This window comes from Rhinolophus sinicus, linkage group LG13 (genome assembly GCF_036562045.2).
Source record: "Rhinolophus sinicus isolate RSC01 linkage group LG13, ASM3656204v1, whole genome shotgun sequence".
Taxonomy (NCBI): domain Eukaryota; kingdom Metazoa; phylum Chordata; class Mammalia; order Chiroptera; family Rhinolophidae; genus Rhinolophus; species Rhinolophus sinicus.
Genome location: NC_133762.1, coordinates 13,768,761 through 13,912,939, shown reverse-complemented (window position 1 = coordinate 13,912,939; position 144,179 = coordinate 13,768,761). Strand labels below are relative to the sequence as shown.

Here is a 144,179-nt window from a genome sequence, read left to right as displayed (position 1 = left end):
TAACATGAGGAGATCTGTGCAAGGAACACTTATCACCCCCTGGAGAGAGCAAACCTCTCGATGGCAAGATCGTGTCCCCATCTCTGTATCCTCACTGCACCGGCCTCTTCCTTATTATACAAGGTATGGGTTAGGTAGTGCACTAACCGCAGACTTTCTCGGTATGTAGGAAGTCTAAAATATATCCTCAGTAAATGCAAGGGGCCAGCTATGGTTTCTGTGAGTTCCTTGATCAGAAACAATACTGCGTGAAATCCCATGGCGCTGGAGAACACATCCTGTAAATCCATGGAAAATAGTTTTGTCAGAAGCATCGGATACAGGGAAGGCAAATCTGTATCCAGAGTGTCTACTCCAGTAAGAACAAAATACCACTGCCTACGAGACAACATCCAAACCCGACGGGCACACAAGACCCACCGTGTTCCAGACCCTGCTTACTTCTCCAGCCTCACCTGTCGTAACTGCCTCACCTGTTATTACTGTCCTCCTTCCCTCAATGCTCCCCAATGCCCTAGAGACACTTCTTCTTTCCCAACTTTGCCATTATCTTTACGAACTCTGGGCCTCCATCTGTCCATTCATTGACTCATTGGCTCCTATGTTTGTTAAGTACCCATTGGTGGGCAGGAGAACATGTCTTCACGGAGATGTGTAAATCAGCTAACACATTAATGAGTGATGGCTGGTATGTCAGAGAATGTAGAGGGGCCAGGATGGGGGAAAACACCTCATCCACCTGGTTTCAATCTATACTTTAAGAGCAGTGTGTCCTTGGGTAAGTCACTTCGTGTCTCTGAGCCTTGGATTTTCATCCACAAAATGGAGTTGCTACCACTTCTCTCCTCAGGTTGCCATGACACTTAGCTCTCAACCCACACACAATATGGAACTCCCCTTTTGCCTGATATTGGGAAAGGGCTCAAAATCGCAGCCATCCCTGTGACCGACTTGCAGTGTGTCAGTAATGGCTTTAGCCCTTGTCATTTCTAATTACTTTGAGGACGTGTAACTTTGACTCCCTCCTTCCCCCACCCACTGGAAGGTCCCAGGCGTGCCTCTGTCTGATGGGTCTTCCCACCTTTCCCCCTCACACTGTAGTTCTCACCCTGCCTTCTCCCTCATGTAACTGGACCAAAAAGATGGTAAAAATCCATGGCAGCTTAATGTCGGTGTCCTCCATAGCACCAGCAGCATTCAAAGCTCAGCTTCGAAGGCCGGTAAGAACTAGTTTCAAACACCCACCTCGTGGCTGGGTCACATCGCACACCTATGGAACCTCTCTGAGCCTGGGTTTCCTTAACTGCAAAGTGAGAAGACTAACAGTGCCTCACAGGCTTGCGGTAAGGAAGAAAGAAGGTGATGGGAAAGCTATTTATCAAGGAACCTCCACTCATTGGGGTGGATAATTAGGAATTGTCTTATTTCCCTAAAATGTACCATTTTAATCCTGGTCTGTCAACACCTCCTTTACTGTTGGGTATCAGAGCCCATGATGATATTTCATTCTGGATCTATAATTTCTTGGCTATTTTTGTTCCTCCACTTTTCTGTTATTGTTGCTTCAAACAGTCTTATTTCAATTCTTAAGATTTACTTTTGTTCAGTGAAAACTACGGATTCTGGAGTCAGCTGCCTGGGTTGGAATCCCAGCTCTGCACTTACTAGCTAAGAGCCTTGGGCAAGCTACTTAACCTCTCTGTGCCCCCATTTTTTGCCTCTGTAAAATAGGGATAATGATAGTACCCCTATTTCATAGAATTGTTGCCAGAGTAAATGAGATGAAAGCACTAGAAGAGTGCCAGGCACACAAAGTAAACGCTATGTAAGTTTTGCTGTTATTACGACCAACTCAAACCTCCTTCCCTTCTCTTCTCCAGGCAAGGTTAGACCTGTGGCTTCGTCTGTTTGCAGTTCTGGGGGTCTCTCCTTGGAATCCCTGTCCCTCCATCTTTCCAGAACAAGGCCAGTACTAGGGCCTGGAGGCAGCAGTGAAAGATAGCTAGTGTCCCGCTTGCCCCAGCCAGGGGACATTCTCTCCCACCCAGCGGTAACACACTATCCATGGGCTTGATGACCACAGGTGGTATCTTCAACAGGCCTGCAAAGGACGGCTTCCTCCTGGGCACCTCCCACAGCCATTAGTGGTCTCTGTGGACGTTTGGCCTGTATCTTCCTGCCCTGGCTCACAGCATCCTGCTGCATACTTCTGATGCACCCCTCAGGAGTGGTCACTGGCTCCCAAACTCATCTACCCTCAGCAGCCGGCTATTAGACCCCTGGGCATGTGTAGAATTAGCTCTATGTTCCAGCCAGGACTGAAATTCCAGGCCAGGGGCTGGGGGATAGGGAGGTAGGTCCTGCCCCCTCTCACCACAGTCCCCACTATGCAGCTCACCCCAGACTCCTGCCCCACCCCCTGGGCACTGCTCCGCCCACCAGGCTGGGTCATGGGCCTCACTGGTTCCTGAGTGAGCCAGGGATACAGCAAACTCATGGCCCACTAACTTGACAAGTTTCCCCTCAGGCCTCCCTCCCTTGGCTTCACAGAGGGAAGCGGCCCCTCCCACTCCCCTGAGAGGCTACCTCTGTCTCCCTCCAGGCCTCTTCTCATAGGCAGTGTTGAGGGGCTGGGGCTGGTGGGGTGACACCCTCACTTTCTGCAGAAGTGGTTTCCGCCAGCAGCCCTAGGCCGCCACCGTTCCCTGACGCGAGAATGTAGGCTCCATGATCCCTTTGTTTCTCAGCTGTAGGTTTTGGCTAGCAATTCAGGCACAGGATAGCCAACCACCCGCTGATATATAGCAATTGTTTTTAAGGGGAATTGCACATGGCTCTCAAAGTATATTTGATTGAGTGAGAGAATGAAAAACAGGCATATAACAAACCAATATTAGAAATACGATAATAAAGTCATAAACTAAGCGATAATAACTAATGTAATAACAATAAAATATGCAATCATCGCAAATATGACCATTTTATAAGTAAAACCCTTTTGTTATTAAACAAATTAGAGTGAGCCACATGAGATTCCTGCTTTCGTAGGTCAAAAACAGTCCAGTGTTACTAATTTCACATGGAGCAACCTAATATTTAACTCCTAGGGCAGGTGGGGAATTTTTTCAAAAGCTTTACAAATACTGAATTAAATCCTCACGGTGATCCTCCGAGAAAAGAGTTATCATTATAAAGACCGTGTTACAGCTGAGGAAACTAAGGCACAATTTCTTATTCTAGAAACTTGCCAAGAAACTGAGGCAGAATTTCTTACTCTAGAAGCACAGCCAGTGAGTGCCAGAGCCTGAGTTTAAATCCACGCAGCCTGGCTCCAGAGGTCACACTACCCTTCAGAAACAGCGATCTGATGAGCATTTAGCTTCCAACATAGTTCTCTGCCACTCTTATTCCAAATTCAGGGCCAGATTAGGGAACCGAACCCTAGAGGACAGACACCCTGTGCCCAGCAGCAAACAATGCCTCAGGCAAAACCAGCAACACACAGTTCTCCCTGGACAAACACGGTGAAACAGATACGGCATCATTTTCCTCCAAGCACATCTTTTCTGCCCATCTACTCCTCGTCAGTCTTCCCATCAGCAAAATGGGCATGCACAACAGGCACACATGGCAATAGAAGCAAGAACTAATTAACGCCTGAAATGTGTGTCGAGATCTTCTGCTAGAGGTGCTATAATAAGGGCAACGTATTCTCACATAAATTCCAGTTTTGCATCCTGCAGCCCGTTCCTCTCTGGGCAGGTGGTGGTGCCCCGTCTTGTTGAGATCTGATCTCTAAACGCAACCATGTGTTTTCTTTCATCCAAATGACTGTGCTCATCTCAGGAGCAGTCTTTAATTTTCTTCTTGGAACCGAGGACCATCCTTACTTACAGCAACAAAAGGTCCCCAGGACGGTGAGGTAAGATTTGAATTAAGATACCTTGGCATATTCCACTCCACAGCAATTAACGGCCAACAGGTTTTTAGCAGCACCCACTCTCTTCAGAGCGGTTACTTTTTGTCTCAACAATCCCTGTCTATCATGTTATCAAGCTGTCCTGATTAAGCAGCCCCCAGAGGCTGGCTCTCTGCCAGGTGGGGAACCAAGTGGATGTCACAGTTGGGACCTCTGTCCTCTGAGGGCCCAGCCCGATGGTGAAGCCATGTGGTTACCAGGCCTCCATCAGCATCGCTGACATCGAACACGACCAGGCCGCATGACTCAGAAGGGGGCTGGCTAGCCCATTGGCCCGCTATCCAGTTTCCTCCTTCCTCTCACCTGCCTTTTGGCCACTGTTGTTCATTAGCATCTCTCTCTGGAGGAGAGAGAAGAGGAGAGAAGAGCCAACTTTTGCTTGTCCATTTGGCTCCTTCTCAGCGACTCTGGCAAGTGTGTAATCTGATGGAACTGTGGTCCAAGACGAGGGTTTGGACTCCTTCCCTCTCTCTGCCCCTTGCCAGGCATGTGAACTCCTGTGCAGGCTCCACATCCCAGCTTTCCCGAAGGCCTCCAGGCAAAGCCAAGTTAGTCACTCCCTCCCTGGCTCCCGGAGCCCCTCCAGGCCTGGAGAACACTCCTTACATTGTGCAGGAATGATGAGGGCCCCTGTCTGTCTGCCATTGGACAGGGAGCTCCTTGAGGGTGGGGCTGCGTTCTTTCATCAGCTTAAGTCCCACAGGTTCCGGGCCCCGCACTTGACACATAACTGGGCTGTAAGACATGTCTGTTGAATGAACAAATAGAGCCAGTAGACCTTCTTGACCACGTCCTCAGAAAATCAAGAATTAACGCTTTGAATTTATTTTATTTTATTTTTTTGGGGGGGTCCGTGTTTGTGAGTGTGTGTACTTGTTTATTTGTTGTTCTTAAAAAAATCAACATCCCAGAATTTCTAGAGATGGGGAGACCTTTTTAACAAATTGATTCACCTCATTCATTGAACAAATATTTGTTGACTATAGGTCATGTACTAGGTACTGTTTTAGATGCTAGAGAAATAAGATAGACCAAAGGAAAAAAGAGAAACAGCCCTTCCTTTGCGATGCTTGCACCCTAGTGATAGTATACTTTTCTCAGGTAGGAACTGCCCCCCGTAATTTCCTACTTTCTGTTTTCCTCTCTAGTACTTTTCCCTGAAGACGGTGAACCATCTAAGCAGTTTCCACCAAGCAAGCGGAAGTACCCAGGGCACAAGTATGACATAAACACTTAGGAAAGCGACAGGCACCCCTTTTTGCCCTTTCAGTGCCCCCGACCCCCCAAATCCATGCTGCTAAATAAGAAGCTTTTAGGAGACCAGGTGTCAGAGGGGAGCAGCAACCGGGGAGTAACTGGGCAGGTGGCAGGACAGGGAGGCCTTCCCAAGGTGGGGGACACTACAGCACCCAAAGATGCCTGGGGCTCCCAGGAAAGACTGGGGGCCTTCCTGATGCCTGGTTCCAGATGGGAGACAGAATAGGTGAAACCACCTCCGGTTCTGCCTGAGTCAGGTCCTTAAGGGGAAGAACATTTAGTTTACCTAAGGTGCTGTGAATTCCCAGCGCCCTAGGCAGACCCATATTCCAGCATAAGCACAAAAACAAATTCTAAAGCCAAGGAAATGACTGGTGATGAGCCACAGGTATGTATTATCATGGCCACTGCTCTTCTCTGAGAATTCTCTCTGCAAGGGGAGGGGAGCCCCCACACACACACAAATGTGAGAGTCAGCCAACTTTTTAGCAACTGCGTTTAGTGCTTGGCACTGACGTGGGGACTGGCAGGGAGGTCGATTCGCATAGTATGCTGTTGACACCTCAGCGAAAGGCAAGGGAGCTGTTAGGACAAGGCCGTCCCACTGGTCTGCCATGCTGGGCACTGGCTTTTAAGCAACCAGAGTTGTGATGACAAAGGAAGATCTTGGTGTGGACAAAAAGGCCGTACTTTTTTGATGAGCTGAAGTGACGACTGAAGTCATTTTGGCTTTGCTGGTGTCTGAGTGGAAAGAGAACAGGTGCGTGCCTTTGCCAAAAATGACAGCCCCCGAGCTCTATCACCACCCAGGAATGGGGTGCTTATGTGGCATCAGTGAATTCCAGAGGCTGGGAGGTCTGCAGATAAAAGCCCTGGGGGGCAGAGCTCTGTGAGGCCTGCTTTCTGAGCAATGGCTGGGAAAGACTGTTGAGAAACGTGTCTCATCTGCCCAAGTGCATTCACCCACGAGAACTACATCCCACGACTTCTGTCTCACAGCAATGTTTGCAGCTATTGGCAGACCTGGGGATTGTGTGCACAGAGAGGTTTTCCTGAGGAGGCTTTTGGCTTCAAGCAGGGTATCTCTGTCCCTGTCTTGTGTTTGTCTCTCTCTGACTGACATTGTATGTGGTTGCCCGTTTCCTCTGTGTGTGTGTGTGTGTGTGTGTGTGCACGCGCGTGCTCACACAAGTACACATACACATTTACCCTTCTTTAATCAGAGCAGGCAGGACTCTTGCAAAATCTGTCTCCGGGAGTTTAGAACATTTGGACAAATTCCCACTCAGGGCATTCTGTAAAGGGAGGGGCTGCTGGCAGCCTTGAAGGCTTGCTGTGGGGAGGGAATGGGGGTGCCTGCAAGCAGCCTTGGCCCCTGGGAAGCCAGACCAGGAGAGAGAACCCTGCGACTTAAAGACAGTTCTCTCCAAACAGTCTGCCATGTGGTTCTATTCAAGACTACTCAAAGTGACACGGATTTAAAACTCTGCACTTCGGCGGCACCCGAGGGCTGTTTGCCCGCCCGCCTGCTCCCTCGTCCAGGTCTCTGACACACTGCTGGGTGCAGGAAAGGGCGTTCCTGCCACTCCGTGCCATTCAAGTGCAGATGTTCCAGGCAGCCTCACAATCAAGCTGACACGTATCCCGCATCCCACAGCATGACAACCACGGCGTGAGGTTCCTGGGAAGGGCTGAGTGTGTGCATTAGGTCACTGAGCTCTGTTACCATTTAACCAGCCTCAGCCTGCGTCGTGGTGACACACATCTGCTGACGGGACGGATCAGTGCATTGCGCTGTCGGCGGACTGGTGGGCCATGCTTGAGAGACTCCTGGCATGCGCTCCAGCCTGCATTTTTCACTCTTGACTGAAAGCATATGCTGCACACAATCAGGACACTGTGAGCATGTGGGTCCGAGGCAGCTTCCTACACATCTGGCTCAGGCCGGCTGAATCACTTCCCCCGGGAGGGTGGCTTCCAGCTCTGTGACATCTGGAGAGTGGCAGGAAGTGTCTGGATCCATCCCAGAATGATTTTTATCTCCACATGCCTTTCCAATTTCATCAGGGCCTCCGTGCTACATTCCAAATGACATGTCCACATTTGCCACGGACAAGAATGACAGATGGAGAAAAATCATCTCTGACCCTTGAAAGTCGGTCATGTTTTATGAGGTAAGCGCTTGGGCACAAAAGGTATTGTAGGAGAGCGCCCAGAGATGGCTTGAAAAATGTAAGTTACGTATGCTTTAGCTTTTGGAAATAAATGTATCCTTCACAAACTGCTAGTATATCAAAGCAATGAAAACAGCATTTAAAATTTTTATTTATTTATTTATTTATTTAACGGAGGCATGACCTACGCTGACTAAAAGGCACAAATCTCAAGTGTACACCTGGATGGTTTTTACATTTTTACACATACACAGGCCCACAGAGCCAGCGCCCAAATACAGGTTTAGAATATTCCCGACACTCCAAAAGGCTCCCTTGTACACCTCCCTATTGACAGCCCACCCAGGAAGGTCCCCACTATTCTGGACGTATCACCTAGAGTATTGAGAAGGGCACTTTTATTTTGGGCTCTTACTGATTCACAAATATCTCACCCCACACAAGCCACAGAAATGGTATCAATCGCCAGGAACTTGCGTAGAGAAGAACTTGGTCAAGAACTTGGTCAAGGTTTAGATGAACCGATTTTATAACATCCATGTCACAGCATGTAGGGTCCTCCTATACACACTATTTCACGATCAAGGAAGGACACATTCCCGGAGGAAAACTCTTGGTCATCAGCTGTGGGGAGAATGCTGGATTTGTTCTTGTTTCTGAAGCCTCTCGGTAGCTGACGGCCAAGTTCACACCTCTGTGCGTGTACAGCCACAGGCCTTCAGGCCCTCCCCGCTTGGAAGGGCACCCGTGCCAGGCCAAGCGCCCAGCTCACATCCTCACTCTGCCTCTTCCTGGGTCTTACACCCGTCCAGGAATGAGGCCCTCGTCGCAGCTTGCTCCTCTTTAGAGAAAACGCTTAGTCAGACCCAAAGCTAGTCTCTACAGGCCCCACACTGTCCTCAGGAAATACCAAGAGAAAAGGCCGCAGGAGAGAGGATTAAGCCCTCCTGCGCATTCCCATGGCCCGTGTCTGAATTCTGTAGCTGTTGGCTTTGAACTGAGTGGACATGCTTGGCCACGCTGCCCACCGGTTGTCCTCTCTCAGAACTGCCATTGCTGCACGCAGCGGCCTCGGGTAAGCAGGTGTCAGCAAGACGGATGCATCTTTCCCGGACGGTCAGACTCTTTGCCACCCTAGTGTTGCGTTTAGATGGGAAGGATTTTCAGTTCCGTTTGAGGGGGGCGGCAGGGATGGGGCTAGCCACAGGAAAAGGGCAGCGCTAATGGAAGAAGCCTGGAGAAGGAGTCCAGAACCAGGCTGCTTCTGCCCAGTATGCACTGACCCTCTGTGGAACCTGAACAGGCCACACGTCCCCATCTGAACGATACCGTCCACTGTACATAAAGTGCAGAGCTGTTGGCTTAGGATGGGGGCTGTGGGGACCCACGGGAAACGTGGCTTCTAGCAGTGTGGCTTCGGGCATAAGTCCTCCGCTGGCCTTCAGTCTCTCTGACTGTAAAACAAGGGGTTGAACTCCCTCACACTCCCCCAAGGGCACTGGCCATTTGGCTATGCTGACCACGAGGAGGGTTTTCAGCTGCCCCAGAGAACGTGTTCCTCCCAATCAAGCTCACAGGGAAGGGTATGTCTGACGGGTCACCACGGATGCACACACACGGGGACGTGGGTGAGGTGCGCCTCTGCAGGGAGCTGTGAAAACCCCCACATCAGAGGGAGAGAGCGTGTTCTCCCTGTGTGAGGAGGATGGACTTTTCCTTCCTGGTGGCCAAGTTCACTGTCCACGTACACCCACTGCCAGCAGAGCGACTTCACACAGACTATTAGTGCTTGAGAGCTGGTCTTCTGACAGGACTGGGGCACATCCCTGCAAGAGGACACTCAAGGCTTCTCTTTGTCGCTGTCAGACCAGAGCAGCCCTTGCAGGTACTCCAGTCCACACAACGCACTCTGGTCACCGGCTGGAGGCCACCTTGTCCACAAATCTACTGAGATGGTTCTTTTTCAGGACTTTAGAGGCAGTTTGAAGAATTACTTCCTTTGGTCTTTTTATCTATTTGGCTGGTCTCATCCAGGCACCTCATGTTACCGAGAATTGGATTCATCTTATAAAATGTGCCATAGACAGCTTCCAGAATAATTAATCATACGTATGTGTGTTGCTGTAATTCAAATGCTCTACATCCTTGGGGGTTCTGAAGTTCACGTCCACTTCTGCTCCACTGAGGTCCTCAGGCATATGCGGAAGCGTCTCCTCTATGCTGTTGGAATCTTCTTCTGTCACTGCCTTGGATTGGCATCACCCACGTGACCTTTCCTGGGTCCTGTGCCGTGCCATATCCAACATGGATTGTATGGGAAGGTCTCCCTCCTTGTTCATTGTCATAACAATGGCAATGGACTCTCTCCTTTCATCCACAGTTGCTCGGAGTATGCCCATCTTCACAGCTCACACAGCGCTGGGTAGACCAGTTTTCATCAGCTCCTGCAGGCTCGTGCACGTGCGTGAGTTCTGGGACACACAAAGCAGACTGCCCGCTGCGGGGTTCCGTCAGTGCTCTGTCTTTGCACCACACACTTCTCGCCCACAGACTCTTTCTCCATTCAGCAGTGTGCACGAGGGAGGTTTACAGCATCTGGGGTTTTTTGGTGAAGGGCACTCCTTCCAGGCTGAGAACAACTTGAAAATGTTGTTCTCCCCACCGTGCAGATATCATCAACTCTGCGAAGCTTCCTGGGGCAAGCCTTCCCAGGGATTGGCTGCATAAGCAGTTCACAGCTGCTCTATGTGGACTGCAGACTATTTAGGACCACTGGGACTTGGTTTCTCAGGCCATCCCTCAGTCACGTGCATCCTCAGGGGTGTGGTACAGCGACTTACACATGCAAGAGATGTTTGTTGGATGAATAAATAAGCTCGGCATCATTTAACTTAAAGCAAGTCTCCATTTCAAATGTACTAGTCTTCAATAAAATAAGCTTTGGTTCAAAAGAAAGCTGCATCTGAGAGGTTTCTTTGCTGTCATGTATACTTTCTCACAATTGGGGGGGGGAGCTGGAATGAAGACGTATTTTCCCCACCTCTGAGAGTCTTCAAATCATTTTTATGGGGTTGGGTGAGCTATAAAGAATGCCAACTTCTGTGACTTTCCCCCTGCCATTTTCTCCTCTTGAAACATCCTTTTTTTTCTGCCCCACCCCCAACTTTGAGTATCTAATTATGTCTATTACCACTGCCTACCCCAGGAGCTATAATTCAGTAGGTCGAGGTAAGCCCTGAAAATTGGCATTTCGAACAGGTTCCCCAGCGATGCTGATGGTCTAAGGACCACACTTTAAGAACCATTGAGGTATACTCTTCCTTACTAGAAAACGTATTCTAAAATTACAATAATTGATGAGTAGATAAAGAAACTGTGTATCTGTACAATGAAAAGTATAGAAAGGAACAAATGTTGATTCATCCTACAACATTGCTGAACCTTGAAAACATCATGCTAAGTGAAAGAAGCCAGACACAAAAGGCCACATAGTACATGATTTCATCAATATGAAATGTCCAGAACAGGCAAATCCTTAGAGACAGACAGTAGATTACTGGTTTCCAAGGGCTGGGATCAGGGGGAATGAGGAGTGATGCTAATGGGTGTGGGGTTTTTTGGGGGGTCTGATGAAAATGTTTAGGAATTAGATCATGGTTGATAGTTGAACAACCTCATGAATATACTAAAAACCACTGAATTCTATGTTTCAATATGGCAAATTCTATGACATATGAGTTAGATACCAATTTTAAAAGGTAACCATAAAGATGGTCAAAATAAAATATAAGTGGCTCTGTATATATTCTTGGGGTAACTAAAGATCAAAACTAACTAACAAGGAAAAGATTGTAGATTTGACTCATGTCTTTAAAAGAACTTAAAATCAAAAGGAAATTGTAAACTGCAAAACATGTTTTGCAACAAATATGGCCGTCAATAACCTTACGTTTTCCCAATGTACACGTTGCGAACAAAGAGAAAGACTAACCCCTCTACATAAAAATGGACTAAAGACATGAACAGGTAGTTCTTAAAAGCTGAAATACACATCACTGGTAGACATATTCCAAAAATTCAAGCTAATGAGCTATCAAACTGTAAGTTAAATTAAAATACATTATTGCCTAATCAATTGGCAAAGAATTTAAAAAATAATCTTTTAGAGGTGAGACTCCAGACCTCTGGGGGTGGGGGGGGCAAGGTGGCAACACGCCATCTCAAACCTTTAAAGTGTAGGTAGCCTATGCCTCTGCAATACCATTTATAGAAAGTTATACTAAAGAAATCGTTAAGAGTGTGTTCAAACAACTATCCTCCAGGTGGTTGACCAGCAAGCCTATTTAAGATGTCAAAAATCAGAAAGGAGCTGTGTGTGAAAAAACATCAGTTGTGTTGGAAGATGGTCCGACTATCAAATGAAATACTATTCTTCAGTCATTAAAAAATGATGTTGTAGAACTAATATTTATTACCATAGAAAGCTGCTCATGATCTGCTGTCCAGTGGAAAATATGGGTTACAAAATAGAATCTACAGCGTGAGCCAAGTTTTGTTCTAAAAGCTGTGGGTGTGATATGAAAGCTCTAGAACGCTGAACCCCGCAGTGTTACAGAGGATGTCTCAGGGTGAGAATGACTGAGTTTTCCTTCTTTTGAACAGTTTCTTCCGCAAACACTATACAGTGCTTTTGTAATAAGGAAACAATTCCTTTTAGCGTTTTAAAGGACTATAATGTAAAATTGAGGGGAAAGTCCATCTTCTGAGAGGACACCCTGATAAACAGGAAATGGAAACCAAGAGCAATGCTGTAAAATGCAGAATAAATTCGGGGCACCCTTCTTGAGCATCTTTTCTTGGATATCTCATCTTGGATAGAATTCAGACACCCCAACTCACTGAGCAAAGGAGCAGCTAACACTACCAGACCTGAGCAATGCGATGGGAGGTCATCTCCACTAACAATAATAGCTGACATTTATTCAACGCTTCACTACTTGCCGGGCTCTATTCCACGTGTTTTCCATGTATTAACTCATTCCGTCCTCAACATAACCCTGTATCCTAGGTACTCTTAGAATGAGAAACTGAGGCACAGAGCGATTGAGGAACTTGCCCAAACCTAAGCATTCTGCCTATAGTCTTGTCAGAATTTCCAGGAGCTCTCTAACAACTCTCTGCTTCTGGGTCCAAGCAAACATCCTGCCATAGTCATTTGGGAAAGCGTCTTTACCTCCTCGCGGGTCAGGGTGGTCCTAGAGAGCTGTCCTGTGTCACCTTACATCTTCTCCTTGAGATGTAGGTTCCTTGGATTCCCTGGGTCTCCTTTCCTGTCCCCTAATCCCACCGCCTTGCAGATTCACACCTGGAGAGCAAGATAGCTGGGGGGGGCAAGCCTTGGTCTTTTATGAGTGATGGAAACTCATCACCCCGCATCCTCAGGGGACTCAAGGGTTTACAGATCAAGTCCCCAGTTTCTCCTAACAGCTGGTACGTGCTGGACACATCGTGAGCCAGAACCTGTTGGAAATCCCAAGACATGGGCAATGGCCTTGAAGTTTCCTTTTTTTTCTGAATTTCCAGGAAGTTATTTTATTCTGTGACAAATGGGGCGGGGAGCATGGGAGGAGTCCACCTAGGGTGCACAGAATAAGGGGGTGCATTGTCTGGAGAGAATTTTAGAACAATAACAGAACTAACTAAAACTCTATCTGCTTTTTATTATCTCCATGTGCCAGCAATTCTAAGCAATGTCAGTGATGAAAGACCCCAACCTGATAAGTTGGACCACTCCCTGGACCACTCACACACACACACACACACACACACCTTCGCGCACCACAGCTTCCATTCCTGGCTTTTCTTATCGTCTACCATTTTGTTTCTGAGTCTGATCATCAATCCCCAATACCTTCCCTTTTCACTGGGGTTCCTGATACCCAAGTGATGGGTGAGGAGGAGGAGAGGCTTTACTTGGGCGGGAGAGAGAGCGTAGCCTTCCAAGGCTGTGTCTGCCCTCTCCTCTATCTATGAAGGTGCCTGAGAAAGAGCAGCTGGGAAACTAGACATGGAGCTCCACTCTGGCTTTTCCTCTGAGGGCAGACGTTGTCCCCAACTTGGAGTCAGGCTCCTGATGGGAAAGGGAGTGCCTGTGAGACCCAGCCCTGATGTCCCAGCTAAGACGTTCCCTGTGCCCCAAGGCAGAGTTAGTCACTTCCTTCTAGAGCTCCCACAGCACCTGTACACCCCTTTGTTAAAGCACTCTGCATGTCTTAGATCACCCCACTCTCCAGGGAGCTCCCTGAGGGCAGGAACTTATTTGTTCATCTTTGTTCCCTGGTTCTGATGTAGCAACTGACACAGAGCAGGTGCTCAAAAATATCCAGTAGAACCGAAAATGGAGTCATACACTGCCCTCGTCTTTCCCCAGGAAACATGTCTGCCATCAGCCCAGGATAAACACAGTCTAGGGCCAGGCATCATTCATCCATTCATTTATTCGAGGTAGGCCTGTTTGTTCTTATGTCATTATCATTATGGTCAGGTGTTGTTTGTTTCTTTACTGTCACTGATCTGAGTAGTTTCATTTGCGAAAGATTAAATTGCAAAGCTGATAGAGGACTCGTAATTCCATACAAAACGGGGAACGTTCTGGAAGGAAATACAGACACTAGGAGGGGAAACTGCTGCTGTTAATTCACTGTGTGGTGACTATGAAGGTCTGTTGAAGAAATAGGAGAGGAAATGGAGTTTGGGTCATGCCCCTTCTAGCAAAATCTGATGAGAACTGCTGTGCCCTGGCCGTCCCACCCACAGCGGCCCCCGTGATAAGGACTGGTGGTGGCCTCTGTGAAGTGAGGGAATGACTTACTAATAACGGGTGGGGATGAGCTGGGAGGAAAATGTGACAGGACTCGTTCAGCCTTGTCCAGGCCACACCCAGTTTAGTCAATGACTTCTGAACCCAAAGAACATTCGTTACAGGAACACAGTGGAGATTGTACCTGGGGCTTAAAAATAAAAATGTCAGCCCGCCCCTGCAGTGACATACAATCTAATCCTCTACCAGGAAAGAAACGCCTCCCACTGCAATGAAGATGGTCTTGGAAGGGAGATCTGTCCTGAAGAACATCCAACAGTTTTACTGAAAAAAACGAGCGGCTGACCTGATCCACTTCCTTCCTTTTAAACAGAAGAACTTGTATAATAGCTTCAATAAGAGTCATGTCAGCAGCAATCACTGTGAAAAACTTTCTGCCAGGATGAAATTCAACCTCATAGGCATGTGCCGCCGCGGCATTTTAACATATATTTTCTAGGCACCTGAGATGTAAAAGCATGTAAAATAAATAAAAGCCAATTAACAAGAGCATCTGGGGAGATGCTGCTTGGGGAAAAGAGAATGGAATGCAGGGGAAATCCTTGGGAAGCACGCAAATGATAGCTTCAGCAGCACTTCCTGAGGCCTGGCTTTGACCTGTTCTGAGAACCTTCCGTGGCCTCTCCAGCAATATTAGTACAGGCAGGGTTTGCAAGCCAATGTCCCATGGGCCAAATCCAGCTCACAGCTGTGTTTCATTTGGCTGGAATGGTGTAGTCATTTTTTAAAAGTTGGAAATCTGTAACTAGGACATGTGCTTTCCAGTTTACCACAGTCCTCACTGCTCCCAACTGTCTCACACTGGTGAATCCACAGGACCTGCCCGGCCTCTGTGGCCATCTAGGTCTGCGACCCCGATATTCCTAGTCTCTGGTTTCAAACTTGGCAGCCCTGTGGAATAATTTAAGGGCGCTTTCGAAAAATACCCATGTCTGGGCCCCACCCCTGGAGATTCTGACTTAATTCTGCCTGGGCAGCAGTTTTAAAAGCTCCCCGGGTGATTCTCATGTGCAGTAAAATCTGAGAACCACTGCCCTTGAGACCAAACTGGCTGGACAACTCTGAACCCCAGGCACACCGCTTATCTCTAAACGGACCTGTTCCCTTTACCTAAGGCTGGGCCACCTGGGCAGGTGAAGCATCACCTTACTCAGACCCTCACCTGTGACCTTCTGCGAAGGGGCTCCCGGCCAAACTCCCCAAAGGATCCCCAATGATGTGGGAGATAATGATCCCTTTTGAAATGATGAGTGAAGGCCTTCTTTCTGGAGCTTTTAGTACTTGGTCATTTAGCCACAGGCACATCCAGAATCAGTCAGCTTGTATTAGGCATGAGGCACGTTCTCATTCGATTCCTCATGCTAGACTGATAACAACAGCATGAAGAAGGGATTACTCTCCCATTTTACAGGTGGGAAAACGGGGATACCGAGCTCCAGGTAAAAGCCCCATGTTGTAACTCAGGGTACCACTGAATTTATTTCAATGACCATTCAGCACCAGTTATGCAGTCTGTGGAGGGCTATATTCCAGAACAGCCAGCGTCTGCTCTGATTGGTCAGTGCCTGTGCCACGCTGGTTGGTAGACATTTGAATGTAGAGTCAATGGGCTTTATTAGGCACCAGGCACTTTGTCACACCACCCCTGTTGCTAAAGCCACAATAAAGGTGATTAAGCTATGGTCCCCATGCTTGAAGGCTCAAGTCTGGGAGGAGGGGAAATTGACACTGAAACACGTGCACTAGGACAATAGAAGGGGGTGTGAACTAAGTGTGCGACAGCATCTATCTCTACATGGAAACACCAAGGAAGGACCCACAGAGCAAGAGATGTTTAGGCCTGATCCTGAAGGATGAGTAGGAGTTTCCCAAGCAGAGAAGGGTGAGTGGTGGAGGTTCTTGCTGAGCAAAGCCATGGGAGTGGGTGCCCCCTGTGTGGCATGTTCGGAACACTTGGACTTGCGCCAGGAAAAGAACTGCACATTCCCCTGGAAGTTAATCCTGCTTATCTAGAAACCCAATGGTCCTGAATGGCCTTAATTATTTTTTTAGTATTGGGGCCATCAAGGTGAGTTGCAGACGAGTTTCCCAGCTGCAAAGACAGAGCTCATGGCGGTCATGATATCCCCTGCGTTACCCAGCACCTTCCCCTTTTCAAATCGCATTCTAGAAATCTGAAGGGGACCCTTATCTCCAGCAGAAAGGAATCTCTTCTTCTCTCTCACTATATACAGTCACGGGCACAGTGTGTTGCTAGTTGCCTTATGTTGGCTAATTCCCACGGCAGTGTTATTTGCAAAATCACAGGAGAAGACAGAAGTCACAGAAAAGGAGCACACGATGTCAACACTAATGCTTTGCATATTTGCTTTGAGTTGTCTTGAGACAGTTACAAACTAAGTCATCCCACTAATTACACAGACCATTCGTGTCTGTAATTGCTCTCAGCCATGTCTTTTAAAAATCCACACTTTGCCCCTTACTCTGGACACCTTTTTTTTTTTTTTTTTAATGCTGTTGAATTCAGAAATCATGGATTTCTAAATAGTCAAACGTAGTGAGTTATCCAAAGGCTTTTATGTGACCTAATTATGATTCCACCTTCCAAAATGGATGCTTCATAAGAAGGAGCATTATTGTCCGAGATCAGCCAACACCTCTGCCTGAGCCACTTCCCCCTCTTCACGTATGTGTGTTGTAGCCTGAAGCAACGCACATGACTTTGAGATGCTTCAATATTTTCAACCTGGAAGACGCTACAAGATTAATTACTAACTTAGGGACCTTGTGTGGCTCAGCCCTTCATTATCATTAATGAACCTTCTTCCTCTGCACTAAGAAGAGACGTCTGATTGGATTTTTTCTTGCAGTAGATATGTAAGTGTCCCTCAGAAGTTCACTTTGCCAACCCATGTTGTGAAGTAAACCTGATCATCCATGCGAACTGGAGGGTCCCCTGAGAATAAATAAATGTTGTGACATTAGCTGGTTGGGGGTAGCCACAATGAAAACTCGCTACATCACAACATAGACGGTGCATTAATCTGTAAGTAGAACCTGGCCTTAATTATTTATGATAATAGCCCTTAATATACTAGTTTGCTGCGGCATATTTTGTATCAGTAATGGAGGTCTCCATCCTCTAAGAACTTATTACAACTCTCTGCTATTAAATCTTCACTGAGAGGTGGGGTAAGAGCCTGACCAGGGATTTCATGGGAATATCGTGTTTGGAGCACAATAATCAGGGTTTACTGTTCTGAAGACACTTTCATCCTAAGGCTCTCAAAGCGCTTTACAAGCCTTCATTAGTGCCAGGGATACCCCGAAGGCACCGGGGTTTTACTATCTTTGTTTTATAGGTGAAGAAACAAGACACAGGCTGGTGAAGTGACTTGCCCAAGGTAACAGGACAAGTCAGCGGGACATTTGGGAGGGCACAGGCAGGTTTAGGCTATGACTGATTTTCTTCAGCCTTACAAGAAACCATTGGTCTGTGTCTTTTGAGCTAGAGGACCCTGGCCGTGACTTTCAATGTTTGGGGGGGCCCCCATCTGGCACATTCAAGGCACACAACAGCCCCTTAGTGCATGCTGAAGGGAAGAATAAACTTCCAATCCCAACATTCCTGATCAGTTACTCAAACTCTTTTAGTCAGTTTCCCACTTTGTGTAGCTTGTGGAAAAGTCCTGTGAAGTATGTTAACACACTGCTGGGGTCGCTTCCACTTTTGCACAAAAGAATTTGATGTTTGGGAGGTTTTTGTTCTTCTGAAGAGAGATTTCCACCTCCCATATTACAGGATTTTTATAAAGGATCTTTGCTCAAGTTAGAGTCTGCTGTTGTGTTGGAGAGTTCTAGATAATTACGTGGCAGCTTCTCCTTATACGTTTGGCTATTCTTTCTAAACCCTCAAGCAGCAAGAAAACTGAGAAAGAGCTTTTAAAAATTACTTTTTATTGCTAGTGACCTCTATAGTATGGGCCCTACTTTGAGGGTGGGCGGGTGGGGGGGGGATCTTTGTTGTTTGTTTTGCTTTAAATGTGTGTATTTGATCCCAGCTCAGATTTACATTTAAAACATTTTAAAAGTGTATGCACTCCCAATTGTGTGGAATGCCAGGAAACGAGTTCATTCTGCAAGGAATGAGCTTTTCAGCTCTGTCCTTTGTGACAGATTCCAGAGCGTCTCTACCTTAAGGCAGGCAGGTCACCAGGCCGCTTCTCTGACCCCCCCTAACCTGTACCAGGCTGCGGGCAAGCACTCCTGTCAGCTCTGTTTACTCTGGCAAGACTGATGGCATCCAGGTGGATTTCCCAACCCCTGTGCCTCCTCACTCCCGCCCCCACTTCTCCTCCCCAGCCATGACGACGGAGGGCTGCATTTGCCAATTGAATAGTTAGGCAGTGAGTTGCTGTGCAAAACTCCAGTCTGCAAAAGCGCCTCTGCTCCTGCGTTAAACCACTAGCTTTGCTTCTAAGGCATGCAGGGCTGCCACCTGATTCCTGCACCCTCCCCACCACCGCCCCCGCCAATGTGTCCTCTGGCCTTCGGGGAAAATGTGCCTCGGTGCTTATTCCTGCCCCTGCATCCCTGGATGAAGTCACTCTCCTGGGAGGGCTGTCTGTTAGGCAGATAATCCTGCTAAGCGTCTGCAGGGCCTGGTCAGGGGATGCTCAGCTCAAGAATGTCAGGAGTAGACGGAATGGTGCTGGATGTGGGCTCCTGGCTCGGTGCTGAGGGAAACCAGGCTGCTGCCCTGGTGGCCATCAGCCTCGAGGCGGCCAGCTCCCACTGGTTGGTGATAAGCTGCTGACCTTAATGGACTAATTATTAGTGGAGGGCTGTTTGCACACCAACGAGCGTTCTGAGCCCCTTGGACATGGCACTAAGCACTAGGGACTCGGATCAGAATAAGACTCCATTTCTGGAAGGTGGCGGAAGGGAAGGGCGAAGTTAAAGGACAAGAAAGCAAACACTAAATAACATGGTACAGAATCCAGAAAGGGAATGATCTCTGAGGAGTGGAAGGAGCCCTTCCTTCCTTCCTTCCTTCCTTCCTTCCTTCCTTCCTTCCTTCCTTCCTTCCTTCCTTCCTTCCAGGGCCAGGGACCAGGACATGGAGAAAAGGCAGGGTGTTCCTGACAGGAGAAATGACATAAGCAAAGGTGCTGAGGCAGGAACTAATAAGCCAAGTTCAGAGAACAACAATAGAGGGACATGGCTAGTGCCAGAGTTCATAGGAGTAACAGAAGAGTGAGGCTGGAGAGCCAGGTGGGGCCAGGTGAAGAGGGCCTTGAGTGCGAGGCAGAGGGCTTGTTCAGTAGGCCAAAGAAAAAAGTTCGGGAAGGATTAACTAGGAAGGTGGGAGGGTGACATGATCCAGGTGGTGTTCTAGAAAAATTAATCTGGCATTGGTATGTGGGTGGAAAGAAACTGAAAGCAGGAAGCCAGTTGACTGCAGTAACCCACACATGATTTGATAAGGGCTACGGGCTACGTGAATCCTCTTCAGCCCCTACCCTCCACACCCTTTCATGGTTAACTTCATTCATTCTTTGGGTCTTGGCTTAAAGGCCACTTCCTCCAGGGAGACCTCCCTGACTGATTAGGCAGGGTCTCCCTACTATATGTTCCCATAGAAGCCCACTTGCTTCATCATAATTACCTTATTGTGGGTTTCGGGGGGGTGGGGGGCGGGAGCTTTAAAATAATATAAAATTTAGCATATTAACCATTTCTAAGTATACAGATCAGTAGTGTTAAGTATATTCACATTTTGGGGCAGCCATCACCACCATCCATCTCCAGAATTCTTTCATCTTACAAAACTGAAACTCTATAGTCATTGAACAATAACTCTCCATTGCCCCCTACCCTATCCCCTGGCAACCACCAGTCTACTTTCTGTCTCTATTAATCTGACCACTCTTAGGTACCTCATACAACAAGTAGAATCCTACAGTATTTGTCTTTTGGTGCCTAGCTATTTCGCTTAGCACATTGTCCTCAAGGGTCATCTATATGGCAGGGTGTGACAGAGTTTCCAACCCTTTTAAGGTGAAATAATCATCCATTTATATGTATGTATAATATGTATGTAATATCACATTTTGTGTACGCATTCAACTCCAATATTGAAAGATTAGCAAAATAGGAAACAAGATTTCTATCATGTCTCCAGGATTCAGGAATGTGAAGCAAATCCCTTCTCTGTGTTGCATGTAGGACAAGTGTTAAGTAGGGTACTGAGGATTTTACACACCTGACTCATCTCACCTAAATCACCAAAATGAGTGAATGAGGAGTGTTAAGTGCTATTTCTCCTGGGCACATTTTCCCAGGCAGTCTTCATTCTGTGGCATTATCTGTCTCAGAATATGCACAGGCTGGCTCAGGAAGACCAGTCCTCCTGGCTGCATAACCCAGAGGCTCTCACAACACCAGAACGCAATCCTCTGTTACTCAGTGTCCCTGGCCACTGGGGTCTGGACTTAGCTCCTCATATGAGCCCGCGAGCCCTTCTCTCCTAATGCCCTTCAGCTCTGGGCTCCTGGCACCTCATGTAAACCCTGAGCCGTCCTTTAGAGCAGGACCATGAGTATAAGACAACTCTGAAAAGTTTTCCCTTGTAGCTACAGGTACATGAATGTGGAGGACGGGGACACACACACACACATACACACACACACACACACACACAGACACACCCGGGGCAAGGAAGCAAAGAAGAGAGGTTGCAATTATACCTCGGTGACTGCGTGATGGAGAGGAGAGGCTATGAGTGACGGTCACCTCATGTCCTGTCCCTTGTCATCAGCAGGGACTTCATCTCCCCTCTCCCCATGTCATCACTTTCTTCTGGCTGACACACGGATGTTTGTACAGCGTCCGTGTGCACACTGAGGTCCAGAGCCGCCCTGGGTGCAGAGGGCCTCAGCGGCCCTACGTCTAGCACACGTGATTGCCCCCAGGCCTCCGCACTGCACTGAGCTGCAGCAAAGTCTTCCATAAACATCTCTGCCTGAAAGAAGCAACCCAATCTATATAAACAAAAACTGTGAGCAGGAAATCACTTACACTGGTAATTGTTTAATATCAGGGCCACATCCTTTGAAATATGTCCACAGTTCAAGGATTCATAAGGCATTTACATTTAGACAGAAGCTGTGGTTGGGAGGTTAATGTGCAATCTGATTATGCTGATTTTCAAGACAGGTAATAAAAGAGAAATTCAAAATTAAAGCATCATATCTAACCCTTGGTTGTTGTAAGTGGACTTTAAAACTGTTTTTCGAAATCAGAACACATTGTTGAGATGGAGAGACACTGAAGATATGAAACAGATACTGAACTTCCAATATAAATCACAGTTAAGTCTTGAACAACACAGATTTGAACTGCACGGGTCCATTTATATGCAGATTTTTTTTCAATAAATAACTGGAACTGTTTTCAATCTAGTTGTGAGTCTGCGGATGTGGAGGGCTGACTGTTTGCATTGATCTTCACCATCTTATATAAGGGACTTGAGCCATCTGTGTATTTTGGTATCTGTGGGGAGACCTGGAACCAGTCTCCCAAGGTACCAAGGTACAACTGAGTTTTGGGGGAGTCAAAAGTTATACGTGGATTTTTGACTGCACGGTGTCAGTGCCCTGTACTCACACATTGTTCAGGGTCACGTGTATGCATTTGGAAGGAGGACTTCGTCAAAACTCAGTTCAGTTCACACTTTGAGGTCCTCTCCTACTCTAATCTACTCTAACATGACAAAGACAAATAAAATGTAAAAACAGAACACTAGAAATATATAGCCATGCTCCGAAGAAAATAAGCACCTGCATGGACCATAATTTATCAGAAATACAAGCTTCTGAGTGGTAAGTAGAGCTGATGGGTTCAAAAGCACCCCATGAGAGATGGGGAACCAAAACCAGCATCATTGCAGAACAGCCCAATTCCAAACACCAGCGATGAGATGGCTGTTTTCAGGTCCCGAATACAAGGTGAGCATCTTCCACCCCCACAGGTATGTGGCTTTTTTAGGTCCAGGTGGCACTTAGTCCTAGCATTAGCTTTACAGGATTTTTTAATGAGTAAGGAAGTCCCACCTTAATCTTCAGTTGTCTACAGTAATCCTGGATGGTTCCCACCCTTACATTAAGTTTTAAATCAACAATGAGTAGATAAATTCATCCCAGATGAAATGACAAACATAGAGTTGTCTGAAAATGAGTTTTAAAGGGCGATTTTAGGATCTATAAAGAGATAAATGAATGAATAGCATTCATAGAAAACTAAAAAGTTATGAAACAAAATACGGAGAAATGAAATAAGAACAGAGGAACGTGAAAAAGAATTGACAATAAAACTTAGAATTGAAAAATATATTCCTTCATGTAAAAAGGACTCTTGTATACTGAACAAACGAAAAGTAGCAAGTTGAGAGACAGTACCAGGAAGAAAGATAAACATAAATAAAAAGAGCAGTTCAGAACCCAGATAATGCAGAGAGGTTCCAGCGTATGTCTAATTGTAGTCTGGAGTAAGAAGATAGTGAAAATGAGGGAGCGCGATAGTGGAAGAAATGTTGGCTGAGGATTTTTCTTCACGCTGAAAGAATGCACCAAATACTGCGTGGGATGGCTGACAATAAAGTATTGCTAGACACATCGTTATGAAACTGCAGAAAGCCAAGGCTAAAGAGAAACAGAAATTAAAGCTATGTGAGAGGCAAGGTAGCTTCCCTGTTACACAATGACGTCCACCAACAGTGGACCTCTCATCAATAGTATCAGAAACCAAAAGGGTTCTAATAGACTAACTTCATCCATGTGCTGAAGGAAAAAAAACCCATCAGTTCAGAATTCCTCACGTTGCTAGCCTGTCACTCACAAGTGAGCGCGAAGTCAGGGCTTTTTTAGATTTACAAACACTAAGGGATTTTTTCCATTCACAGATCCTCTCTGAAAAGACTACCAAAGGATTTACTTCAGCAAGAAGTAAAGTGAACCCAAAGGGATGAAATGGGTGCAAAGACAGAACGCCCAACGTAGGGGAGGTATATTGGTAGATTAACTGTGGAATGTAACTTTGGGCCAGAAGTTACCTGAAGATGCATAAGACAAAGAGGAAACATTGAAACATGGGCAAAACAAAGACATAATTCACCTGCATTCATAAGGAAGAACCTGATCTGCTCTAGGTTCTCTTTGTTCAGCCATTCAGCAGAGGAGGGATGAGTGACCTGCATCTATGGATTGATTTATAGTCATCTTATTTCAAGAAAGCTAACCTGCAGCTAGCTATTCCTGGTCCATTCTTCATTTTCAGATCCAGGAACTTCCTAAGGGAGTCGTTGGCAGGCTTTTGATCGAACCTTTGGCACTAGTCCCAGGGAGAGCGTTCCATGTTCAAATGAATCATGGGATGTGGGTTTTTTAAGCAATCTAGTCCCTCAAGGCTTCCAGACAAACACAGTAAAGACGTTCAGAAAAACTCAAATTCAGAGGAAAAAGAAACATGGGAATTATGAAAAAAATCTGCAGCACTAAAGAATATGTAAGATCCCAAATGAACATTTTCCATCTCAAGCAGGTTAACTTAAAGATAAAGCTGCCTTACATTTCCAATGAGATAAAGGAATTCATTGTGTCACTCAATGAACAGGTCAGCATTAAAAGAGAATGCAAGATGGTCATGGGGTTTTGAAAATTAATTTGGGGAACGTACAGAGGGATAGTGGATGGGGGGAGGGGGGTTCACACAGTGTGAGGGATATAAATGATAAACGTCTAAGTTTTGCTTTGTCTTGTGCACCTGAAACTAATAAACTAATAAAATAAAATAAAATAAATTAAAAAATAAAAGAGAATGCAACAAAATTATACCTATAATAGCTTCATTAAAAGCAATAAAAGCGGAATAAAAACTACATAGAACCTATTTATCCAAATAGATGGTAATGTCAAGAATGATATACCAAATGCAGAATAAGCCAATATAAAATATTTTAAATGATGCAAAAGAAGATTGTAGTTTGAAGAACAGAATGCTGACCTGACAGCCAAACTGTGACTAAAACATTCCCGATAAAGAAAGAACAACTGGTTAAGAGCTAATGATCAAAGTTCTAGAATTTGGGAGGAAAAAACCCGACATTGGAAATCAAGAGGACTTACCTTATCCCAGATAAGATCAATAAAAAGGAAATAATATTAATACATATTCTGGCATATTCTTAGTGTACCTATTCTTATTAAAGGGGAAAATACTCTTACAATCTGACAATCAGTTGGAGAGGGAGGCAAGAGTCATGTTCAAAGGGGTTAATACCAAGTTTGCCTCATACACCTTGTTTGAAATAATGTTGAAAGAGAAAGAAGAAACATCCACAGTCCATTAAAATGTAGACAGGACACACAAGGATCTCATTTCTAGCCACTGGTTGTTCATATATAAGGAAACCAGAAAGATATTCTAAGATTTGCAGAGACTCAAAAACATGAATGAGTTCAGTGCTATTTCTGCAGATCTTCAAGAGTATTCAAATCTTCGTAGTCAGAATTAGTGAAAGAACCACTAATTGAGGTGTTATGATTGACAATAAATAGTGATTGTTATTGATATTAAGTTATGGAGATAGGCGTAAAAATCTCCATTAGGTTTTTACCAGTAACAGGGAAACAGTGTTATTGGTGTCTGAATAATTGATACAGATATTGCAACAAAAGGAAAAACCATTTTGTAAGAATAAAAAGAGGAAGTCTTCTATTGTGGCAGGCAGCTTCTAAGAGGGCTCCTGTAGATGTGACATCTCCTACCCTGCTATGCGAGTTTTACATAGTGACACTCTTCTAACCACGTACAGCAGAAGTGATGGGATGTCACCTCCGAGATTAGGGCACAAAAAGATTCTGGCTTCCACCTTGCTCACCATCCTTGTTGTCTCTTGCTTTCTCCTTTGCTTGCTCTGAAGGAAGTACTGCCATGTTGTGAGCTGCCCTGTGGAAAGACCCATGTGGCAAGAAACTGATAACTCTGGCAAACCGCCAGCCAGGATCTGACACCTGCCAACAGCCTCATGAGTGAGCTTGGAAGCAAATTCTCCCCCAGTTAAGCCTTGCGATGACTGCAACCCAGCCTACATCTTGACTGCAGTCTTATTAGAGACCCTGAGCCAGAGCCCAGCTAGGCCACGGCTTGCAAGGTGAGAAATGTTTTTTGTGTGAAGCCACTCAATTTTAGGACAATTTTGTTACATGGAAATATATAATTAATATACCTATTGTCTGATTATATTTTAGATTTTAGAAGAATGGGAAAAGAAAGAGAATGAAGAGGGGAGCTCGGAAGAGCATAGTATTTCTTTTTTCCATGAAAGGGAGCAAAAAAATACCAGTTTTGACTTAAGTGCAGAACAAAAATATTTATAAAATGTTTTAAGAAACTATTACTAGGATTAACTACAGGGTGATTGGCTTCAAAACATCCAAAAGTCAGTATAACATATTTCCTATGTCTGCATGAAAATAGAAAAGAAACACTGAGAAAGCATGTAATGAAATCTCTCAAGTCAGAGCAAGTGTAGCAATTACATCAGGCACCCTTTTAGAGAACAGGGAACCTCAGGTTGGTTTAAAACAAGAAGCCAACAATCTTTACTTATTTGGGAAACAAATATCTATTGAGCACCTATTGGGATACCTGCTGGTGAACAATGTTGAGGCTTGAATACAAAGAAGGAATTACAGCCCTGGATAGCAAGTGCAACAAATAAGGGAAGTGCAGGAGATCAGAAAAGTTGGTCAATGTAACTTTTTCTACCTTAGTATTTTTAACCCCTTTTGTTTTGAGGTATCCACATGTCAGCACCACCATCCAAGCAGCCTTCCAGTATTCCCAAACCCTAACCCTAAAACACACACACACACACACACACACACACACACACACACACACAGACAACTGCAGTGAAAATGTTTAATGCACTGTTAGTAGGTTGTGACAGATTAGAGTATGCACTAAAAAAGAATTAGAGAATATGAACAATATAATCTAAAGGTGGAATGAGTACATTTTATTTTATAAGCATAAACACAAATTATTTTTATATAAGACCCTCTCAATAAATTCAAACAAGTACAAGTTATATTAGCTATAATCTCTAATAGTGTACTAACGTGAGAAATCATGTAGTTGAAGACCAAAAAAGTCATTAATAAATGGGAAAGCATTAGATAACATCTGGCGCAAAGCAAAATAATCGTACAATGAGATGATTTAGAAAATGTTTATGGAAATATTACATAAGAAAACAGAAAACATGGCTAATGATGTACTCAGAATTGAAGTTATAGCACGAAGTGATTTAAAAAAAAGAATTTAGTATTCAACTTAAATGTCTAGAAATAGAACTCAAAAGAAATCCTAAGGAAAATAAGAGTAAGGAAATAATAAAGGTAAAAGAAGCCGACTCGTTAAAGGAACAAATAAAATAGACAATAGAGTGGCAAATCTAATTAAGAGAAAAAATAAAGCAAAATTAGAATTGAGAAAATTGACATAATCGTAGCTATATTTTTAAATTATACAACTGCACACAATTACGTGTTACTGAATAAAATGGTAATTAGATAGACATTTCTCCCTAAAAATAAATCAAATGGAAAGTAGAAGAAACAGAAAAACTTGGAAAGGGTAATAGAAGACAAAAAAATTTTTAAATTATAAAAATAAAACCTCTACTCCTACCAGGGATTAGAAAAAAGTGAACATAGAGGTGAAAGCTGTCAAATCTTAGAGGAACAGATCATTTCCTTGTTAGAAAATCTTTTCCATAGCATTGCGGAAAATGGGAAGCTACCCATTATTTTACAAAATAAACATGCCATGGACTCTCAACTTCTTTGACTTACGTACACACAACTACAGGCTAAGTTCCCTTATAAATATAGATACGAAAACCTCAAATAAAATGTGATTCCATAGGACACTGAGTACAATTCTTTCCTTCAAGAGTTTCCAGAAAAAAATTTTTTTATTATAAAAATAAAACCTCTACTCCTACCAGGGATTAGAAAAAAGTGAACACAGAGGTGAAAGCTGTCAAATCTTAGAGGAACAGATCATTTCCTTGTTAGAAAATCTTTTCCATAGCATTGCGGAAAATGGGAAGCCACCCATTATTTTACAAAATAAACATGCCCATGGACTCTCAACTTCTTTGACTTACGTACACACAACTATAGGCCAAGTTCCCTTATAAACATAGATACGAAAACCTCAAATGGAATGCGATTCCATAGGGCACTGAGTACAATTCTTTCCTTCAACGATCCTTACTGAACACCTATTACTGGGCACAGATGATACACCAAACACTGTGCAAACTCTGAGAGATGCTAAATTAGGAGAGATGGCCCTTGCTGTCAAGGAGCTCAGAGTCTAAGTGGGAAGGGACACATAAAAGAACAATTAAAATGTGGTAAATTCAATGAAATATTCTCAGAGTACAGCAAGGAGTGGGGACATCAGGCCCAGCACGAAAAAAGAAAACAGGGCTCTCAGCAAAGACTTCTTGGAGGACAGTGTATTGGAACGAAATATAAAGGAAGAGTAGGGATTAGCCAAGAGGGAGGTGTAGGAAGCAGAGTCCCACGTCAGTGGGCGAGGCTGTCTGAGGAGCCGGGCGTGGAGGCCTGGAGGCAGCCATGCTATGCACCTCGGTGGTCTACAGACCTTGGACTACACATATTGTTGTTCATGTTGCATCCATAGGGTCTAAAGCAAATGGGGCGACGTGTGACGTGTAACAGAAAGCAGGTGGGTGAGGACAGAACCTGAGGAACACGAAAAGGGCAGCTGGAGGAAGAGCAGTCCATGAACGACATGCAATATGTCTGGTGAGAGAGGAATGTGGAGAACCAGGAGAAGAGATGTCGTGGAAATGGGTCCACAGGGACGAACACAGGAGAGACGGGTAGTGCCAACAACTGAAGAGTGCCCATTAGATCAGAAACCAAGCAATTGAGACCACAAGTGTAGACAACTTTGAAAAGCTTGAACAAGAAGAGAATGAGTGGAGAAGGTGGGAGATGAAGGGAACGTGCTGGTTTGTGTGTTCAGGGTTGTTTCAGGTATGTTTGTTGCAGACCAAACCACTCTAACACTTAGGACTTAGCACAAGCACTTATTTCTCAGGACTCTATCAATTAACGGATTAGTTCTACTACTCTCTCCATTGTTCACTCTCGGGGCTACAGTCTGCTTGTGGGTCATGCAGCTGGGCCAGTTGGGACACTAGGCTTCTCTCTCCATGTGGTCGCAGAACCTCTCCCCCAAGTGGTCTCTCATGGTCCAGGGCCTCTGCCATGGCCATTCTCTCCTGCAGGACAGTCGGGATTTCCTCATGACATGCTAGCTGGGCTCCAAACAGGAGTGATCCAAGAGAGAGAGCCTCAGCATGCAAGCACTTCCCAAGCCTCTACGTGCATCACATCTGCTAATGACGTTTTAGCCAAAGCAGATTACATGGTCAAGCCTAGAGTTCACGTGGGAGGGGACTGCACAGCAGTGTGACTCCTGGAAGAACCAGGAGGAAGAATCTATCAATGGAAGAGCCCACAATAAGCAGAGAGAGTTAAAAATGTTTATAGTCTCAGCCCAAAAGAACTAGATCAAAGGGAGACTTTGAAGATACCATAAAGAGAGATTGTTACTAACAGGGTCCCAGAGGATATTCTCGGTGGGGGCAGGGGAAGAATACCATCCTCTCCGGCTGGAGGAAGAGAGATTAAAAATGAATGTGCATGTATTTTGGTTAAATCACTGAGGGAGATAAAAGGGGGAGGTGTCCATGGAAATGTGTCACTGGGGGAGAGACTTGGCATTTGTGGTCACACCAACTCCCTCATCGTTTTGCTTCTCCATCAACACTCCGTCGGTGTGTTGAAGCTGAGGAGGCTGATGATAGTATCGATCCAGGTTAAGAATCTGCTCATTGGATGCTGCAGAGGGATCAGGGTGCCGGGGAATTATGCATTACTGGGGAGAGTAACTGGAACAATAGAAATGGGTTCTGACTCCATAGGTAAGAAACAGAGGCCAGGAGGGGACTGCTAGAGGAACAAGAGAAGTCAGGAAACCAGAGGTCTCTATAGGTTCAAAATACACTGACGTGTGATTAAAGATGTGAGAAAGAGAAGTGGAAACTCGAGGAGGTCCAAGCATTGTAGGGCGAGATTACAAAATGGGCAGACCACATGGATATTGAAACCCAGAAATTATGAAGGTCCAGGTGAGGTGGAAAGTTCTAAGTCAATCGCCACTGTCAGCAGTGAATGAAGAGAAATGACCAGGAAGTAACAGTCCTGCTGAGGGACAGACACTGGGTCTGTTGTGTCCTTGGGCACCAGTACAGTGTCCGGCGCCTAGAAGGCACTCGATATTAATAATCATTTGTGGAGTAAACAAATGACTTGAATCTCTCTTACTTTACAGATGAGAAAACTGAGGCTCCAAAAGGTGAACTGTATTACTCAAAGCTATACAGTCAGTGTTCAGCTTAGCCAAGCTTCCTACCTCCTTACAAAACCACACTGAACGTAGATTTCTTTCCCAACCTTCCCGGAGGCGACTCATGATTTTACTATTTTATTATCTCAAAATGATTTAACTGGTATTTGTCATTCCTTGGGTGCTGGAATGGAATATCCCAAAGTTAAATTAATAAAAGGAGTGGTTGAGAATCTTCTTTGCAGCCTAGAGGGGTTTATTCACTCATTGGAAATGTATCACATATATTTTCGAGGCATATCCACAGAAGCTGGTCCTGTAACCATACCCTCACCACTCTGCCAACATTTCATTGTTCTCTCCTCTCCTGGTGCTGTGATCTCATCTTTTCTGTTAAGGCTCAGAGAATCAGGAAGACAGACAGACAGACAGACAGACACACACACACACACACACACACACACACACACACCTATAGCTCTCTACCCATAGTCACCATAGATTTTTCAACAGACTCTACAGGATTAAAGAAATTAATTAGCCTTCAGCTAAGTAGGTCTGAGGCTGTTAAAGCCTTCCTGACTATTATCCTGAAAGAAAAATGAAAACGTCTCCCCTAAAGGCTATTGTCCGCTATGGAATCCAACTTAAGAAGGAGGGTGGTGACATGCTCCTCTTTCCCACTGGACCAAAATTTCAAAGCTTCAAATGTGTGGTAAATCTAACCAAAGATAAAGATTTGCAGGTGTTTTTTGCATAAAAGCAAGAAGGGCAGATGTATCTGAAACGTGCTTCTAACCAAATGGGACATCTGCAATCCATTAGGGGTGTCCTGAAGAGAGAAAGTGAGAGGGGAGGTTCAGGCAGAAAGCCTGCTCTGCAGAAATGCAAGTGTGAGGATGTGTGCGGACCCTTCTGTCAGGATCTGAGGACACTGAGGTTCTAAGAAAGATTACCTTTCCAGAGGTAAACTTACATCTCTGCCAAATAACCCAGTTCCTTTTTTTTCTTTCCTTCGGTCAAGTTATCTTTGAAATGTCAGTGCCTTCTCTTTACTCAAGTACACCTACATGTTTTACTATTTAAGACTTGGCAGCCACCTCAGATAAAGAGAACATTCTCCTCTTTGAATGTACGGACCTTGCTTTCCCAACACTCATGGAGAGCCATCCGCGTCCTGACTCTGCCTCTCACACTCCCACAGAACAAAGCGAAATTGTCACCATGGGCATGACTCGTAGGTTACTCACCGGCTGTTAAGCACCCTGTTTCAGACTCCCAAGAAAACCACTAACTTTTATGAACGCATGTGTAGCAAAGGCTTTTGCAAAATACCCAGGGCTGTGAAAATGATTCGGAGGTGAGTGATCCTAGAGTGGACATTAAGAAGGTCACTGGATTTTTTTTTATAGGATGTATGCCCCGGGCTTGCTTTTGGCCTGCCTTTGGCAGTCTTAGTTTGAACTTCAGTAACTGGGCCCAAATTAAGCATAACATGTAACCAGGGTGCTTCCTTAAATGAGTTCCTTCAACAAGCAAACCAGGGCTGTTTCCTGTATAAAATCTCTTACCTGCTTACTGGCCTTTTGATAAACCATTAGTGCTAGGGCATTTTGTTAATTACTGAAGTCCTGGTGACAGACAAACCTGGCCTGTTAAAACTTGTGTTGTAATTTGAGGATGAAAAGCCACACCTCTGGGAAACGTTGGTATCAAAACTGATTCGGTGTTGGAGACAGGGTGTTAGAAGCCACAGTTTGACAAAGTGGATTTCCAAGTGCAGTTAGCAATCACATTATTAGAAGTCTTCAATTATGCCATTTACAAGAAGGTACTTTTAAGAAGCTACAAATCTTTTCATTTATACATCTATAGGTAAGTCCCTATTTACTGTGTACAGAAGAGCACTGCGCTAAATACAGTAAAAATCAACAGTCCTTTCCTTCCAAAATCTCAAAAGCCAATGAAGAAATGTCTTCAAAAATTAAAGTAGGTAGTCAGTGCATTACTGGAAAATATTTTACTTAAGATCAAGGAGAAAATCATGACTACAGCATCAACGTGCTTTAATTCAAAGAATCTCCTCACTCCACCCAGGGTTTGTGGATTGAGGGCCTATGTTAGGAGTTTCTCTCCTAATCCTCTATCCCTAATGTCACCTAACAGTGAACGAATGAACACAGACTGTTATGACTGAGGACACGTGGTATTTCGTTTTTCCTTCAACCCAAAATAATTTCCAGTCAAACTGAATGTAAGTTTCTATTATCAGTTGGCGTGCTTTCTATTGAAAATAAGTGGGCGAGGGGGGGGGGGGAATCTCAAATTGGTTTAAATGATAAAAGTGATTTAATTGTTCACAAATCTAAAAATGCCAAAGACTTCAGGCGTGATTTTCAGAGCTTCAGCTGAATTTCCCTACAATTTTCTCCACTCTACTCACCCTTGTGTATCATTTCTGTATCATTTCCTTCATTATTCACAAGATGGTTGCCAGCGATAACAGGGATTACATGTTTCCTTCTTCACAACTATGAGAAAAGAACTTGACTTTTCATAACCATTGTTTTAAGAAGTGAAAAATGTCAAACTATCAAACAAAAGTCCTGATCTTTGAGCTGATTGGACCACCCTGGAAGCAACCAATCCCTGCAGCCAGGAAAATACCTTGGTGCCAATTGGTTTAAGCATGAGTTACCCGAACCAATCACCTCAGGGGTTGGGGTTGGGTACCCAGAGGACATGGCTGCTACGTGCTAGGGAAGGACTCAAATGGAACTTGCAGAGGCAGTTACAGCATAGCGTCTGCTACAATCCTTCTTGATGCATAGACTCTGGATTACTAAGTAACTTTTATTCAGTATCAGATAAGCTTTGCAAAGAGGAATCTATTTCCTCTAAATTTGCTAAGTGAGACATTTAAAGATGGTTTTACTTTTTCAAAAACATAACAAAATGGGTAACTTTAAATTTGTTTTTTCATAGCCCTTTCCCTTAAGAATACACTGAACCCCCCCACCAAGAAATGCTTTTAAAGTTTGATATCAGTTACTGAGAATGATTTAAAATCCATCCTATATCCTATTTTCCCTAACATTTTCCTCCGAATTTCCAAAACCAATCTGATCTCATTTGGAATTTTCGGTTATAATAACCCAAACATTTTCTCCTTCAACTTGGATAATGGATCATTACATTTGCAGAAGACACCATGTTCCAAGGTATAATGAACCTTAAAAGTTTTCTTCAGATGCATGTTTACCAGCCTCCCAAAGCTTATCCAAGTAGTGCCTGTCCTGTCCTCATAAAACCCACCCAAATTTATCAACCCAATATGCAAAGTGCCAGTCTGGGAGATTTTCAACAACTAAATATTTCTTCAGCACTGTAATTAGAAATATAGCTCCTGAGTTCAGAAATGTAATTGTAGTGCTAAATATAGTGGCCAAGGAGGAATCTACGTGTAATATTTTCCTCCCACTGCCTTGATGATGAGAGATTGAGCTGTAAGGAAGACAGGCTTCAGCCTACTTTGAACAACCACTGTCATTGATTGTTTAAAGGCCATAGAGGGCAGGCTAAAGGAGAAGCTAACTTCACACAAAACAATGGTATCCAAACTTGCAATGTTTTCTCCAAGCAAACATCTGAAAGAGCCATCCTAAGCTTTCAACCTGGGCCTGTCAAAAATGAGTATCCTTTCCTGGTTGCAGAGGTTGCATCACTGGCAGATGCATTCAGGGAAGGAGTTTAGAATCAGGCCTGATTTATTTTCAGTTTGGAATTTACAGTTGTATTAATCACTCTTCGTCACTGACGTCCCCTCCTTGATTTTGGCAATCGTGGCTGCCAAAACCCAAAAGGCAAGGAGGGCACAGTGCATTCTCAGTGGAGCAGGATCTACAGGCATTTTGGTGTCTTGAACCCCTAGCCTCGTATGAGAGGAGGAGAAACAGAAACAATTTTCTGCCACCAAAACTATGTGCCACCTTTGGAACGGCCTCATCTCCTCTATCTCTATAGAGAGCAGCCCTGGGGCTGCAAGGGAAGAAGTTGCGACACCTGGGCCAGGCCTGTGGCAGGCCGGCTGCCCCCCAGCAGGCAGCTGTGTGTGTGGGGGGAGGCAGCTTGGCCCAAATGCTGCTTAGTCAGGCTCCAATGCCTCGTCAAGCTGCAGATGTGCCCAGACCTGCCGCCACCAGGTGTCTGTGTCTGGGCCGGGAGGTGACAGAGCAAATGTGACTCTTGCTTCCTGGTGTTTCCCGACAGTGTCCTCAGAGGAATGTGGAGGACTCAGGGCACCTGAGAAGGCTTCTGACAGACCCACCGCTCTCTGCCCACCCTGACATGGCAAAAGCCCTGCCCCTTTGGCCCTCACACAGTCTTCCTGCCAACAGCCCCAGGGCTGGCTCCTCCTCCAGGCTTCTGACGGCTCAGGTGGGAGGGAACTACCCACCTGTCCTGCTGGAATATGCTGTTCCTTCCCATCATCAGTGCCCAAACCTCCATCGCTAAAGGTGTGCTTTTTTTCTTTTTCATACAATGATTCCATGATTTAAAATACTTTTTTTTTTAATTAAAACAATTTTTTTTCAAGTTCATTTGTCCCCACTGGGGAAAAATTTCTCGTGAGAATTAGTTTCGCAAGGAAAAGACTTTTCTGTATTTAACAGAATTATTAAGTTGAGGGAGTCTTATCAGGGTATAAATACTGGAAAATTTACCCAGCCCATTACTGGACTCTGAGTCCAACACAAAACGGTTGTTACTGATCTCTTTGTGGCTTTCGAGAATTCCATTTAAAGCTCAGGAGGGCTGTGAACCGTTCTCCATCAGGAGTGATATTCACTCTGCAAATATTTATTGCATACCTACTATGTGCTACAAGCCCAGGCCTCAAGAAGACATCACTATATATATTGCAGAGGGTGCAAATGAATAGCACGTTGGCCAGATATAGCCCACAAACATATTTTATTCAACTCACAGCATATTGATCAAAAATTTGAACTAGCTACCAACTTTTAAGTATCAGAATATTTCCAGCTTCTCTTGAAAACTCAGGAATTTCAGCAAAACGGAGCCCACATTCCGGCTAATGACAAGCAGAGTAACAAATGACCACTTTAGACAGGCACTGGCTCTGGGTTCACACTGCCCCCAACTGCCCAGACCCTGGGTATACGCTGGTGGTTCTGCTGGTGGCACTCCTGTCCCAAAAGGCCTCACTCAGGGACAGGCAACCCAAGGAAGTCTCTCATCTCAGAAGGGTTGCTTCTTGCTTCCAGAACAAGTCACAGGGACTTTCTTATTTTGTGTCTTCTCAACTTTTCCCGTTTAATAAAGATTTTTTTTAATCGTTGGAATTGTAAAGTTAGAGAAGACATTCTGTTTCTAGTGCTTGTTAAGATGAGGAACTTGACACAAAAGGAACATGGCAAGGCTGTGGCCCTCAGGGATGTCCCCATTGGCCAGATGAAGAAACTGAGGACTAAATAAGAGAAAAGCCTGGATCCCATTACTAACCAGTAGAACAGAAGTGTGTTCTGGATGGTCTTTAGCCAGCTGGTGCCTCATTCTTCACTATACACAGGGGTGGTTTCTCTGTCCCAGGTTCTGCTTACGTGTTTTCAAGGAGTGGCACAGAAGCCCATTAGATTTGGGAATAAACGAGAGGACTGACTTCAGAAGTCACGTGGTAATAGCAGGTACCTGATTTTAAATGAAACTGCTGAAGATTAATTAGTCATTTTCATGGAGCCATACTGATTCCCTACATGTGAGTCAAAATTGTCATATTTGAAGAAATGTGTCTATTGATCCCAGTGGAGTGTGTTGGGTGAGGTGGCCTGTTTCCACGTTTTCAAATTAAGTATTGCCAAAATTTTCCTTGTACCTGTAAGCAGAAATAGTTAAACAGGTTGATCCTGATATTGTTGGTAGTTTTACTAAAACAAATATAATTCAGTTGCAACAAACACAAAGATAGTGACAAAAACCTTCAAGAGGACAGAGTAAAGGTATTTACATGGGCCATCGCCTGGGACTTAAGAATTTATAAAAAGCATATACGGTCATTCAATAACAATGCTATCAGGGACTCCTCTGGTAACAAATTTAAATTCATCCAAAAATCAGTTTTATGTTCAGCAGAAAGAAAGGGAGAGGAGTTTGCAGGACAGAGACTGTCTTATTTAGCCCTAACAATCTGTCCAGGGACAGGGTTTCATACCTACTTTTGAAGATGAGGACAGTGAGCCCAAGAAAGCTGACTTCTGGGAACTGGCTACACTGGGGTTGTTCTGACTCTCAAACCTGAGCTTTGTCTGTTATAAGTCAGAGCACAGAAGCTACTAAAATGAGTGGTGACCAAAGAAGTTAAGACAACGACAACTAGGCTAGAGAATGCAATAAGCACGCTAACAGAGGTACATAGTAATACAAGTGCTTCCGGGGTTCAGGGGTCGGGTCAGAAGAGGACATAAGCAAATTGAGTGGAGAGTTGGTGGTGATTTCAGGGAAGCAGGGACGGTTGAGAAAGACCTTGAAGGATGCATTGTGTTACAACAGGCAGAGAAGAGAGGAGGAGCAAAGCAGCAGTTGGCACCAGAAGAATGGAAGCCGTTTTAGGTTTGGAATTCACAAAGCAGAGCTTCATAACTAACTTAACCATGTGAAAAAATAATTTCCCAACACCTGTAAGGCAGGGCCGAGACCATCACATGAGACCAGGCAACCACATGTCTTGTCAGCAAGGGCACCGCGCTGCAAACCCAGGACAGTCACCTGGCCAGAATGTCCTATATGTGGGTCCCACCTGTTGAGTGGGATCAGCGTCCTCTGGACCCCATGAAACCCACCCAGAAACCCACACTCTTCCACATGCATCCTCTTCTGTCCTTTCGCTCCTCTCCCCCTCAGAGGCCAGCACCTTTCAGAACCAGAACCAGACACTTTCTATTGGACCGATTGCAACGCACTTCTTTTTCTTTTCATCACCCATCTTTTCCACAATCTCAGATTATAGGAGCCTTGTGTTTCCGGGGGAAGGATGTCCACCAGCAGCAAGGTGGGTGGAATAAATCAGGAGGAGGCAGCAGGAACCCCCAAGTCCTGCCTTCAGAGAATCTCTTTAGGGAACTTCAAAGGGAGAAGCCTGAGTCTCCCGAGGTTCTGTGTCTGCCCTGCCCGGGGACCTGCTTCGACAGCTGTGGACCATCTCTGGCAGCTCCCAGGGGTCACGGATGCTCCTGTGCTCAGGCCCCGGGAAGCTGCTTTTCAGGGCAGGCCCTCCTGCCCACGTGCTCACTGGGGGCCCAGCCCGGTTGGTGTGTTAGGACATTTAATTGTATTTTATCCTTGGCACCCAATAAGAGAGGTGAAAATCTGATCCCGTTTACAACTAAAGCAAGGGAGGCTCAGAGAGCAAAGTCCCTTGTCCTGGGAACGCAGCACAGCTGGGACTGTAATTCAGGCGACCTCGCAGTAGGGAAGGGGGCTTGTTTGGGTTCTGTGTAAAGCCTCCCGGCGACCCCCTTGTCCACATCAGGGACGTGTCCCTCCACCGCGTCTGGAAATAAGCTTCTGGTGGCGAGCGTGGCGCGGCGGGACCCCGAGGGCGCCCCGGGGGAAGAAGGCGGCGGAATCGGCCCGAGACAAGAGCCAGCGAACTTCAGAGCGTTTGGCCTCCCTGGAGAGGCAGACGCGGACACGTCTGTGTCTCGCCGACAAGTGCCTTCAAGCCCGGCGGGGCAGACACCTCCGCGCCGGCCGCCGGCGAGGTCTCTGCGGGCTGCGGGCCCGGCCTCGCCTCAGCTGCGCGGACTTAGTGCGTTCGCCAGCGGCCCGGAGGGGGCGGCTTCCCTGGCGGGCGGCGCGGCTGCCCGAGCCTCGGGCGGGGGACTGTGTGACTGGGCGGCCGGGCGGAGGGGGAGGGGAGAGGAGGAGGGCGCCCCCCTCCGGGGCGCAGGGGGCGGGCGTGCGGGCACACGCGGTGCGCGGCGGCCGGGCGCCCGGGGAGCCGCCCACTTCGCCGCGTCGCCCCGACGGCCGGAGCTTGGATGCGGCGGCGCCCGCCGAGCTGGGGCGGACGCGGGCCGGGGACACGCGCCGGAAGCCGGGCACCGCGGCGGCCGCAGGATGGCCGAGGTAAGCAGGGCTCTCCAGGGAGCGGGACCCCTGCGCGGGGCGGCCGAGGCGCCGCTCGGGCCCGGGCCCGTCGGGACGGGGACGCGCCCTCACCACCTCCCGGGGCCACCTGCGCGCGGCGCGGCCCGAGGGAGCGTCTCATCTCTGCAGCCGGGAGGGCCCGCGGGGTCCGAGTCGGGGCGCCCCAGGGGTCCCCGGGGGCCCTGGTCAGCCCCGCGCGTCAGAAGTGCGGTTCGGGCGACGCGTGTCAGTCCGCCCCCCGCCCTGGGCGCCGCTCAATCCCAGCGCGTTCGCCTCAGAATTACCTGAGCCACAGCCGCTGGTGCTTGGAACTGGCCGCTTCTACCTGGGTTTTGTTTCCCTGGAGAACGTAGCTGGCGGTGGCCGTCGGTCGCTGTGGGGACTGCGGGGACAGGCGGGCGGCGGTGACGGGGCTCCTGGCCGCGGGTGGGGGGGGACGTGTCTTTTGTGGAAAGCTGCAGAGCAAGGTGCGGGCGGGCGGCTCAGAAGCGTCCAGCGCCGAGTGGCGTGGACGGCGCCGGGCAGGGTTTATAAACGCTCCGCTGACCGGCGTGCGGTGCGGGGAGCGGCGTGCGGCGCGGCGCCCGCTCAGTCCGAGCGCTGGGACGGGACTGCGGGGACTCCACGGAAAAGACGGACACGCGTCTCTGGCCGCTTTAGGACGGGACACCTGCAGTGACAGAGGGGACTTGGGCGGCTGGGCTGTGCCTGGAAGCGCGGGGACCGCCAGCGCCGCGTCCCCCTTTTGAATCGGCCGGCGCTCGTCCCCCTTCGGTTCCCTGTGGCCCGCGGGGCAGGGGGCGCCGGCGGCGGAGGAGGCCGCTGCGTGTCCCCGCTGCCCCCCGACCCCCCGCCGCCTGGCTTTGCCTGAGCCGTTCGGGATTTGTCAGCCAGATGTGACAAGATCGCGGAGAGGCGAGGGAAGGAGGAGATCTGATATTAATCAGTGCATAGCTCGGAGCCAAACTTTCTCAAATGCGGTGTAGGAACATGTTCTTCTCATTTAAGGCATCTCTTTGTGGCTATGCGGCTGCCACCGGCCTGACTTTGACAGTTCAATGGAATGCCAAGGAGCAGCCTTAATTGTAGGAGTGAAATTGTGTGTGTTGGGGGGGAACAGACACTCCAAGGTTCAGTAATGTCCCCGGGTTTTATGGCCGTGCTCACCGCAGCCCTCTGAAGACAGGGCATTTAAATCGGGCCAGATGCCTGGTCGCAGCCAGGCCTCTGCTGTTAACACTTAAGGGGCCTAAAAGAGGCCCCACTGGTGTCTTGGGAATCCCTGTCAAGGGGTGTGTGTGTGTGTGTGTGTGTGTGTGTGTGTGTGTGTGCAGGGGAAAACGTGTTACTACAGCTTTCAGTCCGTACACAGAGCAGATCTAGCAACACTTTTTAAAAAATTGATTTCTCCTCATCAAAGCGACAAAGATTCTGGCTTGACCCTAAGTGAATTGAAAAACAGCCTTTGGCAGATCTTTTTTTTTTTTCTGGTGTCCTTTCATTCCTTGTTTATTGTTTTAATTTGCTATTGGATTTCATGGGATCTTTACATAAAATTTCTTGGACTCTTAGTTTGCAAATACGTGCGAATGTGTTAAAATTTTTATTCAGTGATAAATACACTGGCTTCTCAATTACCCCTGCCCGAATATGTTAATATGTTATTAAAACATCATTAAAATTGGATATGTCAGAATAAAATTTTTGTACATCATGTAAAAGAACATTACTTCAGGCATTATAAATGTCCAGAATTTGATTTTTGCTTTAAATAGGTGTGAAAAGATGGCCACCACTTTTGCTATGATGAATTTTGATAAATGTCTTTATCTTTTTGGGCCTACCTAAAAGAATAAGATGTGAGTCGTCATTTGATTTCTCATCTAATAAGTTTGCCAAGTTTAATTTCACCACAATGTATTGCTATTTCAACTCAACTTTTGGTTGAACATGTTCCTGTTACAGTTAAATGATGAGAAGAGGTGGTGAGATCTTCAATTAGCACAAGTGCTGCTCATACTTTGGGAACTCATAATGACGTTCAGACATCTGTGTAATTTAATTTGGAATATCATCTGTACCCATAGATTCTTCAGGACTTAGCAACACGCTCCTCCTTCACTTAGAAAGAAAGTAGTTGGCTTGAAGTGGTTATTTGGCCGTTCTTATCTACCAGGATGTGAAACAATGGTCTTCTTGCTCTGGTTATAATTCACATTAGAAATATTAACCAACATGGAGTAATTGTCATGGAAGCGTAAGGCTTGCATAGAGGGTGTTTTTACATCTGTCCCATGCAGCAGTTAGAACCACCCCAGGCCCATGCCCACATTCATGCCTCAGAATCATCAGCACGGAAAGAAGGGCCATATAGCCCATTGGGTGAGAAAGGCCATATCGATTTCCCTGTGGGAAAAATAACTGTCCTGTAAGCATACACTTATCATTTATGAATGCTTAGGGACAAATATAAACGGGAAAACAATTTAAATGTACAGTTTGTCAGTAAAATTAAACTGCAGTATACCGGTGAGAGGCAGGAGTGTCTTTTAGCTTTTGTATATGGCTTTAGAAGTTATTTTGACAGTGGCCATTAAAGAGTTGCCCTGAAGGTTCCAGAAGGTAAATTACTTGCAGGAGGAACAGGCTTTACCCCAGGGTGAATTTTCACCTCTACAGATGTCATTTAGAGTGAGTTACTTGCGTCAGAAATAGCCCTGTTTTAAAAGAACTAGAAATACCTGAGCTAAGGTGAAAACTCAATGCTGAGCCACTCATGTTTTTGGTATCTAAGATCAAGATTTAGGGAGTCAATAAAAATTTTGAATTATCTTGTTCTGAGTAGTCTACTACACATTTTAAATTTTATTTATTTAGATATTCAATTTTTCATGACTTATCTGAGAGACGGTAAAGATAACTGGATTCTACAAAGAAGGGGCATCTGGAAAGGTGTTTTTTTTCCTTCTTTTCCTTTTAAATCAGTTTCCACCTGAAAACCTGATTTCCTCTTATCTTGTCATTCTTTGAAGCCCTCTTTCCTAACTCTGGCAATTCCAAGATTCTGGTGTGGCCCATTTCTCTACCCAGACACATGCCTTTTTATCCAAAAAGGGTGGTTTTAAACAGAGAGCAGACCTGTTTCACCACGGTCCTGGTTGGGGCCTTCTGAAATTCGTTTAGTTAGAAGCAAACGGGCTATCGCTGTTGCCATCCACACAAGGAATCATTACTATATACCAGCCTAATGTATCACAGGGGGACTCTGCCTTGTGGGGATGATAATTTCACCCAGCTAATGTGAGAGAAACGAGACATGGAGAAATAAAATGCTGTGAAGGCCAGATCCACGCAGCCTGTGTGTAGGGAAATGGTTGTCTCAGGTAAACTAATTCAGGCTACTAACTTTTTTGTTAATATTAGTTCGTCTCCTCTCACAGATGATTTGTATCATCCTTCCGTATATAACAAACATCAAAATTATTTTCCAGCTCTACACCAGCTGCCAGAAGCATTTGCCTTGTTCTGTAGCCCTCTGATTGTTTCTTGCATTGCTTGTTATGAAGGTAAAATTTTTATACGGACAACTCTAATGTTTCATGATACACCATGCTGAATTTTAAGACAGTGATTGGGGTGGCATGATTAACTCTTCTTTCTAAAAACTTTATTTTGAAAATCTAAGGGTTTTCTTATACTTAGTTTTTAAAATCTAGTTCTCAGGAAGTCCCTAAAAGAAATGTTTACAAATTTTTACTTAGAAATGTTCACAATTTCATTATTTTGCATCAGCAGCAATAGTGCAGTTGCATTGCTGTGTAACTGGCTACATGAGTTAAAATTATCCTAATGTGTAAATGTGGTTTTTTTGTTTGTTTGTTTGTTTGTTTTTTCCCCAGGCTGACTGTTGTGTTCAAAAGTTCCCTCCGTGTGCAGTTAACTTTAAGTTCCTTCTGTTTTTTGTTAGTGAAGTTTTCTGGAGATTACCACTGAGGTCTCCCAAACTTAGGCTATAAAGAAAAAAAAAATGTAGTTGTATCATTTATATTTCTCTATAGTTTTGTTGTTGTTAGTTTTTTTTTTAAAGAAATATTTGGTTTGGTTTCTAACATTTGCGTGTTTTTCTACTTTTTATATTTTTTGTTTTTAGAACCAATAATTTTAAGAAAAAAGGCACAGCTGTTAAATTATTTTGGCACAGAGTTTATACTTTGATTTATAGAGATCAAAGAACAAGTATTTTCCCCATCATCATCTTTGAACTAAAGAGCAGAGAACACTACAAGTGTGTCACGCATACTTTCTACTCACAGGTAGACTTGGCCCGACATCTGTCCCCTGAGTTCTACCTCCCACCTGCCCCTACTCTGCCAGACCCTGCTCCATGTATTCAGTCTTCTTTGACTGGTCTCCCTTTTTAGCCCCTTACTTACAGTGAGAAACCAGCTTCTGTCAGTTCTCCTCCAGTATCATTTTTACATTGCAAATGCTGCCTCCCTGGTTTCTGAGGCTTCCCAACTGCAGTCTTTCAACCGTACTCATGACAAGCCGTGTCTCCCCATTGTTCAGAATCCCGATGGCTTCATGAACTCAGCAAAGAGACTCCTGGCTATCCATCTGTACAGCCCACCCCCACCCTGCCTTGCCTGGCTAAGTCCGCTCACTGCCCATGACAAATCTGCTCTGTGGCCCAGCCCCCTGGGCCCGACATTTGTACAGGGTGGGCCTCCTTTATGCCTCAGACTGTGGTCTTCCCCGCATGCACTGTTCAGGGTATGCCTGCTGCCTCCTGGAGGAAGCCTCTCTCCATAACATTGCTCTCTCCCTCTGTGTGCTCTCTCAAAAATGTTGGAAGGGGGAATTGTCATTTACTTTTTTTATTTTTTATTATAGAGAATTTCAAACAAAATTAGAATAGTGTAGCAAAGCTTAGTGATATGTGCTGGGGGATTAAAGAGCGATCAACGTTGGGTCAGTCCCATTTCATCTGTATTCCCTACCCATTCGCCCACCATTACCAACACTGGATTACATTGAAGCAAATCCAGCCATCATATAATTTCATAAATATTTTAAAATGTAGCTTTAAAAGAAAAGGCTTTCTTTAAAAAAAAAAAAAAGACAAAAGCGATATACCATATAGCACCTAAAAAATTAACAGTAACTCTTTAATGTTATTAAATTTTCAGTAATCAAATGCCCTTCATTGTCTTGTAAACTTTATATTACCATTACTTTGTTCAAATCAGGATCCAAATGAGGTTCACATGTTGTCTTTCTTATTAATCTATAGGATTACACTTTTATCCTTGTAATTTATCTGTTGAAAAAGCTAGATCATTTGCCCTGTAGAGTGGCCGTCATGTTCTTGTTCCAAGGAAGAGGAAGGAGGAAAAGACACAAAAGTCCATCAGCTGAGCCACCTCCCATTTATAAGGCGCATTCTGTAAAGCTCCACCCAGCAACTTCTGCTTGTTAGGATTGGCCAGTACTTAATCACCTGGCCACCCCAGGAAACATGGAAATTAAGCTTCTCTTACTAAGGCAGATCAAGCAAAAGGAAATGGGGTGGGCATCTGTAATTAGTAAGCATGGTACAGCTCTCTCCTTGATTCATTCGTTATTCTCAGTACCTTTCGAAGGCATACCAAGCCCAGGGCCAGCCACTGGTGTTGGTTTGGAATTTCAGTTGTTTTGTTGCCTCTTTCAGGAATGATTCATTGTGGAGCAACTTTTATGGAGGTTTTTATCATAGGTATTGTTAGCTCTGTGCAGAGTCAGACCACCAGGGCCCAGAGGGCCTACCGTGTTTCCCCAAAAATAAGACCTAGCCGGACCATCAGCTCTAATGCATCTTTTGGAGAAAAAATTAATATAAGACCCGGTATTATGTTGTATTATATATTATATATTATATATTATATATTATATATTATATATTATATATTATATATTATATATTATATATTATATATTATATATTATATATTATATATTATATATTAAGACCGGGTCTTATAGTACAATAAGACCGGGTCTTATATTAATTTTTGCTCCAAAAGACGCATTAGAGCTGATGGTCCGGCTAGGTCTTATTTTCGGGGAAACACGGTAAGAACCTACTCGTAGGCCTTAGGAGTAACAACAGTCTCACTGTGCTAATTGGTCTTTCCAACTCTCCATCTGTATATTCTCATTAATACAGCTAATAGGCCTCTGAGAGAGGCAGGAGCAGATATCCAGCCCATTTTATAGTCAGAGGCTCCAAGTCCTGGAGCTGAAGGTTATATGGCTGAAGGTTAATAGGAAGTAAGATGTAAGTTGCCTGAAGACAATTGTAGATTTTACTACCTCCCAGTAAAAGAAGCTCTGTGTGCTGAAGGGGATGGATCTCAGGCTCCCCAGCTATGCATCCAAAGGTGTCATTTTAATAGGCAAATCATATTAATGTCATACCTTTTGCAAAGGCTCATTGTTAAACTTAGAACAAAATCCATACTCCTTGGTCTATCCCACAAGATCCTATGCAGAGTGGTCTCGGTCACCTCTCTGACCCCCATTTTCTACCATTAACCCTATTAATTCCCCTCTGGCTATACTGGCCCCATTGCTATTCCCTGAACACTCCAGCCTTTTTTATGCCTCAGGGCCTTTGCACTTGCTATGCCTGCTGCCTAAAAACTCCTGCCCCCAGTTCTTCACTGGCTGGCTTCTTGCCATCCCTTGGGACTCAGTTCAAATGTCACCTCCTCAAAAGCCTTTGATGATGACCCTGTCTAAAAAGCACTTACTCATACTCATGCTAGCAATTAAAATTGCTAGCAAAACTTTCTGCTTCGTTCTTTCACAGCACTTGCTTTATTCTGAAAAGGTTTGTCTACTTGTTTATTTTCTCTCTCCTCTAGAATATAAGCTTCTTGAGGTCAGGGACCTCATCGGTTTTGTTCAACACTTTAACCTGCAGAGCTTAGAAGTTCTGGCTCATAAATGCTCAGTAAATATTTATTCAATGAATGAAGTTTCTTTACCATGTGGAACTTTAATGTCCTTATCTGCAGGATGATAATCCGTAACTCTCAAAGCTGCTGTAGGGATTAAATGAACCCATAAATGTAAGTGCAGTTAGCACCAAATATTGACATTTTGAGATGTAATCTACCCACAGTATCCATATTTGAGACCACCCTGATAGTATGTAAGTTCCTCAGTTTCCTCATCTGTAAAATGGGGAGAGTAATACCTACCTCTGGGGTGGGTGTAAGAAATTAGGTAACGTGGGTGCTGTTGACTGCAGTGCTTAATAGATGCTCATTAAAGCTGACCAACCATGTGACCTTGGGCAAATTACAAATCTTCCATACATTGAAGTTTATTGAGACTAATTCCAGCCATGTAGTGAGGATTCAATGAGGTCACTTATTAAACACGAATGCTGCCGTGTGGAAGGGCAGATGCCGGAAGAGTTACTAGCCTCACCGTTGGACTCAGAACTGTCCAGTAGACTTGAAATGTGGTGAGTGTGACCAAAGAACTGAATTTTTAACTTTATTTGATATTAATTTTAATAGCCACGTGTGGCTAGTGGCTACTGCATTGCACAGGGCGGACTAAGTAACTTGAACCTACAGAGCTGCCCGGCTGGTACACAGTTTGATTTTGCTGCTGAGCCAAATCACAGATTATTCCCCTCAAAGGGTCAATACCATGAATCTGGAAACCCCAGAGGTCTTCTATAATTTTTCTCTTCCCCCCTTCCATCTAGTCCCCCGAGAAGATCCTTCTGAATCTATCTTCAGTGATACGAAAATATTTGTATGTGCTAGAGATGAAAACAGCTTTGAAGTAGACAGTTTTCATTCTCAAGCTCAATAATTCAGATCCCATCAAAGACCTGCATTGTCCAACAGTGGATGTCTGTGTATCTACCAGACTGTGTAGATACTGGCCCGGCCACTGCTAGGAATTCAGTTCAGCATCTCCTGACAAGAGGCCCGTGGCAACACTCCCCAAGCTGAAGGTAGAGTGGGGCCGTCTGGGAGAGGAAGTGGGACCCTCAAACCTACCTAAAAACGAGGTCGTAACTTCCCATCTCCAAACTGCAAATAACTGAAGCATCCACCATATCCTAGGTGTGTCAGTAATTTCCAGATGAATGAATGAGCAAATGATAGTTCCACACCCCCCCCCAAAAAAAAAAGCAAACCAGAATTTTGAACATTGATTTGTAGCACATCAAAGTGACTAATAACAATTCGGAAATAGTCTGATCAAAATGAGCGCGCAAAAAGGCCATCGTCATGTCTTGATGAGTTGGGAATGTCATACACAGCCGCTTTATGTTTCTGAAGAATGGAACTTCTATCAGAAGTCCAAAGGAAAGGATGTGAGTTTTCAAGAGTTTTGCATTTTGATTTACATGAGTACTTTTTGTCCTAGAATTAGAAATATTTTGGTTTGATTTCATTTTAGAAGTTTTCATTTGTCTTTGGATAATGGTGCTATAATTTTACTACGTTATGGTTGTCTGAGGTGGGTGGAAAAACTTAAGGACCTTATATTAGAAGTTTTCTTAGACCCTGTGATTAGCTTTTTTTAGTTAATAAATAATTCCCCGGAGATTTATTTCCATAGAGATCTAATGAGCTTTATTAAGCCTTATTCACGTGGGTTCATATAGAACCACATGAATGTTTCTTAGAAAGCAGCATTCATACATAGGAATTGTAGATAACGGCTGCTTAAAATTCTGGCCCATAACTAGAAGCCGCTAAAACTGAATCGTCAGGGTAGGTCAGTGGGTCTCAACTGGGGGCATATTTGCCACCAGGGACATTTGGCAATGTCTGGAGATATTTTGGTTTTCACAACGGGGGGGGGGGGGGGGAGGTGTTATTGTGTGGCATCTGGTGCATAGAAGCCAGGGAGGTCACCAGACATGACAATGCACAGGACAGGCCTCCACCACAAAGAATTCTCCAACTCGAAATGTCTGCAATGCTGAAGTGCAGAAACCCTGAGTCAAGAGATGCAGAAAAAAGGAGTGTCAACCTTGGGCTATGGAATGTGCTCGGAATTGTTCCGTGTGTAGTGTTGCTGTGCTAGGCCTGAGAAAGTCACCTGGAGGGTCCCGGGGCTTTGCCAAAGTAAGAGCCTTTTGAGCAGAATCCCCAGGGAGTGGAGAGGTCCGTTGTGCTCACGAATATCTCTTTCTCTGATTAAAGCACGTTCTATGTTCCGAATAAATGAAACGTGAATTTACTTTGTTCCCACCTCTTGTTTTTAAAGAGGGAGTGGCATTTTCAGGGACGTCATCCAAAATAAGAACTTTCCTCCTTTTTGAAATTTTCTTTAAAACTGTAGGTTGTGAAATATTTCTGAGGCTTAGTACTGAGTGTGCTGGTCGCCATTGTGAGTACAGGTGATTGGTTTGTCTGAGCCCACGTTCGGAGAGGTGCAGGGGAGTTTAAGAAACTGGGCAACATCAGGTGTGCCACAAGCTAATAATGGTATCCTTTAAAAAAGTTTTTTGACAGTGCATAATAAAAATTAAACTATTGCTCATTTCTCTCCTTTAACTTCCAGTCAAGATAACTATATAATTATCTGTATAGGTACATAGATGTATGTGTTCATATATTTAACACATTAGTATATGTACGTACAAGTGGAAACTATATAACCAAAAAGTAAAATAATTTCTGGCATTAGAGCAGTGTGTCTCAATCTTTTTTCATTTCTTCCCCCACCCCCACATTTAAGGAGACTAGATATTTATTGCCTAATTTCCCCCAGTGAAATTTTGTGATCGTACTATATCCTATATATCTGTTTATATATGTAAGCCCGTGCTTGATACATACAAAGGAATAATATTTTTGCGTGCCCCCCAAGAACAAATACCACCCTTTTGGAATGATACCATCCCCAAATGGGAATGCAGGCATTATTAGAGTGAAAGAGTGTTCTGATCGTCTGAGGTTCTTTGGATTATACCAAATGATTTTACAGAGAGCAAAAACCTTTTCTCCCCGTTTCCTGTTTTGTGATGGCCTCTTAAAGGGATTAGGTAATATTGTTGCTATCCACTGCACCATCTCCGTTAGAAACAGCCCTATTCCTTCACCTGAAAAATCTGTGTAGTCGCTCTGTTCACATTGTAGTCCCAAAGGAATTGTAGATAACAGTCGAATCACGTAAATTTTAACGTGTATTTAAGCAAGGTCACTGATTTTTTATTTAGAACACTTTTAGGGAAGCACAGAGATGTCCCACATGTCCCCTGCCTCCGTACATGTGTAGTCGCCTCCGTATCACCATCCCTCACTAGAGGGTACATTTGTTAAAATCGATGAAACACCATTAACTCATAATAATCACCGAAATTCCATAGTTTACCTTAGAGTTCACTGTTGGTGTTTGTCGTCTGTCGTATGGGTCTGGACAAATGTATAATGACACGTTTCCATCATTATGGTATCATCTGGAGTATTTTTACTGCCATAAAATTCATCTGGGTTCCACCTATTCATCAAGTGTTGGTGAAAATATGGGGAGATGGGAACCCTCATACACTGCTGGTGGGAGTGTTAAATGGTGCAGCCGCTTCGGACAACAGTCTGGCGGTTTCTCAAAAAGTGAAACATAGAGTTACTCTATGATCCAGCAATTCCACTCCTAGGGATATGCCCCCCAAAATAAGAACGTATGTTCACCGTAAACTTGTACACAAGGGCGCCTTTGGGGAATGATGTAAAGTAGTTTGTGACGAGGGTTGCACAACTCTCTGAAAATACTAAAAGTCATTGAATTGTGTCATTTAAGTGGGTAAATTGTATATGTGCATTATATCTCACTTTAATGCTGTTTCAAGAGAGATGAAAACAGAAAAAGAAGACCACTCTCCCCCCACAACCACCCGTTAGCAGTCAGCCTTCATCACTCCCCATTTGCTGCAACCCCCAGTAACCACTGCTAGTCTGCTTTCTGCCTCTGTGGATGAACCTATTCTTGACAGTCCGTGTAAATAGAATCATACAACCTCTGACCATTTATCCTTCTGTCAGTTTTTGTACTTCTTTCTTCAGCATGCCATTTTCCGTGTTTCTCCATGTTGTATGTAACTTGTATCGGGACGTCATTTTTTTCTTATTGCCTAATAGTATTCCGTTGTGTGGATAGACCACATTTTATTTATGCATTCATCAATGAAAGGATATTGGGGTTGCTTCCACTTTGGGGCTATTAGAAATAATGCTGCTGTGAACATTCAAATTCAAGTTTCTGTGTGGGCATATGGTTTTCAGCTCCCGTGGGCACATACCTAGGAGTGAAGTTACTGGGTCATGTGGTACCTCTGTGTTTGTCAAGATCTGCCAGACTGTTTTCCAAACTGGCTGCCCTACGTTACAATCTCACCCACAACTAATTTTCACTGACGACTAGTTATATACTCCTTAAAGTGAGTTTCCCAAGTCCCAGGCCAGATTCTTCCCTTCCTGTCCCCACACAAGGCCGTATGGTCCCTTAATTGGTAGATGGAAGTTTAACCTCATCATTGGAGGGCTTTTTCATTGCCCGCACCCCCAAACACACACACACTCCCCAGTTTCAAGGCTGTCTTGAATCATATGGATTCCACCCAGCGGCTCTTCCCCAGAATCTCACTGTCAGAACTCCTGTGAGAGGCTTTTCTCTTTAATAATAGATGACATTCTTCAGGCCTCTATCCCCTTTTGAGAAATTCATCTTGAAAATATACGTGAAGCTTTGTTGTGGGCCCTAGAACTTTGCTGACACGCACGTCTCTATTTTCCCTTTCCGCTGTATGTTTGCACACTGCACGGCCCCACCCCACACACGGCGCTCCAATATGCAGCTGGGCGTCCCCGCAGGGTTTGTCCAGCCCATGTGTGTCTGCATCAGTCACACAGCCTAGTGAGAGGGGTCGGGGAACCATCCTCAATGCGGCCAGCCAGTACATGACCTCAAATCTGTTTTGATATTCAGCCTCTACCATGTCTTGGGGGGTAACGGATTCCACATGTGGATTACTCTCCGTTCCTATTGATTCTCATTTACTTCTTCCAAGGCAGGTTCTGTAAACCGTTCAGCTGCCTCTCTGATCAATTTAGAGATTTGTTTAAAATGTGACTCTTCCCCCTTTCTATAGCCTTAGTAACAAGCAAGATATGTCCTTCCAACCCGTAATGTTTTCTTAGAAAAAGTTCTGGTGTTCGGAGCCCGTGCTCGCGTGCAGAATATCTGTGTAATGTGTTCGCCGTCTCCGGGTCACGGGCCAGCTGCTTCTCTTTCCAGGGTCGAATATACACGTCTGGGTCTGGTGCAGAGTGGGTACACGTTGCTCCATGAGTGTTGCTGAATGGAGGTTTTGTTTTGTAAATGCCATGGGTGTCCCACACATCACTAACATGCTAGGGCACACCTGTGTTCTCTTTTGCAGGCTATCGGCTGTACTCTGAACTGCAGTTGCCAAAGTTTCAAACCAGGGAAAATAAACCACCGTCAGTGTGAACAGTGCAGGCATGGATGGGTGGCCCATGGTAACTATATTTTTCCCCTTCTCTCTGCCGGTCACATTCCCGCTAAATAACTTACAGGAATGGATGTAATATCTAAGAATGACAGCTGACATTTGTAAGTTATTCCTGCTGTGTGCCAGGTAACAGCCTAGGAACTTGATAAGTGCCATCTCTTAGAATCTCTGCAGGATAAGGGTTTTGTTAGCCCTATTCTAGAGATGGAGACACTGCTGCTTCAGTGCTGTTATTTTGCAAACAGAATTGTTCTGTGCTGTCTAATATACAGTAGCCTCTAGCCCAGATACAATACAGAATGCTCAGTGACAAATTTGAATTTCAGATAAGCGATAAATAATTTTTTAGCCTAAGTATATCCCCATGAAGATTTTTAGTATAACCATATCTCACTTATTCATTATTTATCTGGAATTTATATTCAGCTTTACCTGGGCATCCTGTAATTTTATTTGCTATACCTGACTCTGTACTAGCTGCTTCTGGCTACCAAGTACATGAAATGTGACTCGTGTGAATGCAGAACTGAATTTCTAATGTTATTAAATGTTAATGAATTTAAATATAACTTTGAATAGCCATATGTGGCTGATGACCATTGCATTAGACCACAGTGATTTCGGTGGTTTAATTGGCCAAGCCCGACAACTAGAAAGTGGCAGACCAGGGCTCAAACCCAGGTCTGCTGGATTCCCAAGCCCAGCTTCTTCTCCTGGTGCTTCCAGATTTCCCATCCTCTTCATTAGGCACCTGTCACCTTTGTTTTGACCCCTTTTCCTTGCACCTTTCCCACTTGTGGTTATTTTACTCCTCAGAAATGCCACGGGAAAGGGAGAAAAGAAGAGTGTCAGCCCAGTCCGTTTTATTTTAGACATGCTTGTGATTGCTGTTGCGATTATTAATTATTTGCATAGCCGCGTTTTTTTTCCTGTTGGAACAGATAACTGAGAGTGAGTGCTCCCTTACTTCCTGGGCAGTGTTTCCTTGAAAATAGACTCTTTAAAAACGGTATTTCTTCCACTTGGCTTTTCAGCTCTAAGTAAGCTGAGAATCCCCACCGTGTATCCGACAAGCCCGGTGGAGATCGTCCAGTCCAATGTGGTGTTTGACATCAGCAGCCTTATGCTGTACGGGACCCAGGCCATCCCCGTTCGCCTGAAAATCCTCCTGGACCGGCTCTTCAGTGTGTTGAAGCAAGATGAGGTCCTACAAATCCTCCATGCCTTGGACTGGACGCTTCAGGACTACATCCGTGGATACGTGCTGCAGGTATGGTGACCACAGCCACCCTTCTCGAACGTCTGCTTAAATCCACGTCCACGTAGCTAACGTTGCCTACTAGTGTTGGCAGCCATTGCTGCTCAGCCTTCCCTTGAATATTTTTTTCTAACGGGTCAGGCCCTACCTCATGGTCTGGGCGGAATCCGATGCTTTCCTCAAGATATCTAGGAAACTCCAGGATGTAGGAGCTTTGCATATTCTCTGATTTGGGTTACACTATGCCAGCTCTCCCACCGTAAACCATTTGCCCCATCTTGGGTGCTGCTTCCATTTCTTTTATTATCTGCAGAATACCTACTGACACAGATGTTGTCTGTATCAGATTTTACTGAGGGTTTGGGGCTGAGAAAGGGAACTTAGTTTACAGAACCACACAGCAAACAATTACAATTTCTGTTCTTTAAAGCCGTCTGCCACCCCACTGCTGATTTTCCTTCCTAGAATCCATGTTTGTTCTTGTTTAATCTCTTTCCCCAGTTGTCTTTCGGCTTCCTCACGTTTTCTCTTCATTTCTCCATAAAGGAGAGATGCAAGGCATCTCTCTGTGCCTTTCATGCCTTCTCTCCTCTCTTTACTTTGCAGAATAGTTGTACCTCTCTTTCTAGAGCAAGCTATGGGAGGGGGATAGGCCTTGTGTTTCATATCCAGAGACCATCAATGTATTTTCACAAGCAAAGAACACATTTCCTGATATGCATTATATCATGTCTCTAACATATAAAACCGATACAGCCATTTTTCCCTTTCAATTACACTAGAAACTGTCAGCTAACTTTGGTAAAGATTTCTGTGAAATGGGGCAATGAATATATTTCCAAGACTAACATATACTTCAGTCTTACTCAGAGGCCATATCATTACAGCAAACACTAACAACCATTTCTTGACATAAACGCTCTTCCAATAATCTTATGAGGTAGGTAGATTATCCCCATTTTCCAGTTGAAAAACCAGAGGCTCAGAGTGCTTTTAAGTCTTGCTGAAATCACTCAACTCGTATGTGGCAGACCCAGAATTTGAACCCACTTCTTTGTAATGCTAAAGCCCATAATCTTCCTGTGGAAACACATTTGCTCACCTCGAATGCAGGACCCCCAGCAAGCTAGAAACAACCTTTTATGTAAAGGAGCATTATGATCTTACATTATGACATAGATCAATATTTAATGATCTTAATAATCTTGCTTTCTAGTGTTAGGATTAAAAATATGGAATCAATTACCTTGAACCTCTAGTGCATGAAAAATTTATGATGTTACATTCCTCATCATCTTCAAAACTCTTACATGCACTGTGAAAAATCTCAGTAGGCCATCAAATACATGTTCTGTGATAAAATATTTATTGTAGTTTTGGGAAAAGTTAGGCCTTGCTAGAGTTTGAAAGATCTCCAACACTGCAGTGTAATTACAGCTCTGGTTTGTGAACCCGGGCAATAGATCAATACAGGTTCATTTGTTTTCTGATGGTACTTGCTTGGGAAGATTATTAAAATGCCGTAATAAATACTCAAGCTATATCTAGGTCTGATTGCTCCATCTATACTCTTTAGATAAAGAAGTTACTGTTGTTCAAAAGATACATATCTTATTTTTTGTGGGAAAGATTATTAGCCTAACGCAAGACAACCAATTGGTTTGAAATAAGATGGACAATAACCACTAAATTTCTCTTAGGCTTGAGTAATACAATTTTATGTCTCTCTTTTGGACCACTGCTTACATCTGTGCGGTACATTTTCTGCACAAAGTTTCTGGCCTAGGAGAGGCGTGCGTGGGGGCTGAACTCAACAAGCCCCGCGCTCATCCAGAGGGGGTGTCATTTTTCTAGTGTGCCTAGAGGAGCCTGGCGGCATGGCTCCTTTCTGAGAGCAAAGGGTAAGGAGTAGGAAATTAATGACGCTTTTCATTCTGGTTTGGGTTTAGGACGTGTCGGGAAAGGTGTTGGATCACTGGAGCATCATGACCAGTGAGGAGGAGGTGGCCACCTTGCAGCAGTTCCTTCGTTTTGGGGAGACCAAGTCCATAGTTGAGCTCATGGCGATTCAAGAGAAAGAAGAGCAGTCCATCATCATCCCGCCTTCCACAGCCAACGTGGATATCAGGACTTTCATCGAGAGCTGCGGCCACAGGAGTGCCAGCCTCCCCGCCCCTGGGGACAAAGGAAACCCCAGCAGTGTCCACCCCTTTGAGAACCTCATAAACAACATGGCTTTCATGCTGCCTTTCCAGTTCTTCAACCCAGTGCCTCCGGCACTGCTCGGGTCGCTGCCCGAACAGTACATGCTGGAGCAGGGCCAGGACCAGAGCCAGGACCCCAAACAGGAAATCCATGGACCCTTCCCCGACAGCAGCTTCTTAACGGCTAATTCGGCGCCGTTTCAGGTTGAAAAAGAGCAGTGTCTCAACTATCCAGATGCTGAGACGAGCAAGGAAGACAGTGCCCATTTAAGTGACTCCAGCTCGTACAACATCGTCACTAGGCTGGAGAGGACACAGCTGTCCCCCGAGGGCAAAGCGAAGTCTGAGAGGAGCAGCCTGGGCACGAGGAAGGGCCGGGTGTTCTGCACGGCCTGCGAGAAGACCTTCTACGACAAGGGCACCCTGAAGATCCACTACAACGCCGTCCACCTGAAGATCAAGCACAAGTGCACCATCGAAGGCTGCAACATGGTGTTCAGCTCCCTGCGGAGCCGCAACCGCCACAGCGCCAACCCCAACCCGCGGCTGCACATGCCGATGAACAGGAACAACAGGGACAGAGACCTGCGGAGCAGCCTGAGCCTGGTGGCCTCAGACCACTCCAAGCGCCCCGGCTTCACGGTGACTTCTCCAGACTGCAGGCCTCTCCCTGGCTACCTGGGGTCAGGGGACGATTCCCGGGGCCAAGCGGCCTTCCCAAGTGTCGGGCCCAACGGGGTGCTTTTTCCCAACCTCAAGACCGTCCAGCCGGTCCTTCCTTTCTACCGCAGTCCAGCCACGCCAGCCGAGCTAGCAAACACGCCCGGCATGCTGCCTTCGCTCCCCCTGCTGTCCTCCTCAATCCCGGAGCAGCTGGTTTCTACCACAATGCCGTTCGATGCCCTTCCCAAGAAGAAATCCCGGAAGTCCAGCATGCCTATCAAAATAGAGAAGGAGGCTGTGGAAATAGCGAATGAGAAGAGGCACAGTCTCAGCTCGGAGGAAGACGTGCCCCTGCAGGTGGTCAGTGAAGATGAGCCAGAGGCCTGCAGTCCTCGCTCAGGCAGGGCCCCGGAGGAGCAGCACACACAGTCAGCACGCTTAGGAAGGCCTCTCCCTGAAGGGGAGCGGGCCTGCCGTGTCCCGGCGGTGATCGAGCCCAGCGGAGCCATCGGCCGAACCCCTGAGCAGGCCACACACAACTCGCAGAGAGAGGCCGAGCAGAAGCCCACGTTGGCCACAGTGCCGAGGGACGCCGAGGATGGCGGCCAGGAGCTGCTCCTCTCACCTGGGATGGAGCCCTGCGTCCCTTTTCCCGACTACGTCAAACTGCAGCAGCGCCTGCTGGCTGGGGGGCTTTTCAGCGCTTTGTCCAACAGAGGCATGGCTTTCCCTTGTTTCGAAGATTCTCAAGAACTGGAGCGCACGGGACAGCATGCGTTAGCGCGGCAGAAGGAAGAAAGTCGCTACCAGTGTGACATCTGCAAGAAGACCTTTAAGAACGCGTGCGGTGTGAAAACGCACCACAAGAACATGCACGCCAAAGGCACGCACGTGTGCACGGTGGAGGGCTGCAAGGCCACCTTCCCTTCACGCAGGACCAGGGACAGGTAAGGCACTGCTGGCAGGCGTTGCTTCCAGGGCGGTGGTTCTTAAACTTGAACATGCGTCTGAATCACCCGTGAAAACGTACCTCTGAGCCCTGCCCCTAGAACTTCTCCTTCAATAGGTCAGGGTGAGGCCTGAGAGTTTGCATTTCCGAGTTCCCAGGTGGCAGTGCTATGCCAGGGCCCACATTGGAGAAACACTCTTCTGTAGATCGACCCTCCTGAATTTTGAATTCTAAAATCTAAACTCAGTTGGCCGCAAGACCTGACCTGAAATGATTTGAGGCTCTTTGTAATTGTTTTCAAATCTCCCTTTGTGTGTCTTTTTTTTAATACCTATTCAGCACAGAAACATTAATGGATTTATTATGGGGGCGTTAACATGATATTACAATATATGCATCATTCTGCTTTTACTAAAGTCTGAGAAATTCTGAATTCAGAGGCACATCTGGCCCCAAGGGTTTGGCATAAGGAATCGTGAACTAGTTCTCACGTTAGAGGAAGGAGGCAGGAGCTTTTTAAATTATCACAGTTGCTTCTCAAAACTGGTCTGATTTTCATTCCATGATATGAAGTTCATTGAATGAAACCCTTTCTCTGATTTCTAGTTAACCAGCTGTATTTGAAAGGAAGAAAAACTGCTTGGTTAAAGATTTTTTTTTTTTTTTTAATATTAAGATATCAAAGAATGAAGGTCCTTAGGTTATTTCAGAAATGTTGGAATCAAAGATGGAATGGGATATTGGTTGAAAGATGAGAAGTCTGTCAATGCTGGGTTTTCGTGACACAGAGTCAAGCTGTTTACAAAGTGCCCGGGTATAGAATATATCTCATCCCTTCGGGGACACAGCACTGCCATTGCCATCTTGCTTGTGCTTTTCCGAATGAACTTGAATCACAGAACGACTCGTTGGGTCACCTTCCCTGCAGCCTATCCCACCAACAGAAGACCCCAGGCTACTTTCAGGAGACGACCAGCTCTCTGATGAGATGTAATATGATAAACACTGAACATAGTTCACCGAATAAATAAGATGTTATATTTGCTCGAACAAGCATGATCGAAGCAGTTCAATACCATCACCTTAGTCCAAATGGTGAGGCCTGATTTAGTAAAGAGGGCGAAAATGTAGCGACTCGCATGCATGTCCCAGGACAGGGCTCACAAGAACACACTCACAGTCTTGAGCAGAGAACAGAACACGAGCGATACGAGGTAACATCCTGGGACGTTGAACCAAACTACCGGATACCGTAGTGACCCAGTCCTTCCCCTTCCTCCTCCAAGAGGAGCGTCTATTCTCAAATAAGCTGTTATTGTGAAGAAGAGAGAGTCAGGTCTCCCTTGATATTTATGACGCCACTCTGGCCTACAATGTGCACGAAATTAGAAGCATATTGACTTGAAGATACGATGTCTTTTGATATTTCTTTTCTCTTATATTTAATATGCTTTTACTTTCTGACCTATTTGTAGATACAAACAAGTCTCCTCCCCCAGCACAGGAAAACATCTTGCATTCGAAATTTAAAGCACTAAGCCTAGTAGCCTAGGACATGATATGCGTTTTACCCAGAATCTGTGATTAAAATGGCACCATTTTCAATAAGACTTTGTGGGCAGGCCTGGGTCCGCCACCATTTCTCCTAGTCAAAGATGAGAACTGCATTGCTGTAAGGATAACTGTTTTCCCCTCTTCAAGCCACTGCTGCTGCCAACAGCAAAACCCATCAGAATGGCACTGGGTAGCACCCTGAATGCTTCTTTAGCCAACAGATATTTAAGAACCCTCTATGTTACGTACTGTGGCCGCATCCCTACCCACCAAGGCCAGTGCGGGACGGGGGTGGAGGGCAGAGAACAAACCAGTAAAGAGGTGATTACAGCTAAATGTGGTGGCTGCTGTAATGGGAGAAACATAGCCTGTTGTGGGCACATGGGAGGGCACTGAACCAGACTTTTTGAGGAGTTTGGAAAGGCTTCCTGGAAGAAGGAGTATGACTAAACCAGCGGCTCTCAAATGTTTTGGTCTCGCAACCCCTTTGCGAATTCTTAAGACCACAGAGTTTTGGTCTGTTTAGGTTTATATCAGTATGTACTGTGTTAGAGATTAAAACTGAAAAAAATTAATTTGTTTTACATCACTTAAGATAAAAAAACTATGCTATGTTACCATAAATAACATTTTAATGAAAAATAACGACGTTTTTCAAAACAAAAACTTAGAGTGGCTTTGTTTTATGTTTTCACTAATCTCTTTAATGTCAGGCTTAGTAGAAGATAGCTGACTTCTCAGATCAGCTTCTGCATTCAACTTGTTTCAATGTCACATATCAGATAGCCGCTGGAAAACTCCGCTGCTCGCTCGTGAGAGGATGAGAGCAAAAAGGCCAAAAATGTCTTAGTATCTTTATAAAATGAGTTTTGACTTCAGGGACCGCTCTAAGGGGTGCTCAGACCACACTTTGAGACTCATCGATCTCGACTAATCTTAGTGGTCAGAAACCCGGGGAGGAGTGTTGGAGGGAGAAGGAGAGGACGCAGGGAAGAAATGCAGACCTGGGCAGTGAGCACAGCACCGGCCACGTCCCGGAAGCAGAAAGCCTGGCGTGAGGCGCAGAGGGCTTTTGCAGTTGTGGTGGTCACTGGTTTTGGGGGACATGGAACCTTGGGAAATGCATCTCACCCTCCGAGGCTTAACATGAGGGTTAGAGGAGCCACAAGTTAGCTGCTGGTCCTCATGGGACACTCAGGAGTTGAGTGCGAGGCCCAGAGCTTTGCTTTGGCGACCTTTTGCTTACGGACCTTTCTGTACAAGGTTCCAGTGAATGTGTTTGTCTCGCGTTTTTTTTGTTTTGTTGTTGTTGTTGTTTTAACCACTTGTATGTACTGGAGCCTGTATGTCAACCTAGTGTCTGGTTTTCTGCTGACACATTCCTGCCCCCTTCAACCCAGAATGCTGACATAATCACAGGTCAGAGTTGCACTTAAGAAGAGCTGCTTGCAAAGTGGGTGATCTGGGAGTATAATTTTGATTGTATCCAGAACAAGAATGTGTCAGGTGATAGAAGTGAGATGTTGAATAGTAAATTTTATACATTTTAGGAAATAGGATTACACCTTCTCCCTTCCTCATCGGTCTTTTAGAGATTTAGAAGAGAAAATTCCATCCCTAGTTATTTTGGTGAGGGTTTGTTTTTTTCCCAGTTTTCCCCTGAGCTGTGTCAGGGGAGTATTTTCCCTGTTTGGAGTCATTCTCCTGTTTAAGATTGCAGTCCCTGGTGTGGGCTGTGTTTGCTAATCAAGTTGGGATCTCTGAGCAAGGCCAACATTGATGGGCGAGTTCCATCCAAATGATACCGTGTGAGTCAAAGGCATGTGTGGTAACGGATGTTCATTACCTGCCCCTTCAGGAGTAATCGGTGGGGAGCAGATGGGTGGTGCACTCACAGTGCTGCGTTCGCAAAACTCCTGTCTGGTATACATTGAAATGTTGCAAGTATGAACTGAACTGGGTTCCCTCTCTCTCTTGCTCTCGCGCTCTCTCCTTACCTAGGACGTTTTAAATTTGCTAGTGGCCACATTAAACAAGTCAAAAGAAATGGGCAGAGTTAGTTTTAACAAAATTTCATTTCATTCAGTCAAGTCTATCCAGAATATCATCATTTCCGTATATGACACAGCTGTATTTCAGGCACTCAGTAGTCACGAATGCGTGGCTATCATTTCGGACAGTGCCACTCTAGAAGGTAATGTTTTCTGGTCTCATTGAAATAAAGTCCTTTGCTCAGTTTCGTATGTTTTGTGATCAGTTTTTTCCTGGGAGCCCCTGGTTCCGGTGTCCCAGTTGAATTGGCCTAATTGAAGTAGTCTAGCCATTCTCTTTAGTTGACATCCAGGAACTTAGGTGTCGATCAGATGGTAGAAATTGAAGAGCACTGCATATTCCCAGTTTCCAGATTGTTGGCTTTCCTGGTGAATGCTAACCTCTGACAAGCGGTGAACAGCAGTGGGCCGGTGTCCACGAAACACGCATTGCATCCCACGCCCCTTATCATCCCTTCTCCCACACCACCAGCTTTTGTGGTATCTACCCCGTGTCGCCCCTCAGAACGATGACTATCTTTAAAACAACAGCCCAACCCATTGCTGACCATCTTTTCACTCTTGCAGACACAGCTCAAACATAAACCTCCACCAAAAGGGACTGACCCAAGAAGCATTGCAGAGCAGCGAAGACCACTTCCGTGCGGCTTACCTTCTGAAAGACGTGGCTAAGGAGACTTACCAGGATGTGGCTTTCACGCAGCAAGCCTCCCAGACGTCTGTCATCTTCAAGGGGACCAGTCGGATGGGCAGCCTAGTTTACCCGATGACCCAAGTCCACAGTGCCGGCCTGGAGAGCTACAACTCTGGTCCCCCCAGTGAGGGCACCGTCCTGGATTTGAGCGCTACCTCAAGCATGAAGTCAGAGTGCAGCAGCCATTCTTCTTGGGACTCGGATGGGGCCAGTGAGGAAGGCACCGTGCTCATGGAGGACAGTGATGGGACCTGTGAAGGCCCGAGCCTGGTCCCCGGGGAAGATGAGTACCCCATCTGTGTCCTAATGGAGAACGCCGACCAGAACCTTGCCAGCCTGCCCTCGGGGTTGCCCATCACGTGTCACCTCTGCCAAAAGACGTACAGTAATAAAGGGACCTTCAGGGCCCACTACAAAACGGTGCATCTCCGCCAGCTGCATAAATGCAAGGTGCCGGGCTGCAACACCATGTTCTCGTCTGTCCGCAGTCGAAACAGACACAGCCAGAATCCCAACCTGCACAAAAGCCTGGCCTCCTCTCCCAGTCACCTCCAGTAACAAGACTGGATAAGCGTAGGTCATAATTCAGGAATAAGGTAGTCCAAGGAAATGGTTCTAACTTTGTTTAATCCCATTTGGGACAAGCCAAGCAGAAGGTATTTGAGTTGACTTTCTAGTCTTCTGCGGCAGAATGCGCAGAAGACAAGCCTTGTGGGAAGTTGACATGGGGGCAGCCTTTCCTATTATTTTCTTTGCCCCAGAGGTTTTTTCACTGACATAACGAAAACTTGCAGAAACGCAGTTTTTCCCAGATTTGTTTACACATTCTCTGGGAGAGCTCTAAGTCTGCAGATTGACGACAGGGGCCCAGGACCTGGGGGGCGGCAGGATTTAGGGTCAATTGAGTGTCCCGGGGAAGCAGGCTGTCACCACGGGTGAGGAGCCGGACCCAAAGATCACATTTTTCAGTTCCTGCTTGAATGAGTCTGAAATCCAGACTTCAGTTTGGGAACATGACTTTTTGAGACAGTTCCTCCATGTGGAGTGGAAAATTGCTTTTTTTCCCCCTGAAGGTCTCATGTGTTACTTCAGGGAGTTCTCAGAGGAAGCGGGATGGCCTCTAAACAAGGGATATTACCAAGGATGTTAGTTCTTGCTCTGGAACACACATTCAAGAAGCTGGGGGGGAACTAGTTTGTGCACTTAAAAATAGTGGTCTTTGGTTTAATTTAAAATAGGTTCAGTTCTATTTAATTTGTGTTTGTTATGTGAGTTTTTGGGGTGAGTGCAGACATGTCACAGTGTGACCTCTGGGTCTTGCTGGAAAGCAAAATGAGTGCCGACGACCTAAACTTTAAAACCACTGCCTGTTTTCATTTGGTAAAGTTTGGATTCTGTTCATTGTGATCCCTGTGGAATGAATGTGGGCAAGACTCTGGCAGGACCTTTGGTACGTACATGGCCAAAGCGGTTAGCGAGTGTGGTTCGGGCGGTTGTTTGTTGTGCATTTTCAGTATTACTGGATCCCTCCGTCTTCACCCTTTATAAATGTGTAAGATTCGGGTGAACTTCCAAATTTACATGGTAGAAAGAAAAGTAGGACGTTATTGCCATACTGTGTTGTCTTAATATTTAACTTATTCTGAAATATGTTCCACACCGTTCTACATGTTTGCTGTTGTGGAAAGGAAGCTTACTTAATCAGTCGTGTGGGATGAGACCAGCTCTTAAAATTTGGCATTTACAGTATTCTGAAAGTCCCTGGGAGGGAAAAACATTGATTTCATATTAAGACTTCAATTCAACCGTCTTTTACAGTTATGGTTGGTTTAAGTAATGAAAAACATCCTTAAAGAGAATTGGGGGTCGTAAGAGGTGGTGTTCCTCTGGCATAAGAGTGAAAGAAGCCAACAACCTGTTACTGATTATTTCAACATTTTTAAGAAATAAATGTGACAACTTCAAACTTGTCTGTGCTTAAAGTGAGATGTATCTTTCATCTGTTTTGTTATCCAGCTGTTCAATATTCCAGTTTCCCCAAAGTGGAAAACATTTTGTATACAAATGAGTTTTCTATGATTTAATAAAAATATATGGCATACTTTTTGTTTAAAAAGGCCAACATTTTGTAAAACCGGTTTTGTCATATGGACTGCCTGTTGTGCTGGTGCTTGTGGTCACACACACACACACACACACACACACACACACTGAATGTTACAGAGCTGAAGATCCCCCGGGAGGTCTGGAGCCACCTCAGAACAGGAGCAGCGGCAATTCTTGAGGTCCAAAGAAGTGACGACATGGTTACTTCACTGGGAGGAGGGGCTATGTATTGATTTGTTATCAAAATTAAGTGATTTTTAACAAATACTGTGCTGTCAAAGGTAAGTCTTGCGCAAACAAATGTATACACATTTTAAGAAAGGAAAAAAACCATTAAAATTGTAATGCTCAATATATACCTATAACAAAAGATGAATACAAGTCACATTTGACTTCTGCAATTACAAGAGGTGCTCAAAGTGGTACCCGTCAGCGTCCACACACTTCTGATTATGGCGAACTACTGCTTGAGCAACATTGACCATCTCTTAAAATGTGTATATACATTTTTCTGGCACCCCCAGTATAACCAATGCTCAAAATAGAACGCAATGAAAGATTTAAGCCTCTTCTTTCATTTGTAAATATGCAGTTTTTTTAAAGTAACTTTTTATAACATCTTTCAACTTTTGTTGTTGTTGTTGTTTTAACTTCTTCACTTCTTTTTTCTACCTTTCCAGTATACAGAGAAAAGCATGATCTCATCTACCTGTCCAGGTCCCCTCTCGGGCTGTCCACGTGCCTGCTTCATATTTCACTGGGAGAAAAGAAGTCACCAGGGGGAACGAGCTCATCTACCGGCACCTGTCCCATGCCTACTCCACTCTAGGCCACGTCGTCTCTTGCCTGGATGTCTCCTGTAGCCTCCTAATGCGTCTGTTGCATCTGTTCTTACCTCCTACAGCAGCCAGGATGGTCCTTTCCAGGTGTAAATCAGATCACGTAGTGCCCCCACTCAGACCTCCAGTGGCTTCCCTTAACAGGTAGTGTAAACTCCAGAGACCCTCCCAAGGCATCTTCCCACCCCTGCTACTGACTTCTCCATCCTCTTTTCCCACTAGTCCTCCATCACAGCCTTTGTCAGCTCTCTCTCCCTTTCCCCCAGTCGCCCTTACACGTCTCCTCTTTGCAAGGTCCCACTCATCATATTCCCAGTAGCCGACCTCACTTGCTGCTCTCAGAGAATTGGGTGGGAACCCCTTCAGTTTCTCTCCCATTGCACACACACACACACACACACACACACACACACACCCATCTGACTGTCTGTATTCACACCCATCCTCATGTTCACATGTGCTGGACCTCCTGAGAATCTTCCCTCATGACAGGTGGACAGTCAATGAGCTGCAGACCTCTAGAAGAAGGTGAGATCCCCCTGTGCTCCCACCCCCCATTTTGCTGTCCCACTCAGACCTATCGGTCTCCTTAGTCTCAACACCTCTCATTGAGGGGTCCAAGTTTCCTTAGCTCAAACTTGCTGATTTCATCTACTTGTGCCCACGGATGGCTGTGTTAGCCTGGGTCCTCCAAGAAGCAGATGCCAATAGGACTAAATGTGCAAATATTTTATTAAGAGACATTCCTTGGAGAGAAAATTGGAAGGGAGCTGGGGGAGCCAGCAGACACAATGCAGGTCTGACCCCAAGGGAAGGCGAGAAGGAGGGAGGGTTGGGTGAAAGTATCCAAGACTGCCCTGTGGTCTGGGGAGGTTCAGCAAAGCCACGGGGGTCCTTGAGCCCAGGTGGGCCATCAGAGCAGCCCTGCACCTCCCAGGATGGGTTTCCTGTATCCTCAACACACTCAGTCATTGGCTGCAAACAGCCCGTGGGAAGTGTGGCCTTTGCAAACGTGGCAGTGGATTTTGATAAAGCACGGTAGCTGGAACCCGTGGCCAAACCTCAGTTCCTAAAGCCCTGTGTCCTGTTCAAGGTGGATTTATACTTTTATTTTCACTGGACTCAAAAGTATCCCATTCTTTTTCAAGGCTGATGCCCTTACCAGCTGCCTAAAGGAAGTCATTTCATCACTTCTCCCCTCTCCCATTCGTTATCAAATTTATTGTTTCTATTGGTTCTCTCTCTCTGACCTGTAACATTTGCGAAACTCTCTCACCTTAAAGATTAAAAGAAAGAAAAAAACAGCTTTCTGGACCCCCGACCCCTTCTAGTGACTCTTCCTTCCTCTTCCTTGTACAGCTGAGGTCCTTAGAATACTAGATTTTTCCCCATGTCCCCTAATCACTGCACTCGTGTTTCTTCCTTTCCCCAAATAAGGACTCCAGTTTCACCGAGGTTCCTGGTGACTCCCAGCTGGCCGTATCCAAATGATATATGGTTCTTCGGTGTAGCCTGGTCCCTCTTGGGCCTTTTTCTTTCCTCGCTCACAGGCTCTCTCTAAGTTGTCTCATTCTCCCCCACGACTTCGACTGCTCCCTGTAGGCAGGTGCCTCCTAACCTACACCACCAGCAGGATCTTTCTGGAGCTGCCCTCTTGACTGCTGAGTATCACGGAATAATCCACAGCACCTCCAGCTCAACTGGTCCTCAACTCCGTTTGTTGTTTCCTCCTTCCGTGTCCTCAGATTGAGGGAGTGCTGCCATCCGCTGGCCAACCCAAACTAAAAACCTGGGGCCTTAGGGAGTCTGGCTAAGAGCATAGCTCTTCAAGTCTGACTGTCTTTGGCTGCTCCACTTACTAACCAGGTGACTTTGGCCAAGTCACAGTGTCTCTGGGTCTGTTTCCGCGTCCGCATAACCAGGAGAAAAACAGCCTCTGCTTCGGTGGGTTGTGATGAGGATCAAATGACTTGGTGCCTGTAAGTCTTTAGCACAGAGCCTGACACGTGGTCCGGCGGATGTTGGCGGCAGCAGCGGCTTTTTCTTCACTACCCTAGACTTTTATTTCTCTCCAGCGGCGGCACTCCATCACCAAACCCCAACAAGTTACCGACCAAAAAAGATGCTCTCAGATCTTCCCCTATTTTTCATGCTCATCACGAATGTCAGTACAGCAAGGGGATCCTCTGCTCCCTTCTCCTCCTCCTCCTCTGAGGGTATTCCGGCAGCCTCCTCCATTTATTTTTCTCTCCAATCCATCCTCCAGATAGCAGTCCGTGTGCATTCTACCCTAACCCAGGTCTGCTTACAGGCAGACCTCGCTGCCCTGGGCTTCACACGTCCGGCGTGTTGATCGTCATCGAGGCGAGACCCTCCCCCAGCAAAACAATGATGACTCGCTGAAGGCTCAGGTGATGAAGGCATTTTTTAGCAAGGAAGCATTTTTAATTAAGGTATGTGCACTGTTTTTGTAGACATAATGTTGCATACTTAAGAGACTAGCATCGTGTAAACATAACTTTTATATGTGCTGGGAAACTGAAAACTTCCTGTGACTCGCTTTCTTGGGATACATGCTGTACGGCGGTGGTCTGGAACCCAAACTGCAGTACGTCGCAGCTGTGCCTGTATATCACCCGCTCACTGCCATGAGGGTAGATTTCCCACAAGACCAGCCTCAGTCAGGCTGACCCTCTGCTTTTGCCCGACAGCCCTGGGGCTGCCCAGCCCCTGACGGCCTTGTATGTGTTGCTTCCTCCACAGGAACTGCCTTTCCAGCCTCTACTCATCCAACCCTTGGACCTCTTTGGGGATGCAACTCAGATGTTACCACTTCCAGGAAGCCCCTCATGACCTCCCGTGTTGCGTGAAGTGAGCCCATTCTGGGAACCCATGTGTTGTCAAGGTTTGCTCACAGATTCACCTTACTCCATCCCTGCCCCTCATTTGGCAGTTCCTCTGTCAGCATTCACCCCTCACGAAGGGTCTTTACTTGTGGCCTCAGCTGTAATCAATAGACACTTACTGAAAACCCACCTACTATGTTCCCAAGCACTGCTGAGTATACAGTGGTGGATATAATAGACATGGTCCCTGCTCTTGTGGAGTTTAGAGCCCAGCCAGGGAGACAGATATTAAACCAAAACATAAAAATACATCATACAAACTGAATTTCCAGAAGAGAGGTCTATCTTCAACTTCTCTTGCTGCCATCCTTCCTGGCGAGGCCCATCTGATTGAGGGCATGACCTTTCCCCTTCAAGGTTGGGCACTGTCAGTCTCCCCTCCCAGCTGTGTGAGTGCATAAATGTAACTAAACTGGCAATTGCAGGCACATCCCTAAACCTTCAGAAGGAGGGATCGTCCTTCTGTTTTTACATTCACATCAACCTGAGCCTCCATCCCATGCTGTATAAAAACTGATCTCAGCAGTCACTTTCTCCATAGCCTTTGAACATAAGAAAATCATGGGCCTCCCAGATTGAGAACATACTCAAATCAGGAGATGTTCACCTGACAGATGAAAACTAGCCTTTTTTTTTTTTTTTTTTTTTTCGGCCCTTAATCATAGGGATCTGATAACATCCACTCCTCTGATCAAGCTCTCAAACACTGTTACTCCCTATCCTAACAGAGGGGTCAGAGACCATGGAGGCATATACACGGCCTATTGGTCTATCTTAGGGGGCTGTTTTCTATGTGAGCTAATCCACTCACATCCAGATTTTGCCTGATTTCTTAAAATCTACCTCTATTACGAAAGTTTATAAGTCACCGATTCTTTTTTGTTTCTTTACAGAAAGAAAATGCACATAACATAAAATTTACCCTTTTAACCATTTTGAAAAGTACAATCCAGTGGCATTTAGTATATTCACAAGGTTGCACACCATTACCTCTATCTAGTTCCAATACATTTCCCTCACCCCAAAATAACACCCTGTACCCGTTAAGCAGTCACTCTCCATTCTCCCCTCACAGCAGCCTCTGGCAACCACTAATTTACTTTCTGCCTCTGGATTTTCTTATTCTGGAAATGTCATATAAATGGAATTGTACAGTATGTGGCCTTTTGCATCTGGTTTGTTTTACTTAGTGTAATGTTTTCAAGGTTCATCCATATTGTAACATATATTATTTCTTCTCATGGCTAAATAGTATTCCATTGTCTGGCTATGCCACATCCATTTTAATTTGTTTTTCCATTGATCATTTGATGGGTACTTGGGTTGCTTCCCCTTCTGGCTATTATGAATAACGCTGCCATGAACATTTATGTACAAGTTTTTGTGTGGACATATGTTTTCACTTCACTTGGGTACATACCGAGAAATTGCTAGGTGATAGGGTAACTACATGTTGTGACTTTTTGAGGAACCAATAAACTGTTTTGTTAGATCACTGATTCTTAAACCTATTTGTGGATTCACATTTCAGATTGTGAGTGAACGGTACCCTCTGCTGGAATTTCTTGGTTATTGCAATTGGTGGTGAGCATTTCCTTTGAATTGCGTCAGACGTGGGAAATGTGTTTGGAAATTCCCCTCCTGACTCATCCAGGTCCTCCAATTCCAAGGCTAGCTAAAAACAGAACATGTTTCTTGAATGTTCTTAAGCCCACTTCATGCAAGTAATACCTCATAATTAAGTGATGTTGAGCACCTTTTCATATACCTGTTGGCCCTCTATATATCTTCTTTGGAAAAATAGCCTTGACAATTTTTTTCACATTGCTTATGTAATCCATTATTTATATAAAACCAAAATGTTTTAATTTTAACTTTAAAATTTATAAAACATTTTCATGAAAGAAGTATTTGCCATTCAAGCATAAAATGTCCCTTTTATGGCAAGGTAAAGAATTGGTATTATATAGCACATGGTACATCTAGACAAAAGTAGATATATACACAATAAGATTAGTTTTAATAGTTTAGCAATGCAAAATGTTCTTCAGCTACCCTGTGCAACTCTTGGGCAATAACTTGCTAATTCATGCCAGAATGATGACCAGCAATACCAAGAAAGGAACAGGAGGAAGCTTAGTCCTATCTGGAAAAGATAATTGGTTGCGTAAAAATACATTCAGCCCATCAGAGGAGAATTTGACAAGGTAATTGTCCTTTTCTCTTACCTGAGCAGGTCGTCCACTCAACTCTCCAGACTCCCAGCCCGTGTTGTCCACACTGGCAGCCAAACCACCACTACCCACACTGTCACTGTGTTTTGACAGTCACCTTTGGTTCTGAGGTCCTGAGCAGTGTCCGAGATATGCGAGGCCTGGGGCCAGGAGGCCCCTTGCCTGGTTCTGTGACTGATACAGAAAGAAGCACAGGGCAAAAAAAAATTTCAGAGTCAAATAAGTTGGGCAATAAGCCGTTTTGACTGCGGGGATTCATAGAGCCTCTACTATGTTAGAGGACCTAACAAAACGGGGACAAACCTAACAAAATTGTTTCCAATCCTTATACTTTTTTTTTCCCTTACTTTGTTTCACAGTCTAAAACTTAGTACAATCTTGAATAGAAGTAAGAGCAGAATCTTTGCCTTGTTCACAATCCTAGGGGAAGGTTTCACTTACAGATGAAATTTCCTCCTTTAGTAGACCCTAGGACTATTCACATTTCTCCTTGTGTCAATGTGGTAAGATGTGTTTTCCTAGTACATTGTCAGTTTCATCTCAATTTTCAAATACAATGGCATAAAATTGTACACATTGCCCCTTTTTTACTTTAACTATCTGTAGAATTTGAAATGCCTCTTTCAAATTCCCCTTTTTCATCTCCCGTATTTGTGCTTTTTCTATTTCTTTAGCTTGGTCTACACAGAGGCTCATCCATTTTATTAGTCCTTTTAGAAAACCAGGTTTTGGCTCTCTTGATTCTCTGTGATTTATTTTCACAGTTTATTAATTTCCACTCTTTGTTATTTCCTTCTTTTTCCTTTTCTGGATTTACCTTTCTGTTCTTTTTGTAAGTTCTCGAGATGGATGCATAAATCATTGCTTTTCGTCCTTTTCCCCCAAGATATGTATTTAAGACTTTCAAAACAGCTTTAGCTACATCTCGCAAGTTTAGATCCATTGTATTTCCAGTATTGTTCAGTTCAAAATATATTTTAATTTCCATTGTGATTTCTTGCTTAAGTCATGGGTTATTTAAAAAATCAAGCAATAAAAATATTCCCAAATATTTGGGAATTTCTAGTTTTCTTTTGTTATTGATTATGCAGCTTAATTCCACTATGGTCAGAGAATGTAGTGCCTAATTTTAATTCTTTGGAAGCTGTTGGGACTAACTCTATAAACCAGCATGTGATCAGTTTTGGTAAAGGTTTCATGTATATTTGAAAATAATGTGATGTGTATTCTAAAGATATTTTATACAGTGTCGCAAATATCAGTAAGGTTATGTTTGTTGTGTAATTCAGATCACCTATGTTCTTACTGATTTTGTGTTTTTTTCTGTCCACTTGTTCCATCAGTTCGTAAGAGAACTATGTTGAAATCTTCTACCATAATTGGAGCTTTGACTCTTTTCTTTTAGTCCTATCAATTTTTTTTGCTTTGTGTGTTTTGAGGCAATGTTATCAGTGTATACAAATTAAGCATTTTATTTCTTTCTGGTGAATTGACCCCTCTGTTTTTATGTAATGTCTCTTTATAGCAGTGTTTCTCAACCGCAGCACTACTGACATGCTGGGAAGGATAAATCGGTGTTGGTTGGATGTGGGGGGTGCTGTCCTGTCGCTGTAGGATGTTCAACAGTATCCTGTTTTCTGCCCACTAGGTGCCCATAGCATCCCCACGCCCAGTCATGACAATCAGAAATATCTCTAGACATTGTCAAATGTCCACTGCAGGGGCGAAATCGCTGCTGGATGAGAGCAACTCATCTATAGTAATGGTCTGTGCCTTCAAGTCTATTGTCTGTTATTAGTAAAACCACTTTCTATTGGTATTTGCAAGTTTGCAAGGTGTGGGCTTTTTTTTGTCATTTTACTTTCAACCTTTTGATACCCTTTTCATACTCAAGATATATCTCTGGTAAGCATAAGATTAACTCTTTTTAATCTGGTCTGATAATCTTTTCATTGTAATTGAAGTATTTGTTCCTTTTACCTTGAATGTGGTTACTAATATGTTTTGGTTTAAATCTGCCTTATGACTATTTCATATTTAACCTACTGTTCTATGTTCCTTTTTTCTCTCCTTTCTGACCTTTTGGGGTTATGTATTATTTTACTATTTTGTTGTGCCCGCCGTTAGCTGAATATTCTCTGACTATTCTTTTAGTTGCTATCCTAGAGATCAAAACCTGTATCTTTGACTTATTAAAATGTAATATGTTAGTTCTTTTACCATTTTCTGTATTATCTTAGGAACTTAGACCTTTTTACTCCATTTACCTCAAACTTTCTTTGTGTGAACTTTTATTTCTCCATATGTATAACCCAAGTAATGCATCATCATTTAATTTTATATAGCCAATGTCTATTTAGATTTACTCAAATATTTATTTGTTCCTTTGTTCATTTCTTCCTGCATCTGCTTCCCTCTTGGATCGTGTTCTTTCCTTTAGTATTTCATTTAGTGCAGGTCTACTGTTGCTGAATTCTCTAGGTTTATGTTTACCTAAAAATTGTCTTTATTTCTTTTGTTTGAAAGATAGTTTGCTTGGTTTAGGATTTTGGGTTGCCAATTATTTTCTTTCTGTTGCCATATCAGATATCAGTTTTTCTGGTGCACCTTTGAAGATAATGTGTTTCTGCCTCTGTCTTCTCTTTGTCTATGGGTTTCAGCAATGTCTTTGTATTTATCATGATTATTATTCAAAATATGTTTTAATCCATGGTTTGAAAGCTTTCATCAGATTTAGGAAATTCTTGGCCATCACTGCCTCAAATATTGCTTCTACCCCATTCCCTCTCATCATCATTTGAACTTCATCTTAGATTTTTTTCACCCTATCTCATGGACAGAAAATACCTTACAAATACTAACAAATAAAAAGCTGCTGTGGTTATATTATATTGTGTTCCTTTCTGGTTTTGTCTTCCTTTTTTGTCTCTGGGCTTCGGTTTGAACATTTTTCCATTTGACCTTCCAGATCAGTAGTTCTCTTTAGCTGTATCTAATCTGCTGTTTAAACCTGGTTCAGTTATCTTTTGCTACATAACAACCCACCCCAAAATTTTGTGGCTTAAAACAACTGCCATGATTTACTTGCACAAGATTCTGCAATTTGGGCAAGGTTCAATGGAGATAGCGTGTCTCTGTGCCATGCAGTGTTGGCTAGGGTAGTTTAACTGGGGACGGAGGATCCAAAATGACATCACTTACAGTTCTAGCACCTCAATTTGGGGAATCAGAACAGCTGGGGACTGGCTGGGTCTATCTCTCTCTTTGTCTGTCTGTTTGTCTGCCTCTCTGTCTGTCTCTGACATCTTTCATTCTCCAGGGCTTCCCCCTTCCCCCTCCGTACCAGCAAGGTATTTAAAATTATTTATATGGTGGGTCAGGGCTCCACGAGGGTGAAAACAGAAGCTGCTATACCTCTTGCGGCCTCGGCCTGGAACTAGCGAAGCATCATTTCTGCCACATCCTTCACTCCACATAGTGATAACTTTCTCCACCTTTTAGATAAATAAACAGCCTAGCCTCCAGGGACTCCTGCAACACTGCTTCATCTGGCATGGCTTTGATCCCCTCACCATCCTCCCTGTTCTCCGTGGTTCCTAGACCTAGAACAATGACAGATGCATAGCAGTACTCCACATGCTTGTTCAATAAATGAAGGAAGGAATGAATGCTAACTGCTGATGTGATGCTCCCTTCAGCAACATATCCAGGAGTAATGGAACAAAACTCGCAAAGGTGGTAGCCAAATTTGCAACTTCTTTAGGCTTTTACTATCTTCTACATCTTGAATCTCCTCCCCCCAAATAACTCATTGAAATTCTCCAGTTTTCTCCTCAGCCCAGCACAGGACAGTGAAGGGATTGAGAACGAGAACAATCTCAGTGGAAACGGCCTTTGGACTCTGACTCTCAGGTAGGAGAAGTCCCAGGACCTGAAACAATCCCCCTTTCCCTCCCAAATAAGAACCCAGTCATTCTCAAGCAGTATCTTCAGAGCCCTGTGGTCATTATTGGGGTGCTCTCTGCTTCTCTACTTGGTGGCCTGAGTACAGGTGCTGCTGTTACCCACTCTCACTCCAGCAATGTCGGCTGACCCCCACCTGTGATCTCTCCCCATCCCATCATGGCCATGTTAACTTTACAGTGCCTTCTGCCAACCTGGAGCTGTCCTGATACACAGAGGCGGGAGTTCTCACTCACTCTCTGCACAAGTAGCATATTTCAGTTCTCTTATTTGACTCTTAGGAGGGTGTCGATTTCTCATAGCCCTTTCTCTTTCAAGGAATCTGAGATCAGTTCCCCTGGGACTGGGACATTTGAGAGATACCTCTAGTGGCAAAAGTAGTAGAAATGAACTCTGATGCAATGTCCAGGGATCACCCTTCTGACATACTGAGTGTGTGGTGTGTGTGTGTGTGTGTGTGTGTGTGTGTGTTTAACAAAATTTCCTGACTCCCCTTCCCCAATTCTTTTCATCACATCATTTTAACAACAACCAAGATAACAATATCGACTGATATTTAATGAGTACTTAATGTGCCAGGCATTCTTCTAAGCGCTTTTTATTTATCATTACCTCATATATAATTTTGGGCGCAGGAATAGACTTGTGGCAATTGAAACAGCAGTGAATGGGTGAGTTTGGGGGATAAGATTTGAAGGAACTGTTCGAGTTTTATTAAGAAGCTTAGTCAAGATATGAAAGGGGAAGGTGAGATCAGGAGAGGGTCAACAAAATGTGTGAGTTAGAAGAGGATTGGCAAAAAAATCAACAAGCCAAGGGCAGGGAGAAATCATAGCTTATAGGGACTTGAGGATGCTGAAATAAAAACTGACCAAAGGAAGTTGAAATTATCACCATTTGTGAATGGAGTTCCTTCCAAGTTTCAGAAGTAAAATAATGTGATCTATTTTGACACAGCAAGTAAATCATCTCTTGGGGCCACGTTGACTAAAATGAAATACATCAGACTCTTTTAGTTGTAGTGGTATCCCTAAAGGGTTACTTATTATCTGTTAAATATTTGAATAGAGCATTGTTCTGGAATAGCCACAGGAATAGACCTTTGCATAAAAGTGGAGGAACCAGTCTGAAAGCTCTGCAGTAAAGGCCACAGCGTAAGGCTCCAGCAAAACTGTGTTGCCAAGGTGGTCTGCATCCAACCTGGCTGCACAGACTGATGGGCTCTTAGCCAGCCACATTAGCAGATTCCTGATGACCAGTCAGAGGGACCCTATACGGGGATCCCATGTGCGCGTGTTACTAAGTCGGACTTGATAGGGTACGAAAGGCAGGCAAGTGACGTGTGCTGAGCAGCCAGACCAGCCTCAACTGAAAACCTGAAACGAGAGCCTAGACTGGGAGACATTTCCACATTCTCAAAATAACTAAACCCCATCAATTATCCTGTTTGGCCTCGGTCTTCAACCACTCTACTGTCGCCTTCTCACGATGAGCTCAGATTTCTCTGATCTTTAAAAAGTAGCCAAACAATCAGAACGACTCTCATGCTTTCATGCTACTCCTTCTCCACTGTTGGGAATGAGTTGTCTACCCTTCCTGCCTCTGCAGTCTCACCTCTCGCTCACATCTCCAGCCACTGCTCTCTGATTCTTTCCACCACCACTTCAGTCAGCCAGTTCCCAACAAAATCACCCATCACCAGCTTCAATGGATCCATTTTTTCCTTGTCTTACTTGACTTCCCGGTGGCGTATGTGTGGACCTATCCCTCTTTCTTCTGCCTCACCCTTAAATGTCGGTGTTACCAGGCTCCATCCTTTCTCATTCTACAGTCTCCTGGGAACCTCCCTCATGGTTTCAGCCACCACTTGTATATTGATGTCACTCACACTCTACGTTCTGCCTTGACCACTTTTCTAAGCTGTTTATTCAGCTTTCCACTAAACATGTCTCTCTGGGTGCCCTATGGAAATCTCATCTCACATGACCACTCGTGATCTCATCCCCATATTGCACTCTCTTCATGGATCCCCTCTCCCTGGTGAGTGTCAAAACCAATCATCCTGTTGCTTTAGCCAGAAACCAGGGAATGATTTTGGACTCCTCTTCCTCCCATTTGCCACCCAGTGAGTCAGTAAGCCCAGTCTCAGCCCTGTTGTCTCTTGGTAAGAACCCAACTGAGCATCAGCCTCTCACTCTCAAATCCACCTCCACACTGGCCACCAGAGTAATCTGTAGAAACCCAAATCATGATCCCTCACCCGCTTGAAGTTCTCCCATGGCTTCCAGCTGACAACCTTTGCCCTCTCACTTCTCTCCTCTCCTCTATTTCTACCCTATGTCCATAGAGCGGCTAGATATTGTGGGCAAGCAGCCAACAGCTAGGACTTTGGCAGCTAGTCAGAGGGGTTTGGATTTGACCTAAGAAGATGTAGGGACCATTCACAGGTTCCTGAGCAGGGCATGATGGCATGATGACGGTACACATGACAGATCCTCATAGTGGGAGACTGCTATAGACTGAATGGGGCTTCCCAAAATTCATGTTAAATCCCGATGCCCAATGTATTTGGAAATGAGGCCTTCAGGAGGTGATTAGGTCATGAGGATGGAGCCCTCATGAATGGGATTAGTGCCCTTAAAGAAACCCCAGAGAGTTTCCTCCCCCACTTCCCCTTGGACCCCATGTGAGAAAAGACTGCTGAGAAGACTGTCTATGAACCAGGAAGCCGGCCCTTAACCAGACAACAGAATTGCCCGTGCCTTGTTCTTGGACCTCCCAGCCTCCAGAACTGTGAGAAATAAATTTCCCCACTCTATGGTCTTTTATTATAGCAACTCAAAGGGACTGTTAAAAGAGACAGGCCCAAAGTGTAATCACTTGTGCTAAGCCTATGCCACCAAAACTGAGACTTAATACCTAACTTAATTACAATTTCCACCTCTCCCAGGAGTGAAATCTGGAATTAACTGGTCAACACTAGTGAGGTAATCTACCTGATAGACTCCTGCAGTTCCCCAAAGGGACATGACAATCTTGACTTGTCACTGCCTTGTCCCGCTCCCTTCTGCCAATAAAAGTCTTTCATTATGAACAGCTCGTTGGAGTTCCTTTCTCTGTGCTAGGTGGGATGTCGCCACTATTGAATTATTTTTAAAAAGCCTGTAAGATTTTAAAAATTTATTCAGTTGAATTTTGTTTTCTAACAGGACTAAGACATGGGCTATGACAAATGAGGCCAAAGGACCTGGACCAGCCTTCTACAGCGAGAAAAGGAGAAAAAGTGAACCTGTAGGACTGGTGAGGAAAAGGAAAGTCGTCACATCAAGTAAATGCATTTGCAGGTAATGTGAAGCATTACTAACAAACCATAGGAAGTCTAGGGACTTTGAAGCCCCAGTATTGGAGACACACACACACACACAGACACACACACACACACACACACACACACACACAAGTGAAGAAAGCAGATGCTGGGAGAAACTGGCTTCTCTAAAAGGGAGAGAAGGCAGGAAAGCCTAGGAGAGAGGACAGACAGAAAAAAGGAGCGCTGTCCTTGTGACAAGATGAAGGCCACAAAGTTACACTGAGGAGCTGTACCAGCTGACCTCTTAAAGGGGGCCTTCAGGATGATGAAAGAAGCAGTAGTCACTCATTGGGCAGATTCAGAAACATCTTGTCCAAAAGGTTGCCAGGATTGGAAAAAAGTGACTTGCCAGAGTAAGTCCGTTTCCCAAAACTACGGGCCTAGAAGACCCACGCATAAAGTCCATAACCGCTAATGGACTTCGGAGTCCTGTAGAATCCCTGCTGTACCATTTGGCAAATCCGGTGACTCCCGTTAAACCGCTTGCCCTGGGCGGGTCACACTTTATGGTCAAGGGCAGACTTGGGGCGAGAACCCTACAAGGTCGCTGACTCCAGAGAGGTGCCCTTCCAGCAACCCGATGGTCCCTGGGGCCTGCAGCGCCTCTGTGCCCCGCGCCTGGGCACCCCACAGAGGCATCCCACGGGGGAGCGGGCCGGGTGGGTAGAGTCTGCAGGAGGTGGGCGTGGGGCTGGGGGTCGTGGGTGGGAGCTCCCCGAAGTGGCAGGGCCGCGCGGGGAGGGGGCAGCCAGGTGGTGATTGGCTGGGCCACACGGGCAGCTCCGGGCCGAGAACAAAAGAGCGCGGCGGCGGGCGGCCCCCGGAGTAGGCGCTCCCGCCCGCCCGGCACGGGCTCGGTGCTGGGGGAGGACGTGCCCACCGCCCGCCGCGCAGCCGGCCGGCGCGCTCCGTTTCTGGGCGAAAGCCGGCCGTGCACCTAGGAATTAACCGGCCGGCGCGAGAGGGGAGGCGGCAGCGGGCGGGGGTGCTGAGCGCGCGAGAACAATAATAAGATCGCGGTTACGGTTGCTGCCCGAGGAGGAGATCGGAGGAGGCGCGAGGCCCGGTGCTCCGCCGCGCCCGAGAGCCGGGAGGGAGGCCGGCGGCAGCATGAGGCAGGCGGCGCGGCGCCTGTGAGCGCGCGGCGGGCCGAGCCGAGGCCGGGCGCCCCTCCCCGCGGCCGGGCCGTGATTTGCGGGCCTGCTGCGCCCCCCGCCCACCCCACGCTTCAGCTGCCGCCTCGCCGCTTCCCCTCGTCGGAGCGGCCGCCCGTCCGCCCGCCCGCCCGCCCGAGGCCGCGGGGAGTGCGGCGCAGTCCGTCGGCCCGCGGGGGGGGGCGGCCTCCTGGCGTCTTAGCGGCGACCAAGGACGATCGGGAAGGGGAGCGGCCGGGATGGCGCGTCCGCGGCCCCGCGAGTACAAGGCGGGCGACCTGGTGTTCGCCAAGATGAAGGGCTACCCGCACTGGCCGGCCCGGGTGAGTACGGCGGCCGCGCGCGGGCCCGCCCGCCCACCATTTTCCCTTCATGATGGCGCGCCCGCCCCTTCCCATCGCTACAGCCCGGCCGGCGCTGCGCGGGGACGACGGGCCCAGCCCGCACCCCGCACCCCGCGAGGACGGCCCCGGCCCCACAGGCCCGCCGCCGCCTTCCCGGGAGAGCTGGTGCTGACGGAGCCCGGGCCGCGGGAAGCGGCCTGGGGCGGAGGCGGCGGCCGGGGCAGGGTCGTGGGAGACACCGCGGGTCCCGGCGAACGTCGGGGCGCGCACTGCAAATGGCCGTCCGCGAGGCGGCGGGCGGCGGCGTAAATGCTGGTTAAGGCCCGTGTGGTGTCTCCGAGAGGCCAGCGGAAGCCTCGGGGCAGTCGTTCATCCATCTCTCCAAGCATCCTCCGCCATCCAGACTTGTTGAGTTTTCCCCGAGTGCGATTCCGGGGGCCCCGCCTGCCCATCATTGTCCTGGGGTACATGCCTCCCTGTGCCCATCGTTCCTTGAAACTGACGCCCATAGCAGCGGCTGGTGGGACCAGGAAGCCCCTCGTGCCTTTTCACCTCCATATTTGTTTTAGGTCGATCCCAGACCTTCTCCTTGGCCTCCCGCCACAGTCCACAATAGCTCTCTTCCTGTGTAGCAGGGTTGTCGCTGGGCTCTCTCTAGAAAGCATCCGCGGGTGATACATAACATTAATATTTTTTAGTAGGCCCTTTGAGCAAGAGGTACAACACTACCATGTGTGTGCTTTGTGTGTTAAACTAAATCCCTTTTAATTTTTTGATTGTTGGCACTTCATGGCTTGAAATAAGAAATACAGTAAAAGGAGGATCAAGGCATCTCGGAGACTATATTGATTGGTGTCCTTGAGGAATTGAACTAGACATGGGAAATACTGGCGTAAATATGAGTGTGAGCTCTAAAATGTTGTAGTCAAGTGACGATAGCAAAACCAAAGAGAAAAAAATACACCTATTCACAAAGGAAGTGACATCATGAGTGAGCAGCCTGCAATTTAGTGAAGTTGAAGTAAATGGATGGACATGATCATGTTTTTGTGTGTGTTTAGGTTGCCATGATTGTAAAATGGAAAGAACACTGGGCCAGGAATTGGGGGACTTGGTATCTGATGTGGGCTCATCATTTCAACTATCTGCATATCCATTTCTGCAAATATAAAATCATCATCTCTAGGGTTCCTTCCACCACTTAGACAACCTCAGATTTGAAATGGAGAAAACAGACTTATTCAGGTTCCATGAGACTGCAGAGAACTTTTCTCTACATCTGAACTGGAAGTTGTCCTTAAATAAGGCAAAATTGTCCTGGTAGAATAAGTGGTTATTTTTCATACTGCTGTGCCATACTGTTCAAAGAGGCAAGACTTGTGTCTTTAGGAGCCCTTCAGTGAATCCCTGAATATATTTGTCAAGTGAGAAACAGCTATAGGGCACATATGTTTATACATAGTCAAAAGTGAATTAAAGGTTAGCATTATCAGTTGGTCGTTTCCTTGTAATGCAGTGGCTTTCTTTAATCTTACCTTTGAAAACTATTCTCAGTCAAAAAGAAAACAGTCTTAAAATTTCCTTTACAGGTTGTTTGCATCACTTGGCCACCGGTAGTAATTTTGAAACAAAAAAGTGCTGCAGAAGTGGTCCTAGTTGTATATATAATTGTACACAAAATTCCTGTAAGTTATAATTCCAAAACAAGGCAAATTGGAAAATAAAATGAGAAAAATAAAACCAATTATTTTAGATAAAATACAATAAATACAGGAAAGAAAAATCTATGTTCACATTTAACATGAGCTCTTCAAGGAAAGGATCGTAATTTATTTATTTATTTATTTTTGGTGTATTTTATAGTGAGTGGCATGTTGTAATTTCCAAAGAAAAGTAAAGGTAGAAAAAATGAAAGCTATTTGAGTCCCTGCCCTTTGTTAGTTACAGTACTATGTGCTTCATATATGTTCTCAATTTAATCCCAATACTGAGAGACATTTCCCAATTTTACACCTGGCTATAGCTTTGTAGATGATGATATTACAAAATACTAACTGGAAAAAAAATCCTACTCAATTCAAGTTGCAAATACTATCACTTGTTATGAAGGCCAGTCGTGTGGGGAGTCTATATGGCCCCAAGAAATGAAACCTAGGAGGAAAAACATGGGGGAGACAGATTGCCCCTTTCTAACAGTCAGAAGTGACTTCCCTGCTATAGGGAAGACATCTGGTCCTGGGCAGCCCCTTGTGTGGAATGTAGGCCAAGGCGATTCAGACTTCTGGTAAACTTGGTCAGGTTGGATTTAGCCTTTAGCTGGGCTTCACACTCTGTGACCTCAGGCATGGTCTGTAATCTTTGTAAGTTTCAGTTCACTAGTCTAAAATAGGGATAATTCCCATCTCACAGATTTAGTTCATGTAAAAGCACCAAGCAGTGGTACGTGAATGTTCCTACCTTTTTTCCTTTTAAATTTCTAACTTTCCCCCTGTATCGCTACACTTTCACATTTTCAACTCGTGAGTAGATTTATTTTTTCCAACATTTTATCATGAAACATTTCAAACATACAGAAAAGTTAAAAGAGTTGTATAGTGAACACCTATATATCTCCCACCTGGACCCTGTAATTAACATTTTATTATACTTTATCACATTTTTGTTCATATATCCATCCCTCTATCCATACAACTGCCCATCTTATTTTAATGCATTTTAAAGTAAGTTGCAGACATCACTATAATTTACTCCTAGACACTTCATGCACATCATTAACTAGAGGTCAATATTTTTTATAGATCCTTTTTTTTTCCCTTTTGAGGTAAGATTTACATAGACTGAAATACCCTGTACCATTCAATGATCTTGACAAATGTATACACAGGTATAATAAGAAACCGTACCGAGGTATACAACAGTAGCAATACCATGAAAGTTTCCTCATGCCTCTTCCTGGTTCATTCCAGTGCTCCTCTCTGTTCAGATGTGTTATTTTAACATTGAATAGCTATTTCAAATGAGTATACTTTATTGTGTATGATTTAAAAAATCACAAGTTCATTTATGCCTAAGGATTAACTAACTTAGTACTGAAAAATGTGCTAAAACAAGAGTCTCTGAACGCTTTTGATTATGTACTTCTTGGTAAAATAATTTGAGAATGCATCCCAAATATGTGTAAATTTACTTTAAAATTATATGTACTTTGTACTATTATATACATTATAAAATAAATACAAAAAGAAACTAGAAGGGTTGACATGATATAAACAATATGTTATAAAATTCTTATTGGCAAAATATTAATATGATAGATTAAGTCCATATTTTTAAAAGTATTAATTTTGGGAATATTTTTTGCCTGCTTCTGACCTAGATGATCACAGATTTCATCTCCTAAAGAGAATTTCTATAACAGAACTGTCACCTCAGCCGTTTCCTTGTTTGCTTGTGCTTACATTATTAGTGATCTATTTGTAGGACTCCTTTTAGCCACTTGTTCATTTGGCAAGAGTTCAGTTAGAAGTAGATATTCCATAATTCTAAAATGGCAATAAATCACAGTATACCCAAAGCAAATGAATATAATCATCTGAATAAGGACACTGATGTCAATTTATGTATTAAATATTAGTAAAATTTACTTTTTAGGTAAAGGAGTAAGAAGCAAAAATAGAAGCTGTACTGTTTTCTTCTTACAACCCCCCAAACCATGTTGTTTATCTCCATAATAGAAGACTGATAGAAATATTTCTATTGATAGAAATAGAAAACAGCCCAGATGTCCATGGACAGGAGAATAGATACACAAATTTGTAGTATATCCATGCAATGGAGTGCTGCTTAGTAATAAAAAGTATCAAACTACTGATACCCACAAAAATATGGCTGAATCTCAAAACTACAAGGTTGAATGAAAAAAGTCAGACACAGACAGTATATTCTGTATGATTCCACGACATTCACAAACAGGCAAAACTGATTAAGGTGTGGTAGGCGGGGAGTGGGGGTGGTTACCGGCTAGGAGGAAGCACTGAAGATGTTTTGTATCTTGATCTGGGTGGTGGTTACATGGGTGTATACATACCTAAAAATTTATCAAGCTGCGCATTTAAGATTTGTGCACCATTGAGAAGTTTATGCCTTAATTTAAAAAACTCACTGTGTATGAGGTGGGGAAAGAAAAGAATCTGCTCCAAGCTTCTTCATGTGTTGAATTTCACCACTCTTAGCTTTCAGTGGGAAATTTTTGTTCTGTAAGACTTCAGGCCTACCAAGTTGCTGCTCGTCATAGTGCTGATCTAGCTTCAACCTCTCACTTGGTAAAGCAAGAATAAAGCATTCAACTTACCATTCTGTGACAGCTTGAAGAGCTGAACTCGTATTGAACTTTTACTGAGCACCTACTGTGTGTAAAGTAAGGCACTGTGCTAGATGCAATTTTTCATTTTCTGTCAACAGATTAAATTCTGCAATTTAAATAACATGATTATAAAAGTGTTTCCATTTCCTTTATTAATATAAATAAATACTGGTTGGGAATCCTCTATTTCTGATCCATAGCACTTTGAATTTGTTTGCTTAGATAATAAACTACTAGCCTATGAGACTTTATTTCTGGAAACAAGGCTACATGTTTTCAGGGAATCACTTGGGACTTAAATTCTTTTTAATCTTAAAGTAAGATGTTTATAATCTTCAGTACTTTGGCCTGAGTCCAAAGAAATCCATCATTGGTTCATTCCTCAAGTACAGTGACACAGGCTCACTCAGGCTTTTCCCCAGGGACAATATTCACATAGCCAAGGAACTGGCAGGTTGTCTCATTTTCTTCCGCTCTATCCTGGGAGCGTGTAGGCAACTTAAACACTCAGTACCAATAGGTCCATTTGCATTGCTCCCGTTTCAACCAAATGGTTGTCTATTTCAGGCACATCCCCTTTGGAATGCCCTAATGACTACTTTTAACCCATAATTTGGGTTTGATTCTTTTTCAAAAATGACTGATGGTTTAAAATTATATATGACCATGAAAATGTCTATTAGCACTAGAAAAACATTATAAACTAGTAAGTATAGTAAACATAATAGGGGAAGAATCCAAATATCACTATTTGATGGAGAAAATTGTCTTCTATTGTGAAAGAGTCTCCAGATGTTAGATCAGAATCTAGTCCAGCTGATATAGTTATTAATCCACTGCAAAAAAGGCTTCTAAATCATTTCAAGCAGTACCACGGAAAGCCTGGTCTGCGAACTGTTATCTGTCAGTGACAAGATAGGTAAAGAAATTGAGAGTAAAAGTTCCTACATTTTCTTTTTTTAGCAATTTCACAGAATAGCAATGTTTATGAATCTATGAATTTTAAAAAATGAAACTTGAGTTTTGTACGTCTTATTTTTCTAATAATTCATCTCTAATACTGTGTTTCCACAAAAATAAGACCTAGCTGGACAATCAGCTCTACTGTGTCTTTTGGAGCAAAAATTAATACAAGACCTGGTCTTATTTTACTATAATATAAGACCCGGTATTATATTATATATTATATCATATCATATTATATTATACCCAGTCTTATTTTATTATATAATGTAATAATAATTTAATACCAGGTCTTATATTAATTTTTGCTCCAAAAGACGCATTAGAGCTGATTGTCCGACTAGGTCTTATTTTGAGGCAAATATGGAATATTTTACTAAAATGTCAGTGTGAAACAAATTAGAAAATAACAAACTGGTCCTTTACCACAGATAGCATAGAAGTGCTGCTTCTATAGAAGTAGTGGGCTTTACACCTGACACAATTTGCTCATACTGTATACTACTTAAACTATCTTTAAAAAAGAGACTGAAATGACCATGTTGTAAACAGTAATTTCACCTGTGTGAAAAATGTTCTTAAATCAGTAGTAATGTTCACTGTAGAAAGCTCAGCATCCCTATACCTAGCTATAAGCATCATGAATATGTACCTATAAATATGTAGGTACGTAATTTTTGTAATATATACAGTTTTGCGTCCTCCCCCCCCCCCCCCCAGTTAAACACTATGTCTTAGATGGCTTTCAATGGCAATGATACATTCCTATCATATTATTTCCAACAACCATCTGATAGGTAATTTATGATATGGACCTATTTATCATAAAAACCACTTCCTGTTAAAGGACATTTGTTATTTCCAATTTTTTACTATAAAATAACAACTCTGAAAAACATTTCATTTAGCTAAATCACAGTTATTTCCTTAGGACAAGTGAAGAGTTGACTGTCGTACCTACTATCGGAATAAGAGAATATCTGTTTTCTCTCTGTCACTCTTTCCTTGAAGAAAAAAAATGAATATCTGTTTCCCACATATTCGTTAAAAGCAGAGGATTCAAATTTGTAAAAATCTTTGTAATTTTAATAAAAATATTTAATTGCATTAATTTCTTTGGTTACAAGCTAGGCTGAATATATATATGTGTATATATATATATATAATGTATATATACAAGTATATACATTATATATAATAAAATCATGTACAATATGTCTTGATTACAACTTAGGCTGAATATGTATATGTATATAGTAACAGTACTATGAGGTAGCTAGCCCCATAAAAGAACTAAGATTTGGCTAAAGAAATTCTAAGCTCACACTCTTAAATAGGGCCTTAATCTCAGACTGTTAAGAATGCCACAAGAACATAAATGTGATAGCAGATTAGGCGAAAGGTCGGAAGAAACAGTCTGTCTCCTTGAGTAGCCCGTTGACACAGCAGTATAAAAATAAGGAAGACATTAGTTATGCATGTAGAGAGAGCAGAGACCTGTTAAAATCCTTTCTGAACGAGTAGCATGGTGTTGACTTAGGTATGGGTTCCCAAACCTTTATGATGAGAGAACACATCCGCTTGGAACAGCAGGTAGGTAGATATGAGATTTACTGGTTCAGTAGAGCCTAGGGGCTAAATCCTAAGAACTACCACTAGCCTGTGTTGCTTTTCGCCAGTTTACTGCTTTCTCAGTTCCATTCATACTTATAATCTCCTTTCAGCTGATTAAAGTAGAAGTAGTAATTGAATTTTTCTCATATCTTATTCTTAACGGTAAGAATTTCCCGCTGTTGGTCAGGTAAATAACCCATCTATATGGTCACAGAGAGCCACATAAAGGTAAAAAGAATGAAGTAAGCTAGTGACTAGTGAGCTCAAGCCTTCGGAATGAGGTCCTCCAGACTTCCAAGCAAGATTTCTTGTAATGTAAGAAAAGACAGCAAGCAATCCAGTAGTTAAAAGACACGCAACTCCATCTCTGTCTTGCTTTGTTAGACTTGAGCATCTTTTTTCTTATAACCTCTTTGTTAAATAAAGAGGATGATAATTCCTTCCTTTTTTTCCCTAGATATCAAATGTTAAAATGTACATGAAAGAAGTGTTTGCTGATTAAGTACCTAATAATTACCTCCCAGGAACACCAGACTCCTTATTATAAAATGCTAGGAACCTAGTAAACTCTCAGTAAATGCATTTGTGGTTTGGCTGGTATGTCTTTCAGCAGCTTTAAATAGTGAGTTGGCTTTAGGCTCTGGGAGTTGTGGGGACTCCTCATTGTTACCCCTCCTTCAGATCTCCTGAGTTTGGTGGTTCATATCTAGAGGTTCCACTACACCGGGCTATGTTGCCGTACAAAAGGGTCTGTGGATAAACTACTCTCCCACTTGATCACGGAGACCAATCTCTGAGTGGATTGTCTAAGTCTGATTATAGAGACCCTTAAACTACCCCAAAGTGGAGATACCCAGTTTCCAAAGTGTAGGCGAGTCAGTGGAACAACAAGGTTTCCTCCATGGGGACTGGAAAATTCTTGATGACATAGTAGTAACTTCTCAGTTTCTATTGCAAAATATGTTTAAGATGAGAGTTGTTAACATGTGACAGGTTCAGTTAAGTTCAGTAATGGTTAGCAAATACAAATGAGTTTCACAGAAGACTCAAATATTTTTATGTAGGGAAAAATGTCAACTTGTGGCTTAAGATGTCTTTTCCTTTTTCTTTGTCACTGAAGTAGAGCTTTTGTAGTAATGGCATCTTTAATTTTGGAGGAAATGCTGTTGAGAGGAATAGTATTATAAATTCTCAGTTGATTTTTTTTTAGAGTTAGCATAAGTTGAATGGATTGAAAATTAATTCTCTCTAGACCTCTGACTTTCAAAATATGACCAGCTATTTTCAAACAAGGCACAACTGTTCTTATCTCCTTCGCTGGACTGCTCCACGAGAATTAAGTCAGTAATTTTGAAAAAGTATTTAGACCTTGGAAATGAGTTGTTGCTGATGGATTCTGATACAGTCTAGTGGCTTTCAGACGTTTTTGACTAACCCACGGTAAGAAATAAATATTAATGTCATATGCACACACTAGAAAAAATCTTTTCACCAAATCACGTATGATGCATTCTGATATATTATATTTTGTATAATCATGTTGCAACCCACTAAGTCAATTTCACTCCCTACCGTTGAAGAGCACGGGTCTGGTCTGTTAGGCCAAAGGGAAGTGAATCTGTATGAGTTGTATCTGTTTATATGGAAGAGTAGTGGGATTCGGGGGATGAGTTAACAGTCCTGAGCTTTTTAATCTGCTGTAGCCATGGTCTTACCTGCAGATGACGTGATCATAAAAAATGAAAGTTACATTATGTTTGGTCATTTAACCATCCAAGCCAGTATTTCACTTGATCTCAAAAGGCTAGGTGTACAGAGCTATATCTTTGTACTCTCCTCTTCCTTCTAATCTTTGAACTGCAAATGTGTCTACAACTTTCTTGAAGCTAACGGTAGTTTCATATATATGCCTTCGGGGTAATCAGCTCCATACATTTGCTAACTACTGCGCTATGAGACTACACAGTGTTCCCTGGCTGGTGATACTGGAGCTCTGCGGTTTTCTTGGGTTTGTCAGACTGGACTGTGGAGGTGTCAGGGTATGTAGGCTGACGATGGAGGACGAGGGGCTTTTAAGCCAGAAGACTTACAGGTAGGGCGGGTTTGTGGTCCCCTCTGAGGGTACAAGGATTCCGATTTTTCTGTATCTTTTTCAAGACTTACTGTTTTCTGTTTGTTTTTTAAATAATAACCATCCTCATGATTTTGATTTGCATTTCTCTAATGATTAGTGATGTTGAGCATCTTTCCATGTGCTTCTTGGCCATTCATATATCTTAGGAGAAATAGCTATTCAAATCCTTTGCCTGTTTTTTAATTGGGTTGTTTGGTTTTTTGTTACTGAGTTGTAAGAGTTTTTTAAATATATATTCTGGATATTAACTCATCAGGTACATGATTTGTTAATATTGTCTCCAATTGTGTGAGTTGCCTTTTCACTCAGTTGATTGTTGTGCTCATTGTAATTTATTTAAATAAGCAAAGAACAGGACTGACGCGAAATCCCCAGAACAGTCAGTGTGTATGGAAGTCCGTCCATATACTGCATATGTGGGGAAAGCAAGAGCCATGAAGTATGAGGCCCTGGGGTCATTGTGACGTTATCAAATACATGGAATAGAACAAGAGAGGACGTTACTGAAAGATGAAAAGGTAGGACTGTGGACAGTCCTCAGCCGAGTTTGCCCAGGTCTAATCTTACGTGAGGCAATTGGGTAGAACTGAGAGCAAGTAAAATTAGGGTGCTCAGTGAGTGATCATTAAGTACCTGAATGAGTTTTTGAACAGATAAGGTCTATGGTAGGATGGTTTGGCTAAGCTACCAGCTTTATTTGTCAAAAACAGGCATAGTTTAAGACTAAATATGGTTTAGGAGCATTGGAGATCATGCTTCCTGGCAATTGTCAGTTTTGGCTCAAACTCATAAAAATTTAAAAAAACTATGGTATAATTTGGTTTTCTGCCTAGGATTATTCACATTTTCACATGATGATTATCCTCTCTGAGACAAACTGAGGGACGCAATCTCAGAAAATTATCCAAAAATTATCTATTTTCTGCACGCTATGGTGCCAGGAACCAAGTCTTGTACTCTACTTGTGGAACTATTGCAACTAGTTCATTGTGTTATATTTTATTTTTTTAACAATTACTTTGAAACATTGAGAGTTAGCATTCGTTTCCTAATCAGAATAATCGCCATTGTCTGCTCTTTTAATGGTGGTACATATTGGTGTTTTCTTCCTATTATGGTGTCTACTTTCATTATTAAATATTTGTTTAGTCCGACAGGTATTCAACAAAGTTTTTTGGTTTTTTTTTTGTTCTGTTTTGTTTTTGGCATAAAGACAAAACTATCTTCACATCTTTATTGCTAAAAGAGGTAAAGTACAATAGGATGCATTTAGCAAATGGTTCTAAATCCTTAAGGAGTTATTAATGTGCTATAAGTTAAATGTTTGAGGCCTTTGATGGATTGTCACACTTATACTTTGAATCAGTGATTTTTGCCTTTTTTATTCAGGGTAATTGCTGCTGTTTTAAATATGAATGTATACAAAGAGTATTTCCTTCCTCCCACCTTTCTAGAAAGTCTTCTCCCACAGGCTAACCTAGGACTAGGGGAGAGGAGTAGGTGATAAGTTCAAGGAAATAGACAAAATTCATATCATATAGGATCCTACTTGTGTTTAGGGTCTGAAGAATTGCTGGAGGCAGAGGTGGGGGGCTGGGAGGTGGATGCAAAGGGCCCAGCTAGAAGACTTTTGTAGAAGTGGAGGCATTAGGTGATAGTGGAGTAGACCAGAGGGAACGCAGTGGATGTAGAAGGAAGTGGATAGTGTGGGGATATATATTTGGGGGGGTGCGGGGGGAATTGAAAGGACTTAATGATAGATGAGATATGTATGTATGGGAGGGAAATAAGGAAGAACTTCCAAGTTTCTAATAGAAGCACCTGGTTGGACAGTGAGGCATTTTGTTCACGCTGGGAATACTGAAAGATAAACAGGTTGCGCCATAAGACCAAGCGTTTGATTTTAGACCTCTTAAATTTGAAATGCCTATGAGACACCCAAGGATGTGAGGCTGAAGCTCAGAAGGGAGGTCTGGAGTTTGAGGGTAGAGATATGAGACACACAGAGCGCATTCAGAACTTCGGAACTAGATGGGATCACTAAGGAAGTAAGTAGATGGAGAAGAGACTGAGAAGTAGTGGATGGTGGAGGAGGAACAACAAGTGTCAGGAGAGCGTAGCATCCTGGAACTCAAGGAGAAAATGTTTCAATGGACATAATACATAAGAGAAATACATTTGCAATGGAAATTATAGATACCAGGTTAACATAGTACAATAAGTGAAAAGACAGACCCCTGTAGAGAAATGCAAAACTGATGTGATTAGGCAGTTCATTGAAGGACAAATCTAATAGCCAATAAACTTATGAACAGATGATTAATCTCACCGTTAATCAGGAAAATGCAAATCTAAAAGAGCAATAACACCTAATGTTGTCAAAGATTGGACGGGAGGTCATTTTCATAGCTTGGTGGAAATGTGAATTATTACAGCTTTTTTTGAAAGCAACCTAGTGATATCTATTAAAATGAAAAATACCTCGTGATCCAATAGTCTCACTCCTGGAAATACATCTCATGGAAATAGAAGCATCAGTACACAAAAGTCTAAGTATGTTTACTGTAGTCTTCTTTAAGGGCAAAAGCGCTAAACATAAGGTAAATACCCATCCCTCAGGGAAATGTTGAATAAATTATAGGTTATACAGTCGCTGAATTATTCTGCATCCATTAAAAATAAATGAGTTAGATCTATGCCAGTTGACTTGAAGGACTTTCATAATGCAGAGGATTTGATAAAGGATGATCCATTTTGCGTGTGTATGTGTATAAAACACGGTAGTCCCCCTCTCTCCAAAAACCTGCGTGTGTAGAAAACATTTGTATGTATATGATTGTGTATATGAACATGGAGAAGAGCGTACTTCGTTACCAATAATGATTACCTGGGGGAAAGTTAGTCCAAGGGAGGTTGTGGAGGGAAGCTTCCACCCACCTACTCACTCGATAAACACACACACACCTCTATTTAAAAGAAAAAGGATCTCCATGGTAAAACAGTGTCTGTGACGTATCCGATATATGTAAAACATATATGCATATATATATATATGTATAAGACATTACAATAGTCACCAAAATGATAACCCAAAAGTACAATTAGTTTTTTAAAATAAAATGCTAAATTGGGATTCACACGTTTGTTATCTCACAATTTCTGTGGGTGAGGAGCCCAGGCACAGTTTACTTAGACCCTCTGCCTCTGTGTCTCACAAAATCACTCTCACTTTAAAGCTTGACTAGGGGATGGATTTGCTTCCAAGTTCACTCCAGTAGTTGTTGGCAAGATTCGGGTTCTCAGTGGGTAACTGGCCTAAAGGCCTCGTTTGTTCATGAGCCACTGGCCAGAGCCCTTGCTGGGGTCCTTGCCACATGGGCTTCTCCATAAAGTAACTCATAATATGGGAGCTGGGCTTCCTTAGAGCAAGGAAGCAAAAGGGCAAGTCAGCAAGAAGGAAGTGACATCCTGTCACTTTTGTCATGTTCCAGTCATTAGAAGTAACTAGATCAAGCCCACACTCCGGAAGAGGGGTTACACAATGCCATGAATACCAGGCCATGAGGATTATCCTTGCCGTTTTAGAGGCAGCCCACCACCCAACCACCAGTATTCCTGGTGTTACCTCACTTTCACTTCTTTTGATACAGGCTAATGAATCTCTCTTCCAAATAGTCATTTAAAACCCCCTCTTCCCTGAACATCTCATGGTACATTTCCACCTTCTTTCTGCTGTGGTCCCCTCACCTGCCCCCTTGGACAGGTTTTTAAGAGAACCTTCACACTCTCTCTACCTAATGGTCTGTGGAAAACTTGCATCTTTACCACAAGAAACTCTGGGAGTACAAGCTGATCCCAGTGCAGTCACCACTCATTTCACTCTGCCATCAGAGCAACTAGCCAGAATCCCGTATTCTTTCTCAAGATTTCTCAGACTTGAGTCAGAATTCAGTCTTCTGTGACTCCCAAGCTCTAGAGGACTTATCTTAAGCTCTCCGGATGATCTTGGGGAAAGGGAGCGTTTTCCAAAAAGCCTCTCCTAATCTTCAACTCTTCTTTTGTCTTCTCCAGTCCTTTGTTGTTGTTCTTACGGTAGACCTGAAGTTTACAAGGGTTTTGGACCACATTCTTTGCAAGTCTGACATAGTGGTTACCTCATTCTGAATGTCCTACTTTTGTCTTGGATCTTCAGCTGAAACTGACACTCAAGTGGTTCCATGTTGATGTCCTGTTTCATCTGCTCTTTGCCTTCTCCCTACTCCTTTGAAAGCATCTGCTTTGGAGAGTTGCCTGGTACAGTCACTGTAACAAGAAAAACGATTACTAATTTATTAAACCAAACTGTAAAACATAAGAGAGAAAAGATGGGGAAAGATTAATAAAGAATGGGAAAGCAAAGAAGAGAGGGGAGAGTACTGAATACCTTTTGTTTCAGATCAGAATAAATATTCTTATATAAATACTGTTTTAATAGTGCTCTTGAAATATTTGAAGTACTTGTAGAATTAAAAATGAGGTATTTGAGTTATAATTCGTAGAATAAAGGTAAATATGAAGATTAAAAACAGGCATAATAAAACCAGACATGGTATTACAAGCATAAATGGTCTCCATTTGGATCAATAAATAAAATCCAACAATATAATGTTTATAAGAGACTTACCTAACACAAAATAGTTGATAGAAGGCAAAAATTACCCTCAAATTGGAAATATGTGTTTATCACACTTGAGTAAAACAGAGAAATGGCAGTAATTCATATCGGACAAAATAGAATTAAAGGGTGAAAAAGCAGACGTTGCGAATCATCTTACGTTGGCAGCATAAGACCCAGTGAAATTGACACCAAAAATAAGAGATGTACCCAAATTGGCACAAGTCTAGTGAATTGGTTTGACAAGTTTCTGAATTCAGTTTTACATGATTATCTTTCTTTAAATTTTTTTTTGGTGGGGAGCCAGGGTTTGGAAGGTCTGAATAAAGCAGTGAACTCTCTCCCCATTATAACGTACTACATAAAATTTTTCGTGTGATTAAGGAAATTTCGCTGAAGGAGGACCTGCTAGGAATCCTTACTAGGAAAATGAGAAAAGGAAGGCTAAAGTTCTGCAAATATCATTTCCTTAGGCATTCAAGCCAGAGTGAGAACTGGAGACTCATTCTAAACCCCTTTGTGGGGTAATCAGATAAGGTGCTCAGTGGTTAGGCCTTACAGGGGCTGACTGTGAGAAGGAAAAGCCACCCTTAGCAGAGGCAGACAACCAGGTCTGCTCAGTTTAATTAGTTGTCCACTTGTTCATACTTAATAAAATTCCATTCTGGAGTCACTGTTTTGAACCTGACTTTTTCTGGGCAAGCCCTAACATCTGCATTTTCATTGGTTTACTTTTAATATAATTAATGTTATTGTTTTTCATTTCAGAACAAATATAGGTTTGTAACAATACCATTCCTACTCCATTGAGCTAACTAGCATTGATCGTGTGGCATGTACCCTCCGAGTGTTTTCCTATAAGCACTCACATGCACACACGGTTTTATGGAATTACAGTTTTTTATTCTGCAGCTTGCTCTTTTCACTTGTGCTTGCTATATTGCCGGCTTTCCAAGTCAATACATATAGATCTTGGCTATGGATATGCCAAGCTGCACCATAATGTCGTTAACCATTCCTACGCCAATGGCCTGTTAGTCGTTTCTTCTTTTGGCAGGAGAGCTTCGGTGAACATCTTGATATGTTTATCTTTATATACTTGTGCTCTGATTTCTGTAGGATAGCTTGATTGCTAGAACTGGAATTGTTAAGCTATGTGCCATGTATGTTTTTAATTTTATAATATGTATAGTCATATCAAGTTCTTAAATGTTTAGGGGGCCGGCCTGGTGGCTCAGGTGGTTGGAGCGCCGTGCTCCTAACGCTGAGGTTGCTGGTTTGATTCCCACATGGGCCAGGGAGCTGTGTCCTATACAACTAGACCGAGAAACAACAGCTTGACCTGGGGGGAGAGAGTCTGAAGAAAGGGGGAAAAAACAAACAAACAAGAACTTCTTAAATGTTTGTAGCCATTTAAATTCCTAGTAATAATCCTTTATGTGGGTGTTCATTTCCCCACACTCACTATTAGGCACATTTCTAGCTTAAGAAAATAACTCATTAAAACTACAAAAATAATACAAAGGAAAATAAGGAGGATTTTTGGGGTAATCTTGGAATGGAAAGGCCTCTTAAGCAAGAAACAGATGCATAAGTCAGAAAGCAAAAGATTAATAGCTTTTACTGTGCAAAAATTAAGAATTTCTGCTGGCAAAAATGTTTCAGATGAAATCAAGACAAAGATAAATGGGTAAAAAACATTTATTTGTAACATTTGATAGAAAAAGGGCTGCAATATACTCATGTATAAACAAGATGAGGTTTTGCAGATCAATAACAAAAGACTAAAAAAATTGACATTGGATGTGAAAAAGCTTTTACAGAAAACGTTAATACAAGTAACTTTTAACAGGAAAAGATGTTCAACATCATGTATAATTAAGAAAGTGATAATTAAAACAAAACATCATTTTTTGCATAGCAAATTTAAGTAAGATATCGATAACACCCATTATTAGTGAAGATATAGGGACATAGGGACTCAGTCATTATTGGTGAAAGTATAACTGGTGCAATCTCAGTTATTGGCAATTTGGCAGTTTTCAACAATTCTTTTGTAATTGTTTTTAGCTAAATATTGTATGTACATAGTTTTAAAACTCAACCTTGGCTTATAACGAAACACAGCTGTCTCTTGTCTCATCTTGATTTATTGACTAAACAATATCCATTAACTTTCCATCTTAACAAACAAGGATGTAGATATAATCAATTTGCTATACCACCTTCATCCTCTCTCCCCCTCCTCTTGCCTATTTTTACCAAAATGTTATTATGAAAATTTTGAAACATATAGAAAAGTTGAAATATAAAGTGAACACCATGCACTCACCAACTAGATTCTACAGTTAACGTTTTGTTCGGTTTGTTTTGTCACATTTCTCTCCATCTGACAATCTCTATCCATCCATCAATCCATCTTATTTTTTATGTGTTTTAAAGTACTTTGCATACATTATTATATTTTATTCCTAAATACTATAGTATGCGTACAATTAACTAGAATTTAACATGTATTTTCATTTTGAGGTAAAAGTTGCATCCAGTGAATACATAAATCTTAGGTGTTCCATTGAATGGCTGCAGTGGGATACTACTTGGCAACATAAAAGAATGAACTACTAATATATAATATGTATTTATCTCAAAAACACACTGAGCAAAAGAAGCCAATGACCAAAGATTTCTGACTTTTTTTTTTTTTAAGTTCAAGAACAGGCGAAACTGATGAGTGGTGATGGAAATCAGGAAAGTGACCTGTGGTGGGTGGGAAATAGCTGGTGGGAAACATGAGGAAATTTTCTGAGATGGATTAAATATCCTTTACTTGATTAGGTATTGGTTATATGGGTATACGCATTTATCAAATTCTCATTAAATATGCATTTAAGATCTGTATTGTATATATTGTATATACTATATATAAATTTTATCTTAAAATTTATACTGTGTATAAATTGTACCTCAATAAAAGTGAAAATGAACCCGAAAAACAAGTATATTTTATACTTGTTCAAAATTGAACCTGTGTGGACAGTTGCTTAGAAGATGAGCAGGAGTTGGGGGAATATACCAAATTTTTAGACATTTCAGTTTAAAATATGACTTCTAAAATTTAAAAGTAGGGGACCCGGAGGCTTACATAAAGATTTATATGAAGACCGTAGACCAAATTCCTCACTTTTTACTGGTCAAGTTGGGCTTTTTCAGCTGTCAGAGCCTGGCTGTCCTGACACGAGGTGCCACGAGGATGGCCAACGCTTCACATGAGCTGCTCCTCCAGATTCAACCCTGTGGGATACAAATGAGGAACCTCAGGAAGGCTCGGCCTGTCCCTATACATGGCCAACAGGAAGTTCAAAGCACTGTGTTCTAAGTATATCATGACCTCTCAGAATTATTCTAGTGAGATGTGACATCTCTGCTATCTGCACAGATTATGCAGAGGGCAGAGAATAATGACCTTTTATCACATCTTGTTTGGAACAGATAGAGTAGCTCCAAGACCAATTTGTTGTTTTCACAGAAAACCAAATTCTGGCTTTTGTATTAATAAATATTTGACAGTAGATTTTTCAAGCTTTCCCTTTTTAATCTTACGAATAAGTCCATCAAAACTGAGCCAGCTTTGGCAAACTTTTAATATTTCATTGTATATTTTTAGACTATTATTTGCAGTTATCGTCCAAGGCAAATCAATTTCCCTTTTCCTAAACCTTCTACAGCTTTCAGTGTACATCCAGGTTTTGTCCTTCGTTATCCTCTCACATTTTGGAGCATCCTAACAAAGCTAATCTTTTCCCATTAGTGCAATAAAAAGTGCATACTATTACCTTGCATACACAGTTGTATTTCTATGCCACTGTTGTTCTTAGTATAGTCTCAGTCTCCATGGCAATTACAACTTAACCAAAGTAACTGACTTCTGTTCACACAGGGTTAGATCATTGAGAAATTTTTGTCATATACAGTATTTTAGCAAACCAGCAAAGTTCATGGGTACACAATCCTCATAGCTTTTCTGTAACTTCCTTAAGTGGCAAAAATAGCCACTACATAACATATAAAAATTAAAATCATATATATCTGAAAACTATACTTGATGAACAATGTTTCAATAGTCTATCTTACTTAGAAATTATTCAAGTATGCAAAGATTATTAATGAATTTAATATTAAGCCAAGGTTCTAAAGTTATTGGAAATTATATTTAATCTAACATACCCACAGCACATAAGTACTGTTGATACAGAAAAGTTTGTCAGAATTATAATTCAAGTTTACATTTCCCTTAATCGTAAGCATTAACATGGAAGTAAGAGTTTGCTAGATCCATTTAAGCAGTTCAGATGTAATTAGTGCCTTCATGAGAAACCAAACCCAAATTTTATTTAAAAAGTAATAAAACATTTGTTTATCTTACTCTCTAAAATGATTAAATCTAGACAAGGCAAATATCTGTTTTTAAACCCAAAGTATCAACCAGTCTGATTTGTTCAAGGATTCTCTTTGATTACTTAAATATGGATTCATATATAAAAATGTTTCTGAGCTAGGTGTCTATGAGAAGAGTTTTTCTTTAAAGGCCACTACATTTAATATAGTGTAGAACTCCTTTAGTAAAAATAGCAATTTTGATATTTTTTAAAGTATTAAGAAAACAAACGAGCACTAATGCATTTTTGTAATCTCAGTGTAAAAATTTTGCAGATTTAGAGATTAGTATTAATCAGAAGAAACAAAGGCTTTGCTTGGGATGAATATTCATATATACTTTCTGCCTTAGAGGCATCCTCAGGAACCACACCCAGAAGATGGAATGCCTTAAAATGTATCTCAAAATCATCTGGAGGCCTCTAAAACAGATTCTTGGGCCTGATTCCCAGTGGGTCAGGTCAGTAGGTCTGGGTTTGGACCTGAGAACTAGCATTTCTAATGAGTCCCCAGGTGACACTGGTGGTGAATGTCCAGGGATGAAATTCTGAGGACAAGTTTTCTAGGAAACATGAGGCTGCCTCACTCCAGGCCCAAGTCCATGGGCTGTGGGGTTGGAGACTGCATGGGACAGAGACTTCCCCTGAATGTTTCTGCCCTGAGCAGGCAGAGCAGTAATAAAAAGGTCTCTATATATATTTAAAGTAATCGGTATTCACTTGCTTATTGCCTAAGGATTCTTATGTTCCTTTATATTAGGTTTTTGTAAGTCTTATTAGTATCTGCAAACCAATAAAAACAACTCTTATTTTAAGAAGCTTGCATCTAAGTTGTTAATACCCTTTCCAGAAGCAGAATGTTTAAACTCACAAGGGAGATAAGGGGTAAGGTAAATGCTCTCAAGTATAGACACACAGGGCTTACAGCCTCAGGTCTGCAACTTCAGCTACAGGTCAGAGGAATCACCAATGCCCTCACTGATCTGGATCTCAAAGGCCTTTTCTTTTCAGTAGAAGCAAGACATACACTTTTACAAACCAAAAGACTAATAGTGTTCCAGATTCATTAGCCATGTCACACCCAAAAGACAATAGGTCCCCATCATCCTGTTATGAGTAACACATTGGCGGTATGCAAACCAGAGTCAGAACCAAATATAGCCAAGAACCAGAAATAAAAGTACAAACACAAAGTCAGGAAAACAGGAACAGTAGAGAGAGAAACAGAAACTCTGAAGATAAAGTTCTGTTGCCACTTGGTATTCACTCTGAGTCAAAAAAAACAGTGCCTGGGAGGTGCACGCTTTAATTGGTTCAGAAAGGCTTACCCACTTAATAGCTTGGTATTATTCCAAAATTGTCAAAGTATGATTTTCAAAAAAGTTAAAAACAAGACTCTCAATAAAATACTGTGAGACCATGTCAACACATTAACACTTTTGTGAAGAAGCCAGCGTGGTGATAAGGCCAGTGTCTGTTTTTGGCAATATTTCTTGCAGGGAACAGGAACTCCAATACCTAAAGAGGCCAGGCCAGCCACGTAAATAAGCAGGCATCTACTACACCTAGAGAGTGGTGGGGTGTGTGACAAACTGGAGAGCACATACCTGTGTCAAGCTGGCAACCTTGGATCTTCTTCAGCTAATTGTCACCTTGTGGGAATGCAAGCTTAGTGTTGCTTATTCCCATGTTCCATATGTTTTTCACAAAAGCTATTAAACTGGATTTTACTGTGAATTTTCCTGTTTTAAAGTGTTATCCATTAATCCGGTTTTTAAAAAGCACTGTATGAGCCTGCAAGCAGCACATCGTTAGGCGAGAAATGGCCCCAGGGCTATCAGCTTCCAACCTCTGCAGTAGATATTAGTTGTATAACATAGCAAAGGAAGAGTTAAACCAAAAATTGTGTTTTTGTTTGAAAGAAAAGTTTTTAGAGATTTTTTAAAAGCCGTTCACTTTCAGTTTTCTCATAAAAATGGTTAAAAAAAGACATCATGTGATACTGCTTTGTCAGCTAGTAATTCAGTGCCTACCACATAATATGCGTTTCCGTTTTAATGTCTATTTTTTGTCTATTTAAGATATAATCATTTTCTGGAGATCTGTTTTACAACAATGAATATTCTTAATTACTGATAAAAATGGTTACTGTAGAAAATTTTATGTCGTGTTTTTCTCACAATTTTATATATATATATATATATATATATATATTGAATTTATTCAAAATGAAGTTATTGATGTTAAATGGTCTTTGTGTAGTACTGAATGTAACACATACCAGAAGTTATGGTAGGTAACAGGAAATACTGGAAACAAGGTGTTTTGAAAGGCTGCTATAACGGCCTCGTAAAAAGATCATGAGAACTTGATTTAGGGAACTAAATTTTTCCGATGGGAATGGTGATCAATTTGAGAGGTGTTTCAGGAGCTGAATTGGCAGAATTTGGTGCAAAGCTGAATATAAGGCTGGAAAAAAATAATAAAAAGATTAAGGCTTTCTTCTTGGTAACAGAATGTTCCAATAATTAAGATAGGAAACAAAAACAGATTCAAAGGAAATCAGCTCAGTTTTTTAGGCAAGCCATGGCATTTCAGAACTTGAAGGGAACCTGGAGGTTAGCTATGCAGCCACCTCGCGTTACAGATGGGAAATTCACGGCCCCAGGACAGTGATACCTTCGATGGCAATTTAAATCAGAAGCAGGACTTCAGTTTTCTCGGTACAGCAGAGCATCTGCTGTGTGACACACGGTTCATTTGTTCAGAGATGCACTTAATGATGACGGTGCTGTAATCCCCGGCTATTGCCGTGTGTTAGTTAACAAGGCAGGTTTCTTCAGGAGGCTGGGTACCAGAGCCTTTTTCTTGCTCTCCAACCTACAAGTGTGCCTCCTCTCCTCCTGTTTGTAGCCTTTTCTTCAGTTTAAGCTGCTTGTAGGACATGGAAATGGAGATGGTTTGTAGATGTTTGTAATTTCCTGCCTGAAGACCAAAGGGAATGTTGGGGCTACAGATGGAGATTCGGGAGTCAAAGACCATCGCTTCAAACATTCTAAGGAATAATGCGTATATAACTATATAACATTCTAAGGAATTTGGACTTTGCCCTATCTCAACCTCAACCGTACAAGAATTGCTGGGTCTGGGGAAAGGCTGAAGTATTTTCATTTTTTTCAAAGCTCCACAAGTTTCAGATGCACAACCGAGAATGCTATAAAGCAATGAGAAGCTATAGAAGGATTTGAAGCAAGGAAGTGGCATAATCAAATGGGCGTTTTAAAACGCAGTTCTAGCTTCCGTGGGTGGGAGAGGAACTGGCAAGTAGTCCAGGCAAGAGATGACATCTTTTAATGCCTGCATAAGATTTCTTCAAGTTACTTCTTCATAATTCTCCTATCTTGCAACACTTACGTTTCTGTGTGTGTGTGTGTGTGTGTGTGTGTGTGTGTGTAAAAATTCACTATTACCCCCAAAAAGTGCATCTTTTGGGGTTTTTTTTAATTGTTACTCTTTTGGATAGATTCCCAGGAGCAATTCTATTGAGGGGAAGGAAATGAGTAGTTTAGTCTCCTGATTATGCAGTACCATGAGGGTCATAATCAATTTACAGTGTTACTGTCCATGTGGTGGGCCAAATATGACCTTTAGAATCATTTTTAAGGTTCAACAAAAGAGAAACTACTGGGATTTTTATTAGAGTAATTTTATTTTGAAACTAGCAGTACATTATCAGAACAATGTTTATATCATACTTACGCTATTTTATGTGATTTAACTGCATATTTAATAACTTAAATTTATCTTTAATAGATTGATGAACTCCCAGAAGGAGCGGTAAAGCCTCCAGCAAACAAGTATCCTATCTTCTTTTTTGGTACCCATGAAACGTAAGTGAGCAAAGCAAAGTTTCCACAGCTCTAATTTGACTCTGTTAGACTACATTGTTTATAGATGATCTATATAACATTTTATATATTGTTGAAATCATTATGATTAATTATATAAAATTAGCAACCTTAATAATGTGTTTTTCTTAAGGTAAATTATTTTGCTTTTGAATGTCATTTTTGTTTCTGCTTAAATGTTGAGCATCACCCAGAAGCTTGCTTTAGGATATTTTTAAGTCTTACGGTGGTCCCCTTACTACTCCTGGTAATTTCTTTTGTCACTCTTATATATTTCCCTTCTAGAGAAATTTTTCCCATTCATATTTCACTGAACAATATTATGTCCTCTTAGGCTCTCTCAATTTGTTGGACCCTGAAACAAACATACCAGCTTTTGAGGGTTTTCTAACTGTATTGGTTAGCATACAGGCTGAATTGTTGAATAAAGGAACCTGAAAAGACAAATATTTCAAATAATACAGAGGTTTAATTCTTTCTTTTGAAACAATCCAGAGATAGGCAAATAGAATAAGGTGGGTGGAATGCTGCGCTCTAGAGACCAAGGTTCCTGTGTCATGTTGGCATGCCAATCCCTGGTGTGTTTTCTTTGTCTGCTTATTTCTAAAGAAAAAAAGTTTTAATTAAAAAACAAACAAAACTGGCTAAGCAGCACCTGTGCATCTTCCAGGTAGAGGGAAAGGGGAAAGAGAAGATGTAAAGAACACGTAATTTCTTGTAAGGAAATGACAAGGAAGTTGCATATATCACTTACACTTGCTTTCATTTCCTGTGAAGGGAAACTGGGAAATACAGTCTGTTGTGGGGGGTGGGGAATTGGGAGGAGTGATCCATTAATAAAAGAAAGAAGATAATGGATACTGTGGGACAATTGGCAATCTTGACACATTAAGAATGCATGTAATTACAACAATCACACAAATGGAATAAGGATTGCAGATGTGGGGAAAAGCTAGAAACTATCACGAAATCTTACACGTCTTCAAATTCAAGGTCCTCCCCTAGTTCACTTGAGTGTTATTAGAGCTAGGTATGCGCCTGTGCGCCTTGTCTTAGCTTGATCTCTCTGCCAGTCGGGCACCTTCCTCATTCTCGTCGGGAAGAAGAGCTCTCCCAGAGAAGGCCCTGACGACATAAGTCTTTCTTATCTTCACATGAGAAATAGTTATATATCTTTCAGGAAGTTAGTTTTATTTTATTTTGTTTTCGTCTAACAGACACTGTGACTATACAACTTACTATGTTTTCTTCAGTAGAGAGGTTGCTAGAAAGTAGCACAATCCAGGGTTGCTGGCTTGTCTAGCCAGCTATCCATTTTTTCTGCCTTGAAGCATATGTGTAAAACATCTTGAAATATGTACCTAACTCAGACGATTTATATATACTTTTAATTTGTTTATTAAAATATGCTCTGACACCATATTTGATTTTAATACTAAAAACGTCTTACAATTGAAGGTCAGAGTATCAATTTTATTTCCAATGTATCTCTGCAGTGCATTTCTAGGTCCCAAAGACCTTTTTCCATATAAGGAATACAAAGACAAGTTTGGAAAGTCAAACAAACGGAAAGGATTTAATGAAGGATTGTGGGAAATAGAAAATAACCCAGGAGTAAAGTTCACTGGATACCAGGTAATGATTTACTTCATTGTCACTTGCTATAACTCATTTCTTTGATTTTAATTCCTTTTTGGATGTTTCTTATATGTACTTTATATTAAAAGTTAACCTCCATTTGAAGTCAGAATTCTTTTTGGCTCCAGTAGCAATTTGCATTAAGTGTGATTCTGTTACCTGAGAGGGTTTAAGTGAAGTGATCACTGGGAAATTGAGGTTGACAGCCCTTTCTTTTGAAAATCTTAAGAGTAAGCTAAACCCTTTCAAATGAAAATATAATGATTCACAATCTACTTTCAAAAATGCAGTTAGCTAATATTTTATTATTTCTTAGGCAATTCAGCAACAGAGCTCTTCAGAAACTGAGGGAGAAGGTGGAAATACTGCAGATGCAAGCAGTGAGGAAGAAGGTGAAAGAGTAGAAGAAGATGGAAAAGGCAAAAGGAAGAATGAAAAAGCCGGCTCAAAACGGAAAAAGTCATACACTTCAAAGGTTACTGAGAAACTGTTCCCATTGTTATTAATGTTACATGCTTAGTCATTGACAGTGTTAGATTATTTTTAATTCATTCATTGGGCACACAGAAATATACTAGCTCTGTGAAGCTTCTGCCTTAGAGACACATAGCCGAGGGGAATTAGACAGGTAATCTTAGATGTGAGAGTACCTGGCTATTGACTGTTTGGGGCTGATTTAGCCCCGAAAATACCACCTTCTCAGCTAGAGGAGGCCTATTCTTTAGTCAAGGGTGCAAGCTAGGCATGCCTCCTACAGCAACCCCCAGAGGAATGCTGCAGAATTTGGGCATATAGGAGACTCAGTACTACATAGGACCATCTCAATGTACTATAGATGTAAATATAAAGACATATATTCATATATACTTTCTGCTTTAAAGAATGTGCTTTCGCTCTTTTGTGTTCAGTTCTTGTATTTTCTCATCACCAATTCTGTCAGACACTGCACTAGGTATACAGTAGTGAGCAAATCCATCCCTACCCTCATGTAACTTACAATTCAATGAATGGGGCGGGGGAGGGCAAAGTAAACCAGCAAATAATAAGTAAATATAAATTGTGAAGGAAATGAATGGAAGCAGGGAATGACAAGGGAGGGGCCTGACCCTCTGAAAAGGTGAAGTCCATGCTGAGACCTGAGAGGGGGAGTTGGGAGGAGGACCACAGTGGCAGAGTAGCAGGGCCGAGGCTGGCAAGAGTTTGGCATGTCCTGAAGTGAAAGAAGGCAGGTGTGGTTGGACAGGCGTGATCCAGGGAGAGACAGACAGAGGCTAAATAGTGGAGATTTGCATGCCACAGTAAGGGCTTGGCTTTTAGTCCACATGTAACAGTAATTTATTGAAGGTGTTAAACAGAGGAGTGACATGATCCTAGACTGACAAATTGGAAGTCCAGGCTTTTCATACAGTGATTCAGAAATACAATTGAAAAAATTAGGAGATTGTGGAAACTGTTCACCTTTTATAAACTGAAAGCAAGGTAAACGGATCATTGAAGACCAAAGATTGGTGTAGGTTTCACTACAGTTGGTCTGTCACACGATTGAATACATGGATAAATTAGTTCCATTTAGATTCTGGTGTTTTGTGGCTGGCTAGACTTAGGAAACACCTTAAAAACAGTTGCCCAGAGTTTGTCAAACTATAAACATTTTGTGCTACAGTCTATAAAATCTGCCCCTCACTTACAGGTAAAATTGTATAAATACGTGTTACTTCCCACGCACCCAAGGAAAACCATGGTATTTGCTTAGGATGAGGATGAAGTTTGCAAATAACAAAATTATTAGAATTTCCCCCGTCAGACTGTATCTTCCATTGCAGTCATATTTTAAGCTGAATTTGTTTTAGCCTTTTGGACTTCACTTAAACACCCAGTTGAATAGATTTTATTTAATTTATGATTACCTGCTGAGCTTCTGTGTAATGCTTTGTATCACCCCAAATAGCCAAGGTAACTTAGGCATTTAATAGTGTGGAAATGTAGCTTTTAAGAGCAGAAGAGCAGAAGTAATGGGGCTCATACATCTGTTTACATCTGTTTCTTAAAAGTTGAATAATTTTCCTTTGCCACTAAAAACCAGTGATTCACAAACTTTTTGACTGCATCCCACCCCCTCTCTACCTCACATAATAACATTTTCCTATGAGAAAACAAAATTCAGTCAGTGATCAGAATGAAAAGCCATACGTAGCACAGGCGGATTTGAGGCAGGTTATGTATATGTCTTTTAGCAGTCCTTATATGGATGACTCATATTTGAGCCATAGCACACAGTGGAAAATTGTAGGTGAACATATTTTGCATGCAAATTATTTACTGTATACAGTAGGGCTAATCCGAGAGCTTCCCAGTAGATGATGCCAAACCACTAGTAATCTTAGTTAAAAAACAAAGGTGACAACAGCTGGGCACAACCAATTCAAGGCCACACTGGTGAAACGGGTGAAGGGTCCTTCCCCCAAAGTACAGAAATTGTGATCAATATGCACAGAAGATGCTTTGCAAGGTTGGCGGCCCAGTTTCTTAGTGAAGACGGACTGTGACTCATCAGTTTCAGTAATGCCCGATCGTAACACAAGTGACTCTCAGGGTTACTCCTAAGTAGCCTTTGGAAGCATTGCAAGTTTTAGGGAGTTGGGCATTGTTATCTAGAACTGCAGGCCAGGGACTATTAATATTTGAGAATCACTGTATAAATTGGAAGGCTTTTCATATTACTACAGTTAGTACATTTCAATAATTATACTGCATTTACTAGGAGAACAAAAAGTATTCCGCTTTTTGTATTGTCAATACTGGATCTTAACTACCTCACTCCACACTTGGATTATGAAACCGGCCTTCCCTTCCTGTAAAAAGTGAAAATGACCTCATTTTAAACTGACGTTTGGGGCATGGTTGGTAGTTTCAGTTAAGTCAAGTAGCAGCACTGTCATTACGTAGCCTGTCACGTAGCTAGAAGCTGCATTCTTAATTACTGATTGTCTGAGGAAGCTCCCGTTTGCTAATTCATTGCTGAAGACCCACAGTGATTTGGCTAAATCAGGTTTGCCTTAGCTCTTATTTGCCACGTGCTTCAGTATTTTTAAAATTCCTCAAAGAAGAACTGTTAGTGAAATGCTACATGTTATTTTCTTCCAGGTGTCCATGGGGCCCGCTTTGGGTCACTTTAATGCTGTTCCACAAAGCAGCTCTGGCTGTGAACTCTACTGACTCTTTGTCTTCCTCTAGAGTTCATCTTCATTTCTAATGCAAGATGATAAGGACCAAAGGGCGAGTGCACCAGTATGGCCTTGGGTTCTTACCTAACTGTCCATAATTTGAACAGCTTATATCACCTGGTGATAACAAAGTTTTGTCGAGATCATTCCATGTGTTCCATTAGCTACATGGCTTCAACAGGTGTCCCAACGTGAATATCTGTGTATTATCTTAGATAGCTCACCTCGCTTCTCGGGACCTCAATTTCTACTGTAAAATGGTGGAGAAGGAGCGGATGGCCTTTACGGCGCCCTCCTAAGGCGTTGTCCATGTGGCGCTGTTTCTTCATTGACAGTGCTCTGGGGGTGTGAATCTCTTATTTTCTGCTTTTAACATCACACTTCTGGAAAGAACTAAAATAAAGGCTATTTAGTCCACCTCTACTTCCTTTCCAGCTGGTTAAACTGAGGCCTAGTGAGGTGAAATGACTGGTCCAGGGTCACCAGCTCAGCCTTGGCACACTGCAGGTTGTAGCAGTATATCCTGTTGTCTGGCGGGAAAGACAGGGTGGAGGTCAGTTACTTCTGCCTTTCTAGCTTACACTTGTGCTTTGGATTTCCACCTTTGACTGTAATTTTTAACTTATCTAAACATTTAGAAATCCTCCAAACAGTCCCGGAAATCTCCAGGAGATGAAGACGAGAAGGACTGCAAAGAAGAGGAAAACAAAAGCAGCTCTGAGGGCGGAGACGCCGGCAATGACACGAGAAACACAACTTCAGACTTGCAGAAAACCAGTGAAGGGGTAAGGAGACGCACAGCCTGTCTCTTCGCTTCTGTTAACGTAGGAGACACTTTGCTTCAAAGTCAGGATTCGTGTCTCAACATTAGTAACCCTGTCGGAGTCAGTGGAGAAGCAGTCTCAGCCTGATCCTAGATCCATCCAGACCCCCTGAGGAAGAGATGAGGTGCTTAGAGTCTGCGAATAAAAGTGCCAGGTGGGAATTGTACCTGCCCACCAGTTTGGATCTCTGTGAACAGTTTATTCTTTTTTAACCTAACTTCAGCAACTCGAGAGTCTCTTAAAGTAAGGTGTGAAATACTGAAATTATGAAATGCCACCTCAAAACTTGACAGTTGTATTTCTTTCACTGTAAAGTAAATGGCATGTTCAAAATAGGGTATTTCATACTGCTTCTTTCCTAGAAGTGGTAGGTAATTTAATGTACCCATGGGGATTTTAAGTGTTTAAATAGTCAAACAATATATGACTTTTGGTATTTAAAGCACCCAAGGGGAAAACTTGCCCACTTTGAGTCTTGGTAATTTTTATTAATGTCTAATAACTTCAAAATCACAGGTAAGAACCCTGTTGTTGAAGTGTTCGTGAAGGCCTGCTTATTATCCAGTGCCATGTAACAAATTACCCCAAAGCTCAGTGGCTTAGAACAGCATTTATTATCTAGCATTTTCTATGGATCAGGAATCCACACAGGTGTAACTTGTTGCGTCTTCTGTCTCTGGGTCTCTCCAAAGCTGCAATTAAGGTGTTAGCAGGGGCTCAAGTCATTTTGAGGCTCAAGTGGGAGCAGGTCCTGTTCCAGGCTCATTCAAGTAGCTGTTGGCAGGACTCCGTTCCTCACAGCTGTTGGACTGAGGGCCTTAGTTACTCGCTAATGTTGGCCTGAGGCCTCGCTGGCTTCCCGGCACACGAGTCCCCCGTAGGCAGCTCCAGCAGGGCAGCTGGCCTCATCAGAGGACGTGCAGAGGACCAGCAAGAGAGGGCGCTGGCAAGACAGAAGCCTGTCTTTGTTATCTAATGTCGGAAGGGACATCCCATCACTTCTCTGTCATTCTCTTCATGAGAAGCAAGTCATGAAGTCCAGGCCACACTCTGAGAGAGGGGATTACATGGGACATGCTACCGGGAGGCAGGGATCATTGAGAACCATGTCAGACGCCCGTCCCTGAACCAACCACTGATACAAGGGGATTTGAACTGGCTTGGACCAGTCAGGTTCTACCCACCCCTGGAGCTGGAGTCAAATCCCCAAATGACAAGGCTATCAGGTAATTTCAGGGAGGGGCAGAGGATAGAATACGAGGTGTGATCCAAAAATACGGTGAGTGTTTAAATTTAAAAAATGAATTACAGTAAAAGACACATTGCCATTAATCCCCCTCGAGATGCTCCCCCTCGCTGAGAACACATCCCATCGTTCCTGCCACTTTCTGAAGCAGCTCTGCAAGGCCTCTTTCCTGAGTGTCTTTATGAGTAAATGAGGAAAATCTGGCTTTACTTAGATACTAATTGGAAAATGTATACAAGTATTTTAATAGTCTTTTCAGATCATTGTGGTTATTTTTTGATATGACACCAATTCTTTAAGTGCTAGCTTCTCAAAGGTTAGGTGCAGTGTGGAATCTGAAATCTTTGTATTCTGTTAGGTGGAAATCTGTTGAACTGTCTGGCACGTTGAATATCTTTTACCCATTTGGAAAATACTGGTTCTCTGAGTTATTTGTGCCTTCCAAATATTTCATTATAAATATACCATCCATTATAAAATATTTAAATTACATATTTAATATCACTACCTATCTTGTCAGAAAAATCTGTAAGTATTGGGAAGCTGTCGATTGTAGAGGATTTAAGTTTTCCAGAGTTCTAATTTTCACTTAAAAGCTACAATTTTATCACTGGCAACAAATACTTCCAGTTGTTTTCCTTGAAGTAATAGTCTCATTTCATTTATTTTTGACAAAGTGCCAAATAGCCAACCCTGAAGAACCATAGTTGATCTGTCATCACTTTTTCAAGTCAAGATGGTGTTCCATGAAGAGATCCTATGACTTTTCCTGCCTCCTAACTTCTGCTTACTGTGTCCTGGCTGTCTTTCACCCTCACACACCCTACAGCCTCTCCCTGTGCCTCAGAGAGAAGCTGATTAAATTAGCTGGCCATTATCCAATCCGGGGGTGCCATGGCCCAGCCTGGCAACCCTCGCACGGGCACGCACTTCCGGCTGCTCACTGGAGGAGACTTCCTGGTCTAGAAAACCCTCCGAGCACACTGTCCAGAACATACACCATTATGAATTAGTGAGATATTTCTTGATGCATAGATGCAAATAGAGTGATTATGGTATGAGAAGTAAAAATCAGATTCATAATTTGCTTTTATAAGCATCCATTGGACAGCTCCTTGTTTAAAGACACCCCAAAGAAAAGCATGTGCTTAAAGTTGTGGCTACATTCTCGTGCCATCTTCACTTTGTTTGGGGCAGAAATAATTTTCTGAGGCTGCCGTGGCACCGGGACCATCTGTTCCAAAAATATTCTTCAGTGTGGATTGAGTAATTGTCACTATGAATTTTCTACCAGTGTGGATATAGAATGCATTGCCTTTCATTTTACTATTAATAAAAAGACATTGTTAAAGAAGTTTTTTTGATTGACAGTTTTTCATTGTTTTAATGGGTGTCTTCCTCCTTCACAAAGGAGGGAAATCCTTCAAAGTCTGTGAGTATAATCTTCTATCTAGTGGTTTTATTTGTTAATAAATACTTAGAAGTCACCAGACACTGCATTTTGTAAGTTCACAGATTTTAAATGTGTTTTTTTTGTTTTGTTTTGTTTTTAAGATTAGCTTTCTCGTTTTGGTAGGAACAGAGAAGGCTAAGAAATGTATTTCTGCTGCTTGAGGGGATGGTAGGCTTAGCAGTTTTTCTATTTGAAGGTCTTGGAATCATTTATATACGGTCTTATGTACAGTTCAGTATAGACGTTGGGTCTGTAAGTGAGAACATATCCATGAGTGAGCACATTATGTGCTTACAAACACATTCATTCACTTAGTGAAGTAAAAAGGTGAAGCGGGCTGTTTTTAGAAAAAATATTTGCGACCTGCGTTCCCTCTTTCACTCATCCCATGAGAGCATTACTCGGGGGTTTAATGTATTTGGGTTAATGATGAAGAAAACAAAAAATAGCATCCCTGTGGGGAAATGTAACCTGACACAGTTTAAAGTGGGACCCACATTGAAACATCATTCTTTTAGGAAGTAGAAATATTTTATCTTTGTCACATGGATGCAGTCTGAATTCTAAGAGAAAACTAGGCTTCCTTTCCCTTTGTGCATCTTAATTTTGTCAATTCTTGTGTTTCTGTGAGCCATATGTCACAGTAATTAAGTTGTAAATATTATACAGAATAATTTGCATACACTCCAAATGCATTTTACATTTGAAGCAGCTTACCTTTCTTTCTGACACCACAGATCTCATGCAGATGAATTCCCTGCGTTTCTCCACTCACTGTGTGTTCTACCAACACATGGCCCTCGGGCTGTGCAGAGTGCACGGCTGCACTCGGTGCCCTGCCAGGCAGTGGCTTAAGTTTATTGTGGGGTTTTGCCCCCTTGTTTTAATAGAACACTAGAAATGTCCTAGTAGCTCCTTTGGCTTTCTGCCCTGATGGGTATAACACAAAGCCTCAGAGGCTGTTCTTGCTAAGTGTAGTCGATGCTGCAGTGCAGCTGAAAATCTCAGACGACCCGGTTGTATACCGTCCAGGTGTAGGTAGCTTTTATTGTTGGTGTCCTCAGTCGTCTAAACCTTGGTTTTCTTTCTTTTTTACAGACTTAACTACTGTACTGAATGCTGCATATTGAGAGAAACCGCAAGAAGGTTGTGTGTTTGGTTGTCTAATATTCTTGGATTTGATATGAACCAACACTGTCCTTGTTGTCATTGACAGATCCCCAGTTTGTATGTACATTATTCACATTCCTCTCTGTTGTGTTTGGGGAAAGAAAGAAAAGATATTTTAGCCTTTTTTAAGGTTATTGATTTAATTTCATGTTATTTGGTTGCATGAAGTTGCCCTTAACCACTAAGGATTATCAAGGTTTTTGCACAAACTTATACATGGCTAGGATCCTATTATCAAGGCAGTTATGTTCATAATTTTCCTGCCTTTCTCCACCATCACCAAACACTCAGTTAAGTATAAATTCGCATTTTTTTTAAATGACCACTCAGCATAATGTGTATTTCCTCTCTGTGACAGAACCCAGGAACCATTCCTAGATATATAACGTTGGCATATTGAAGATGAAATTAAAATTGTCCTTCAGTTTTGAGGCCACGTGTAAAGTTTAATCATACTGTAAAATATCTATTCTGTATTAGAAATAGCTAGTTGACAGCTTATACTTCTCAAAACTCATGTTGTTATGTACACAAACTCAGTTTCTATATGTGAAGTCAGTGAGTCTTTTTGTGTTACTCCAAAATAAAGACAACAATTTATTTTTTTCCCACTGCCAATACAATGTGAGCGAATTACTCAATGTGGGTACTTTACATTTTAAAGCAGGAATCAGCAGTAGCCCTATGGGAAACCAGACAAAGCACTGACTTTTAAATATAGACTTTTAAAATGGACTCATTTTCTTTCAGAACTAGAATTAGAATAGTTAATATCCATCCACAAACCATTATTATGTGTACATTATTGTTGCTATTGTGATAATAGAGAATTTTATTTATTTTTATGCCAGCTTATATTGTGAGAACACATTTAGTCAGTTTGGGTTTTATCAATCCTGTTATGCTTGTCCTTGGACCATCTTTCGCGTATTCGAGATTTGTAGTTGAAAAGTTTACTGTAAAAAAAAAAAAAAAATCAAAAACAAAAAAATGTATTGTTTTTACAGAATAAATTTATTGGAATGTGTACTGGGAGTAAGATTTGAGGTTGTAAACAACTAAGTTAGTGTAATTTGGCTTCATATATGTAACGTGAGGTATTAATGTAATCCATATATTAAAGCAAAATTTGTTAACAGCAAGTTGACAATAGAATCAAGTGCAGGTGAGGGTTTTCTTTTTCTTTTTAAATACTCTCTGGGCTTTAGTTTGTTTGCTTGTTTGTTTGTTTGTAAACACTGCGGGGAGGGAGAGGAAAAGCTCCGTGATTGCTTATACATCTAAGATATTTACCAGCTCGATGGACCCTAAATTCAGACACTTGACATTATCCATGTATTGATTTGACCCCATTTTCTTTTAGTTTTCTTGCTTTGGTGAAGAGCTAATAAATAACATGAAGAGAAAACGTGAACGCTCTAAAAGCCTAAGGGCATTAATGATGCCGATGGTGACGGTGATGGTGGTGGCCAAGGGTGATGAGGGTGGTCCAGGGTATGAACCCCCCTCCCCACTACCACTGTAGGCCACAGCAGAGGCAGCTGTGTTTGGGTTTCTCTCATTTAGCAAATGCTAATGTTTTTCTTTTATACTCACGATTCCAAATGTGAAAAGTTCATTAAAAGATAGTAGGAATGACAATCCAGTTCTTTTTCCTTAAAAGGTACTTTTTGAGTATTTTAATTGGATTTAAAATTAATGAAATGTAATTACTGTGTCAAAAGGGCTCTTCATTGCTCACACTAAAACATAAGGAGACTGTAGATGGCATTTTGACTTGGAACTTACTACTGACAAAGTTTTAAAATAAAAAGCCTAAAAAGACTGCAAAACTTCTGGAAAAAAAATGTTTCAAATTTAATGAGATTTGTTTTCATAAAAGGCCAAAAATTTTATTAAAAATATACAGAGAAATGCAATAGAAATATCTCCAGTTACCAGTAAAACAAATATTCCATTAAGGGTAACAATACAATTATTGATCTCTCTTTAGCTATTTAGGCTCACAAAGAAATTTTAGTAAAAGCAGTTATTAAAACAGCAGTAAATAATATGCTTTCCTTGGGAAAACATTTTTCAAATAGCATTTTAAAATATTCTGGCAATTTGCCTTTTATATCAATGTTGATAATGAAGCATATACATCTTATGCAAAAATATTTCTCCAATCTCTATTTGCTATTTTGAACTTTTAATATGCATAAACCATATTCACTTTTGAATAGTTTCATTTCCATGCTCACTATTGTAGGAGATGAATTGTAATTTTTCACCCTCATGTGCAAACAGAATATTGAGATAGATGGTCAAGTTTATTCACAATTTTGACTATTTCTTTAAACTGTTTCTCCACTTCAATTTTTATTCAAAAAAAAGAAAACATACCCACACAGTACCATATATAGCTCACACACATAGTGCAGAAAGAAGAATTTATATATTCTTAAGTGTTCCTGTGTGGGAAGGGAATGGAATGGGACAAAATACCAGTACCAGGATAACAAAAGTCAGTAATATAGAGAAGAACAACATGAAATAATGTTTTTATTCAACTTTTTCATCTGCCTTTATTTTTATGAAGAACTCTGGTTTGTAGATACAACGATAGGCCAGGAGCTGAGGAAGAACTCCGTATGCTATGTTTAATACTAGAAAAAGGATTTTCGCTTCTTCGGGGACTCTGTACACATAAGCAGTTCTAGCATGAAGAGAAGCACCGATGTGAGAAAACTGAGCCTGTTGCATTAAAAAACAAAACAGGGTAAGCATGAACTTTGTGTTCAGTTGGGTGTACAATGAGTTCTGAATTCAGACCCTGTTCCTCTGCCTTCAAAACAGTACTTTCAAACAATCCATAGTCGTCAGTATGTCATTGAATTTAGGGCCAGTCTTGACATAACTGTTCAAATAAAGTACACCTTTAGCGTGGCTTTATTTCACCAGCTGTTTTATAACCCGAGCAGTGCCCGAGACCAAACATTAGTTCAGTCTAACAGAAAAATCTGAGAAAAGTCTGTTTTTTCCTGATTTGCATTCTGAACATCCTGTATAAGGTCTCGATAGTGGCTCATAAAGCGTGTTCCAGTGAAAATTAAGAAAGTGCAGAGTTGAAAAGCGCTGAGGACCTCAGTTTCATTTATTAGTCTGTCACCTACTCCCTGTAGCAAGAGCTCAAAGCCTTTCATTATGTATCTTTGGTGCTTTATTTATTCATTCATGTATTTGTTTCTCGTGCAACTTGCAAAAATGCTAAAAGTTGTTTTGTAAGATAAGGTTACCGATGCAGGTGGCGATGGACTTATGGTTGCTCTCCATAAAATGGCAACTGTACAGGAAGGCGACCTTTTTGAGTCTAATTATAATTTATTTAGAAGTACGGCTGGTCTGCTTATAAAATGGAAAGGTAAGAGCTTCTTTACTTGTTCAGAACACACATCAGAATGTGCTGGTTGGTCTTTTTGATACTTTTCATAAGTACAGGGGGAACTGTATTAGAAAAGGTTTCTTTCTGTGGGATTTGCTCAGGATCCTTGTATCATTACAAAGTGCAGTCCTGGAGTCTGCATTTTCATACCTTACTGAGACTCAAGATACACAGGAATAAAGAATTGGGGGTATAACTAATAGGTGGTGAGTTAATAGTTCATCAGAATCAAAGGGAAGAGACAGAAGGTATCACAGTCTAAGAAAGGCACAGATATAACAAGAATGAAAACTAAATAATTTGCTTTAAATACATATGTTATCTTGCATTTCCTTTCACATGAAATCAGTTTATTCTGCTAAGAGGTTAACAGACAAAGGTGTTACTAAGCACTTGATTTTCCCATGACAAGCAAAGGACAGGTTTTCATAAGCAGCACGTGTATGGCTTTATATCAGTGACAGATATTTCAACAGACTACATTTATATAAGTTACTGGGACATTCTGGGGACCTCTGTTATAGGTTTGCTGCTCTCTGGAGATAGAAATCAAATTAATTGGGTGTGTTGCCAAGGACACCTGCTTTGTGGTCCACCAGGCCCTAAGAGGGCTCTGCCCTCGAACACCTCCCGGGGCAGGTGCCTAAAGGGAACCCAGCAGCCCATAAGCATTTCTTCTCTGGGCTCTGAAGACAAGTGACCTTGAGAATAAAGGGTATTTGAGAGGTTGCCCAGAGCTGCTGGTCCTGTGGACATCGTGGGAACACTTAACAGGAAAGTGTTCCCGGCACTATTTTCCCCTAGGGCCTGTTTGGAATAACAGTGTTTGACTGACTGTAACCAATGTTTTTCTTCTGTACTGGAGGCCAGATTTGAAACCTGATTTTCAGAAGTGTGGGTTTGGTGTCTCTATCTTTATAGACACTTGTACACATCATAGAAAGCACCAAACGTGGGGCAATGCCAACCCTACTTGCAGAGAATGGGTGATCAGAGCGATCACGCCTACTCGCATGGGAAACCAGCACAGCCAGTGATTCCTGAGGCTTTTGTCCTGCACTAACCGTGCAGTTAATACCTCATTTTCTCCAACAGCACACTCATGGCCACATGAAACCATGATCCTGTCTTTAGAGTAGATTGTAAGCCCACCGGGCAGGTACTGTCTGATGTTTTTTGTGTGCCACCTCTCGCACTGTTAGAGCTCAATAAACATTCTACAACAATGGTCTTGTGGCTGTCAAAATACAGAAAGCTTCTACAAAGCATTTCTCTGTTTTTATACCTGTTTTAGTAGGCCTTTGTCTTCAGAATTATTTCATGGGGCAAAGACGATGTTATTTTTGATCAAGAGGTGCATTTCTGAGAGAGAAGCAGCCTGAGGCTTGCTTTCTGCCGTTTCTGGTGCTGTCCATGGTTCTAATGGTGTGTGTATGATGGTGGCCACACCTCAGCGGAGTGGGCACCCAGCCTCAGCATCTGGAGTTGTTTCCAGGCTTCTGAAGTTTCAGAAGAACCTTAGCCTCACCTGAGGAGAGTCCCCAGCACATAGGTGAGAAGGGGCTGCAGAGTGTCTCCCACCTTATGACGAGGCCCAAGCACTGTGCTGGGGTCTGCTGCTGAGCTGACATGGCCCAGGCTTGTAGGTCCAAGTTATGGATCCCACACATTGCTCCAAAATTCAGTGATGTGAGGTGGAGCCCCTAATAATTTTTTGTCTACTCCATTCTAAATCATTTTTCACCTTTACATGAGATATATTTTAATTTTAATTTTTTTTTTTAGAATGGATGATTGGGATAGAAAATGAGATAATAAAGGCAAAGAAAGGTTAAATTTTAGTAGCTCTGTTTTCTTATATTTATAGAGACAGTCTGGAAGGGGTGACTGAAAAGCACATTCCTGGCTCCAGAAAGGAGAACTAAGTTTCACGTATCCACACAAATACAGGTCAAAACGAATGGGAATATTGGGACAATAGCCAGGCTCTTTGGCCAATACAGTATAAGTAGCTAATCCAGGACTGTGTTACCGTTTTTGTAGGCTTTTCTGAGCAGCATAGTCTAGTGGTTAAGGACATTGAACCTGGAAGCAGACTGACAGCGTCCAGTCCCGGCTACACCGCAAACCAGCAGTCTGACCTTGCGTTAGGTATGTAACCTCTTTGGCTCCCTCATCTGTAGAAGTTGGCTAATAACGGAGCCGGCTCCTGGGGTTGCCATGCCGGTTCAATGAGTTGATCTTTGGCAAGAGGTTAGGACCGTGCCAAGTACATGGGGCTTTTCCACAGACAGATTCAAAACCCAACCGAAATACCTGTCCAGGATCTGTACTCTACTTCGTTGAAAACCTAGGCTCTTTGGTTTTAGATCCCCTTGCTGACCTTTTGACAATTTCAAGACTGTCTGTCTCCACTAAAGGATAATAAGCACGTAAAATAGTAAACCCAAAGTCTAATTTTAAGAGTAAAGATGTTTAGTGAGGCATCACCCCAGAAGCACATGATTAAAATGGGATTTGCATTAGTATCCCAGTTACCCATGTTCTTCATAAAGCTTTCAGATATTTCTTAAAGGTTTCCATAAAGGAGAAACATAAAATTTACCTCCCATAGAGTCAACTGAATTATCTGCAGATGGGCCTCTAGACCCCTTTATGAGAAAGCATGTCGCACCTGCATAGCCAGGGAGCTGAGGACGAGGCCTGGATGGGAAGGGCGTAGCCTGGCTGAAACGGAACCGCTCCTGCTTCCGTGGCCATGAGGGTTAACGGTGGCGTGGAGGCTCCCTGCCAAACCCACTGTGAAGCTGCCCCAAAGCTTTCTCCCAGTTTCTCTGATTTTTAGGTTATTACACACAATACCCATCGCTACAGATTAATGAATGGATCTTCTGAACAACATAAGGTATTTCCCCTCCAGATTCTTACTGGGACTCTTCTAACAACAACAAAATAATAGCAATGAAGAGGTTCATAGATTATGACATGCCAGGCAGTGTTCAAAGCCCTTTACACATATTGCATCATTTAATCCTCACAGCAACTCGATGAGAAAGGTACTGTTACTATCCTAACCACACAGAAGAGGGAACGGGATCTGAGAGAAATACCAGGCTCACTGAGCTCATTAGTGATGGCTGAGGTGGAACCAGTCTGCCTTTGGAGCTCACGCTCTTAGCCATTTTGACTCTGTTGGCTCTGATTCTCTTAATTTTCAGTGACACTTTAGCAGAAAAAAAAATTCTTCAATTGATAGAAAATGCTAATGAATGGATCTAACGAGCCTGTAATACTTTTCAAATTAGACTTGCAACTTGAATCCTATGCTGAGGAATTTCTATGGGAAGACACTTGGGTTATGAATGCGTCCCCAGTGGAACTCTGGGGTAAAATGCATCCTGGTTTGATTTGATTTTCTTTTACTTCTTGATTGATCTTTCGACTTCTGAAGGCGGCAGATTTGGCAGACTCCTGCACGGCCTGAAATCAGGGACCAGTAACTACTTCACAATGTTTTCTATGGACTTGTACTGATCTAGAAGCTTTTCAAAGGTATTTTTCTTGTTAAATTGCATAGGCTCTTGGGAATTCACTAGCTCTTTCAATACATGCAGGTTTTGACGAAGTTTGTAGGATCATGATTGCGTAAGACTTCTAAATGAGGAATGGTAGCAAGCAGGGGTGCTAGTCAAGGTAATGTTGGATGCTTTCTGTGAGGAGTGTGTCAGATACCCTCCCAAGAGGAGCATTCATTTCATAAGAAGTATTCGCTAAGTAGAAAACAAATCCCATGACAAGAATTCAACATTCTCATTGTGTGCACTATTTTGTAGCACTATGATTTGTAACTTCTCTTGTGGCTAAACACGCGGAATAGGTAGATACTAAAGCCCAGCCAAGAGCTATGGGAATGTCAGACACGTAATTTTTGGATTACATTGTTGGGTCGGGAGAAGCATCCTTCTGACATTTACAGGATCTAGTCTGTAGGCTCAGGCTACCTTGCTACACTGAGTGGTGATGGACAAGCCCAAAGATTCCTGCAAAGCCTGGGGTCTGGCCGAAGCTGCTGCTGCTGCTGCCAGTTGCTCTGCTGTCTACGCTGCCCTTCCCAGAACCGCCTGGCTGGAGTCAGGTGCCCATCTGCAGGCTCAGCCTCACCAGCAGGTACAGTCTGGGGTCAGTCCTCCTGAGTCAGCTCCAAGCACCCATTTGCCTCAAGCTGTGCCCTTCACACCTCCTGGCTGCTGGCAGTCTTCTGAGACTTGACCAGGTCCAACGCCTGGCCTCACTCGTACCAGCATCCCAGCCGATGACACGTGGCATGCAGAGGCAAAGCACACAGGTAACGAGTAGTTGTCTAGCTCTGAGCAATCTCATCCTCTAAAGAAAGGGCCTGGTAAGAGTAGGGTGAGTGGGAGGCCCTGTGTCCTTAAGGGCACAGGAAAATGTGACCGGGGAACCAGGCCAAGAAAACAAAAGCCAAGGCTTACTCTCCCCTCAGACCTGCTGCACGCCCCATGCCTAAGTGTGTCCTTAGTCTAATAAAGCCCACTCAGCCCAGCTTGATGGCACTGCCTCCTACCCCCGAGGGTTCTCCAACTCCTTCATGCCACACACAATGCCTTACATAGCGTTCTCGGAGCTGTGTAGCATGGCTGATGTCTGCATGAGGAGAGGGATAACAGTGGAGAAGAATGTGGGCTTTGGGGTCAGACACGACTTCATATCCCCAGTCTGCCACTTAGTAACTTTGTGACCTTCAGCAAGTACCCAGCTTCCTGGACCCTCAGCTTTCTCATCTCTCAGGGAGACTTTTTAAAAACTTAGAGAATGCCATATGGTCATCACACAGGAAGCCCACATTTATCCGCCTCCCTTCCAGGCCTGGCTCTGGAAAAATCCCACCTGATCTTTGTACACGCGAGAAATAAAACTTGATTGTGTTAAGGCACTGAGTATCTGCTACTCCAGCAGAGCACGTAGCCAGCCTGTCCATAACACAAATTCAGCGTGGTTGGCCTCACATGAAGGATGGTGATGAGAGCTCAGACCACTAGTGGCAACGAGGCTGTAAAAAAGTGCATTTGAGAATTACTCTGGAGGCAGAACTAACCAGACCTGGTGACAGGCTGGATAGAGTAGGTGAGGGAACAGAAAGTAGAAGAATTAACTCCCAAGTTTTTGACTTGAGTTGCAAGGAAGATGGGGGAAATGGAAGAGAAGTTGTGGGCAGAACCAAGAGTCCTGTTTTAGACATTAAATCTGAAATGCTAGTGAGACATCCATGTGAAAGGACTGAGTTTGGAATTTAAAGGAGTCTGGGAACTGTGGTTTAAAGATAGAAAATTGGAAATCATCAGCTTATAGCTAGTATTGAAAGACATGGAAATAAAGACCCAAAACCAAAGCCTGAGGAGTCAGGAATTCAGAGGTCTGCAAAGAGGGTAAATATTAATTATCTTCCTTCTTAAGTCCTTCAAGGAAAGGACAGCAACCATTACTTGTGGGTGCTGCATCAACTTTTTTGATATTAAGATATTAAATAAGTCCTCACATAGAGTCATTGATAGGTTCTACAACTTTAAGTGAAATGACATATAACGAAACCGGTTTTCCCATAGGCTCATTGATACAAACAAGAGTTAAAGCTCCTACAAAGTACCTCAGATGGGAAGAATACAACCCATTGTGTTAACCCATAAATACCATAACTTTTCAACCCTGTCAATTCTAGTGTGTCTTTTTGCCATCAGTTACTGTGCCATGGTTATAATGAACTGGACGAATATGCCTGGAGTTTCTGAATGAACCTCATTCTTATGCTGCTTGAAAAGAGCAAGATGAAGATAATTTTAAAAGATAAGTTCATTTAGTTTCTTTACTTGTAGTAAGAAAATAGAAGATAAAAATCACTTAATTTTCTTTCTTGTTGATAAGATCAGTTTGTTTTGCTAGTTGTTATTTTGTGAAAATGTACTTTGTGTGATAATTCCATAGCTAATTTCATTTCCAGTTCAGTGCAGTAGCATTCACTGAACACCTGTTCCAAGCTGGGGCCAGGGCTATATCTTATAGATAACAGCTCTCAGTTCTCTTTAGCAGCCACGGAGTTTAGAAACTGGGAAAAGGTACTATAAATAGCAGTGCCACTTGCTGGGTATGTGACCTTGGGCAAATCACGTAACCTTGCTGGGCCTCACCGGTATAAATGACGGTGCACCTACCAGGTAGTCACTGTGAGATTTAAATAAAATGTATATGCAGGAAGGTCTTCTAAAGAACTGTAAAACAAAAGGGCACAACATATCTAATATTTCTTACCCTAAAACACCGAGCAGAGATGTTTTTCAGCTATTCAGCCATGACAGCCCCACCCCCAGTACACTTCCAGAATGGAGCATATGCTTAGTACCTGTGCTAGACCGCCAGCATGTATCAGGGTTATGTCAAGCATCCAGGAGCATCCGGGCACCACTAAGCCATAAAGTGCAACCACAAAGTAAGGGACAGAATAGAACAGATAGACCAGCATCTGTATTGAACAGAGAAACATCATCAGCAAATCCATGGTCAACCTGGCCTGAAGAACAGCACGACAAGTTAACATTTCCATCCTATGTCTTACGTGGGACCACATTTTCCCATTCTTAAAGAGGAAATTAATTTTAGAAAAATCTTAGGTTTTGTAACTACTTGACCTGGATTTTAGGATAAGCAGCAGGATCCTTTAGATAGGGCTCTTGAAATTGCGCATAAAATCGGCAGAGCTCAGCTGGGCAGTCCAAAGCAATCTGAGAACAGAAATGAATTCATTACGAAGATAGTCACATCTGGTTCTTAGGTTTGCTGATAAGGCTGAATGTGCCAGGTTTAGTCACAAGCTGCTTTGCTATCTAACAAAAACTATGTATTGTAGAAGCTCATCAGTAAAAGGGAAAGAAATATTCTGCCGATTTGCTCTAAGGAGATCAAGCAGAGGTTAATAGTGGAGCAGGCACTGGAAACTAACACTCTGCTCTTGGGTACCTTTGAGTATTCAGTATAAGCATCTGGCGCTCGCCAGCCAAAGCACAGCCTGCTTTAGTTCACCAGCTTCACTTTTCCTGGGAATGACTAGCCAGCTATTCCCTGCAGGAAGAAGAGTGCATTTCTAGACCACATTCATCTTACTACGCCACCCTCTGTCCAGTGCCTCGCAGAGTATATGGCCTTTGGGGGCGGTAAAGGACAAGGGTCTGAAAGAGGGGTCCTCTCATCCAAAGCCACCTCACTTTGAAAGAGAGCAGAGCAGGTTTGGTCACCGCAGAGTAGACCTGAAGGCCACAGAACGTGTCTCTTTGGCACATTACTGGGTCCCCTCCGAGTCACCTCCCTCGGGCATCATCCCTCATGCCCTGGCCGTGGATGTTATCCCACCCAGGTAACGCATATGAACACAGGCCAGTGGCGGAGTTGGTCACAGTGCCCCCACCTAAATCCCCACCCACCAAGCATGTGCACACCCCCACGCACACATTCTCATGTACGGGCATGAGGACAGTGGGAACTCATCTGTGTTGTTCTCTTACCTTCGGGAATTACAGCAAGCTAACCAAAGAACAGTTTCACGACTCTGTGGTCTGAGTGAAGCCTATGGCCCTGATTTCCGCTTTACTTCCCTTCTCACGCTGAGCCCAGCCAGCCAACCCCAAAACAGTGAGTCCGCTACCACAGCTTCCTCTCGCCACACTGCTCCCCAGCTGTTCTGCAGGACAGCAGGCTTAGGACAGTTACTAATTGTCATTGAACTGAACATAATTGACCGTGTAATTCTGGCTGCTCAAATTTGTTTCTCCTAAAAATAAATCGTGAAACTGGGGCACTGTGAAGAATCATTGATTGATAAAAATAGTAACAGCAGTCATTTACTGAGCACTTACTATGTACTAGGCCCTCTGAAGTGTCTGTTGTTCATTATTTCATCTTTAAAACAATACTATAAGGTAGGTTCTGTTATTTTGTAGAGGAAGAAAGTGAGCGTCAAAGAGGTGAAGTAATTTTTCCAAGGCCCCAAAACTAGTTAAGTGGCCAGGATTCTACCTCCTCACTCTGGTAGCCGCCAGTCCCATCTCCCGGCTCCTGAAAACACCTGGAGGCCATGGGCCACAGTTGTACACAGTCTTAAGTTATCAACTTTACCCGGGAGCTCTAAATCAGAAACATCAAAGGAACCAGAAGAATGAGACTCTAATGGCTAATTTTTCAGCTGCCCTAAAACAGGGAGGAAGAAACCTCTGGGGACAGTTTCATCTAAGGACCTGAAGCAGCCCAGAATGGACCACCCCCTTGGGAGGGGCGGTGTGGGCTGGACCCAGGTAGGAGTGGCAGGAAGCAGGACCAGCCTTCCAGGCTCGAATGGGAGGAATACGTTGTTAGTGTGCTAGGAAGTCCGATACACATATATTTGAATGTTATTTTGATCTATTATGCTTACCAAACCTCTAAACAGGCTAAATCCAGTTGCCAGAAGGAGACATATGACCAACATTAAATCGAATGGTCTTCTCAGCAGGTCCTTCGCTTGGACTTCCTGAACGACCTAAAATACAGTGGGTAACTAATGAGCAGGCCCAAAGTATCCAAGAAGTCTGAGATCTACTGAAACACACGTGCTATGATGATGGATGACAAGGGATTCTGAAGATTCACAGCGCCCATCAGAAACCACCAGGCATGTACCTTTAGGAAAGTCATTTCCCCCCTCAGGTCTCAGTTTCCTCATCCATGAAATGAGCAGAATGGGCCATGTGATTCTGAAGGGCCCTTCTAGCTCTGAGTCCTTTTTTTTTTCTTCTTGAAATAGCATTTTTGTGATTATAAATGTAAGATACACTCATTTTAAAAAAGTAAACCATAAACCTATCACACTATTAATAGTTGCTATATTTTTCTGGATACTTATATATCTATAGATCTATATCTACATATATATATAGATAGAGATATATATACACACACACACATTTATTTTTCACAAAATTAAGACTTAAAGGGTTAAATTTGTTAAGGTTGAGAATCGAGCCAAATTGCTTTGCAGAGCGATTCTGAGTTTCTGTTCTGTCAGCACTGCATGATTCCCTTTCTCCCTGCCACCCATGTGTTTTAACATTTAAAAATATAAAGAGGAACACTGCTGACACACTGACATGGGCCTCCAGCAGCCGCGGCACCAAGACCAAGGCCATGGTTCCTGTTTGCTGTGGCTTTGTAACAACCACCTCACTCCTCAGATAAGAGCACGGGAGGACCAGTTGTCAGTGTGCCAACCTCAGTCTACATGGCGGGTGTCTAAATGTTTACAAAAGAACTGTTTGTAAATTAAAATGCATTTTGACGAATTCTATTATAAATCGTTGTAAAATGAATCATCACATTCTGATTATCTAGTAATTCATATTTTCATATATTTAAGTTTCGCTTAAAAGAATTTTGCTTAAGGATCTGATACCTATAAAAGAAGCGAAACTTAGAAAGATGTCACTAGCTTAGAAGCAAAGACCTTAACAGAGTACCTGCCGGGCCAGTACTGTGTCACCTTGACCACTTGGCTGTGAAGGGAAGGAAGCTGACTCAGAAGACGTCCTGTAGCCAGTTTCCATGGGCCTGGATCTCCCTATGGCTGTGTGTGCCGCCGTGAACGGCAGTATCTTCCCAGCCTCCCCTCGGGGCACTACCTGCATCGGTATCTCTGAAAGGGGTGCCCAGGTGTTCAAACTCCAGGCCACTGACAGCCCCAGACAAACCACACAGCATGCTAATGCAGAATTTGAGAGGAAGAGTCACGGTGACCACTGGCAGAGGAAACAGATGTATTCAGACAGAAACAGTCTGTCTTGGCCACCGCAACTCAGGTCTGAACCCACACGGTAGAATCCACACAGTCACACGGATGGGCAGCCCCACATGCTCCAGTCCATGCAGGCACGGTTCAGTGGCCAGTGGACGTGACTGAGCCCTGGGAGTCTGAGAACGGGTTACGTTTAGCTTAATAAAAATCACCTTTGAGGGATAATTATAATTTTCTGATGGCTGATTATAGATTCTGAAACCAGCCCAGACAGGAAGACAAGTATATGGTATGCTTAAGAAAAAAGCAGGGCAAGTGCGTATTCCATACTTCCCTATTTAAAAGAGAGAAAGAGAAAGTCAGAAGTTTGCCCAAAACATATATAAACACAAGTAACATTTGGGATCCCTCCCCATCTCAAGTCATCTAAAATTTTGCTATGGACCAGACAATGTTTTTAATGAGACAAAACCAAAAAACAGGTCAACTTAGAATCGTTAGGTGTTTAACAGGCATATCCTATTTTAAAAGTATGTTTAATATAATATCCTGATCTGTTGCATGCATAAATAACCTCCTTCACATTAGCTTTAAAGTCTTAATTTTCCAGTACATTTATCGAGTTCCCAGAGTATATCAAGAGTTACACATAATACAAAGAGTTGTAAAAAGTAGTTGCATACTGAATGAAGCCACAAACACAATACTTACCCCTCTAGGTGCCTCTAAAAGTCAGTAATCACTGATATTAAATTGCCTAATTGTTCAATGTACACTTCTGAAAATTGCTCAAAAACACTTCTTAAAAGGTGAGATTAAGGAAAGGAAAACAGTTCTGCAAAACACCTTTTTACTAAGCTTGGAATTTCTTGGTTTGATTACAAGCAAAATAGCTTCTCTATTTAAAAACAATCTCCATTGTTTCAGAAAATGAAAGTGAAATTTTAAGATAAAGTTTCTTACCTACAATGTTTCCTGGCACAAAAACAACAATGCTCATAATAATAGATCCAACCCAACATAGGCCGATGGTTCTATAACTTTCCCTGTAACGAAAAAATCTTGGCTTAGTACTCTTGACTTAGAATTCTAGTCACAAACAATGACCCATGATATGATCTTTAGTCTAACTAGTAAAGAGCATGAATCAAAACTTACTAAATTGGAAGTAATAAATCAAACACAAGGAACCCTGGTGATGGAACTTCCTTTCCATACGTGTATGTTATAGAACACTGTGTCCTTTGGAATAGGAACCATGCTTGCTACACTGATCTGTTCCCTGCAGCTCACACTGTCAAAGGCGTCCTGCATTGCAGTCTTATGCATGAAACGAGAAAGAAGGTTCAAAAAAGGGAAACTGGGTCTACATCTTAAGTCATTGTCAAGTATGAGTAATAGGACGTTAAGTGGACTTTTCCTGGTGTGTCCGAATTTTGGCCACAGCCCCAAAGATGAAGAGAATAAGTGACATCTACCCCATGTGGTAATCTTCTTAATCGGCGATGCTGACAAAAAGTTCTTTCAACTGATAACCCCATAACCCACCTCCAGAAGGGGCGATGAGAAATTCCAAAGGAGAGTCTCAGAAGGGAGCGGAAGTGGAGACTGTGTGCGATGTGCCCTGCCCCACCCCCAAGCCAAATCCAGCAGGTCACAGGAGGCCCATCCCAAGGACGAGGATGGGCAGCAGGAGCCAGTCTTCTGCCCCAGGGGGAAGCTAATGGAGCTGCAGAAACCCTGGCCCCCTCATGACAGCCTCTGCGCCGAGCCCAAGCATTCTCAGAAATACCTGACGTGTCCCCTAGAGCTTGAGAGCATTCATGAACAGAGAGGCTGGTACCTAGAAAAGTCCAAAAATTAGCTGGAGCTGTCCTCGAGTCCATGATTGGAAGGAGAGGAGGCACTGAGCCGGCATTTGGTCCACCTGAATGTCAGCCTTGTGTGGGGGAGACAAAGATGCGTGGCTTTCTCTAACCTGTCACTGAGAGGAGGCGTGAGAAGGTCGCTGGACTTGAGCCGTCTGGAAAGGATCCCGCTCCAAAGGGTCTGCCTTCTGGGCTACAGGGAACCCAGCAGAAAGAACCACCACGGGCACATACTCAGCCAGAGAGAGCATGGCGCAGTGTGGAGGGCCCTGTGGTGGGGTCTCCAAAGAACCCACACACGTGCCCCCCAAGCCAGACCTAGCACATCATAATGAAGGGGCCCAATAGCCAGAGGACAGCAAACGTCACTAAGACTCAGCCCCTCTGCCTTTACCCCCACGTACATACATTCCCAGAGAAGCCAGCGCAGAGTGAGTCGAGAAAGAAAAGAGACGGGCCGTACACCCCAGTTTCAGTGCAGGCCCCTAAGCCTCAGGGCTGCGCCTGAATGGGGGGCAGAGAGAGCTCTGAACTGACGTGAGATGGAAGTTTTGAATTAGAATGTGCTGGGCTTACATTCCTGAACGAGACTGTTCTTCTGAGAAAACATAATCAGAGAGTTAAGGGGTCTGCCATGGCAGGGGCTCATCAGAAGGACACATTCAAAAGGCAGTGGGGCCCAGAACATAAAGCCAGGCCTAACTTGTGTCCACCGAGCAGGTACCCATGTCTGTTTGTGCCTGTCTGTGTATTTGCCTCTGTGCGTCTTCCTTACATACCCACTGAGGGTTGCTAAGATGGCAAAGGCACACATACACCCCCGGCAGGCCAACTTACTCCCACGCTATGGCTGCCACCATCACCAGATACATCAGGTAGTGAACAGAACCATCCCAGTAGCAGGTCATGTGCCCATGCGCAGTGTTCAGATACGGTTCACCCTGAGGGAAGCATTAGAAAGAAGTCCACTTTAAGTATGACTCGAACACGTCCACACACAACACCAGACCTGTATTACAAGTGGAATAGAACAGAACTAATTTAGGTTAGTCTGTTAAAATAAAACTTCATCCTGTGAAATTACAACATCGGTGGGAACATGAAGATATGGCTTTACCCTGGAGCCACCAAAACCCTAGGCCCTCCTTTCTCCCCACCTTCTGGACAAGCTCCTGTTCTCTCAGACCTTCAGGTACAACTACTCTGATGGCCCCCATTCTCTCCACCAGGAATGTTTCTCAGAGCTCAAGACCTGCAAAGCCCTGCCACTGGGACATCTGCCAGGATGTCCCTCAATCGCCTGAAACTCCACATGTCCCCAAATGAACTCAGCATCATCCCTGCAAACCTGCATCTCAGCCTAGAGTGGAGAGACACAGATTATTTGTCGTCTGCAAGGTTTTGCCCAAACTGTCCCTTCAGCTTGGGAAGCCCTCCACCTCCCCAGTCTTCTCTGGAAAATGTTTGCCGTCCACTGCCATTGCCATCTTTTAAAAATGCTAAGCAGTGTCACCAAACCAATGAGGCCTCCCCAACCACTCACTCTGTGGACTGCTGAGTGGGAGTCTCGTCACTGCCCTGGGACCATGCCATCTCCCTGCCACGGCAGACCTGGAGAGAGGGAGCAGGGCTAGGACCCCAGAGTCCATATCAACCAATGTCTGCCGAACTGAACTCTTCCTCTGGCTCCTCTCGGGTTGGATAACCAGCATACTTCCAAAAGCAGGAAGCAGGACGGCGTCCTGGACCTTCCTCTCGCCATCACCCCCAACTCATCCCCAAGTCATCATTCTGGCTACTCAGTCTCCTGACTTGTGTCCCAAATCATGGCACTGACCATTCCCTTCAACCCCTTCCTTCCCAAAGCTGACTGCATTGTTCCCTGACTTAAAACCTCCCCTCACATATGGGATAAAATCCCAACTCCCTTAGCTGCATACAAAGCTCCCTGTTGTTTGAAACCCAGATGACGATTCTACTCTCTGCTCTGCTCCTTATTTCCTGTGTGACCTTGAATAAGTTATTTAACCTCTCGGGCTGGATTCATCACACCACAAGATAAGAAAATAGGACTAGTTCTCAGGTGCCAGGTAGCTCTGTAATGCTGTGATGGGGAGCGGGGGTCATCACAATTAAACGGCTTTGTTAAATATTTGGTACTTCACACACATAAGACTGACTTGGGCTTTCCGGTGTAGTAATATTCTAATAATAACAGACACGCCAATCCTCAGTGCATGTAGAGTCCCTCGTTGATAGGAAGTACAAGTTAAGGGGAAAGGAAGTGTGGAACGGAGGCTGGCCCTTTGGCTCAAGGCTCCTGATGGCGAGGTGATGCCGTACCTCTCTCAGGTAGTGTGTCATGAACCCGTCAATGAGCCCGTCCTGCTCCAGTGCTATGATGAGGTTCACCACGCTGGTAAATCCGAACACTGCGAACACTAGAGCAGAGATGAGCAGTTTACAAAGCGACAGTGGCCAAGTGCTTTGCATTCAGCATACTAATGAGTTGTTTCAATGTTTTCCAGAAGATACTGTGGACACTGAACACGGACTAACAGAATATACCTCCTGCACACGGGATCTCCGCCTGTGTCAGAGATCTGACATCACTGCCCACATGCTCTCACCAAGGGGACACTCACCAGGAGGTAAGAATGACAAACTCATCCACTAAGTCTGTTCTGCCCTCCACTCCCTACAAGTGGCTGACCAGGGCCCCACCTGCACCCCACCTGTAACCAGGGGCCAAGGGAGCCTCAGGGTGACCACAGGTTTAAAGTAATAGCTCAGAAGAGATCATTCATGTCAGTGATGAATGATGTCCCGCACCTTTGCCCTACTCCACGCCAGAGATCCTAAAGATACTGGCTGATGTGCAAGTGACGGTGGCTTTAAGAGGAGAGGCTAGTGAGTTTTACAAGTGGACATGACACGGTACAATGGAATATTAAAGAAGGAAAGCCATAGCATCTTCAAGAGTCTTACTAGGGTTATGAGAATCTCCTAAATGGAGTTAAAACTACCAGCAACGAATGGTTAAGGAAAAATACTTTTTAAACAGCAGTGATCAAATTGAGTGCGTGACAATTTATCAGTAAGGCTGCAATTTTGAAGTTGTAACAAATTGGTGTCTTAAACTATGTGATGGGCATGCACAGTAGAAAAATCTGATGGTGAACATAAGAAAAGCTGCGAAGAAAGAAATGGAGAGGAGAGTGTGGAAGGGAGGCTGGCTTTGCCCGGAGTCTGCAGCCAGGAGTGCAGCGTTCACAGTCTCCCAGAAGGAGTGGGGGCCCACACGTGCCCTGCCCTGCGGACCCTGCCTCCCTGTTCCTCAGCGAGGTCTTCGGCCCAGATCTCACTGACAGGGAGGAGCCATCGCAGGTGATGAGCCACCGTGTATCTCCCAGAAAGGAAGCATCAACAACTGATCAGTCACTGTTCCAGCAGGAGTGTCAGACGCCAGGGCAGAGAGGACAAGGGCAGTCTGTGCCCTCCCGTGGGCAGGAGTCTAGCCGGGACCTGGCCCCGAGGCTATAAGGCTGGGACAGAGACAAGGACAGACAGCTGAGAGTGTGGAAGCAAGTGTGCTCAACCCTGAGGAGTCAGGAGAGACGTAGATGCAGCTAAGTGTGGGCTCCCAGACTGGGAAGGGCAAGGGGGGAGGGCAGCGCAGGAAACCAGTCTGGAGTGGGGGGCAGGTGCCACTCAGGGGCAGGAGCAAGCGCAGGGGCCAGCTCCTCTGCTGACTGGCTGTCGGACCTTAGGCAAGTACATTATCCCTCAAAGCTTCAGTGTTTTATATGCAAATTGGGAGAAGTGAGTTACTCACAATTCTTTCCCTCCCACCTTTGTCAGTGATAATGGGCTCGGCCATGTATTGTAACTTGCTTTTTGGCCAGTGGAATGTGTGTAGAAGTGACAGTGGCCAGCTCCCAGCCAAGGCCTTAAGAGACATCACTCTACTCCACTAGCCCCACCTGTGTCTCTGTATCTGCCTTCGAAAGGGCACATCCTGGGGAGCTGCTGGTCCAAGAACAAGGTGACCCATGGGACAGCCCTGAGTCCCACCTGCAGCCTGCAGCAGAGCGGCCCCAGGGAACCTGTAAGCCCCTGAGAAGGAAACAACCCAAACGTCCCTCAACAGATGACGGATAAAGGAAATGTTTTATATGTATATGTATATGTGTATCTACACCTATATGTGTGTGTGTGTGTGTATACACACACACACACATATGTATACACATTAAAACGGAATATTATTTGGTCATAAAAAAGAAGGCAACCCTGCCATTTGCAACAACATGGCTGGGATCCTGGTGAAGGATCCGCCACTTACTCCTCCTTCCCTCCCCCCAGCATGCTCTAACCTCAACTGTCAAAGGAGCTCCTTCCGGAGCTTCCAGCTGAGAGAAGGTGGGGTCCACAGCCTGGGAGAGGGTTCGTTTAGAGGCAAGGCAGTACTCCATTTCCAGCCACTTCCCCTGTGGGCTCAGCTTATTCACAGGCACGGAGGGAAAGTGACAGGGGACCTGCTGTGGGGACCACATACCATAGAATAGCGGGTCCCGGGGTAGTTTTCTCTTGACCAGGACTTGAGCCAGCAGTGCTACCAGGAGCAGGATGAGGGCAGCAACCCCTACAATTGTCCAGGAGCTGCAAGGAGCAGAATAGCGAGGCTGTCACTTATCAAAATAAACATGTTGGTGCCGGGAATTTCCTGGCTATTGAATACAGTTACTCCCAGCTCTGCCTCTGCCTGCAGCTCAAGTACTGTGGAGTAAAGGACCTTTACCTTTATCTGTAGCACATTGGGCCCTCTGGGCTGCCCCCTGTGACTTTTGGGGACCGGAGCCACCAGGTCCTCACTCTTTTGTCATCCTGACCCCCTGCACAGACTGAGCGTCCTCCACCCTCTGTTCCCTGGTGGCTGAAGGGCTGGAAATCCTCAGACTGATCTCCAGGGAACACGCAAGAGTCACAACCATGCAAACCTTCCAGGGGAATGAGGAAGAAGGGCCACAGGCCATGCGTATAATCAAAGGGACCAAAGGACAAGGCCAGTCCACGGAGGGAAAGAGTCTGGGCCCGGCTCGTTACCACACTCAGGGCCAGCAGGCCAGTATCCCACCCCACACCCGGAAAGCCAACGGGAGGTGAGGCTGGGCGCAGTTTCTGGACCTTCTCCTGGGAAAGGGAGTGGCGCCAAGGAGACCAGGGACCATGGCCCCTCCTCAGCAGCAGCACGAGGCCACGACGTTTGGTGAAGTTAACAGTCAAGACACCCGAATTCTAGTAACAATTCTGTCACTGCCTAACTGTGTGACCTTGGGAAAGTCGTGGCGTTTCAGTCATCTGTTTAGTAATTAATTTAAAAACATTGAGAAAAAGGTATGTTCTGTGCCCCTATGTGCCAGGCACTGTGGATGAACAAGAGAGGTCCCTGCCTACACGGGGGCCCTGTCTCAGTGGGCTCTGAGTTCTCTCATCCAGGAGGTCACCTCCAGTCCCACACAGACACTCGCCCTCTCACACCTCTAGCTCCAACAGGGCTTCTAGTTCTAGATGAAGCACCTCCTGGCCCACTGCAATGGCTTGCCGTACCAGAGACTTCCTCACCAACCCTTGAGAGCTGCCGAAAGCACCCTCCTCAGCTGACACCCCTCCACACCACCACAGACTGACATGAGGACTTTGGGTAACCTCCACCATGTGCCCCTGGGACTTCTGGAGAGTACCCTCCTCAGTGACAGGTCCCACAGTCCCCCATCACCATGAGTAACAGGGACAAACTCAGGCTCAAGTTCACTTCACACACCTGCAGTTGGAATGGGTGTCAGGCACCGCTCAGAAATCCTCCCCCAGTGTCAGGTCAGTTGGGAAGTGATCCATCCGACCTGCAGGTGGATGGGCCACAAGGAGACTGGCCACAGGTGCAGGAAAGCCATGTCCCCAGCACCTGAGTTGGGGAGTGGGCTCTGGGCATCAGATTTCCAAATGCCACCCTCGACCTAAGGAATCAGAATACTTCAGGGGTGGGGCATGGGGATATGCAACTTTTCAAGATGCCTGGATGAGTGTTACACTGAAAGGCTGCCTGGGTACCTCTGCTAAGGTGTAACAAATGGATGGATGGATGAGGGACGGAAGGAGGGAAAGAGGAAGTGAGGTAGATGTGGTTGGATGGACAGGTGACACAGTCCTATATGAGGATGACCATGTCAGCGTCCAGGTAAGAGACTGAAATACGTTTCTATTGGCGCCCAGCAGTGTACACTCCAGGCTCCTCCTGCAGGAATAAGTTGACTCAGGAGAGGATGGGAGAAGAAGCTGATGTGGGTCAAAAACATGCTGGGCTGAAGCATCCCGTGAAGAGGCAGTGGTTAGGGTGCTACGTAAGCTGCCGGGAATGTTCGTAGCAGCCTGAGGCAGGTGGTGGCCAGGGGACAACCCCATCCCTGCTCCTACCGAGGAGCTCGGCTCACAGCTGGCACCACCACACAGCTGGCACGCTTCTGGAGCACGAGAGCGCAGTGTAAACTGGTTCATGGGCTCTCCTCACACTCTCCACCTCTAGGGGAGGAGCCACGACGGAAGAGAATCTGGGGCAGCAGGCCATCTGTGTCTCCCAGCGAAAGCCGAGTGCAAGACCTGCTCAGAACAGGGAGAAATGGGTCCAGCAGGAACTGGGGGTGGGGGGCAAAGAGGGTAAAGGCTGTGACTAACCCAAGGGTGGAAAAGTTGTTAGTCTTGGAATGGGGGCCAGCGATTACTGATGCTATGTAGGAAATCTCCATGCAGGAGACGTGTGTGGGTATGAGCAGGGGGAGGGCAACCCCAACCCTTTCCTGACTCCACCTAATTTGCTTTTTCTGTTTTTCAGGCCTTTGTGAAAGGTCTGGTAGGAAGGAAGCGGCAACTAATTCCAACTAAATCCAACCCAACTGAATGCCTACTATGCGCAAGGCTCTGTGCTGGGCAGGACAATACAAAGGTGAGCTATGGCCAGGAAGGAAAGTTCTGACCACGGGAAAGTAACTCTCGGTGGAAAGGCGTGAAGAAGGGGGCTCCGAGGCAAGAGAGAGCACATCTGCTAGGAGGGAGGGTCTGGAAAAGGGAGAGGTGGCATTGTACTCTGGACCAGAAAGTACAGGTGTGGCTCCCACAGTCAGGGACAGAGGAAGAGTCCGGCGTGAGCAGCGGTAGGACAACACTCCGGATGTGGCTGAAGCACAAGCGTGAGCCGGGCTGTGCTAGGCTGAGGGCAGGGCGCTGCGGCAGGGAACCCCCGCCCCATGGAGGCTCCGCCATGGTCTGGGTGGAAGAGGGCCAGCGCCAGGGGGAACTGGAAGGAGGGAACAGATGCTAGTGCAGACCCAGGACTTATGAGGAAGGGGGCAGTGGAAGGGACAGACTGGTGACAGAAGAGGGAGGGGTCAAAGGATACTGGGATTATAACCTGCAGGAGGATGGGGAGAACGGTTGGACCAATTAGTCATAACTGCCATGCTCAGCAATACACGGTGAGTGATATACATGCTTCAGAATGTACTCAGTAAATGCCATCGCTGTCCTCCTAGGGGCTGAGACCAGAACCTCAAGGTCATTGAAAATCCTCTCCTCGCCACGTAGTCCCTTCAGTAAATTGCACTGCTCTCCCTCCAAAACATCCCATGTCCAGCCACGTCTTTCTCCCTGCACTGCCCTTGTTCCCCTACCTGGAAGGCTCTGTCCCCAGATCTTTCTGTGGATACCCGCTGCAGCTCAAGCGTCACCTCCAAGAAACCTTCCCTGACCACCAGTCCCCTTTCCAGTCACTCTTTCGTGTCACCCCCTTTTATTTATTGATGTTTGTCTCAACACAAGCCTCCTCGACCTTTTCTGGCTTGTTTCTAGGTATATCCCAAACATTTAGAATAGTGCTAAGCACACAGTAGGTACTCAGTAATTATTTGCTGAATTGCCCATAATGCCATTTTAGGAATGCAGGGGCTAGATTCACAGATGTGTGATATTCACTGCCCAGAGTTGCTTCTTCTGGGAGATGTGCCTCCATACTGGGTCAGACCAAGGGCAGTCACTGCCCGTGCTTCGGGAGCATTCAGTATAGATGAGTGCCATCTGGATAAGGTGGGCAGCAAGTGGTGGCCCCAGCAGCGAGAGAGGAGGAAGTCCTGTGGCAGACACTTCTCCTGTGGCAGACACTTCTCTGCAGCCTGAAGGTCTGGAGGGGCTTTGCAGCCTGCATACAGACTGATGCAATTTCCTTAGCACCAACTGCCGTGGGTAACATAACAGGTTACTTCCTCCTTCTGAAGACTGAAGGCACGGGGCCTGGCACCTTTCCCACTGCCCAGGCTGCTGCAGCTGCTGGTGCCGGTTACTTAGGCTGGGATCTGACCCCCGAGGGGCAGGGCTGTGAACCTAGCCCACGCGTTGCCTCCTTCAGCCTCACCCACTTCCTTAGCAGCCCCCTTCCCATCCTGCCCAGGCTCTGGGTCCTGACAATAGGGGGCACATATGGGCCACTGGACAGACCAGAAAACTGAGGCCAGGCCACAGGGTCAGGGCCAAAGCCAGGCCTGGAACCCGGGTCTTTGCCTGTTGGTTCAAGGCTATTTCCACTAGTCATTCACAACAGTTTCTAAAATTAATAAGAAATGATAAGTATGTGTGTGTCCCTACATGGAAGCATTCCTGCAAAATGCCAGCCGAACAAGACGCCACCAGAGCTAACACGCCCCCCCCCCATAGCTGTGGGTGTCATACTGCCCCCAACCCTATCCCTGAGCTCCTCAACGGCAGAGGCACTGCCTTATTGATCTCTGTAAGCCAGCTAACTGGCACTGAGCGGGCACCCAGCACTTAACAGAAAATAGCGCCGAATGGCAGGGACGCCAGCCTGAAAGAGGATCCCCGCCTGGCCGTGCGACCCCTGAGGCGCTTCCCCTCCCCGCTCCTCCCCTCCTTTCCCATCTCCCCTTCCCTTCCTTCTCCCCATCTGAAAAGTTGCTGGGGCTCCTGCTGCCCCTCAGCGCCAACCCCCACCCCCTGCACGCCCACTCACTCGTGCTGGGACGCCAGGTGGTTGAAGACATAGGTGACCGGGATGGCCGAGAGGGACAACACGAAGACCCCAGTGGCTGCAGAGGCACTCATCGCCGCCGCCGCCGAGCCGCTTGCCCTTCACTGCATCCCGCGCGGTTGCCCCGCCCCGGCTTCCGGCAGCGCCTGCAGCGGAGCCCTGAGCCCTCGGAGAGACCGGTGACTCGCCCGGTACGTCCCGCGCGTCCCGCGCCCCTTCCTTGTGCCCAGCCACCGGCAGCTGCTGTGCAGACCCGGGAGGCACCCTCGCTGCCCTCCCGCCAAGGGGCACCAAGGGACAGCCGCCAGCTAGGGGAGCTCGGAGGAGGTGACAGCCCCCTGCCAGGGACAGGTGCTCCGGTAACACTCTGCCTGTGTGCGGGAAGGTGGCAGCACAGCCAGGAATTTGTCATGGACGACCTGGGGAGGCTCCGGGCTGAGCTGTGGGCCAGCGGAGGGAGGAGCCAGACCAGGGGTGTCAGAGTGGGAAGGGCTTGTAAGAGCATCCACGTGGGGAGCCCTCGACCCAGGGTCCAGAAGGGACAAATGACCCTGAAACCTGGGAACCTGTCCACCGAAAGCCATCAGCGGGCAGCAAGCACAGTTCCTGCTTGGCGTCTGAAGCCCCATTTTCAACCCTGACTGCTTGCTCACCAGCTGTTGACCTTGGTCAAGTTACTTAACATCTCTGTCTTTTCTATTGTCTGTGAAACGGGGATAACCCACGTCAGTGTGACTGTGGATTCACTGAGTTAATACGCACCAAGTGCTTACCCTCTGCTGCTCACTGTACTACTGTCGCCTGCAATTCCCATTTTTTGGATTGAAACTGACACCCGGAGGAATGACCTGATTTAAGAGACTCTGGTGCCATTCATGTCTGCCCCAGGAGGCCAGCCAGCCTGCACCAGGCCATATAGGATACAAGGACCAGAAGCCAAGGCTCTGCCCACAGAATATTGTCAGATAGATGCCTGCTAGTTAGAATAATGTGAGCCAAGTATTGCCTTGCCTGCTTGACCTTGTCTGGGGGAGGAGGTGTCAGCAAGCCCCCTGAGACTGAGCCTGGGATGGCCTACTGGCTGGGAATGAGAAGGGAAGAGAGTTCCGATGCAGAACAAACAGCTCAAACCACCAACGATGTGTGACATGTACTTATGTCCTTACAACTGCCAGTGAGCTGAAGAGCCCGCAAGGAAAATGATACGAAGAGGCCATGACCTTCTCCAGGGTCACCCAACTTCTCTAAAGTCAGCTCTCTAACCCCCGACCCCAGCACTTGGAGGCTTCTCCAACTCCAAGGACGCAATGTTAAAGCCCCCGGCCTAATCCGAGACATAGCCACCGTTTCTCCAAGGAATGTCCTTACCTGTGACCTGGACATCACCCTTCCACCACTGCTCCTACCCTCCACCACTCTCCTCCAGCTCCTCCTTCCTCCTCTGAGACCCTTCTCTCCTCCAGCCAGGCCAACCCCGCCATCACCACCCAAACCTTGCTGCAGCCAGCTTGCCTTCTCTCTTATACCTCGAACCCCTCTCTAGCAACCTTGGGTCCTTCCCCTTGACCTAGACACATGCTCAACTATGTTCCAATTTCCAAACATGCTCTTGGGACCTGAGTTTCCTCTCTGTTTGCCATCTCCTCCCTTTTCGTCTCTCACTTGTGCTCGGTTTTAATGACCACCTTTGGGATCTATGCTGATAGATCCCAAATTATCCTTCCAAGCATTGACCTGTCTCCTTCGCCCTGTTCCATGGCCCCACAGGCACCTCACATTCCCTGTGGCTGAATGGAATTCCTTGTCAGCCTCAAGACCGCTGCACCTTTATTTCATCTGGTGGCACCTCCATTCACCTGGTCATCCATGCCGAAACCTGGGAGTCCACATCGGTTCTGGCCAATGTCGGCTCCTTTGGTTACCACAGTCCCGCCAACCAATGTTAATTTCCAAATGCATCTCGAGCCTGTTTGTTCCTCCCCAATGGTACCACCACTCTCTTAATTCAGGTCTGTGCCATCTCTCGTGTCCTAGCTTCCTTCCTCATCTCCCTGCCTCTGACCTCACCTGCTCTAGAAGACCTTCCCTGGCCACCCTCCTGTGCCCCCCACCCTCTATCAAGCTCCCTGCTTTGCTTTCTTCATAGTAGTTTACTTATAGTTTCCCAAATTATTTTTACACACCTTTACACATCCGCTTCCTGTTCTGGGTTTCTCTCTCACACTTAGGATATAACAGGAACCTTAGCTTGTTCACTGCTCTAGTCCCATCACCTAGATTAACACCTGTTGCTGTACCAGGTGCTTAAGAAATATTTGTTCGATGAATGAATACTCTAGATCACCATCGTCTGATTGCAAGATAAAGCAAGGCACAAATGTGGGTCAAATGTATAATTTAAAATTTTCTAGTAGCAATATTAGAAAAGTAAAAAGACATGGATAAAATTAATTTTAATAATATATTTTATTTAACCCAGTATGTCCAAAAGATGACGGTTTCAACAGGTCATCAATGTCAAAGATATTAATGAGATACTTTACATTCTTTTATTTTATAGTAGGTCTTTAAAGTCGTAGGTGTATTTTACACTTACAGTATATATCTTTTCAGACTAGTCACATTTCAAGTGCTCAGTAGCCACATGTGGCCAGTGCTGTGTGTACTGGACGTCACAGCTCTTTCTCCTGTTAGATTGACCTGGCTTCCGTTGTGCTCTCTACTACTGGAAGAATGTGCATGGTAATGAAATCACTCATAGATTTATTCAAGCATCCTCAGAGATTCTACCATGTTTCCAGCATTGTTTTAAGAAGTGGCCACACAAAGATGAATCACAAACACATCTTGCCCAAGAAGACCACCATCTAGTGTGAGAAAAAGACATGTAAACAATTATTATATAAGACAATAAAAGATGTACGTACAAATTGCTGTAGGAAGCACCAGTTCTGTCTGGAGGGGTCAAGAAAAGCCTCTGAGGGGAGGCGAGGCTTTAGGCCACGCGTGAAGAACCAGTAGAAGCTGGCCAAGCAGACGGGGAATAGCTGGGGGCTTTCCATGCAATGGGGACAGCACATGCGAAAGGCAGAAATGTGTGAGACAGCATGTCACTTGATGCAGTTGTTTGAGTTTTGGTTTTTTAGGAACATCGGTCCTGCAAGCCGTGAAGGCTAATATTATAGCTGTGAAATTAGATGAACTTCAAGTCATTTACTGTAGTTGGAAGTACTGGGAGGTCCTGCATGAGAGGAGCTGGCAGGAAGTGAAGATGGAGGGAGGATCAGGAGCTCCATCTCAGAGAACGTCAAGTGCAGAGAGCGTTTGTGATTTCTGAGCAGGAGGAGAGGCTGACCTGATCCGAGTAGCATCTTCAAAGTTTTAGCTGGCAGCTGGTGTGGACCAGGGTTTACAAAGAGGAGAGCTAGGAGGCAGGAAACGCAATCAGGCTACGACAGTTGTCCCAGCAAGAGACAATGAGGGCCTGATCCAAAGGGGTGGTAACAAGAGGGAAGAGGAGAGGGCAGAGAGGACGATCTGGGGAGTTGCTGGACGAGGAGAAAGTTGGGAGGAGAGGGCTAAAGATGAGTTTGGTTTTGGACATATGGGTTTCTAGTACCCACCGGGGGAGGGGGTGCTCCCAGGAGGATCTGTCCCATAGGAAATTGGGGGTGCTAGTCTTTGGCACCAGAAGAGGCTGCAGATGCAGATTTTGGGGTCATCAGCATGGAGATGTGGCTTAAGGTCAAGGAAGAGAATTCAGTATGGACCAAGGGCCATGGCAAACCTTTGGGGCACAGTGATGTATACATTGGAGATGATGTGATTTTGTTGCCGACAATTCCCCTTAATGCTGAAAACAGGAGTGGTCAGAATGCTTGTCGTTGAGAAGACTGCTGGACAGGACCCCTCCCAGTTTTCCAGGAGGTCACCAACCCCCTGCACATAGCCCCATTTCTCAGCACTACGGTATTGTGTAAATTATAAAGTAATCCCACTGACGTTGTCTCCTTTAAACCTCACAACAGCTCTCTGTAGAATATAGAGCCATTTATGGTGGAAGAAACTGGGACCCAAAGAGGTGAGACGACTCGCCTGAGATCAAAGGGCTACGAAGGACAGAGGGTGAGTTTGAAGTCCGGTTTCTGACTATAAGTCACTGCACCCACGATGCCACAGCCGAAAAGCAGCAAAGCACCATGCTGGGCATCTGACACTACAGATGGGACCAGTTGACTCATTGCTCAGGAGACTGAGGTCTCTCTGGAATTCTGCTCGGTGCAGATCAAGAATTACGAAGTTCCCATGTGCTTGCAGAAGGGTTGGATGTGACTTAAAATAGAAGGCATGTCGGCAGTAAAGTTGTATGATTTTTGCTTTTTAATTTTTTAGGAACATCAATCTTGCCAGCTCTGAAGGCTAATATTATAGCTGTGAAATTTGATTCCAAGCTTCCTGGAAGCAAAAATAGAAACATGGAGCTCTGCACACTGCTCATTCCCTGAAGAGAAAGACACAGTTTTTTGTTGTGTAGATTAAAAATAATTGACTTCTCAGGAATTAAACAGAAGGGCTCGTCCCCATGCCTGTTTCTGCCAAGAGGAAGTGAAAGCAGAACGTCAGGGACCTTATCACTAGGAAGTAGGGACTAAGAAAGAGCGTTGCTGGCCAGGGACTTAGGGTCGTAGTGCACAGGAACACTCGTCTGGAATAGTAAAGTGGGGGTCAGCCCCCGCCTCACTCTTTAGCTCCCAGCCCCACAGCTCTCGCTCTCTTCTCCTCTTCACATGCCTGCTTCCCACTCTAATCCTTCTGACAAAAATTGTGTTTGTGTTCTTGTGAAAGGCCACACACTCTAGATGAATGAGCAAGGGACAATCAAAGTGATTGATCTACGGGGTGTATAGGGACAGAACAAATGACCTCAGAGTGACCAGGGCAAGGATGGTGTGCCTTAGACGAGTAGGAGCCTGTCTGGAGAAGGGGTCCCAGAGTGACCAGTACACTCAGAGACACTAAGCTACTCTAAACACTAAGTTACGTTCAACACTCGGGTTCTCTTCTGTAACCCTGAGTGCCCTGATTAGGGCTACAGTTATTAACATGGGTATTTGTGAGTGACAATTGCTCTATGCCTGGCACTTAACACAGTGCCGGGCATAGAGCAGGTGCCCGATGGATGCTAACTAAAGAGAAAAAAGAGAGAGGAAGAAAGGAAGGTGGCGTTAAAAAAAAAAAAGGGAAAAGAAAAGGAAGTCTGCAGGAAAATGATAAGAAAAAATGAAGGGTTAGAATGTAAAATGTTTGTCAAAAGGTCTTGTGCAATTGCTGGATGAGGTCTGCGCCATTGTCTTGGGTTTCCTAGCAACCAAAGCAAGAAAGGGAACACAATCAATTATAATGTTCACAGTGTCCATAAGATAAAAACAGATCAGTTGCTCAGAAATGTTCTCCCATGACTCCTCTCAAAGGGAGCACAGGGACACTATATGTATAGTATGTATAGTATGTCCACAGCAGCATTCCTACAATAAATATAGAATCGAATTCTGAACAGCTGCCTCTCAATGCAGGTGACTGGCATATTGCCAAGAGGCACTCAGTACACTCAAGGAGCCAAAAGAATTGCACACAAATGAGCTAGTCTCTGAAGGTTTAGCTTGGTTCTGAGATAAATGTTTCAATATCTGGGGGCAGGAGTGGAAAATACCTTCCTGGCAAGGGTACTATCACTAGCAATCCAAGCCCAGGGCAGACCTCCCCAGTGATCACTGAACTCTGTCCCGCGGAGACTGGACGTCACCTCATAGACCTTCCCCGTGGAGCGTGGAGCACACCGATCGGTTCCTCTCATATGCCAGCTTGGATCCATCTGCCAATCAGAGCTTATTGATACATACTCCTCATCGATATGCTCTATGAATATTATTTCATAGCATAATGTTTTCATATAGATGGTTTTAAAATAAATGGAGGCTTATAAGAGCTTGCACAATAAAGTTTGTCTGTCATGAGGATTTTTCTTGTCACCCAGCCACCATGCTGTAAGGAGGCCCAAGCAGCCATGTGGAGAGGCTGACATGGAGGAGAGCCAAGGCCCCTGGCTGACAGCTGACCTGACATCCCAGCCAGGAACCAGTTCTGATCAAAGCGTACCGATTCCATATTGTCGGAATGTTGCCAACACCACCGTGGAAAAAAGTTAGTTGACCTCCCAGCCATCCCAACATCAACACCACATTAAATAAAAGAACTGCCTGGTCAACCCTCAGAAGTGTGAAAAATGACACACTTTTGATATTTTAAAGTTTGAGCTGGTTTGTTATGCAGCAGGGGATAACTGAAAAATAGAAAGCAGTGATGGAGAAAGGACAGAGGAAATTTAAACCTGAGACCAAAATTCTTCCCAAGGGAGACAAGGAGCCGGGTGGTGGTGGTGGTGGTGGTGGTGGTGGTGGTGGTTGTGTGTGTATTTTAAGGTAGCAATTTCCTTCCTAAGGAGTTGAAGGAGGTTCTGGGAATGAGATATGGTCAGCTCAGTTTGGTGTGTTTGTGGGACTCCAGTAGGAGACTTCTGCAGATGCAGTACACGTTTGCATCTCCAAAACAAGAATTATGCTAAGAAGAAGAATGAGAGCTGGGCATGCGGATTTGGGGACCACCAGCATTAGTTAAAATCATGGGAATAGATGAGATCATGCAGAGAGTGAGTATGAAGGGGTAAAAAAGAAGCAAGCCAAGAATGGAACCATGAGGAATATCATCCGTGCTGAAGGGTGACTACAGACCAGGACATGTCACATAGGAAACTGAAAAGCAAAGGACAGAGAGGGGCGAAAAATTACAAAACTGCATCACAAAACCCAGGCAAAGAGAGTGTCAGAGTGAGTGGTCACTTATCATGCCCAACGTGGTCAAATAAAATGACAAAAATAGGGTATTTGTATTTGGCAGTTAGGAGATCACCAGCCAGCAGCCGTGGAGGTGTCTAGTGCAGTGGTGGCAAGCCAGACGTTGTTGCTTGAAGACTGGCGGGAGGTAAGGAAGAAGCGTAAGACCCTGTGACAGGAAGGAAGAAGAAAGGGAGACACTTGGGGGCTGGCACAGTGTTGAGGCCATTTTTTCAGTTAGGGGAAATAATTACATGCTTGTGGGTACCAAGAAAAGGTGCCAGTAGAAATGGAGAGGTTGGAATCACCAGAAAGAAGAGAGAGGTTGTCCACTAAGACAGTAAGGGGGTGAACTCAAGAGCAAAGGTGGAAAAATTAGCCTTGAAAAGAAGGGAAATTTCTGAGGTGGCTGGGAGAAGAGAAAGAGACCTACTTATAACTGGGTTCATCTAGTTTCTCTTGTTGGGAAATGAGCAGAGATGGGCAGAATTAAATGAAATGTGTCCACATAATCAGCCTGGTCTATATTTATTTCCCTGTAACCAGAGAGGCAGCATATTTAAGTGATGTGGACTCTGAAACACAGCCTACTGCTTTGAACTTCATTTCTGGCCCTGACATGCTTTTTCGTGGAAGGTCATATTTATTTCACGGCAACTGTGCTTGGTCTCCATGGCTAATTTCAAAGAGTCAGAACACGTGGGACAGATAATTCCAGCTCTTTGTTGTCCTTGGAACCCTGGTAAGATTTTTATAAACACAACAACAGCCTTGATAATGTGGCATAAACTGGACTAATTATAGTTATTTATCTTATGCTCGATTGCATCAAAATACTAGGTGAGACAGCTAATGATAAAAATACAACTGAACAGTTAAAATATATTAAGGGAAAAAATCACAACTGTGACAAAAATTTGAAAACTATTTAGCTTTCACAGTAATTATAGAAATGTAAATTTGAAAATGTGACACTGTCTATTATATAATCCAAAGGAAAGTCAAATTAACAAGTCTGCAGGGTAGACTTTAGGAAAATAGTATGTAGAACGGCAAGGAAATATTTCAGTTGGTTCAATTCTTTGCATGACTGCTGACATTTATTGAGCATTTAATCTACATCAAGGACTATTCTAACGTGTATTCATCGAATCTTCATTTAACCCTCTGAGGTAGATTGTGTCAATGTTATAAAAATGAAACTGGGGCACAGCATGGTTAAGAAAATTGTCCAAGGTCATGAAAAAAGTAAGTGGCCAGGCTGTGACTCAAAACCAGGTAGACTGATTGCAAAAGCCCTTGCTCTTAACTAGCAGTTTTCCAACTTCTTGAAACTAGGGTTGACCCTCTACCTGCTTTTTTTTTTTTTTTTTAAATTCCTGGAGCCCTGCTGCTAGGAAAAGCCTCTCAGAAACTCTTGATGCTAAAAAAGGAGGCAGGAGATGTTGGTTTTTAGGGCTTAGGTCAACCACATCTTTCTGAAGGGTATTAATGCTCAGTTGGAAACAGGTCAAGTGTGGGGAGAAAAGTACCCTACAGTCTCAGAGGTCTTAGAGATAAGATTGCTGTGTGTTAGTGACACCATAGCGAAGTTTGGTGAAGGCTTGGACTGGTTAAATCTTGGTTCCTTTGGACTTTTACCCCGCTCCCTTCTTCACTAGAGCTCAAGCTTGGGTCACGGGCAGCCTAATGAGGAGAGGGTATTATTTCACATACTTACAGTGTCTGCTGGACAGGGGAGTATTTTTCTGCCTTTAGCTTCTTGACCTTAGTTTCTATTTATACCTACAATACTCATCCTGTCAAATAGAGGGATCCAATAGCAGCTACATTTCCATGCACTCCTGAAGTATGAAAATCCTAAGGACATAATAATTGCCCTTTATATTTTTTAAATGCCTTATCTTTCTTTGTCATTAAATGAATTTCCAGAATAGATCTCTTCCTCCTTCTTTCTCCTGACTGCCTTTTCTAGAGTTTAACTAAATGTTTCTTTGCCAATAGCTCTGTTTCTTATAAATCCTCACATTTGTTCTAATTATAAACTAGCACACATGGTGACATACACTAGTTTCCTAGGCGGAATTCCAGAAAGCAATGACAAGCAAAGAAAGAAGAGCTCCATAAGTACACTGAATTTAGTCTAGGGTATTGCAAATTGCCCTTGCTGCTGCTTTTTTTTTTTAATCCAAAAAGAAGTTTTATTTCTAGCTGAACAGGTCCTAATGGGTTTCCCGCTCTCTTTGGGGCAAGTAATGTGCTGTAGTCATCTTTGTAATCTCACCCCTAGTGCCTTGCACGTAGGAAGTCAAAGAAATAAACTGCGCCTGATGGTATAGACACACTGGTGTCCTTGTTATAGCTTACTGGTTAGCTAATTCAAAAATTGTATGTAGTCAAATCTCACAATATATTTATTGTGAAAAAAACAAACAAGAAAAAAACCTTTCTTACCCTCAAATAAGAAAAGGAATTTAAAGTGGGAAGAATCACAATCCTATCACCCTAAATATACTGTTAGTAATAATAGTGGTTATAGACTTTTAGTCATATATATAATATATATAACATCTTATATATATTATAATATTTTATATATATGTAAAATGTTGCATATATTATATATAATACATAATATATTAAAATATATTATATTTTATGTATATATTTATATATGTATTATATATAAAATATGTATTTGTATACATATATAATATATAGATATAGATATATCAGACATTTAAAACAAAATGGTGTACTCAGAGCCCATAGGACAAAATGGTATGCTATACATCGTATTCTGTAGCCTGCTCTTTTACTCAGTTGATTTGATACTTTCTTAAATCAACAAACGTTCTTCAAAAGATCTTTATGCTCTGTCATATGATTGATTGACTGATACTTTCCTTTCTGTAAGCTCTCTTGGTCGGGTTTTGGTATCAGAGTTAAGCTCACTTCATGAGGTGAATTTGGAAGTTCATCATCTCAGCTTTCAATAGTTTATTTAGCATCTATTCTTTGAACAGTTGAAGGCATTCCACTCCCAAACTGCTTAGCATGGAAGGATTTCCACAATGTATTAAATAAAAAGAAGAAAGTTTCAGAAAAATATGTGTAGTATGATACCATTTTTATTTTTTAAAAATTGTGTTTAGGGGTATATTTGTTCAGATAGATGATAGGTAGGTAGGTAGATAGATAGATAGATAGATAGATAGATAGATAGATAGATAGATAATGTTCTTAAGTATACAGGAAAAGTTTAAAAGTATACATATCAAACAGATAATGCTGGTGACCCCTGCAGAGTTGTTTCGCAGGAAAGAAGGACAAGTCAGTATACTTTATACATTTATCTCTATATATTGTATAAGTTTTTGACATCTGATTTACTTTTCTATTGAAGTATAACTTCGTATAGAAAAGAACATAAGTCTCAAGTATAAAGCTAAAAAATGTGTACATGTGTAAACACCTATAGCTGATTGCACTTTCTGAAGATGATAGCAACCTCTCCAATCCCTTGTGGCTTTCTCACAAGGTGACTGGCCACTCCGCCATCAAGAATAGAGTCTGTGTCCCCTCCTTTTGAACCTGGCAGGCCTTTGTATCACCTCAGCAATGAAGTGTGGAGGTAATATGCTGTGTGACCGTCAAGGTTGCATCCTAAAAAGAGAGCCTCTTCCTGGCTCTCTCACAGGCCACTTGCCCTTGGAGCCACCATGCTGTGAGGAAGCCCAGTCCCACGGAGAGGCCCACGTGGAGAGAAACCAAGGTCTTGGGCCCTCAGCCCCAACTAAGCTCCCAGCCCACAGCCAGCCCCAATTGCCTTCTTGGAAGTGGGTCCTCTAGTCCTCAGTCAGGCCACCCCATATGATTGCATGGAGCAGTCGTGAGCTTTCCCTGCCAAGCCCTGCCCACGTTGCAGATTCTTGAGAAAAACAAAAGATTGTTGTTTTAAGCCACTAAGTTTTGGGCTGGTTTGTTACACAGTAATGAATAACCAGAACTATACCCATGTGACTACCACCAGTTCTCAATATAGAACATTTCTGTTCCCCAGAAGGTTCTCTTGTACCCCGTCTTAGTCAACAACCCCCCAAAAGATAACCACTATTCTTCCTCTAGCACTGCATCTTAGTTTTGCCTATTGTGAAGTTTCATATAAATGGAATCATGATGTATTCTTCGTGTCTGGCTTCTTTTGCTCAACACGTTTATGAAATTAATTCATGTTGTTGAGGTATTACGGTTGGTTCTTTTTCATCCATTGTATGAATACACCACCGTTTATCCATTCTACCACTATTGATAATCATTTGGCCATTTATTATAGAGAAAGCTGTTATACATGTTCATGCACTTCGCTTTGGCAAGCGTAAGTACTAGTTTCTGTTGGATATGTACCTAGGGGTAGACTGGCTGGGTCATGGGATATGGGTAGGTTTCACCGTAGTAGTGTGGTGCTTGTAAAACATAGTCACAAATTCTTTGATACTACTCCATCAAGAAGTGGAAGAAGTGGGGTCTATAATCCCCCCACCCCCGCCTTTGAATCTGGGCTGGTCTTAGTGACTCATTTTTATCCAGTATAATGCAGTGGATCTAACCTTGCATGACTTGTGAGGCTAGG

At 43.8% G+C, this 144,179-nt stretch overlaps 3 protein-coding genes and 1 long non-coding RNA gene across 10 annotated transcripts; 3 read left to right on the top strand and 1 right to left on the bottom strand.

Moving 5' to 3' along the window:
- The first annotated feature begins 37,831 nt into the window (after positions 1-37,831).
- Positions 37,832-62,020, top strand: BNC1 (basonuclin zinc finger protein 1). Its single transcript, XM_074317765.1, has 5 exons — positions 37,832-37,957; positions 50,439-50,538; positions 51,566-51,801; positions 53,739-55,603; positions 59,778-62,020. Exons 1-5 carry the CDS (start codon positions 37,949-37,951, stop codon positions 60,460-60,462), a joined length of 2,895 nt encoding a protein of 964 aa, XP_074173866.1. The 5' UTR covers positions 37,832-37,948; the 3' UTR covers positions 60,463-62,020.
- Positions 62,021-76,116: 14,096 nt separating this feature from the next.
- On the top strand, positions 76,117-113,094 carry HDGFL3 (HDGF like 3). The gene is made up of 6 exons (XM_019743446.2): positions 76,117-76,799; positions 98,795-98,871; positions 100,386-100,524; positions 100,844-101,002; positions 104,390-104,536; positions 108,373-113,094. The coding sequence occupies exons 1-6, from the start codon at positions 76,716-76,718 to the stop codon at positions 108,376-108,378; spliced, it is 612 nt and encodes a 203-aa protein (XP_019599005.1). The 5' UTR covers positions 76,117-76,715; the 3' UTR covers positions 108,379-113,094.
- On the bottom strand, positions 110,311-132,778 carry TM6SF1 (transmembrane 6 superfamily member 1). Of its 6 annotated transcripts, XM_019743443.2 has the most exons (10): positions 132,639-132,778; positions 128,124-128,227; positions 125,909-126,006; positions 124,403-124,506; positions 122,661-122,743; positions 121,910-122,031; positions 120,345-120,449; positions 118,570-118,662; positions 118,284-118,403; positions 110,311-111,180 (listed from the first exon to the last, which is right to left on the bottom strand). In XM_019743443.2, exons 1-10 carry the CDS (start codon positions 132,728-132,730, stop codon positions 110,989-110,991), a joined length of 1,113 nt encoding a protein of 370 aa, XP_019599002.1. In that variant the 5' UTR covers positions 132,731-132,778; the 3' UTR covers positions 110,311-110,988. The 6 variants fall into 6 exon arrangements, with proteins under 6 accessions (XP_019599002.1, XP_074173956.1, XP_074173957.1 ...); XM_074317855.1 differs by lacking the exon at positions 128,124-128,227 and having other exon boundaries at positions 110,961-111,180; positions 132,639-132,770; XM_074317856.1 differs by lacking the exons at positions 128,124-128,227; positions 132,639-132,778 and adding an exon at positions 125,109-125,176 and having other exon boundaries at positions 110,961-111,180.
- Positions 120,375-142,046, top strand: LOC109453618 (uncharacterized). Of its 2 annotated transcripts, XR_012491341.1 has the most exons (8): positions 120,375-120,581; positions 126,094-126,216; positions 130,455-130,565; positions 131,152-134,665; positions 136,685-136,781; positions 138,691-138,857; positions 139,611-139,694; positions 140,093-142,046. It is a non-coding gene; the product is annotated as an uncharacterized LOC109453618 (long non-coding RNA). The 2 variants fall into 2 exon arrangements; XR_012491340.1 differs by having other exon boundaries at positions 139,611-142,046.
- The last annotated feature ends 2,133 nt before the right edge of the window (positions 142,047-144,179 follow it).

Coding starts and splice junctions, on each gene's coding strand:
- HDGFL3 (XM_019743446.2), top strand. CDS start 76,716: ATGGCGCGTCCGCGGCCCCGCGAGTACAAGGCGGGCGACCTGGTGTTC. Junction 76,800..98,794: donor ACCCGCACTGGCCGGCCCGG/GTGAGTACGGCG, acceptor TATCTTTAATAG/ATTGATGAACTCCCAGAAGG. Junction 98,872..100,385: donor TTTTTTGGTACCCATGAAAC/GTAAGTGAGCAA, acceptor GTATCTCTGCAG/TGCATTTCTAGGTCCCAAAG.
- BNC1 (XM_074317765.1), top strand. Junction 50,539..51,565: donor GCATGGATGGGTGGCCCATG/GTAACTATATTT, acceptor TTGGCTTTTCAG/CTCTAAGTAAGCTGAGAATC. Junction 55,604..59,777: donor TCACGCAGGACCAGGGACAG/GTAAGGCACTGC, acceptor TCACTCTTGCAG/ACACAGCTCAAACATAAACC.
- TM6SF1 (XM_019743443.2), bottom strand. CDS start 132,730: ATGAGTGCCTCTGCAGCCACTGGGGTCTTCGTGTTGTCCCTCTCGGCC. Junction 124,507..125,908: donor TGACACACTACCTGAGAGAG/GTACGGCATCAC, acceptor TGCTTCCCTCAG/GGTGAACCGTATCTGAACAC. Junction 122,032..122,660: donor TGTGCCAGGAAACATTGTAG/GTAAGAAACTTT, acceptor TCTTTTAAATAG/GGAAGTATGGAATACGCACT.